General features: G+C 34.1%; 12 protein-coding genes across 17 annotated transcripts in view; 4 read left to right on the top strand and 8 right to left on the bottom strand.

Moving 5' to 3' along the window:
* The first annotated feature begins 3,986 nt into the window (after positions 1-3,986).
* Positions 3,987-5,278, top strand: LOC132294144 (LOB domain-containing protein 37-like). Its single transcript, XM_059791897.1, has 3 exons — positions 3,987-4,384; positions 4,464-4,992; positions 5,133-5,278. Exons 1-2 carry the CDS (start codon positions 4,201-4,203, stop codon positions 4,967-4,969), a joined length of 690 nt encoding a protein of 229 aa, XP_059647880.1. The 5' UTR covers positions 3,987-4,200; the 3' UTR covers positions 4,970-4,992; positions 5,133-5,278.
* Positions 5,279-9,804: 4,526 nt separating this feature from the next.
* On the bottom strand, positions 9,805-24,071 carry LOC132294143 (QWRF motif-containing protein 2). Of its 2 annotated transcripts, XM_059791896.1 has the most exons (7): positions 23,933-24,071; positions 20,758-22,329; positions 17,060-17,179; positions 15,818-15,934; positions 15,627-15,716; positions 10,328-10,435; positions 9,805-10,222 (listed from the first exon to the last, which is right to left on the bottom strand). In XM_059791896.1, exons 2-7 carry the CDS (start codon positions 22,213-22,215, stop codon positions 10,163-10,165), a joined length of 1,953 nt encoding a protein of 650 aa, XP_059647879.1. In that variant the 5' UTR covers positions 22,216-22,329; positions 23,933-24,071; the 3' UTR covers positions 9,805-10,162. The 2 variants fall into 2 exon arrangements, with proteins under 2 accessions (XP_059647879.1, XP_059647878.1); XM_059791895.1 differs by lacking the exon at positions 23,933-24,071 and having other exon boundaries at positions 20,758-22,670.
* A 5,462-nt stretch (positions 24,072-29,533) lies between these two features.
* Positions 29,534-32,112, bottom strand: LOC132294142 (small ribosomal subunit protein uS14-like). The gene is made up of 3 exons (XM_059791893.1): positions 31,954-32,112; positions 30,202-30,301; positions 29,534-29,930 (listed from the first exon to the last, which is right to left on the bottom strand). Exons 1-3 carry the CDS (start codon positions 32,013-32,015, stop codon positions 29,922-29,924), a joined length of 171 nt encoding a protein of 56 aa, XP_059647876.1. The 5' UTR covers positions 32,016-32,112; the 3' UTR covers positions 29,534-29,921.
* A 3,482-nt stretch (positions 32,113-35,594) lies between these two features.
* Positions 35,595-37,940, top strand: LOC132294141 (uncharacterized). Of its 2 annotated transcripts, none has more exons than XM_059791892.1 (2): positions 35,595-35,790; positions 36,318-37,940. In XM_059791892.1, the coding sequence occupies exon 2, from the start codon at positions 36,432-36,434 to the stop codon at positions 37,461-37,463; it is 1,032 nt and encodes a 343-aa protein (XP_059647875.1). In that variant the 5' UTR covers positions 35,595-35,790; positions 36,318-36,431; the 3' UTR covers positions 37,464-37,940. The 2 variants fall into 2 exon arrangements, with proteins under 2 accessions (XP_059647875.1, XP_059647874.1); XM_059791891.1 differs by having other exon boundaries at positions 36,294-37,940.
* Positions 37,941-42,216: 4,276 nt separating this feature from the next.
* Positions 42,217-50,883, bottom strand: LOC132294140 (uncharacterized). The gene is made up of 4 exons (XM_059791890.1): positions 50,445-50,883; positions 44,953-45,181; positions 42,929-43,053; positions 42,217-42,744 (listed from the first exon to the last, which is right to left on the bottom strand). The coding sequence occupies exons 1-4, from the start codon at positions 50,778-50,780 to the stop codon at positions 42,661-42,663; spliced, it is 774 nt and encodes a 257-aa protein (XP_059647873.1). The 5' UTR covers positions 50,781-50,883; the 3' UTR covers positions 42,217-42,660.
* A 7,458-nt stretch (positions 50,884-58,341) lies between these two features.
* LOC132295790 (secreted RxLR effector protein 161-like) lies at positions 58,342-59,141 on the top strand. Its single transcript, XM_059794071.1, has 2 exons — positions 58,342-58,575; positions 58,710-59,141. Exons 1-2 carry the CDS (start codon positions 58,342-58,344, stop codon positions 59,139-59,141), a joined length of 666 nt encoding a protein of 221 aa, XP_059650054.1.
* A 1,567-nt stretch (positions 59,142-60,708) lies between these two features.
* Positions 60,709-67,681, bottom strand: LOC132294139 (protein SYM1-like). The gene is made up of 4 exons (XM_059791889.1): positions 67,188-67,681; positions 63,739-63,967; positions 61,325-61,449; positions 60,709-61,113 (listed from the first exon to the last, which is right to left on the bottom strand). The coding sequence occupies exons 1-4, from the start codon at positions 67,530-67,532 to the stop codon at positions 61,030-61,032; spliced, it is 783 nt and encodes a 260-aa protein (XP_059647872.1). The 5' UTR covers positions 67,533-67,681; the 3' UTR covers positions 60,709-61,029.
* Positions 67,682-70,763: 3,082 nt separating this feature from the next.
* On the bottom strand, positions 70,764-75,249 carry LOC132294138 (leucine-rich repeat protein 2-like). The gene is made up of 7 exons (XM_059791888.1): positions 75,089-75,249; positions 74,771-74,903; positions 74,599-74,670; positions 73,919-74,062; positions 73,743-73,814; positions 73,569-73,640; positions 70,764-71,064 (listed from the first exon to the last, which is right to left on the bottom strand). The coding sequence occupies exons 1-7, from the start codon at positions 75,165-75,167 to the stop codon at positions 70,998-71,000; spliced, it is 639 nt and encodes a 212-aa protein (XP_059647871.1). The 5' UTR covers positions 75,168-75,249; the 3' UTR covers positions 70,764-70,997.
* Positions 75,250-76,612: 1,363 nt separating this feature from the next.
* On the bottom strand, positions 76,613-82,031 carry LOC132294137 (uncharacterized). Its single transcript, XM_059791887.1, has 5 exons — positions 81,684-82,031; positions 79,759-79,917; positions 79,502-79,671; positions 77,000-79,079; positions 76,613-76,853 (listed from the first exon to the last, which is right to left on the bottom strand). The coding sequence occupies exons 1-5, from the start codon at positions 81,795-81,797 to the stop codon at positions 76,806-76,808; spliced, it is 2,571 nt and encodes an 856-aa protein (XP_059647870.1). The 5' UTR covers positions 81,798-82,031; the 3' UTR covers positions 76,613-76,805.
* A 1,140-nt stretch (positions 82,032-83,171) lies between these two features.
* Positions 83,172-91,779, bottom strand: LOC132294136 (probable prolyl 4-hydroxylase 9). The gene is made up of 8 exons (XM_059791885.1): positions 91,454-91,779; positions 91,206-91,319; positions 89,030-89,187; positions 88,074-88,176; positions 87,295-87,390; positions 85,694-85,759; positions 85,487-85,606; positions 83,172-83,918 (listed from the first exon to the last, which is right to left on the bottom strand). Exons 1-8 carry the CDS (start codon positions 91,571-91,573, stop codon positions 83,832-83,834), a joined length of 864 nt encoding a protein of 287 aa, XP_059647868.1. The 5' UTR covers positions 91,574-91,779; the 3' UTR covers positions 83,172-83,831.
* Positions 91,780-103,884: 12,105 nt separating this feature from the next.
* Positions 103,885-108,149, top strand: LOC132294133 (probable protein phosphatase 2C 63). Its single transcript, XM_059791879.1, has 4 exons — positions 103,885-104,462; positions 104,770-105,143; positions 107,091-107,327; positions 107,640-108,149. Exons 1-4 carry the CDS (start codon positions 104,207-104,209, stop codon positions 107,907-107,909), a joined length of 1,137 nt encoding a protein of 378 aa, XP_059647862.1. The 5' UTR covers positions 103,885-104,206; the 3' UTR covers positions 107,910-108,149.
* Positions 108,150-108,736: 587 nt separating this feature from the next.
* The window catches only part of LOC132294135 (uncharacterized), a 4,701-nt gene continuing 687 nt past the window's right edge, over positions 108,737-112,750 (bottom strand). The window contains exons 2-3 of one of the 4 annotated variants that reach the window (XM_059791883.1): positions 109,619-109,749; positions 108,737-109,032 (exon numbers count right to left, since the gene is read on the bottom strand). In XM_059791883.1, coding sequence (XP_059647866.1) covers positions 109,633-109,749 — 117 coding nt within the window. In that variant the 3' untranslated portion in view covers positions 108,737-109,032; positions 109,619-109,632. Of the gene's footprint in view, positions 109,033-109,203; positions 109,750-112,750 lie in introns of those variants that run through there. The other 3 variants (XM_059791884.1, XM_059791882.1, XM_059791881.1) reach the window with 3 other exon arrangements.

The following is a 112,750-nucleotide window of genomic DNA, read 5'->3' as shown; positions in this document are numbered from 1 at the left end:
GATAGAAATGAGGGAGACACAGAAAATGATTGCAATAACCCCTGCAATACATTGGCAGCACTTTTCATTTTGTGGTGGTGGTGGCGGCGCGTGAGAGGCTCCATGGTGGTCGTTGTGAGTGGGTGGGGCTTCCACCTCCAAAGGGTAAACGGCACGAGCGTTAGTGTTGGTGTTGTTCATCATGGGTACAGAAATTTGTAAGGAAGTCCACCATGTATGTGTGAGAACTTGTAAATTGTGAACACAAGAATGGTTAAGTCTACTTTATGCGACTGAAAAATGATAACATTAATGATTGATAACGTTATCAATAGTGTCATACTCCACTCACGTAAATGTAACCAAATTCTTTTATGATTCTTTCCAGATAAATTAAGTGTTTTTTGTTAATGAGCAATTTTAACCACGTGAAAAACCTATGTCTTTATGGTAGTCAGATCTACAATCTTGGAATATATGAAAGAATGATAATGATATACAAACAATCTAAGTAATCCAAACAATTCTTTCAGCATCGCTTATAATTATTGTGAAGTCGTTCTCGTAATAGTATTCTCTTATTTTTCTCTAATACTTAAACTAAAAAGCTCAAAAAAAAAAAATGTAAGCTTTTTGAAGCTGTAATGGTTAACATAGAATTAATCACTAATTAATTTATGTTGAGTAGTTGTGTCAGCAGGCCACATTACATTATTAAAGTAAAAAAAAAAAGTGACCATTAATATCTAGCAAAGGTCAATCAATAGATATTTTAATAATCATTGGGGGAATGAAACTCACTAAGCCGCAAAAACTGTGGTGTGGCAATAAATTATCTTAAACATTATTAATTAACTAATATAATCTAATGGTTACAATGCATTTTTAACAAATGGACAAATTTTTAGTAGCTTTCACAAATAGTTGCATAATTTGAGAGCTTGTACCTTCCCATGCGCAGCGTTTGTCTCAATGACAGTGTTCAACTCACGCGCCACTTCAGTTGCCTAAACATGATTTTGAGAATTCTTTCGTATATATTGTGTGTGACGCTGTGGTCTGAATTTAGTGTCGGATTCTGTTACGATTAACTTACAATATGATGATTCGTCGAATGACCCGTTTTACTTATGGGTTGTGAACCTTAATTAATCTCTTGTAACTCGATATATAAGGATGCTTAGGATTTGGAATAGTGGACTTTGAAATTCATCCAAAAATAGAGTGAGAGGTTGAAAATTTATAATTTCTTATTTTACATATAGTAAAGACTTTCGCCAGATTTCAACCGTGAATGTAGACTATTGCCAAATTACGTATAAATTTTGTATTCTTTGTGTGGTGTGTCTACTTTTATGTCGTGATTCTTAATTTTGTCGTGAATGTAGACTATTGCCAAACTACGTATAAATTTTGTATTCTTTGTGTGGTGTGTCTATTTTTATATCGTGATTCTTAATTTTATTTTGAGTTTGTTGCGTTTGTCATAACATATATATATATATATATATATATATATATATATTACTAGCTAAATTACAATGATCTCTTATGAGGTTTAAAGTTTTTTATTTTCACCTCTTCTGAACTTGTTCGGCGATGACAAAAAGTGATTTTGAGTATCTTTATCTAATAGTATTGCTCTTGGAGAGTGATTTTGAGTATCTTTATGTAGTGGTATTACACTTGGAGAGCGCTTCATGATAATACTGTTCAAATTCAACAAATTATTATTAGGTTGTATTTGGCTCCATGAAATTGATATTTGGAATTGGAGAATTTTTTTAATTAATTTTTTAAATTGTATTTCTCCAATTCCAATTACATGCAACCGAATATAACCTTAAAGCTTTTTTCACTTACTTGATCACAACTCAAGCACTATTTCTCTAAACAAACACTAATCCTCTTGGGAGAAAATAGAAAGAATATTGAAGTCCATAAATGGGCTTGGAAGGAGTATAACTGGATCATTAATTATTAAGTAAATCAATTCTATTCTCAATTATGTTCTAAACTGTTGAGTATAATAAAATTAATGGAACTTACTTCACTATATAAAACAATAATCATGGTTCTCTCTTGTGAGCGCAAAGCATCAACTGTCTCTCTATCCCATGAAAGGACACTAAAAATTTGCCATGAAGCCAAAATGTCCTCCTAATCTAGCTTAGGAGTTTGCATGACCAAATCAACTTACATGGTGGTCCATCCTCTCTTTCTCTCGTAGTATATATATATATATATATATATAGATAGACGCATACATATATACATATATAGAGAGAGAGAGCATTTAACAACATTTTTAGATGCATCAAGCCAAAAGTTTGCAGTAAAACTAACCCAAGGTCCATGGACTGGAATCTCATTCTCCATTCAATCAGATTAAGTATTGGAATTAACACTAAAAATTGTGTGTGTGGAAGCATTCGTGGTCCACATGTTAAAGACGGCCATGAATTGGATAAAGATGCCACGTACAGACAGTCGTCAAGACTGTAACTTCAATGAATCTTCTTCATCCCCCTTCTTCTTAGTCCTCGTGAATCACGCGCTGTTTTTTTCATTTAAAATTTGTGTTTCCAAGTTCAAAATTAATTAAAATTAAAATATTCAACCAAATAACTACAAGTTGGGAGGGGGCTCTTTTTGATGGTGGTGAAAGAATGAGTCATGTATTCCTCCTATCAAAGTGAAAAAGGAATCTTACCTAAATGTTGTCACAAAAATGAGAAGACGTATGACATGTTTATGAATGGAGACAACCATATATTAAAAATGATCTTAAATTTAAATTATTGGTCTCCACATTGTGGATGCCGATGAGCGCTGTGTGTACGTGTAGCATTCTGAATGAGCACAAGTCATGACATGTTAAAAATTGAACTATTGTTGGAGTTTGTCCAGAAGACAAACGTTCCTGGTCAGATTGATGGCTTTTGGGATGAACCCGGAGTGTTTTTTTTTTTTTTTGGGTAAGTAAAAATAAATAAATAAATAAATGGCCTCGCGGGCACACCAAAGATGAATTCTGAGTTAGGGTTAGTATATTAATTTTATGTTCTTTATATGCCAAAAAAAAAAAAAAAAAGAAAAAAAAAAAGACATTTACATGAATGAAAGAAAGTAGGAAAAATAAAATTAATTAATACATGTACTTTTAGGCAACAAAAGGTGAAGCAAAATAATTCCCTAGAAAAGGGAAGAAGAAAAAAAAAAAAAAAAAATCATTCAGTCTTGCCATGATAATACTTCTGAAAAATGGTGTGACATAATGCTTGAAGCCCATAATTGAGAAATGCTTTTTATTCCTCTTCAGAAAGAGACATCAAAGGATGATGGCTTCAAATTAATGTCACAAAAAAAATTCACCTCTTCAATAAATGGGGAGGAGACTCAAAATTTCACTTTTAGGAAGCAAATTACCTTTTTACATTGAGGAACAAGAATTTGGGACATTCAAAAATTTAAAAATGGCCAAGAATTTTGGAAATTTGAATCTGCCTTGCTTTTTTATTTTATTTATTTATATATATTTTTTTTTGCAATTTGGAAATTTGGAAATTTGAATCTGCCTTGCTTAATCGATCTAAATTAATTTATCTTCCTATAATCAACAAAGGCTACGAAAAACTTGTACCTCTCACCCTTACACTACAATCAAATGCTCAAACCCTATTTATAAATTTGAGTTTGAAAATTTTAAAAGGGATGATAAAGAAGATATCATACCTCAAGTTGCTCCCCTCGCCGGTTGCATTCCAAATTGTGACTCACGCGCTCCATGAAAATTGAAATCAGATAGGTGGGGTCCAAACAGTCCCCGAAGTGCGGGCCAACAAAAGATTCCATCCAGCAAAAGAATCCAACGGTGGAAGTGGAAAGAAGGAAGGAAGAAAATGGAACCGCCCATTCGCGGAGACACGGAGCCGCTATTGCCAAACAATTTGGAACCCTAAACCCCGACTCCCACTCTCACTTTTTTAATAGTATCGAACCCCAATGTCACGTACCACTACCAACAACAACTGAAGTTACTTTAACCATAGTTACATTAACCCAACCCCACTCCATTCCCCCAATAATTTCGCACTCCCTATATATGTTCTCTCTCCTTCGTCAACTCCATTTCTCTAGTATGATCATCGTTTTCGCCGGAATCTGAGATTTCATGTGCCGCCGAGCCGAGTAGTCTGACGCATACGCCGAGGTTTGAAGATGAGTTGTAACGGTTGTCGAGTTCTTCGAAAAGGTTGCACCGAGAATTGCATATTGAGACAATGCCTGCAGGGGATCGAGAGCTCTCAAGCTCAGGCTAACGCCACCGTCTTCGTCGCCAAGTTCTTCGGCCGCGCCGGCCTCATGTCCTTCATTTCCGCCGTCCCCGATTCCCAACGGCCAGGTCATTTTCTCTCTCTATATATACACATATATACTTATATATATAATTAGAATCTGATAGGGCTTTGGTTTGCATACAGCTTTGTTTCAGTCGCTTTTATTTGAAGCGTGTGGAAGGACGGTGAATCCGGTGAGCGGAGCGGTTGGACTTCTATGGACGGGGAACTGGCACGTGTGCCAGGCGGCGGTGGAGACGGTGCTGGGAGGCGGCACGTTACATCCGATGCCGGAGTTTCTGGTTGGAGCTTCGGTTACGGAATACAAGGACGCGTCGGAAGCCAACGACGTTGAGCTTTGTAGATCGCAGGAGGATCTGAATTCGCGATCGAAGGCGTACGATAGGAAGGATTTTGAGGACGTTGTGGTGAGATCGCAACCGAACGATCTCAATCTCCGATTGACTCAGAGTTTTGGAGCGAGAATGACGGCGGGTGGGAGAGTGAACCGACGGACGGAGAAACGGCGACGAGCAACGCTGTCGTTGAATTCGGAGGAGTCTGAAACGACGACGTTGGAGAGCGCCTCGGCTTTTCATCAAAGTCTACTAGGAGGAGGAGAAACGAAGCTTTTGAGATTGTTCCTTTGAGGAGAGAGAAGAGAAAGAGAGAGGTTGGTAACAGATTTACCGGCAACCTGAATCCATGTTTTTTTTGGAATACCTGAATCCAAGCTCAGGATAGCTACGTGTAATAGTATTTTTTTTTTGGACTTAATTTTGATCATTAAATTTTGCCACTTTTGGTACTCAGGTGATCTAACACCGACGTGTTTGGACATAAAGATATGCGAGTCCCCGACTTTCTCTTTCCATGAATTTTCTTTTCCTTTGTTTTGATGAAATGAGGAAAAGAAATGCAATGATTTGGTAAAAAATATGTTATGTTATGATTAATTACTCCAGCTTGTTTTGTGAATTTCAGTTTTGTCACTATTATTTACAATATAATATAATTATTATTATTTATCTAAGAAAGGTTAATGAAAAATTTTCTTGCTTTTCTTCATTAATTGTAACTACAATGAAAGAAAATAAAAGAGAGTCTAGCCACAATTTAGAGTATAATTCGACTTAAAAAATGATACCATATAAGAAGAGAGAGGTTATTGGGTGGAAAGAGTGAAAAGAAGTTGAGTGGGTAAAAAGAAGGAAAGGAAAGGAACAGAGAGTTTGCAAGGAAAGGGAAAATAGAGAGAGGCAACAAAAAGAAGGCTAACAAAATAGTAACAATCACCAAACCAAATCAATGGCAAGTCTGACCACCTTGTTTGAGCTCAACCAACAACCAGTTTGAATGAAATGAAGGGTAATTTAAGTTTCTGATCAAGGGCTGGGGTTAATTTAACTTTCTGATAGGAAGAAGTCTGAATTTGATGTTTTTTCAACACTAGACTTTGAGGAATGTAATTGGACATTGACATTGATAAAAGAGGAATTTTATGAAGGTTGACTTGTTGGAATGGATGAATTGGTCCTCACCTCCGTTACTTAAAATATTTATTTTGGAAACATTTTTTTTTTTCTCACTGTAAAATATTTATTTTTATTTTTCTGTTTTTGATAAAAGTTTAGGTCAAGTTTATAAGGCGGACCATGTAAAATAATTTGTCAAAAATTGATGAGTAAATTATTTTTATTAGATTTTATTTTTTTTCTTTATAAATATTTTACGACAACTAAATATCAAAAAATAAAAATATATTTTTTAAAAAATATTTTTACATTTAAACAAACGAAGCCGAAGTGTTCACCAAACAGTTTTTTGAATATTGACAATTAAGTGAATGTTTGAATGTCTTCTTTTCTTTCAATTCTATGGTCCATACTTGGTTTTTTCTCACTTGTTGCTAATAAAAGTAGTGTAAAATGTACTTATCAAAAAAAAAAAAGTAGTGTAAAATGCAACTAGGGTTTTGTAACCTCGTCAGGATGTTTATCTTCTTTTCATATGTTTTTTTATTACTATATTTACTACCGAATTCATTTATGTTAAAATAAGTAGATAATTGTTTTCGGAGGCATGATGTCGTTGGCAGAAATTTGAGAGATAAGTGTTTTAGGTCTCGCTTTCGAATTACACTCCTGATTTAAGTAATGCGTGTGTTGTGGGGCCGATACACATTCTCTAAAAAAAAATATTTCTCTGAATTCTACCTAACTATTTTTTTTTTTTTTTTTGACAAATTAGAAAGCGAGAACTCGAATATAGGTATATCTGCTTGGAGAGTTAAGTACCATGCAAATAAAGACATTGGATAATACCCACCGAACTCTTCACCCCAATTCAAAGTTGTATCTGATTATCTATTTAAAAGAAGACCATCTTAGAATAACTAAGTTCTCTCTGCAATAAAATGGTATGAATCCATATTTGTCTCACCAAAATTACCTTACGTAAGTACAAAGGAAAATGATAAAAATCACATAGATTGTTATTAACTTTTTTTTATTTTTTTATTTTATTGATGTGTTATTTATTGAGCTAAACAGGCCCAAAGAGAGATTATAATCTTTTAAGAAAATGATATTCAAGTCCATTTGTTAAGTTTATTAATCAAAGTGAAATAATTTGAAATGGGGCTAAAATGGAGTCCCACTCTGAAATAGGGCATCTAAAGAACGATTTTCTTATATGCACAGAAAATGGATAGCATTACTCAACCGCAAACTATTGGGAGAGTGAGATGTATTAACAAGAATGAGTTATTACCATTATATTGACATAGTAGTGAAAAATATATATATATTGAGATGGTAAAACCTAAGTTACATAAAGCGAGAGCGGGAATGAGAGCGAATTCGAGAACGTGAGAGCGGCAAAATTATGTCATAAATAGTGAGAATTTAAACAAAAACACACAAAATTATAAGATAAATTATAATGACCTCCCCTGAATTTTAGACAAATCTCACACAAGTAAGCGTTTCAGATTTATTACTTTGATCTCCCTTAAGGTTTGAATGTATGCGCAATAACCTTCCCCTCGTTACTCTTACACTTAATTTTTTATTTATTTATAATATATTTTTTAGGAGAAGGCAGTGGTGGTGAAGAAGAGAAAGAAAGGTAATAAGAGAGATAACATAGAAAATTATATATTTTTAAATTTTATAATATATTTTGTATTATCAAAATATATTATATATAAGAGTAAAATTTACTCTTGATACATTTGCCCGAAAATATATTCCTTATATATTTGACATTAAACATGGCTTTTGGGAGATGTAAAGTATGCACACCCTTTCGAGGCATTTAGACACACTCTCAATATGCAAAGAATGTGTGTGATAGAAAGGGATGGGTGGTGGTGGGTCCTAAAGATGGCATTATCCTTTTATTCAAGTGGTGGCAATGAGTGGGGCCTACGGCATGTCAGCATCAAAGTCTCCTAATTGGACTAATCTGGACTCTCTATCTATCTGTGCACTGCAACCAAAAAAAAAAAAATATATATATATATATATATATATATATAAAGTAATAATAAGTCTTTCGATTTTAATTGTCGACTCTTCCCCTGAATACAAAGTGAGGTAAAGAGTCAATAATTGAGATCGAAAGACTTATTATTCTACTTATATAGTTGGTATATATATATGCAACCACGCTATATTTGTAGGAATAGTCAATAATTGAGATCAAAAGACTTATTATTTTTCTATATATATATATATTCTACTTATATAGTTGGTATATATATATATATATGCACCATTCTGATGCTTTCCTTCCAACCGCTGGGCGTCGCTGCATATTATGCATCTGATGTGGACCCCATGGAACCTTTTCTACACCGTCCATTCCCCATGCACCAAAACATCCCTTCTTTATGAAAGGCCTTGATTGGATTGATTTAAAAATCCACTCATTTACCAATTGGCCAAGTTGCTAATAATTATTGAAAAAGATTTGTTGGGCATGGTTAAAAAAAAATATTCACACTCCATTTATTTTTTACTTTAAGAAGAATGACATAAATACTCTTCAAAAATACATTTACCTTTTTATAACAATAAGTAACACTTCTTAAACACCCCATTTTAATATCGGGATTTCATTAATGAATTTTATCATGCATTTTAACTTTTTATTTGGAATTTTGGTGCTTCGCTTTGTGATTTGCACATACCATTAATATGAATATTTGGGAGCTAGAATTTTTGAATAAAAAAACGTAATCGAACTTAATTCGTTCTCATAAACATTTATATCAGAATAGTATAACACTTCACTTATAGCTCAATATTAAAAAAATACCAGTAATGGAGTATTATTCGAAGTACATCGAGTTATACTAAGATACGAATTAAAAATCGCCTTACATTGTTGACTTTTTTTCTTTTTTTCTTTTTTTCCTTAATAAAAAGAAAAAGTAAGATACTATTTTCTTGGGACATCATCAAAGAACACTTTTTTTTTTTTTTTTGGGTTACATTGTGCAAGGATTGTACAAAGATGGACTAATTTAATTTTTATTTCAAAATCATAAAAAAAAAAATTAAAAATAAAAAGAATCTTTTGACTCATTTTAGTCCTTGCCGATGGTCATGTGTGTTTTTATTTTGAATAAATTGATTAATAAGTATTGTCTCTATAAATAAAAAAATTAGATTGATGTGTTCTTTGCGGTTTGTCACGTGATTAATATAGTGAGTTGAAAGGGAGAGGTACACGGTACCCAACTGCAGCGCATGCTAGCGGTCGGCTGCTGCTCCTTTACTTCCGCATGCGCCGGAAATCCAACGTGAGCTGTCCCCTGTCGGTCAATAATGCAATTTTCATTTTGGATTGTATATAACTACGTGTGTGTGTGTGTGTGTGTGCATATATTATATTATAGTGGTCGCATGTAGTAGATGAGTAATGACAATGTCAAGAGTCGTGTGGGTGGTCGTAGAATTGTTTGTCGACTGTTTTTACCCACAGATGATTTTGACCAATATAAATTCAGTCTGCTTATTGGAATGGTTCAAGAGGTTGAAGAAAGAAAATTACATCTATATAGTCAATATTCACTTTATTTTAAAATGAATGTTTAGACGCTAAACTTGCTAAATGAAAATAAAACTGGTTTTTATTAATTAATCTTTCTAATTTAAATTTATTTAGTCTTTGCTTAACCTTATATTTGGGTTTAGAACCATCTCACTTAGGACTCAAGTGATGCCAACCTTTTCCCATGGTTTATGCAAGCAAAGATGCAAACAAACCAGGGCGCTATAGTTCAGTGGCATCTCATCTACCCTCCGAACTTGGAAGGTGAGCGTTGGAGTCTTGTTAGATACGAATGAGTAAATATGCAAATCTAATATCCAACTCATGAGCTTGGGCAAATGTATGCATATCTGGACACTAAATCTAGTACCATGAAATCAAACTCGGGGTCAGGAATCAATCAGAACAAAAGTGCAAGTTCAAGTGACACACACAGACAAGAATGTTTTCCAACTGCTAAATAACAATAATCCAGATATTACATATATATACATCAGTTTTTGCTTTTTCCTTCAAGAAAGGAGAAAAGTATGCGTATACAGAAAATTAGTCGGAGGAGAAGACCAATTCCTACAATATTTCGACCACGAAGATACTTGGAATACTTGACAGAAAATATGCCTCCACAGGTTCCAAAAATGCCAATCAATATGCCAAAACTAGTCATTTTCATCCTTATTACCTCCAGTGCCACCTCCGGTGCTCTGCTAGGTTGAGAAGTTCGGTGTGATGTTAGCATTTGGAGTAGATAGTCAAGTAAGATTAGTTCTACACACGTGTTGTCAGGCTGTACGTACACGATTATGCTGTACTATATGCGTTCTCAGACTACAGTCTTTAACCTGCCAAAGAAGTTCCAATTTTTTTAATTTTTTGAATAAGGGAATCTACCATAAGTGGACTAAGCATAAAATAGTTTGGAAGAACAAAATAGATGTCACAGTTACCTGCATGGCTGCTAACACGGACAAGAAATTTTTGCATTGTTCAAGCAAAGCACGCTCTTTCGCAGTCACTTTGGCAAGTTCAGCCACCAAAGAATTTACTTCCTCCACCTGAAAATGATTATTTGTGTCATTTATATCACTCAATTAGCCAATCAGGACAAGTGTGTTGTGATAAAATTTAAATGTCTTCTCTATCCTGTGACTTGAGATAGAACCGAAGATTTCAAAATGCATTGTCAATCTGTGTAGAAAATCGAATACATTTCCTACTTTCTACCAAACTGCAATTACAGTGTTCTATGGCATGAGAGAACACATTACAAGGAGACTATGCTACTACATGGACACTCTTGTACTCGTACAATATGACACAACATGGGTAAAGGTATGGAATGCATCCCAGACATTTACTATCAGACAATTCTTTAACAAGACCGTCCAACAAAGGAAAAATGGAGACATATACCTACATCAGAAGTTTCGTAGGCACTCCCACATTTGTTTTTATTTATTTTTAATCACATGGATACATCCAAATAATTACAGATTCTCATGTATAAAAAAATAATTTATAATTTTATGTGTAAAAAATCATTTTACCGCAAGTAACATGCAGATGTTTCCCCCTCTCCTGTGATTTAGGGGAGACGAATCTAAGACCTGGATACGCACTCATAATTAACATGCATGCGAGAGTCAGTCTAACGAAGAACTGGGAAACCAGCAAATACAGCATATGGTGCAATCATTCAAGAAACTTCTATGTTCAAGCTCCATATCCCTTATGAATAACCCCAAATAATGCCACTTGAACCATAACCTACATGCACTAACATATTTAACACTCTTAACATCCCCATTCTTCACCTGTCATTGGAAACCTCACCCTCACTCTATAAAAGCAGCTGGCAAGCAATCATGGGTTAATCAGAAACTTTATAAATTGACAATAGATGAATTTAAAATCCAAGAGCTAGATGATAATTCTTACAAGGTCAATAAAGAGTAATAATGCTTTCTAAATTTGTTTGAAAAATACTATGTCGTAAAGGACATCTCCTCTATCACTCATTTAGGTTTTACTCTTCTATAAGCTGTTTCCAGTTGCAACTGGCAAGTGGATAGTAGTTTGTGAGCGTATATACTTAAATTGTGTTTATAAACTATAGTATCAATCTAACTCAGTGTAAAAGCAGCCAAGTTGTCAAAAATCTCAGGCAAGGAGAAATATTCACCAATTTATTTGTTAGAAACTTGAGACGGTTTTTAGGGAAAAGGTAAGCTCCTGACGCTGTAAAGGCACATATTCCAAATCAGAAATCAGAATGACTTGAAATTTTTTGACAAATATGCTGAACTAAAAATTCTACCATTTGGAGTATAATGAATGTTAAGAAATTGGTGAAGGTGTCTTGCTTGATGCTGGAGATAATCCTACTGGTCGCAGAAATGGTGTCAGAGAAGGACCATGTCTGTGGTAGTCATGTGGAAGGGTAGTATGATAGCTGCTATGGCAGCCCTGTGAGGAAGAGGACGTGATGGTGGTAGCATGGTGGCAGGAGCGACAGAAATGGTAGCTTTGGGGCGACAGCTGTATTGTCATGGTTTGATGTCAAAGGCAGTGTTGTAATGGAGTGGCTAAACAATACAGTAATTGCTCACTGTATCGACTTATGGAAAAACACCTTGAAGATGACTTTTAGACCACATACTTCCCGTAACGCCTCGGTACGTTCATATCCGATACTGTCAGTATTTTCCATCCAAAGATTAAACGAAATTTTGGAGCCAGATCTCATTCCATGTCCCCAAAATCCCTGCTTTCATAATGTACCCAAGGGTGGTTGATGTACATCTTGCGTCCCCATTATATTGTAATATGACTGCACCGATTCGGCGTTTCCATAAAGAGAAGAGTTTTGTTGACCCAATGGTTCTCTTTATAGCTTTAGTGTGCTCCTTTGGATGGACTGAGCTTGCCAGTATTTGGTGTTCACCACAGGCTATGCGCATAAAAAAAATCATCCCATCAAATATCATGAAATGCAGTTGGTAACTGAACTGTACTGGGGAGGGCCTTAAATAAAGAGGAATAAAATCCATAGACTGAATTTCTCAGTTTCCCTACAGGCTTGAGTTAGTTCGAATACCAAATGCCACAAGATGAAGTGGTAATCAATCAGATCCTGTGTAACTTGTCAAATGATGAAACAACACCTATCCCACTGGCTTATAGCATCAAGGGCACACCATGCATGTGTCATGTGCAAGCTCAAACATTTACACATTAGACATCTCCAGTAAAAAAGACTTCCTAGCATTTGGTGCATGTTGCAGGTTTTGCCTAGAAGAAAGTCAGATTGCAAGATGACGCTTACAGTTGATCACTTTAACATACAAAGTGGACTTCTCTAGAAAGGAACAAAACCCATAAATTGGATTTTCTTCATTTTACTAAAGCCTTTACAAGTTAGCAATAACATTACATGACACAGGATGGAGAGAGAATCTACTGAGCTCCATGAAAAAGAATCGCTAACAATCCTAATCACTCTGGTTTATTGGCCTTGAGGTATTATGCATGTGATGTATGGGACATAGGATGCAAGTAAGCACCTGAAATCTCGTGTAGAGACCTTCAAGTCTGTGCCTCAAATTGGAGACAACGTAACAAATAGTCAAACAAGTATGCAATGAACATGTCTGCTAATTGAGATTTTATTGTAGGGTAAAGACTAAAGTGCAAAAATAAATAAATAACTAAAATTAAATTAAAAAACCTATTATATACGGAATGTGCAAATACCCCCCGGTGTTCAAAACAAAACCCTATGTTTTCCAAATTGAGCAAATAAGGACATTTTTGTTGATTTGAAGACTGAAATGCCTAAAATGCCCTTAAGACAAAATAAATATCAAAACACTGATTTCATAAAACACTGATTATTAAGGTTATTTTGGTGTATTAATAAAAAAAATATTGATCAAAATTAACGGTCAAGGGGCAATTTGCACATATTTTCAAATGTTAGGGATTTATATGCACATACTAAATAGGAGGGGAGCATTTTTTATATAGCAGGGCATTTTTTTTTTTTTTTTTTAAGCACTTTACCAATTATTGTATAATTATACATACACAAGAAAATATATACAAGTAAATTTTTTTAAAAAGGATATTTAGCCATGCCTATGTCATTTAATACATCAACAACCACCAAAGCCTTTTCCCAACTATTTGAGGTCGGCTAAATGCCTATGCCTTTTAATATGGAGATTACTAAATCCAATGCTTAATGATTCTACACCCAACATACGTACCTGAATCCATGTAACAAATAAATCCTTCCATCTTACCAACACAATCAACAATGATAATTATGGGTACATCACAAAAAGGGGAAAGTAAAGTCATATAGATAGCTTTATAAAGCTAATCGCCGAGAAGGGCTACCATCATACCACATGTTTTACAATTCTAATTATAAGGAAAATATGATCATTCCATGACTGACCACCAAAATTAAATAATCTAACAGATCTAGAAATTCATCATGTGTTATTAATTACCCTAGTAAATTTATTTTGATAAACAAATCCGATTCAAACCACTAACTTCACCCTACCTTTTCAGATACCATGACAGCATTATTATCATTTGTTTTAAAGTGGAATTGACCAAATTTGTTAAATTTAACCGTCCAAGAAAAAAATAAAGGACGTAGTTCTGTTCTCCAACAAAAAGACTCTATGCTCACCTATTATTTGAGGACGCAGACACAGGCCTCAAGTGTTGATATGGACACAGAGTTTGCGAAACGAAAGCCCCTCAAAATTAAGAACACGCAATGAAATTATAAAGTCACTTGTATATATATATATATATTTTTTTTTACAAATTCGTTCAAATCACAATTGTTAACTACATATTATTGTAAGACTCATGCTACATAGCTGTGCATGCTAATTAGCAACATGGGTGTGCACTGTATATTATAGTATGTATTTATGTATATATGTATCATACACATATATATTTCATAATGGCCAGTTGTTAGATAACAACACTCTTAAAAGTGATCATCATAATGAATTGGAGGACAGTATGTTCATCTGCTCCTTGCAAATTTCCTATGTCAGAACATGCCATTCTGACCCATATGGTATTATAAAGCCTAATAGTGTTCACATTGGAATATGGCTACAATATTGCTGGGTTGTAACTTTTAGAATCATTTTGGTGATATTATATCTATGTTTTCTCTATGCAGTCCTGGACCAAAGATGTTATCAACCCTGAAATAAAGGTTTTTTCTTTTTCTTTTCTTTTTTTTTCTTTCGGCAATTTGTAAAGGACAACTTTACCAAAATAGAAACAAAGGTTACAAAAACCTCATTGATGATGTTGACTATTTCATGGATGTCTCTTGGTCCAGAAATCAGAAGCAAGATATTTGAACTTAAGGGCACAGCATGTTGTTACACTGAGAGAATTTTATATTCTCAGGTGCATCATTAGATGAAATGTTGATGGACATGCCTATGCTTCTCTATGAGTGAATGTTGTAATGGGAATGCATTTTGGTGCGTGGAAAGAAAATGAAATCTTTCCCTTTTGTTAGAGTGAGTTGGTTGCAGGTTCTAATTCATGGAAGCTTCTTTCTATTATACATTCCCACTTGACAGCTTCCAACTGAATCCACAATTCACATGTTAATTCAATGTCAAACATATCATCTTTTGAAACAACTTCACAAGAACTGCAATGGGTTTCCTAAAATATCCACTATAAAAGGATACATTATAAATTCTATCTGGCATATGTGATTCATTCATATATAAGTATTCAAGCAGCATTTATGATGCTTTCTCAGTTATCCGTGTTGCAATTGCTTCTACACATTTTCAAATCCACATTGTGCTTCCTTCTTTGAAAGTGGACAAAAAAAAATGGATTTCAGTTTCAAACATTAAAAATTTGAAATGTTTCACGACGGGGAAAAACTCAAAATTTGGAGATCTGACAAACTGCAAAACAATGATGTCGGCAATAAAATACAGCCCTGATACTCCTAGGACAAACTAACTTACCACGTAAGGTAAATGACATCACCATTCTTAAAATTCTTGTTGCATGTATATCTCAAGCACTTCATCAAACAAGTGATCATCATACTAAGTACCAGACAAATTATTTGAGTTATTGCCTCGTCATAACAACATTGCATTTTATATTGTTCACAACAATAATTATATTCAATGAGAAACGTGACAGTTCAAAATGAACAAATGGGATTACCTTCGACAAGAATAAGCATATCGAGGATGCCATTGCCTGCATCACATCAACTGATGAACTGATAGCATCCTTCATGCTTCCGATGTCAGCCTGTTATGTAATTTAACAAAATCCATCATGACTATATGTTGAGCACTTGAGACAGCAGTAATAATTATTTTTATACAGTGGAAATAACACATGGCACTTACAATTGCTCCTCCAACAATGGGAAGACGAAGAGTGGTAGCCTTCAGAGCCTCAATTGCTCCGAGCAAAGAAATTGAGAGGTCTTTATCTAAAGAAGCCCAATCTTCCAAACACATTATCTGAATTCAACAAGTAGGACAGACTTACTATACAGTTAAGAAAATATCATAATACAATAACAACAACAACAACAACAAATAAAAGCTATTTATTTCCAGTTCAAACAAACCCAAATTTTTCCAAGCCTCAAATTAAGTGTGGAAGTAGTGAAGGCTTTGTTGAGTTGAGTTGAGATGATTGAGTTCAATAGCCAATTAAAACCCAATTTGGAATTTCTAAGGCATTGACTTAGTTCAACAACGTACTGAAGACCAAAAAACAATCGCTATTTATTTTCAATTCAAACAAAACCAAAATTTTCCAAGCCTCAATTAAGTGTGCAGAAGCAGTTCAATCAGAGTCCTCAAAGGTTCAACTACTTCCCAATTAACTAGTACAAGAAGTTCACAAACCATATAGGAGAGCTTGAATGACAGTGATACGTGGGCCAAGACAACATATCGAGAATCAAGTGTTCCCTCAGGCTATTGCATAGGAACAACAGAAAATCCTCAATTTAATAACCAAGCCACAAAAGGTTTGAAAATAAAGCAACACCAGAAAGGCTTAAACAAATTTTTTTTCATGAACAGTAAAATTCTTAAGTGTCTGTTCTAATATAATATTTGTGGACCTCCAGTGAGAAGACAGTTAAAGAAATACAGTTTTTTTCGTATGGATTCTTTGAAACGAGCAAACAAAATATTCCTTACTTTAATTTATACTTTATGTAAGTCAAGTTACTCAAAGCTTATTTTAATCTGTATCTAGTGAAGGAACTTTTGCATCAATAAAATCTATAGGCGTACTAATATATTTTTATAAATATAGCTTTGTTCAAGATTTTGTATCCCTATTTACAAACCAAACCAGTGAAATGCAACTGAAACATTTCTTCTGTAAATGAGGCAGATGTGGCATAAACTTGTTCATATGCCTTGTGATTTCCAAAAATGAAGTAAGTTGGTACTGAACTACTGATTTTAAATGTTTTATATTAAAAAAGGTCCAAAAATGGAAAGCGAACTTATAAGTTATTGTGAAGGAGGGCAGATATACTCTCAAGACAAAACAGAGATATTGCACCCAAGAATTCTATCAGGATTTAGTACGCTAATAAGATTGAAGCTATGAATAAATCTTACTTGTCCCTTCAGAATGGAGGCTAGCTTCAATTTTTGCCTCAGCAATTGTAACCTGTGTCTTTTTTTGGTGACCGAATCACGTAGATCTGAGATCGTTATCCATGCATTCCACAGATTTCTCTGGTACAAAGGAAAATATTTAGCTCATAAAAACACTAAAGACTACATACTGCTACTCTTATTCTGATCAGTTTAAAAAAGGAATTTATCTGACTGCATAGTAGGCAAACAGATGTAGCATTTGGCTAAGTTTTCATGTGCAGCATGAACAAGTTGCAGAGTTGAGAACGACAGCCTCACATTGTTAAAACAAACATACAAAATTGGACACATATTATTCAGGTTTCTACAAAATAGTAGTTAAAATTGGAATTACATAGTAAGTTTAAAAGAGTCGATTATGGGCTCAAGCTTGGGTTGGTTGAAGATAAATTAAGCCTGATCAGACTCAGCCGTGCCTGTTAAAGTTCATTTGTTTAGGGCCTTAGATTCGACCAATAGAAAATGCTCACTAGCCTATCCACTAGAAGAACCCTAAGCTATACGGACCAGATTTAAAGAAGGAAAAAAAGAAAAAAAAAATCAAAGAACTTCTCACTTTGAAGTTTTAAGTTTTAAGTAATAAACTAGAAAACCAAGTTTGATCATTCCCTCTCCCACAACACCTTTTATAGCACAACAGCAATTATAGAGTAGACTCACCTAGTGATACGCAAATATTATCAACAGCCTATTCAGATCTTCACCATTCCTCATCAGTGTGGAAAACTAACCACGGTTGTGTTTTAGGAGCAAGGTTAACACAAATCACTGCACCAAAATCTACTCTTCAACAGCTTTAGAATGTTGAGTTAATTGTCCATCTAGATATCATGAGGTACTGTGAAAAGCACACAGTTGTATAACCATATTATAAGCAGTTGTGTCAAGCCAACGCATGCTTTGGGTTAGTACATGAAACATGGAAGAACCAAAGCAAATGTAGACAAACTTTTGATGATTAACTATAATGCCTCACCTAAATTATATGAAGTCGGCTACAACCATCCTTCATTCCCATTTTGCTCTATTTGGGAAGTATCTTTATTTAAATCATAGGTCTTGATGCACCACAACCATTATAATATGGTGGTAAATGTAATGGCATGGGATTTAAAAGGGACGCGGTTTTAAGGTTTTGAATGTTATCACCTATCATACTCATACAACGTCAATTATTTTGTTGCACATTCAAATTTTTGACAAATTTACTCGATGTTTTCTTTGCACATAAGCAATCTAAGACAACTTACCAAACTTTGCCAATTTACGGATCTAAAGCTGGCAAACCTTTAGAAATCTTAACCAAAGTAATAGTATTGGGAAACCAAATAATGAGACAAAATAGGAGATACAAGTGTGTGCGTGTGTTGGGGGGTAAGTCCAGAAGTGGAAAATGTGAAGCAGGGAACAGTTTAGAATCAAAGAAGAAATAATAGAGAAACTTATAAAGAAAGTTCAATGCAAAAAAATAAATAAATAAATAAACACTGGAAAATCTATATGAGAAACCAAAGCAAAACTTACAGAGAATAATTAAATGTTCCGTTATAACGAAAAATGAGAAGGCCTGAGAAATTTACAAATACCTATAAACAATTTTCTATAAAACTAAATGAAAAAGAATTTGAAAAAATAGGGATAGCTTGTCTAGTTAATACATTAGAATGGAAAATTTCAAGAACCTTGCAACTTAAGAGATCAGAAAGAACTCTAGTAATTATATAAAACTAATAAGAAATGTTTATGCTTATTATTTAGCAATATATGTATTCACAAAAGGCCGAAGGGGAAACTGTTCCTTCAGTCTTTCCAAAAATTCTACCAAAACTTTTATCCCATTCTGGGAACAAATTCCAAGGATTATGAATTTCTTGCCCAAATTATGTTTTCTTGCAATTACAATCTTAACAATCTTCATAAACAGTGTGGTACTCATACAAAGGCACCATTATCAAACAAGAGGTGTCAACATTAATGACAAGAGGAATGTATCCAGCCAGAAAGATAAACATCCATATCTACTTCAATGTAATACACAAAGCATCTCCTATTACTTCTTATCAAATCTTACTTGAGATTGATGCATGCAGCATAAACTGCTTTGAAACACTAAGTAATACATCTAGATACCTTGATTAACGAATAGGAATATTTCCTAGTTAAAGGAAATATTGCCCAATTGAATATCAAAAATTCTCTTTACTCTCCAACCCTTGCAGTTGAATCAACTAAATCTCTTTGCAATGCTGAATAAGAGGTTCATTATTAAGGCCAAAAAAGTGGAGGTAGCATAGTTATATTCCATCCAAACTAAATGCATTTGAAGTGTATGATCTAGATAACTTCATTCACTGTTGACATAAACAAGAATCCTTTATTTGTACTCCATAATCTATGAACTCCTACTAAATGTTGCTTACTTGCTTATAACATCAAATGTGCTCAGTAGAAGTAAGACAATCAAGTCCTGCATACTCAACAATTACAGAGATAAAGGTACAAAGGAATCGTCCCTAAAAGAAATAGTTTCAACTTACGACCAGTTTCCTTTATGTCGTTCATTAACTGTTTATCCTTGTCTGACTACGCTAAGGTAGCCATCTAGAATCAAAACTCTAACTCCAGATATTAGCTATCTTCCATCACCTGAAGAACTTCACCTTCCTCAATCATCCTCCTGGAACACTATAATATCATTTACTGTCTTGGAACACTGTAAGATCGTTCCTTCTCTAATCCAACTCACTCTCAGATTCACACTACCCCTAGTTTTTGAAACTAATCATGATCCACTTATTTAATTTCTCTTTGCAGGGGGGCTAAATTCTGTCAAAATCTTCCCCAGCCTAAATTTTGTAAATCCCAAACATAGTTTATTTAGTCAGAAATTGTTTTTAACTTCATCTTGCCTGTTTCTTTATTTAGTCAGAAATTGTTTTTAACTTCATCTTGCCTGTTTCTTTACCTTTCCAAGATCTGAAACCAAGATCTTCAAGCTAGGTTTAGAATCTCAAAGGGTTCTAAAAAGATATTTAGGTTTGAAGGATGACCATGTGATATAATAAAACTATCAATGGGATTAGGTCACTAATATTAATACTTCTTTCAATGTAGCAGCATGCCAGGCTTTAAAATTTTAAACTAAGTGATATAAAACCTTTCATTTTAAAGATGTTGAACACGATAGGTTGCTTCAACTTGTTAATTCAAGTGTTTTATTACAAAAGAGTAACCATTTCATTATTATTATTTTTTTCCCAGGGTAATTAAGCAAACTTTTCATTCATTCCCTTCATACCACCATTTGTTAAAAATATGGGGGAGCTTTTGAGATTAAATAATAGGATAATCTACTCACATATGTGCCTCGAATGATACAAGTGTAATGAGTGCACAAATAATGTGGAATGATTAGTTTTTTAAAAATAAAACCTAGTTACTCCTGCATAATCCCTTATGGTTCCACCATGATCATTAATTAATTGAGGGCATATGATAGATCAGCTCATTTAGTATGCTATCCCCAATGTGTCCACACAATGATACAACCAACTAGAAGTAAATAAAGCCACATTGAGACAGCCATACTAGATCAAGAATGAGGAAACAAATTCAAAATATGCAAAACAACAGAAAATAAGTTGAAAATACCTTACCTCTGCACTATGTTTCTGCACCAACAACGCGGCTTCTGTCCTAGCATTTACAAACCGCCATTGCAAGTGCCGATTATACAGAAGCCTCAACAGGTGTGCATCAACCATGCGATTCTCCCCCACCTTTCCCCTCCGAACATCAACAGCAAAACTAAGAACCGAAGGCATCTCACCAAAATTACTACTAATGGTGCCTGCAATTCCATTTCTGACCCGAGATGGACTAGCAATTCCCCTTGATGGAGATGATATCATTGATGTCATGAGCTTACTGGGCGACGCAGGTCTAATGCCTCCCCTAACAGGAGAAGACATCGTTCGGGGAGAAGACATTGTTCTTGGAGATGACAATGAATTATCATTTGGGAACTTTTTTGATTGAACAAGCCTTGGTGGGATTACCATTTTTGACCCAGGGCTTGTGGACACTGGTGAACCCGGATCCTGCAGCCGCCTCAACCTGCTGTTTGTCTCCTGCCAAAACCTCGCAGAAACAACAATTCCGCGATTCCCACTTCGTCCTTGGCCAACTCCACCACTATCCTGCATTCCTGAAGTACTACCTGAAGAAACGCTATCTGAATCAGATGCAGTGAGATCAGAAGGCACAGATGACTCATTTACCGAATTCCCATCTGGGGCTTGTCGAATTGCTTTCAACATCTCAGCATTGCCCAAATCAAGACTCAATCTTCCATCAAACGATGCCCTTCTACTCTCAACAATCATCGATTGCTGGAATGCCTTAAGGACATTCCCAGATCCAATGGGCATCTTCTTCTCAACAGCACTACAATCTAAACTCCTTGACAATGGATTCGGTCGCCGGGTTCTCCCCGGCCACCGATGCTGATCGACTGGCTTTGAATTCTCCACCTGATCCCCAGCACCATCAACCTTCCCTCTCGATGGGGTACTAGTCCTCCTCCTCTCCGGCGTACCCTTCCTCACATTGCTCAAATTCGGCGACGGTGGAGCCACCTTAGTTTTGCTAATCGGAAGCGAAAACGCTTCACCCTGAAATGAAACTGACAAACTCCGGGTAGAAGTGACTAGCAGCTTTGTAGCAGCTGAAACTTCACCGGCATTACTCGATTTGGAATCGAGAACAGGCGTGAGGGTTCGAGAAGCCACAGGCCGCCTCCTGTCCACTGACACCGACCGTTTGGGCAGAGAAGCCGGCGTGTTCGAGGCTACTGTGGAATTTCTTGAAACGAGAGGAGATGGGCATCTTCTAGATGAAGAAGACGATGAAGATATTGATGTGGAAGGTGAAGGAGACATGTATCTTGAAGGGACCTGTCTCGATTTGGGTCTTTTGGGACCAACCCCGTTGTCTCTCTCGGAAGGCAACAATGGGGGTCTTCTTGGGTTCTCCTGGGTCGCATCTTGCGAGGTGGTTTTGGGGTTTTGTGGGTCAGTCGTCGAAGCTGCTTCAGCAATAGCAGCCACCATCATCACACACACACATACACGAACTAGAGATTGAGGACTCACCTCACATTGTCGTCTCCCACAAAACAGACTCACCCACAAACCCCACTAGTCTCTGTCTCTCTCCATAGCCAGAACCTGCAAAAAAAATCAAGAAATCCCAGTATAACTCGAAACCCCATAATGGATCTGTAGAGGATTCCACATTTTAAAGATACACGCCACACAAAACACTACTGTTTAGAGAGAGAAACTAAGTCCCAAGAGAGAGAAAGCTTGGCAGAAGTGATGTTCTATTTCTCTCCGGCGAAGAGAGAGAGAGTCGTTGGGGGATGGGAATTGGGGGCGTATAATGTTTCGTACACAGTCCTTAGGTGGGCATTTGTGGGTCTATGACTCTATGGGGTTTTGTGAATCTTAGGAGAGACGTTACGCTAAACAAAACCAGTTTTTTTAGTTCAAATTGAGATTCAAGGGTGACACTAATGCCAAACATTGGCTATAACTACCATGAAATGATATTTTTAATAATGTTTACAAGGAAATTTATGAGTTTTGACAATTTGTGTTGTTTAAATTTACATTTTTATAAGTTGGGGAGTTGTATTCCTCTACAGTATACATGACATGAATGCCTTGTTTTGTCTTCTAATGGATTTGTTTTTAATATACATTTTTATTTTATACTAATAAGTACAAGAAATTTATTGATGTATAATTTTTACATGACTTTTAGTGGGCTTTTAGTTATGGATTTGATTGATGAGATCTACCGAAAAAAAAAAAAAAAAAGATTAAGGATTTGATGGATGAGTCTTAATGGTTAATTATACAATTTATGAAAAAGAAAAAAATAGCTAATTCTACCTTAATTAACATGTATTTTTATTTAAGTCATAACTATAGCTCATTTTCTTTTCTTTTTTTTCCTAATAAATGTAGGGCTTTTTCAGGATAAATAAGGCAACCTTGAGGAACCATCAAAAGATCAACATTACCAATAGCAATTAGGATAGAGGAATTTTGATGAGACGCAAGCATAATTGTTTTAAAATCATATTAGACATGTGCCGTTCTTTTTGTAAATTTAGCTGTCATTTTGAGAGATACTATTAGACTACAACGTATCATAGCAGAGGATAGACTATGTTATTAGTTTCATTTTTCTTTTTTTCGTAGTAAGTCAATTATGCAAAAATTAGATTTGTCTATAATGATGGTATAGCATGAAATTGGTTGTCACAGGTTATACAAGTCCATATATTTTTAAAAAAAAAAAAAAATGGCAAATATATGGTATGCTATGATGTCTTAATATAAATTTTGAAATGGAGCATCAGGGGTTTTCTTGAAAGGGGGCACAGAAGGGTGAAGCCGTAAGGTTCTTTTCTTGGCAAGGTAAAGCCACTGGCCCACAGTAGACCATAACTAATAACAGTGCAAAAATATAAATTGGCATGAGAACAACTCTGATATATCTATTTTATTTAATAAGTTGCCTTCTATTTTGTTGAAAACATTGATGAATTGGTAAAAGATGCAAGCTTCAGATAACACTCAAAAGATTCTTAAACTCCCAACTCTCAATATCGATCATATAAATACAGAAAGTTACAGATGAGAGAAGAAGAAGAAATAGAGATAAAAAGAGAATATATGAAGTCCGTGTGTGTATTAATATATAGCTCAAAACTACAATCTCATTAATTTAGCTACTGTATTGATTTGAAACAGAGATTACCTGAGGAAGACATGAGGGAGCGAACACACTAAATTAAGAAGAGCTCCAAGTAAAGCAAAACAGTAGATGATGGTATATAAGAGCTAGCTCCCAATAAATCAAAACAGTATATAGATGATGATAGTATCAAAGTAAATGAAACAGGTTTATACCATTGAAAAACAGAAAAAGACAGCAATGACTTGAAAATTTAGCAAGCTATATATATATGTATGTATGTATGTATAGATGATATGATATGGTGTTATTAGTTTGTGTTTAGCTTTCTATAGGATGGACCGTCCCTCTCTATCTCCATCTCCCTTGCTTTCAACGCATTTTTGGCTTCTTGACCATCTTCCTTTGTCTTCGTGCATCTCCCCCTGTCCAGTTGGTTATTTGGCTCACCATTTATTATTGACTCTCTCTCTACTCTGTGATTCAGATATTTTCAACAAGAACCAACATTCACTGAGTCCAAGGGTGCAGTATATTGCACTTTTTAAGTTAGAAGTAAAGTTGTTTCATTGTTACACGTGAATGTAACTAGAGATGGCAATGGAACTGGGGCGGGGGCGGGGATTTCATTCCCCATCTCGTCCTGATAATTTTTTTCATCCCCATCTCCACCCCCAGCCCTCTTTAAAATTTTACTTCAATCCCTATACCTGCCCCACGCCCTCATTCCCCATCCCTGTCCTGCAATCCCCATTCCCGATTAATATACACTGTAATGCTAGGGACAGGCGCTAGCCACAACTGATAGTCCCTCGGGTGTCAAAAAAACTCCAAGGACATGCATAATTGATTGAAAACCAATCACCCGAGCGGGTTCTTTGACAGCCAGGGCGATTTTTGTTGAACAATCATGTCTAGCGACTATCCCTACATTACTCGTATTAGTTTATACATGTATACGCGCGCGTGTGTCAAACCAAATTCGACAAGCACATTGACATGGGAACATGGCTATATGTCTGCAAAATTAATGTGTATTGAAATATTTGGTTGAGCTTGTTACGAGTATACTGAAGGGCAAGGACAATGAAGTGTAAGATGACAATGAAATAATGAAAGTAATACGCAGACGCATTGAAATACAGAACAAGAAAGTGCAACTCATTCATTTATTTTTGGTGATTCACTCATTTATTATTTTGCACACTGATCACCAAGTAAATTTATCATGGTGGGGCATTTTCTTAGTGACCCATACCCGTTGTTCATCACAGTGGACACCATTTTTGGTCTCCCATGCTCTCAATTAGTTGGTGAAAGTTTCCAATTTCTACAAGTAGGAGATATACACACACACACACACACATACATATATAAATCATATACTTTTATATATCTATATTGTGTATGTGAAAAAGTAGAGTACCAATATTATGTCTTAATTGTAAACTTTGACGAGAAATTATCGATTTGAGCTTAGAAACACTAAAATATTGAACAATTGGAGTCACACGGCCACCCTAATAAGAGAAATTATTAGGTTGTCCAGATCATGTGATTTCGGCTTAATTTGAATATGTAATGCAATTAAATGTGTCAACTTTATTCAATTTTTTAGTTGTCCTACATGGTCATCTCCTGTTTGACGAGAAATTATCACTTAATGGACCAATTAAATATAGACTCACAGATTACAAAATACCATGATTGGAGGTTTTTCATTGAATTAGTCCACCAAATATCAAATAAATCACGATCATTTAATAATTTTTTCCTATTTGACGGAGGTCCGAGACTTTATGATTTTGGAATACCAAATAATTCCTTATGGTCCCGAACTAAATATAAATAATTTCTCACCCCCAATAGACAAAAACAAAGATATATCGAGTATATTAGAAAAGATCCCTAATCACTTTTCTAATAGAGTATAACATTATTTAGATGACTGTAACCATATGATATATATATTTATTTATTACAACATATTATAAGCTTAATATGCACTCCATAGTATAACCGACAGACAAAACAAGTACTTATTATATATTCAGAGAAAAAGAAAAGAATAAAAAGTATTCGAGTCCTCCAATTAGATTAAGGAATGATTTTATTAACAAATGATATATGAAACCATGTGACTTAAGATGCACTCAATAATATATATTATTGGTTCAAAAAGTAACAAACCCCACTAAGTGATAAGTATATGTTTTGTGATGTAAGTATTAGTTAGCCCACTTTTAAAGTGATCACAAACTTAGCATAATGATTTGTGTATTGCTTTTCCTATTATAACTCTCTTCAATGAATGAGGAAAATGTGACTACTCGTAAGTGCTGTGTTTGGATTGTGAATAGACTCAAACATGCATTCCATCATTTTGTTGGCACTCCAAGCTTTTACCAAAAATGATACATAAGTATTTGGACAGTACACCCAAAAAAAATAATAATAATAATTTAAATTAATCGATTTAGTATTATTAGTCCTCTTTTTATTGGTGTTTCAGTGCGTAAAGTTCTAGTTAAAACATGGTCCCAATTTTTAAAAAAAAAAAAAAAAAACTCTATATAAAAATTAAAAAAAATTAGTTTAGTACATACATATAAATCCCTAATATTTAAAAATATGTGCAAATTTTTCCTTAATTGTCAATTTTGACCAAATTTTTTATAAAAATCCCAAAATACCCTTAAGAATTTTTGTTTTATCCTCATTTTGTCTATAAGGCATTTTAGGTATTTCAGTCTTCAAACTGACATAAATGTTTATATTTGCTCAATCTGAAAAACGTAGATTTTTTGTATTTTAACAATAGAGAGTATTTGCACATTCTAGAATGATTTATTTTATTTTATTTTATTTTATTTTTGGGAATTTTACCCATAAAAAATAAATAAATAAAATAAAATAAAATATTTTACTAATGTATCTGGTAGAGTAAGGATCATTTGCTGTTGTACAGATTTTCAACACAACTAAAAATAAGTGTTGAAACTAGATTTAATGGGTTGAAAATCTCTACTGTGCGAGTACAAAAAAACTCCGTTGCAAGAAATGATCCAAACTGTGTCCCATAATAGCTATTTCCTATCTGATACTACTCTAACCTTTATGTAATGAAGATGTTGGAGACAAATGACATCCAAACGATGATACCCTGATACAAGAAAAGCTTAGAGGAAAAGAAATAAGTACTCAACATTGTCAAATAGGTTGGTGGAATGTGTTTTTTTGGGCAAAATGTTGGTGGAATATGTTAATCCATTTGTTAACATATTCCACTAATAAGTTGAATCAATATAAAGTTCTTATTAATTTAATGTTTGACAAGAAGGATGTAAGCCTTTATGTTGAAACGTCAAACATCAACAACTGACCATAAATTCGCTTCGGTCTAACTGTTTTGTCTGAATGTCGAAAAAAGACTATTTGAGTTGAGTATACGAATTTGTGTGTATGTATAGAGAGTTGAGTATATGAATTTGTGTGTATGTAGAATCTATAGATACATTTATACTTTTTATGTGTGTATATATTTATTTAAGGCTAATAATTGAGTAACGAAGAAATTAACAATGTCTGAATAATTACATTGAATAACTAGACATGTTTTTTTAATTAGTCAATTATGTAACGAATGAGGAAGCCAGATCCTCCCTCCACTTAATTGTATTCGATATAAATAATTAATTAAAAATTATTAAATTAAATAACTCACTGGTCCGTGTGTATATATTTAGATGGTACAAAGATCCATGGATGCAATAGTAAGAGAAAAAAGAGATTAGGGCATCAATCGGGAGTTAGGACAAGTACATGAAAACAAACTTAATCACGGTTGATTAAGACATGATTATTTATTTACACCTACAACAAATAAAAATGATTTGATTTTGTTCTTTAACCAACGTTGACAAGAGAAAGGTAAACACTTGCAATGATTTTCAAAGCCATACCTCTCTGGCAGAATTTTAAACCATGAAGCATTGCTAGGATCACGACAAGGTCATCATGAACAACAATGACGGTACAACTAAGAATTATTATTATTATTATTATTTTTATTTTTATTTTTTTTTTAAAAAAAGTTTAAACAAAAATACACCCAAAATATGGTTTTGCCCCGGAACTTATACCATTTAGACTAAAACCCATTGGTCAAAACAATATTAAACAAAAAAACTTATACCATTTAGACTAAAACCCATTGGTCAAAACAATATTAAACAAAACATTTCAATAATTCAAAATTCAGAATCTGTGGAAGACGAAGAGAAAGATAAACGACAAGAACAACAACCTCAATGGCTCATTTCAATAGTTCCAAAGTTCAGAATCTATCTTGAAGACAAAGAGAAAGATTAACAGAAACAAGAACAACCTCAATGGCTTGCAAAAGCCAAGAAGACCATATATTCTAATCCAGATCAAAAACAGAGTTGGAAAGAACAATATTAAACATATAAGATGAGCGTCAAGAAAACATTCCAGTAGTTCAAAGTTCAGAATCAAGACCGAAGAGTACCGTCCGTGGTCTCTCAGCCGTTGGATCATCCATCAGGTAGGTCCCACCACCACATCCAACGGTTGGAAACCTTAAGGGTACGATACCCCTGGAGTATTGTAGACTTTCACCTAATCCGGATCAAAAACAGAGTTGGATAGAATGATATTAAACATACAAGTTGAGCATCTCAGAAAACATTTCAATAGTTCAAAGTTCAGAATCAACCTTGAAGACAGAGAAAGCTAAACAGAAACAAGAGCCACCTCAATGGCTTGCAAAAGCCAAGAAGACCACACATTCTAATCCGGATCAAAAACAGACTTGGATAAAGCCCCCATTTAGCAAGGATATGGTTAAGAATTAAATAGAGGTTGGAGGCCATACATTCCAATCCGTACCAAAGATTATTACATTCTACTTGGAGATACCAACTTCCTTATGGATATTAAGTTCATTAAAAGTTGAAGCTTTTATTATTGAGAGAGATGCATGGACCAAGCAAGAATGACAAATTAAATGTGTGCACCCAACTTTTCAACGTTGGAGGATTTGCCTTGCTAATACCACCACCACACATACAATCCTAAGAAATACTGCTAGTTCTGATCTACTACTAGTATTTCCAAAATCCAATTCGCCAAAACAAATTATACATTCAAGGCAAGACGAGTTAAATAGAGAGAGGTGCACATTTAAACCGCCAAACTGCAGATTTTCCCAAGCAATTGTTTGGCTATGCTTACAAAACTAAGAAAACCTTGGTTCACGGTTTGGTTCACAGATTATAATAAATAAATAAAAATTAAAATACAAAACCGAATCCAAACTGATCCGCTACTATCATGGGGCAGAGGGAGTAGTTCTCATACTAATGGTATAAAAAATCCTATAACCCAACCCTAAAGACCTAATTCCACATCCATCAGCACATCATCCAATTCCGTGGTTGAATTGTTTTAGGCTTTGTTTCATAAAAAGTTAAACAGTTAAACCCAACTGTATAACTACTGTTCAAAACGGTTCGGTTTGGACAGTGTAAACATAAATAAAACTGTTGAAATCATATTGGTTACAAAATACTAATAAACTGGCTAGCACTGTTAAAGGGCTCCCCATAACAGATGTGACAGAAATTTGAAAACAAAATACAGTTTGTACGAGGAAGGGAAGATTGTCAATAAGCTTTTAAACTGATATTACAAATTAGCAACCAATGCCACAAACTAGGCTGCAGTTGTTGGACAATTGCCTTCAGTTTTCCTACCGGGGCAGCCACCACTAACAATGGTGTCTACACAACATGAGCTTCTGGAAGCATTGTGTTGATTACAAGAAGTGATAACAAGACCAATTAGAAAAGCAGGAGCATGTGATTTCAAAATAAGTGAGGATAGCAAATTTTAAGCCACCCAATAAGTTGTAGTTCAATGTAAAGCTAATATTGGTTGTCTACAAAGACAGAACAAGAAGAGTCATGAAGTTCCTTTAATTGTAGAAATTCAAAACCTCTTCTCTTGTGGAATGGCCAGCATAAATTCCCTAGCGATACTGCAAAAACAAGACAAGTTAAAGACAGTGAATGGCCATTCTGAATCATAAACAGAGATTCACATGATTAATACAGCAACCATGAACTCTAAAAATAAGACGATGGAAACAAAAACCAATAATACTTAAAGTGGAGCCATCAAGTTTTCAGCTAAAGTAAACCCAACAATCAAAGAACAAAACATAAGATGGGGAGTAAACTATAAAAGATACACAACAAAAACCAGAAGTAATCTTTCAGAAAAAGTTTATGTGCAAATTAGAGAATTACCTTAATGAAGCCAATCGCCTTGGCGTTACTGTGGAAGCACTGTCTGCAGCACATAAGGCCGTACTTTCGGATCAACCCATGAGGATTCCCACAGACACGGCTGCCAAAGGAACGAATACATCCAATAATCAGCAATAGTTAGTGATCTACTTTCATAAAACCACTTCCAATGTAAAAAATAATAAATAAATCTAAGGGCATTACCACAAGCACAAAATATAACCATATTTCTCTCAAATATTTACAGAATCTCATACAATCCAAAAAAAACCAAATATTTAATTCAAATGAAGTCTCTTTCAAGTAAACGGACTAGCACAATAATATTTAGGAGAAAAGGAAAAAAGCTCCAGAAAGAAATCAATGAAAATCATAAACTGCAATATGAAGTAATTAAATATAGTTTCAAAGATAAAGAAGCAATGGTGAAGTTGGATACCGTGATAACAAAACATTCTTTTGCATCTACTGAAGCACTTGAAATTTTTCTAAACACCTTCAAACAAAACCCATTCCATTCATGAATGTAATCCTCTTAAAATAATTTCAGAAAATGGGACCATTTGTTAGATCATCTAATACAAAAGTTGGCAATGAATCCACGGATCTATGAGAACTTCAGAATTATTTCCTAATTAATAAAGCCAAAAAAAATTCAAAAACAGAATAATTACATTCAGTGGAAATCTATAAATAATAAATAACAAAAAATCTTTAAATATCTGTTTGGCTGCTGAGAGAAATTATGGAAAAGAAATCAAATTGAATTTGGTTTTATCTAATAAAATCCATCCATTTAGGGGGAAAAAAAATAATAATTAAGTTGAATCCCATTGCTTCTATTATTTAGAACTGACTCCCAATAGTATATACCCGGTTCAACTAACATGCTACATAAGATCACATTCTCAATAACTAATAATTGAAGAGACACGTATTAGCATTCCTAAGCAGAAACAACTCAATACAACTAAAATAAAATAGAGTTAAAGAGAGCAATAATGAAAACATATATATTAAATAAAATAGAAAAGGAAAATAATAATAATAAACTTGTGGACAATTCAAATTCAAGATGACTTTTCTCTAACAGAAAAAAAAAAAAAAAAAAAACAAAACAAAACAAAAGTTCTCTCACCCACCACAACCATGGCATCTTTAACCTGATACTACATTGTGCATCAATGATCCCTTTAAAAAAATGCAAAATTTCCACCAATTTTCCAGTTTATGTTTCTAAATCTATCATGCTAACAATAACTTTGAGGTTAAAACAATTGAAAAGAACATTGATATATTGGAAGTAAAGCTTATCTTCATCAATGTTGAATTATTATTGATTGATAGTTACAAGTATCCAGAACAAAGCTTACATTTCTTGTTGCTCAAATTCTAATATCTCCCTATCGTTCAAATTCTAAAACACCTCCATCACAAGTTTCCGTCTTCAACACAGTCGAGTAGAATCAAATCGTTTAAAAAAAAAAATTATATTTTGTGTTCTACCAATAACTCACTCTCTTATAAATATAAGGAGAGAGAGACTATCAGAAGCTCAAAACATAAATTTCAACAGTGATTAGCATTTATGAATATTAATAGCCACTAAAGCCTTATTAGGTAGCTCAGTAAGTGTTCTTTGCACAAGCCTGACAAGGCAACCATTAGATTCTACAGTCAAGTTCTTCTATTTTCCTTCATATTCTCGGCAACCAAACACCAACATAATATGGAAAAGGTGAGAAATTATACCAGGTTCGAGATCCAGGACCGTAGTTCTTGGGATGTGAATTCCATACGTTCGAGTGCCCCATCTTTTGGTGCTCAACCCAATCGAAACGGCAAAGCTACAATGGCCGGAGAAATCGCAATGGCTTTAGAAAAATACAAATTAGGGTAAGTTTTGGTATTTATAGGAGTATGGTGTGCCAAAAACCCTACCTTTATTTCCCATGTAAAATTACCATGGCCTCCTTTGGAGTTCTACATACTTGCAAGAAGAGCAACGACATCTCCAAAATTTGGGTCTCCAAATTTGTCATGCCACCATTTTTTAATAGTTTCGTTAACATTTTTAAGAACTATGTCAATATTTTGTACTCTTTAAATTTTACCATGGCTGGTGCTCTAATGTTTTGGCTCTCCAGAAATTGAAATATTTTTATATTTTTAATAAATTATTATTATTATTTTAACTTTTTCCTAACTGCTGTAAGAGTTATGCCATACAAAAAGTATTAAACAATATAATATTTATTATGGATTAGAAAAATTAAAACAATACAATACTATATGAATTTTTTTAGAAAAAATTATAATAATAATAATACAATACCATTATTAAAATCAACTAAGAAAAAATAACATATACTTTTTTCCTTTTTTTAAAGAACATTCATATGGCACAATCATATGCAATAATTTTTTTTCTATTTAAAAAGCACTTCTCTTTTTTATTTTTTACTTTTTTTGCTCAAAAAAGCTTTTAAGGCACTATTTGTGCCAGTCAAACAGTGCCTTAACGGCTCTTTTGTTCAATTATGTAGAGGGGAAAAAAAGAAAAAAAAGAGAGCCAAAAAATAGGTTTCTGAAATATGTATTCCAACCAAACATGCCCTTAATCCAATTCTAGGCTAAGGGCTACAGTGATTTGGACTTAAAACAATTATAAAAAAAAAGTAGGTGGGCCGGCACAAGGCAGGCCCGCGATCACCAATTGGGTCACTGTTTTCGGCTACTCATTTCGCGACCCAAAATTTGGGCCCACCAATTGGAGACTCTATTACCTGGCTAAATTAGGTCGAGAACCTCTAAAACTTGCAGCAATGGACTTGCTCTAACAAATTTGATACAAAATTAACAAATTTGAGTTAATCTTGATTATATGTCATAATACTTTAACTAGTTTAGTTAATGATATCATATTCTTATTTTACAGCTTAACTCTTTTATCTCAATCAAATATTTTTAATTAATTGTTTTATAATTTTTTAAGTTCAATCTGATTAAAAAGGAAACCAATATTTATTGTGAACAGTTAAAGCAAGTGGACTATGGGCTTAAATAAAGGAAAATGAAAACATATAAACCCCACTCATAGTGGCCCATAGTTGGGAAAAAGGTCTGGGTTATTCTAAAAGTACCATTGACACATTTGATAGGGTAAAGTGTCAAAAAAACTCCAGAATTTTACTCTCTTTCAAAAAAAAATCTCCTAAACTTTTATTTTTATAAAAAAATCCCCTAAACTATTCAATTTTTTGCAAAAAAATCCAAGTGACATAATATTGTATATAATTTTTTTAAAAATGAGCGACAAAATACTATTTTTTTATATTGAATACTGTATATGTCATTTTTTATAAATTATATTAAGAAAGTGATATTGGCGCTCAAAATAATATTTTGTCACTCTACTTTATTACTAGTAAAATAAAATATAAAAAAAGCCCCAGTATCATTACAAACCTCTGCAATTTTTCCTTTTTCTGATCGGTAATTCCTGATTCTTTTTCTTAGTCATATTTTCATTGTGCAAGGAGCATCCCATAGATTGGGATGTTTTGTTCTCAAACAGGTCTTATCGAAAAAATTGTATCATGTCTTCAGGGAGGATTTAGAAATTCATATGAGGGAACAGTGGGGGCAATTTCAAAATTTTATTGGCATAACTAAACAAGATGTGTTTGTGTCAAAGTGTGGTTGGAGAATGGAAAAATGAATGGAAGAGAAAGGGAGATGGATGAATGAGGCATTCATAGGGAAAGGAAGATGTCACTTCCATTTTTTGTTTGATTGAATGAAATGGATGGTAGAAAGAACGGATGGGATGATAACTTTTTTTGTCACCTCTATTTTATTTTATTTTTTATTTTTTGGAAAAAAAAGGAAAGAGTGTTTTATATTCTTTTACCAATATATACTCACTTTATAAAATTATAAAAGGTACATCTATTTAATTTTTTTTGAAGAAATTGATATTTGCAGGTTTTTATTAATTTTATCTCTCATCTCTTCCCCTAAAATTGGAAGGATAGAAAAACATAAAGAAATGAGGGATGAAACATCCTCCTTGTTTCCTCCCTCTCTTCCCTTCCCTCAAACAAAACACAAAAAAAATTTATTCATCCTTCTTTTCTTCTATCCATCGTCAATCTTTCCCTCCAACCAAACATATAGTAAAGGGTTACGTCTGAGTTTCCATTTCCATGTCCGACACTTGCTCCTCTATTAGTTGGAAATATATGAAATATATATATAAATATATATCCTTTTTTTTTTGGTCCCGAAAGGTGAAGCTAAATATATTATAGGAAAATGTACACGACCTTTGGCCCAAACCACCCTAACAAATCTTGGGGAAGCACAGAGAAGCCCACAATAACTTACAATTAACATCATGCCTTGGTCCAAGGTCCAGCCCTTAAATGTGAAGAGGCATGACCTAAGTCACGTAAAGCAGGAGCGGGAGTGAGAGTGAATTCGAAAGCGGGAGCATAAGAGAAGCATAATTAAGTCATAAATAATGAAAATTTGAGAAAAGAGCGCGTGCAGGTCATAAAAGGAAGAGCGTGAGAGCCCGTTGAGAAGAATTATGTGACTTATGATATAACAACTTTTATTGAAGAAAATGTACATATTGACTCCAACACACCTTTTTCTTAGAAAAAAGTCTAAATTCTACTAGAAAATTTTAAATTTTTTTTTTTTTGGAATTGTAAGTATGATGTATTTATATTTTATATTATCACGTGACTGATTTTAAATCTTCATATTGAGTTTCACACAAGGCAGGGGAGAGATCCCTTTGAGGCTCATTTTTTGACACAACGAAAAGACACAATTCTACTATATAATTTAAGTTTTTTTTATAAAAAAAATACTTAAACATTTTTTTAAAGAGTAACAATACTTACACCTAACATTTATAATAAATTGTCTAACCTAATAATTTTTAATTGGTTATTTATGCCAAATACAACTAAGTGGAGGGTTCTACTTACTTATTTATTATATAATTGGCCAATTAAAAGAATAAATCTAATAATCCACTTCAAAGATTGGTACAAGAATCATTTTCCATTTTAGAAAGTCACTCTTGAAGGTATAAATAACATTGGTTGAGAAATAAGAGTGAAGATTACTTGTCTTTTAAAATCAATTTTTTGATTTTTTTTAAAGAAATCCATATGTATTTCAGTGACTCAAAATTTTTTAATTTTATTTTATTTTTTTTTCTAAATCACTCATTTTGTGAATATATCAGTTTTTGTGCGGTATAAATAAAATTACAAAACAAATTGGGGGCCATGGCGCCATAACATTGCCAATATGTCCTTAAACAAAAATGGCCATCCTCCTTCATATACAGAGTCCATGTTACTCCGCACGTGTGTAAGGACGATGTTTGAAAGGCCAATCTTCTCAGTTCACACCTTAAAGCCAATGTTTTATGACTCCGTTAACGTTAATAGCATCCGAAAATAAAGGAAAAAAAAAAAACAACAAAACATCGATCGAACAGGCAATTAGGGCAGAAAAATTACATCGAAGTGAAAGGGCAATTCATCATCAACATTCTCGAATCAGGTGAATATACATACTTATATATATATATCTATATCTATATCTATATCTGCCCTATTCGATAGTTCAATTCGCTTATTGGGTTTTTGCGAAGAGTCGATTTCAATTGCTTTCAGGATCACACTATTGACTTTCCCCAAATTTGTTCGATTTTTAGTTTCCGTAGCTTTCTCTCTCTACTTGTTTCTTTGTATACCTTATTCGATTGCTCATTCTGTTTTTTGGGATTTTGTTTCTTATTGAATTGTCAATTGGGTTTTCAATTTCTTTCCTTAATCAATGCTTGAGCTTCTGGGTTTTGCTTAATTTCTACTTCCGATACTTTCTCTCTTTGATTCTTGATATTGCATGAAAAATCCATCTTTCTTGTGTAATTTCTACATGGACTGAATTAATCACTATTCAATTCGAATCTGTATTTGCTCAATTTCTAGTGGAATTTGTTTAAAATTCAAAGTTTATGCATTGTAACTATGTGTTCTTGTAATTGTTTTGAAATCATACAGGTGAAATTGATTTCTGGAAATTAGGTTTTCCTTGTCAGGTTAAAAATTGTGCTTTTCCGCGCGTAGATTTTGCTGGAAGTTTGCTGGAAGTTTTAGGGTGTTTGATATTGGTGAATGTCAGGTAGTTGGAAATAAAAAATGGCGGCCAATCAACATTATACCCGAATTGACACTTTAGATCTGAAAGATCTCATATACCAAAAGATTGGGCATCAGAGAGCTGATAAATACTTTGGTCAGCTCAGAAGATTTCTTAATTTCAAGGTTACCAAGAATGAGTTTGACAAATTTTGCATTCAAACACTTGGGAGAGAGAATATCTCTCTTCACAATCGTCTTATTCGATCTCTTCTTAAGAATTCCTGTCTTTCTAAGGTGCCTCCATTGAAAGCTCCTCAAAATGGTAAAGTGGTGAATGGTTATCAGAGAAATTGTCTTCAGTCCATTTATGGTGATGTCTTTCCTCTTTCTCCTCGGAAGGGTAGGTCACCAGTAAACAGGGATAGGAAGTTCCGAGACCGTCCCAGTCCTCTCGGGCCACTCGGAAAGTCACATAGTGTTACGAGTGACGAAGTGGTTCCAAGAGCACAAGAGCAGCAAAGTGCGACGGAGCTGCATTCTCTTGGTAGCAGGCCCCCTGTTGAAGTTGCATCTGTGGAAGATGGAGAAGAGGTTGAACAAATTGCTGGAAGCCCATGTGTCCAAAGCAGGAGCCCGGTTACAGCTCCTCTCGGTATTTCCATGAATGTGGGTGGTGCTTGTAAGGCTCTTTGCAATGGATCTGTATATAAGTTTCATCCTGAGACTTGTCAGAACATTGGTGAGTTACCTAATACTGCATCTTTAAGAACGCGTTTAGAGCGGAAGTTGGAGGAGGAGGGCCTTAGCATCTCAGCGGATTGTGCCAACCTGTTAAATAATGGTTTGGATGTGTTTCTGAAGAGATTGATTGAACCTTGTATCGGACTAGCTGGGTCAAGGTCTTCAAAAGAGGAGATCGTACCTGGTTCAAATAGGATGCTACCTGGGAGATATATGCAAAGACCATCCAAGTCCATTGACGCATCTTTTTTGGATTTTCGTGTTGTGATGGAGTCAAATCCTCATATACTTGGCAAAGATTGGCCAATGCAGCTTGAGAAAATCTGTTCTCGTGCATCTGAGGAATAAGAACCTAATTGGCATCTTCAATCCATAAGTTGAATTTGGGTGGGATCATGGGACTTGAGTTCAAAGTACATATAAAGCGTTGAAGATTCTCTCTGACATGAATCCTGACCTTCACTGCTGTGCAGTATTCACAAACATTGCCGAAGGGAACAAGTTGTGACTACTATAGGAAGTTTTGAATTAGTTGTGTAGGTTGCATTTAGATGTCATCATTGATTATTGTTGGGTATTGGAACTTGTTTATACTGTCACATACACCTTTTGATGCAATTCAAAATCACCCCACAATATTTCTAAGTTCCAACACTAATTTTCTATTGCGACCTTGTTGTTTCTTATTATCATGTTTTGCATGAAATAAATCATTATAAAGTTCCAAATTGGTTACAGTGACTAGAAATGTCTATTATAATTTGTATGGAACTTGATGTTGCAGTTTGCATCAACTATTCTTATTGGTGGTATTTTGTTGAACTATTTTTCCTCTGTCACCATGAGCATATCAATCCATTCATTCTGTATCAGTTGGAACTTGGAAGTTCCTTTTCTAAAATGGACTTAGTTGCTTTTCTGTTAATTAAGACGATATGACCATACATGTATTCCTCGTCTCCTTGAGATAATTCTTCACTATAGATGTGATGTACTCGTGTCCTGATATTGCTAGAACTACCTGTTTTTTAAGTTGAAGTTCAGTAAGGAACGTTACTGATGGAGGACTTCAGTTTTTTCTTATTGGTGAAATACACTTCAGACAGTAGTTGCAAAGGGATTGCACACCATCAAAGGTCAGTTTGCTTCTGATTCTGTCAAGCTTTTCTATAATTTAATGTGCTGCTACATCACTTTTGCTCTCAATTTTCATTTTCGGGAAGAAATTGGATGAATTTTCTGCAAGTGCAAAGGTGCTAGATAATTCTTTCTTTTCTTGCAGATGTGATGTACTCAGAATGCAATACCTCTATTGCTAGTCAAGTTTGTGGATGGCTGAAACCAAAACTAAAGGGATGCACAAATTGCTACATGCTCTGGAATTCCACCTTAAATGGCACATTTACTCGTACTGTAAAAAAGTTTCTTCTTTTATAGCGAAAGGAGTGATCTTTGATTTGGTTCAGGTGTTAGAAGCTTTTTATTTATTTATTTATTTATTTGATAAGTAGTTCAGGTGTTAGAAGCTTAGAATTACATTTTGTTGATTTTTGCATTTTTTTCTTTTGCTCTTCACCGTGATTCAAGCAGACCCCAAAAGTATTCATACTGATAATTCTAAGTTTTTTTTTTTTTTGAATGGCCCTGCTAAATGTAGAAATATGTGATGTTGCATTGAACCATCACAGGACTACATGCTACTTGTTATGTGACTATTTTCAGTTTTCCTCCAAACTGCAAAATAAAATTCCTCTAACCTCACGTTTGCTACCATTTGTTGTAATGGCTCCACCAAAAATGTCAAAACTGGTACATTTTTATGCTAATGAATCTCAAATGACTCGAGTAACCATAATTGAGAGCAGAAAATAGGTGGATACTGAACGTGTAGGTATTGTGTATTTGCGCCTCAGTTTATGTATCAAGGATACTTGGGCCTTGCTTGGAACACTTTTTTTGGAAACTAAGTTACATGAGTTAGAGATTTTAGAGAACTGATAAAAGGTGTTTTGGGAGTTTTGTAAACAAGGCGCTGGGAATTTAGAAAACACGGAGAACTGATGGGCTACTTAAATCTGATGGACTACTTAAAACGTACGGACATCCACCGCGGTAAACCCCATCGTTCAAAACATCTCTCATTGTCTCTTTTCTCAACCGCACAGGTCTCATTCTCTCTCTAACAGAACATAGCTCAGCTCTCTCTTTCCAGATATCTTCGTCGATTAGGTCTCAACATCTTCTCCGGATTTCTCACTCATTTGTTGGGCTAACGATCGACTGGAAAAAGGGTCACAATCGACTGGTTTGAAGACACTGTTTGGTAATCCATCTCTCTCTCTCTCTCTCTCTCTAACATTATGTGGGTTTTCTTGGTTGGATGGATTTGATTTGTAGAATTTGTGGTGGATTTGTTTGGTTGGATGGATTTGGTTGTGGAATTTGTTGTGGATTTGTTTGGTTGGACGGATTTGATTGTCTGGTGTGTTTTTCAATTTCATGGATTTATTTGGTTTTCTTTGCTTTGTTTCAAATGTGGTGTTGGGTCCTCATTTGATATCTGCTAATTTCTTTTTGGTTTATTTGCTTTTGATCTTCATGGTTGGGTCATGGAAGATGTTCATGATTTTGTTTAATTGCCTGATCACCGAAAGATAGATTTTCATGATTTGGCTTGTTTGCTTGGTTGGTGCATCGTTTTAAAATTGGAAAGTGAATCACTTGAATTCATATACATTGATATATGCACTGAGAGAGAGATGTAGATCTACATTAATAAATCCAAATTTATACTGTGTTCTTTATACATGTGTCCTTAATGGGAGAAGTAAAATCTATTGTTAATTGTTCTATTGATCAACTTAGTAGCATAAGTAACACAACTTGATTAGTTGTAGCAGAAAACATTATTATAGCAATGAACTTGATTAGGCCTAACTCTTGCTAGGGCCAAGATGACATGGGAAATTTCCAAATGCAGGCCAGGATGACATGTATGAAGCATTAAAATTCTCCTTTCCAAGGACAATTAACAGGCTAAGAAGAATATAGTTCACTTAGAATTTGAGTTAGTTTATATGAGAAGAACTATTAGATGATAGCTCAGGGCGACAATGATTGAGCAAGAAAATGGTGTTTTTTTAAAAAGAACATTCCGCCATCGGAATGGAGGAGCCTTTCACTCATATTATATAGCTGCTGGGAAAGGTAATGAAGATGAAAGGGGAGGGCTGTTGCATGATTTGACTATTATACCTTTTGAAATTGCCATTTGTCTTGTATAATATATTTAAAGTCTTTTTTAAAATTAGACCATGGACTTTTCCATGGTATTTTTGTTCTTAGCAATGGTGCTATATCAGGTTTTTATTGTAGATTTTGGTTCTGCGTTCATTCGTTGTCTCAAAATATATATGTTAGTTAATGATTGTATTGATTGATTTGGTACTTTGTACGTGCAGACTTAGTTGACAGTAATGTGACTTGTTATTGTGTCATTGCAAATTTTGGTGGAATGCTATTATAATGTATCAATCAGGAATGTGTTCATTGGGAATTGCTGTTGTTTTGAAGACAAAATCCATCTTTATAATGGATATATACCGAAGGAGTCATGGCCACAAATTGTAGGAAAGACCTGACAAGATTGGTTTAGGTTGATTCAATGTGACATCAATAAATAAACTGGAATAAGTCTGAAACTATTAGTATAAAAGATACAGTATTATTTTGCTTGCTTGGCTGGATTTTAGGTTGACAAAATCCATCTTTGCTTTGGTACATAAAAGAAATTATTTTGCTTGCTAGTCAATGTAAATCTTGTTATCACAGCCTATTTTTGTACTGGCGACTCACCTTTTGTGTATCTTGTTTTTGTAGAATGAACATGATAAAATCCGGGAACTATTCCAGCACCTTGCCATCAAGAAAAAGTGAGCTGCAACCTATGAAAGGCATTTGGAATTGATTTTTGAGCACAATCAGAGTCTATAAAGGAAGATCCAAGACTTTTTTTTTGATGGAGTCTAGAGAGCAGCAAAGCCATAGATAGTTTTGACATTTTTCAGGGCTTTTTTTTTTAAAAAAAAATTTTTTTTTTTCGGAATGGGGTATGCAAAATGCTGTTGGACGTGGTGAGGATTATTATAGTTATAGCTTTGGATAGGATGGGATGGTCAAGTCACTGTATATCATTGGTTTTAGCTTTTACATCAAGTGATAAGATGAATTGTGTATTACTTTGAGCTATGTATGAGGCTCTCATAAAACTAAACTTGGTCGTATGCCTCAAAAGAAGCTTACATTTTGCACCAACTTAGGACAGCCCAAAGTCTGAATGCAGAGCTCTGTGTATCTCACGCTTGTTATAAGTATTGCATTAGTGGACTTGGGGAAAAGGTTCTTTGCAATTGTACATAACATCTCAAAAGAAAATAAATAAGAGTGATGTGCAATTTTATTTATTTTTTAATTCAGAAAACTATTTTCACTAGATAAAATCAAGCAAACTGTTTTGTAGTTTTTGTAACCAATCAGATTTTCAAGCTCAAAAAACTAAAAATTGTTCTTAGTTTTGATTATTCGAAAACTAAAACCTGAAAACTAATCCAAGTAAGTTCAGTGTTAATCTGTAGCATTTAGTTATTTATGTCAAACTAGCGGGTTTGACCAACTACAACCTCAACCTCATGTCACATTGCAGCGGGTCTTGGCGCAACGTAAGATGTTGTGGACTGAAGATGGATTGAAGGTCATAAGTTCAAAACACAAGAAACAACCTCTCCCAATCCGAAGGTAAGGCTCGAAGAGCCTGACACAGCTTCTTCCCCACAGGAGGGTTATTATTGTGCAAAATTTATTTTTGTTTCAATTTTTTTGCTATTCATGTGCAGGCTGATGACTTCCAGTCAAAATATGTGAGATTGAGTTGAAATAATACAGACCGTGTGAATTCACAATGTAATGTGACATCAAGCGCGTGCTTGAGTTTTTGAAACAAAAAACCATCTCTCACACAAAATTTCCGAGTGGACTTATATAAACCACCTGTTTTGGAAATCAGGTTTTTTCTTTTAATTCAGCATAGGACGCAAAAGGAGCATGCTTCAAATGATTGGTACAACTTAAAAACTTTCTGCGTACAATATCTCTCCTTGAACACCAAACTGGAAGTCAACCAAAATAGAAAGATAGCACAGAGTGCAAATGAAAGTTTTAATTGAAAACCACTAACCTATTTCATGAAACCATTGGAAGCTAAATCTAATTATACAGTTCCTGTAAACATAGTCCATTTATGTAGTTCTTATAAACATATAATTGAATTGATAATATAACCGCATACAATGTTTGTTTCTAACTCGAGTATTTTGGTTAGGCTCCAAACCATGCTTCTGCCACAACGTCACATGATACTTCTGCAAATGCATCAAGATGTTTGTTTGTGTGATTCCACAGCAACTACCATCAGGAGTTGTGCAATCGGAGAACGCGGTCTAGGGCATTAGTAAGAAAATTGGTGGACTGATTATCAGCACACATTTTCTTACTCGGTGCCTGCTTTCTCTAAACTAGCCATGTAGGTAATGTAAACAGTCCATAGAAATGCGAACGAGTTGCTCATCAATGTCTGCATTGTGAAAACACCAAGAACAAAAATCACAAGTTAATAAGCAAATTATTTAATTAGTAAGCCCTAGACATCTCTTGGCATCACAGCAATGACTATTTGAGTTGTGGTCCTTCGGAATTAGTCTTTATACCCATTCAAGTGTAATTTCCTCTTAAGTAGATAAATGAGATGTCATGAATACCTGTAAGTGAACGGGGATGAACTTGAATGTCACAAAATCACACATCGGCCAGTACATAACACCATTTATCATAGTAGGAAGCAAGTCCCGTTTCAATCGAGCAGTGATCTCTGCACCATTTTCACCTGAGTTTGGTTGGGATACCCATCAAAAATTTGAGTTAAACAGCACAAAATTAATGTAAATAGTTCCAGGGAGAAAATAATTGCTCTCACTTTTCAGAAAAAACTAGACATTTTTCCCAATCAGAAAGGCAACGGGTGTTTCAACAATATATTTGAATAGTAACACACCAAAGAGTAGCACCATTACTGTTTGATGTCGATGTTAAAACACTATACTGTGAGGGAAAATAAACCAACACACTATGTGATCAATTGTGATTAGTGAAGTTTACATACAGATACTGGTGGTCTAATACATAGATGAAATCTGAAATTATATATAATAAGAAAAGAACATTAAAACATTAATTAAGCAAACCAATTCTTCACATAATATTGACAAGGACTTTACCTTCGGGGAGAAAAGAAAAAAAAAACATTGATAAGGACTACCTTAAAACCAACAACCATGTCAGAAGAGAATTTGATTTCCATATAGAAAATAAACATAAAGAAAGACAGAAAAATTCTTCTGCTAAATATGTCTGAATCAAGGAATTGCAACAGGAGTTCCATCATTCTAATCCCAATACTTTCTCAAGCAGTTTATCACCTTCATTACTTATCCAGAATATGGTTTTCCTATTTTTCAGATGGGAAGCATTATCATCCCTGTGAATTGAACTTCGAATAATCATATATGTAGTTGAGTGTTAAAACCGTTGTAAATGTAGTGGTAGAAGGCAGGCATGGAATCCACAAGAAGAGGTCGGCCTAAGGGCTTATTTCTTACCCTCAGTCTGAAGGGGCGTAAAAAAAAGGTACATTACATATTTGGGTAAAGACATAGATATTAACAATAGAAATGAAGACAGAACTATGTGTCGCCATGACAATTATGGTTTATTTAATAACATGACAGTGCTGATTAGTAGCTTAATGCAAATTCAATCTGCCGATCTAACAAAAGAGAGAGGGGAGGCAATGATGTGTAATAAGTCACCAGGAGTTGACAATACCCAAATAAAGGTGAGCAAGGACAGCAGTAACTAACAATTTTTTGGTAAACTTCAAAGCATGGCTGAACTTACTAGGCCACAGCCTACAGGAACTGCTAATGAGGGGAATAGATCAATTACTATTTCAGGCAAGCCCAAACTCAATGACATGAATATACCAAATAAATGAAGCGGACAAAAGTCAATAAAATATAGATAATCCAACTGACTTAATTTGTTCAAACATATAATCTGGTTAAACCAAGACAATATTCCACTCCAATCAGCCAATTGGTTAACTAGTTTGATCCAATGAAGCAACTTCATGGTGTAGATGAACATCGATGATAACCAGAACAAGACATTCATGTTAAAGTTTCTGCTTGATTAGTAGGACTAAGAACAGCATTCAATCTTCTTCCTAAGGTATTGATAAAATTTATAAACTTACAAAGAGTAACTGTAAGACCAGATTAGAACTATTTGTTAGTCTATTTACGTTTGGGTAGATATTATTTCTGAATTATGAATGTGTCATCATTCTGCTTACTAGACTAATTGACTACATTTTTTTTTTTTTGTGTTGAGTGACTAATTGACTACTTTTGCCCATAATTATTTATTTATTTACTTTTATAAGTGATTGACCACAATTTAAAAGCTATAATAATATACTGTTGATATTGTATGCTCAAGAACTAATGCTCTAATAATATTAACATTGTCCATGCCGTATTCTACAAAAAATAAAAAGCTCTCTCTATATATGTATATAATAATATATGCATTAATATAGGCAATAGCACAACTATTTCCAGTAAATATTAATCATATTAGAGTCTCCCATTACATAGTATGCATAAAATACAGAAAAGCAGAACTCAAATTAAAGAACGATAATTAAATAAAGAACAATGAGTACCTTGTAAAGCCGCATTCACGGAGAAGAAAACAACAGTCATAACAGGTCCATATAGTGTCTGCCCCATGACAATTTTTTTAATTGTCGACATTACATCACGTTTTGGAAGAACTTTTGACACAAAGTTGAACCAAAAATGTAGTGATGGTCCTAAAATTAGCATTCCATATCCAGCCATGCGTGATGTCCTCACAAGATCATAAGGTTCTGAAGATGGCAGTGCAATTGTCTAAAGAGAAGTAGTAGTAATGATTAGAAATCACAACTCCTCAAAGACTGAAACTCCCAAACAATGATAATAGATGTATAATGACTCCTCAAAACAAAATGAATAAATAACACACATGTACACAGTCACCTTGCACACAAACAGAAACAACACACACACACAGAGAACTGTGTGCAACATTTGCGTTAAAAACTGACCAAATTTTTATTTTCTTGACAAGTGTATGGTAAGAGAAAGACCAATGGACAAATATATGTACATATATAAAATATATATATAGTTCACATCAAAATATAGTATAAGCAAGCAGCTGTTAGCTTGAATAGTATATCCTGCCACTTCCAACTAGGGGTTGCAAGGTCAAGCTTGAGTTGGAAAGCGGGTGCAATGTGGTACTTAAAAGAAGATGATGAAGAAACTGACCATTTTTTTTTTCTTGATAAGTGTATGGTAAGAGAAAGATCAATGGACAAATATATGTATATATATATATAGTTCACATCAAAATTCTATTTTCTAGTATTAGCAAGCAGCTGTTAGCTTGAATAGTATATCCTGCCACTTCCAACTAGGGGTTGCAAGGTCAAGCTTGAGTTGGAAAGCGGGTGCAATGTGGTACTTAAAAAAAGAAGAAGAAGAAGAAGATGAGTGTGGGTGCAATGTGATGCATTGAACCCCCAAATGATGCAGTGTTGGTTTATTGGCTTTAGACTAGAGGCAGATTCAGATAAGAAAATAACAGTGCAGCAATGATTTGCAAATGTAAGGACTGAAAAATAAGCCTTGACTTCATAAGAACTTGGCAACTTGAGATTGTAGGCAAGGATGCCTCAAAAACACACTTCTTTTGACAACTTCACCTTATCCATGAGAGAGAGAGAGAGAGACCCTATAGAACTAAATCTGGACATTCATGTAATTGCATGCCTCTGAGATGTCACGTGATCATGCATTTAAACATATAGGAGGTAGAAGGGAAAATTCAGTAGACAATTCTAGAAGACCAGCTTATAGGAGATGTGGCTAGACATGTTGCGGTTGACCGATCCACCTTCTCGTTTGCTGATGATTATTTTCAGGGTTAAACTCACAACACTCCCCTCTACTTCCATTTTTTGACACTTTACCCCTTGAACTGTTCAAACCACCCCATGTACTACCCAAAAGTTTCATTTAAGGACGAACCACTACTTGACTGATGAAATTACCAAAATGGCCTTACTTTATTTAAATAAATTCAAGGGTTAAATTCATAAAACCCCCCTATACTTTCATTTTTTTACACTCAACTCCATGTACTATCAAACCAACCTTGTACAATGCACAAATATGATTTTGTATTTGCATATTTTATTAATTATCAAAATATCATAAATTATTGTTTATTTTTAATATAACAGAGTATATAGTTTGCAATATTATTCACTCCCTGTTATTTATAAAAATATGTTATACATATTAGCTAATAGTAACAAAGTACATTATATACATTATATTGTAATTGTCATTCTCGTTGCTTCTATCTTGTGGGGTCGTAAATATACATCATATTATGTGATAAAATAAAAATACTATATATATTACATACCATACACAAATATTAGACTATTCTTTCATATTATATAGTTTATATTTTATATTTAAATAAAATCTCAAATATCATATTATGTGCTTTATATAGGTATATTATTTTATATAAAAAAAATTAGTTATTATAAAATGTATTTCTTATACAATTACTAATTTATTATATAATGGGGTCGCGTGTGGATAACCCCCTCTAATATGCATATTGTGCGTATAACCCCCTCATGTTTGTTAACCACCCCTCTATCAAAAAATATGTGCGAATTAGTCCCTTTTGCTTCTTTTCCGGTACCGGAGCTGCAAATATACTAAAATACCCCTCTCTCACACTGATCTATTTCTGTTTCACAGCGACCTGTTCTCTTCTCCAGCACCATCTTCATCAACGGCGGACAAAACAGAGCCCACCCCTGTTAACAGAGACCCACAAGTCAATCTTCTGACTCTATAGGACTTTTCTGATTGTATAAACAGTGCTTGAACCAAATAAGTGTGTATGAGTACAATACTGTGCAATACCCATGACATAACTGAAGGAATATGAAATAGTGAAATTAAGAAATGCAATGTAAGATTTCAGAATTTCATAAGAATACTAAAGTGTCTTGCTATCATGTCTTCTTCTTCACATGGTCGAGAAAAGCTTGTAGAAGTCAAAAGGGTCTAGGCTAGCAGAAGCAGCTGTACCTTGGAAGTGACAACCTCTGAAACTACGTGAAGGGAATAGGTCTGAGCAACAGAGGGACGCTAAATCATTATGGTAATTCTTCAACTGATAAGGAATTTATTGCACACAACTGTATAAATATGTAACACGGGTGCATAGTCAAGGCTAGGTTGTTAGGGAGCAGCAGAGCAAACATCAGAGGAACATGAATGAGGGCTTTCACTTCTTTTTTTATGATGATGAACTGCTCGTTTTTTGGAGTTTTTTTTATTTCCCAACACACAGCTTTGTGAATGGTGTGGGTGGCGGCGGTGAGGAAGAAGAGAAGTGAGGGCCGTGAATATGGTGAGGGCAATTACGGAATATGAAAGGGCAATTTTGGATTTTTTTTTTTTTATGTTTTAGAATTGTCATGAGCATGACACATGACCTACTAACCCCATTCTCTACCGGAAATCTGACTGGAGGTGGTTAGTTGCAACATTTTAGTATCTAGTTTGGAGTTATATGCACAAAATAAACTAGAGGGATGTAATCTGCACAAAATCAAAACTAGGAGAGTGTTTTCTAGACTTTACCCTTATATAATGTAAAGTATTTAGATAGTTTTAGTTATCTTCAACTTTTAGTATAAAATAAATTATATAGTGTAATATTATATTTTATTTATGATTTTTTACAGTATCAGGGCTAAAGTGTCAAAAATTGAAAGTATAGGGTTTTTTTTTTTTTTTCTTTTTTAATGAATTTAACCTTTAAATAAATTTTATATGCAAGGGTATTTTAGTCATTCAAAACTATGACACAATGCACCCATCATATTACCGTCTACTTTAAATGAGAACTAATGGGATGGGGGTGATTTGATCAATCTCATAGTAGTGTAAAAAAATGGAAGTAGAGGGGTTTTTTTTGTATGAAATTAACCCTTATTTCCAAGATAATTCATGCAAGTCCCTTTCATATCCCATCTTATTGTGACCTAAGTCACACAAAGCAGGAGCAGGAGAGCGTCAAAATCTAAAATTATTTGAGAGTGGGAGCATCTTCAAAGCATCCTTCCTTTAATTTTAATGTCATTTTATACAGTGTGGGATCTTCTTTATTTATTATATAATTTATTAAAAAAAGAAAGTAAATAAGCAAGTATGTGTAGTTCAAGTTGGTTGACTCTCTTAAATAAATTAAATAAGTATCTTGTGATAAAACTGATGTAGTGGCAAAGTGGTAACAAATCAGCTCCATCTCCACGTGGCTTCCCTAGCCACATCACCAGTGCATCTACTGAGATGCCTCCATGTGCCCAACCTAACCTCCTACCATTTGATCATTCTCCATCTACAACAATTGATCCCAAATCTGCCCGCATACCAAAAGCCTTTGCTGCCAATTGCTATTCTAATTTCTGCAGCACCATCTCCAATGAAATTGAACCAACTTGCTTTGCTCGAGCAAGAAGGCACCAAAATGGCGTGAGGCCATGCAATACAAGTTCACTGAGAAATAGCACATGAGTTCTCACACTGACATCATCAAAACATTATTGGGAGCAAAAAGTTATTTTAGATGGCTATCTAAAATCAAAGAGCATGAAGATGGGACTGTTGGGAGGTAGGTACAAGGCAATAACTATTGTTAAGTGAAATGATCAACAACCCAGAATTGACTAAAATGAAACATTAAGTCCCTTTTGGTGGTATGGGAAACCTTATCAGAAATTCAAAATTCAAGCTCAGTTTATATGTGCAATTTCAACCAGGCAAACCTTCCTTCCAACACGATAGACACCATCGGTGTTTGTGAACTCTTGGGTAATGATTTCAACATTATAACAATAACAAGATAGTAGGGATAAATAATTTCAAGATGTCAAACATTAACTCTGACAATTGTACTTCTCTCTGTATCACTCTAAATTACCTTTACTTTGGAGTGATGAGTCTTTTTGGGGTGAAAGAGAAGTTCTTTCTCCTGATCACTTGATTTCTCTTCTTTCCACTCCTTAATAAGTGAACCACATTGTGGCAAAGGGGAGATGTTTAAAATTTTCTCATATATTCTCTTCGATTTTCCTAACCAATCAGTGTGTATGTTCTCAAAACCGCAAAGAAAAGAGAGTAAGATACATGTTGAAAGAGGGAAGATTCTATCTACTCAACTTCAATTTCCCACAATCGTTTCTTTTTTAATGTGAATGAGTTAGGAAATCTAACAGATTAAATGAAGTAAAACAAACCATCTGGCCTATAGCTATAAGAGGGGGGAAATGAAGCACATACACAGCTAAAGATAAAAGAAAGTAACCCCAGTAGAGAAAAAGAGGCTCTTCACAATATTAAACTAGTCCAAAAAAACAATAAACTACCAAATCCACACACACATATACAAGCACAAGCGTATACACATGCAATCCTTGATATTTCTATAACATAAATAAATAAACCACCACCAGAAAAGCTTAACAGACACATAATCTTCAGAACAATCCACCAACATTAATGGTTTGCTTGGTTCAGTTTTATGAGAACTGAAAATGGAGAACTGTGCAAAAGTATGCTCGGTTTACCTTTTCCAAGAACTTTTATCTGAAAACTCGTTAGAAGAAAAAAGCATGTTCTTGGAGAACTGTTTCTCTAAAAGAAGTTTTCTGTTTTCTAAAATGGAACCCTTGCTTTCTATGCCAATATTTGAAAAGTAACACCACAGTAAAGTGCTTCTCTTCTTCTTCACACATATTTTTCACACATATTTGACCCATTTAGGCATTCTATGACACTGACACCATAAGCTTTTGCCAGATTAGACACACACACCTCGCCATTTCCATTTTAAAATTTAACACCAAACATAAACAAACTCCAACACATACATTTCAAATCAAGAACAACCCAGAACACAAATTTTACAATTCCTAAAGAAAAACATATTCTTTAACCTCATTACATATATATGGTAAAAAAATTCCCAGAAAATACTTTCCATAGTACAAAGGGATTAGGGCATTTTTACCTGAGCTGACAAGTCGGCGATAGTGTAAATAAGAGCAGAAGTGATGCTTTTAGTGAGAATGGGTCGAGATTTTACCATCCCCAAATACCACCCAACAAACCCAAACGTTGAAGACGACGATCTGGTTGAAGAAAACGGAGAGGAGAGTATATTGGGAGGAGACAAGTCGAAGTTTTTGACTTTTCCGTAAAAAGATTTGGGAAATTTCCCATAAGCTTTCGATTGTTGCTGGTGTTGGCTCCGGAAAATCGGAGCTCCAACTGAATGCCTCTGCGTTAACAAGTTCTGCAGTGAGTTCTGGCTTTTGCAGCCATTTCTTAGGAAGGCGGCCATCATCTCTCTCTCTCTCTCTCTCTCTGTGCTTTGTCAGGGTTTTACTCTCTTGTTGTTTTTTGGGGCTTAGAGAGAGGTTTTGGGAAAATATACGAAAAACTAGAGAGAGAAACCGTGGCGAAGGGTGCCGGTGGGAAATTTGCTTCTTTAAACGTGTGGTGTGGATTTTATTGTACTTCCTCGAGTACCAAACTTGATTTGTACTCGCTCCATTCAAATTCAATAATAGGTTTATGATTATGGTTTGTTTATGCTAAAATTTACATAAAAAAAAAATTATTTATGTTAAATTTCGGGAAAAATTTATTTATGTCAGCAAAACAAGTCTTTGAATTATCATTTTTTTCCCTTCAAATTTGTATAAAGATAGTATATATATATATATATATATATATATATATATATATATATTTAAATGTAAGGAAACTAATATTCCCTATTAAAAAATAACTTAAGGATATAAAGAGTCATAACTAACTTTTATTAATCACTATATTGTTGGGTCACTTTATTGATGGGAGTTAGATATATATATATATTTAAATGTAAGGAAACTAATATTCCCTATTAAAAAATAACTTAAGGATATAAAGAGTCATAACTAACTTTTATTAATCACTATATTGTTGGGTCACTTAATTGATGGGAGTTAGACAGTAGAAGTCTATTAGAGCATCTCCGGCTCCAACAATCTATTAAAAAAAAAATTGTGTAAAATATACACAACTACATATGATTTATAAATTTTTTTCATCTCGAGTAATGTGTTAAAATATACTATCACATCACTAACATGTAAAAGAATTGTATATTTTACACATCTTTTTTACACAGCCACGTAACATATTTTCTCTCTCATTCCCCTTTTCCACTCGCTGTTCCCTTTATTTTATCTCATTCCTTTACGCCTCTTTGTTTCCTACTTTTAGAGCGTCATAAAAAATAATTTGCAACTGGCGAGTAGGTAAGAACTTTTAACCATCTTTTACTTTTATTTTTTAATAAAAATAGTTTGATTCATCATTTTCGTTTCATATTATCTTCTATACGTCGTGGATTCTAGATTTTTTTTAGATTTTTTATCCTTTTATATTCTATTCTAATGAGATAAATATATACTAGCCAAAGATTAGATATATATTTTAATCACGATTTTATATAATTGTTATTTGATACAGTTTACAAATTGTTTTTTTTTCTTTTTTCTTTTTTGGTGATTAGTCAATTCAATCGCAATTGTTGTTGATATTTTTTGTTTCTGTATAAAGTGAAATATAGGGGGAAATTATTATTTTTTTTCCTAATTGAGGAGGATTGGGACGTGAAGTTTAATCGCGAAAAAGTAAATGAATCAAGTAAGTTTGTAAAAGTTATGTAGGGCTTTGGGTATGATACATGGTTGGTTGTCATTGAAGGATATTTTTTACACAAAAGGTATAAAACAATAGTTAGAGCTAAAAATAGGTGTACAAAATTTTTGTATAAATATAATCTGACACATCAGATTTACACAAAAATATATACACAACGGTTGGAGATGCTATTATAATAAGACATTGGCGTAACTTTTATTAATAACCAGATTTAAATATGAGAGATAAATATGTAGTATTAATTTTCTTTGTCACGAGCTTACTTTTATTCACACTAGATTTAAATAAAAGAGTTAAGAACTTTTTATACTTATTGATTTTCACTTCGCACTTCACACTACATTTATCATTTTCTTTTAAGGGAAATAACAAAAAAGTTCTTAAATTTATTAATACACAATTCCTTAATTTATAATATCATAGCTATCCTTTATACAACTTAATTTATTTATTTATTTATTTTTTTATCTTCTTCACTATTTTTGTTTTTTCCGGAGGTCCTCTCAAAGAAAATAATTTATTCTATACTAATAATTTATTTTTAGCAGTCAAAAGGGATAATTTATTCAATAGTGATTTTTTTTTTTTTTTTTGGTACAATCCAAAGAGATATTTATTCAACAAAATTGACTTTTTTTAAAAAAAAAATTGTCAAAAGAGATAACTTTATTTTTTGGTGATTTTTTATGGGTTTTGTCAAAAGAAATAATTTATTCGATAAAAATAAAATATATATATTTTTTGGTCTTATCAAAAGAGATAATTTATTCAATAGAGATAATTTATTTTTAATCATCTTCCTTTTGTACTTTTTATCATTGTTATTTTTTTGGGATCTTGATAATTGAGATAATTTATTCAATAAATATATTTTTTGGGTTTTTTTATCTTCATGTCAAAAGAAATAATTTTTTAAATGGTTACTTTTTATTTTTTTATCTAGCCAAAAGAGACAATTTATTCAACATAACAAATCCTTTTTTTTTTTTTTCTTTTTTTTTTTTTTTTTTTTTGATCCCTTAAAAAAAATTATTCAAATTTTATTTTATTTTATTTGTGTTATCAAAAGATACTTAAAATATTAAAGATTAGAGATAAGAAGAGAAAATATGAAAGGTTAGTTGTGTCATTTAAAAAGTAATAATTATTTACTTGTAAAGATAAGATTATAATTGTTATTTCATTTAAGATTGTAATGTAAATACTGGAAAGTGGAGTGCGAATATTGCCTCCTTTATATAATTGACAATTTGTGAAATGAAGAACTAAAATTGTGTTGGTTATGCTATTACTTTTAATACTTTGAAAATTTCTTAAGTGTCATTATAAATTTATTCTTTTAATCATTGAGGATATTTTTCATTAGAATTAAATAAAAATTATGGGTATGTTTGATTGAGTTTTCCAAAGTATTATTTTGATATCTAAGAAACAATATAAAAAATAATTTAGTTGATAGTTTTTAAAAAATTGAACTAATTTTATTTTGAATTTTGAAAATTATTTTAATTTGCACATACATAATTCATTTCAAAATTGGAACAAACAGTCCAAAATCTACACCGTCGAGTGCCAGCGAGTACTTAATTTTTTGTAGCGCCGCGAGTAGCATATTGTCAAACAAACTCTTCTAGAAGTCTGTTTCAATGATCAAATGAAATTGAAATTGAGTTCGGGTACACCGACACACCGGGACACGCGTATAGGCCTCCACCCTCTTTCGGCCACGTGTCTTTCCAGCCCTTCACGTTATAATTAAAACTCTTATATAAACGTTTATTGCATTACGTCCCTGAACCATTACATATTTTATTTCACTCCCATGTTCTCATTTTAATATTTACACGCGACACACATGCTTCATTTTGCCCGTGACATTGTATAAAGTTGACCAGTATTAGTCATTGAAAAAAAAAGGGAAAAAGTGACAATTGGTGACCTGTTATATATATATATATATATATATATATCTATGTTTGTGTGGGATCCATAATAATTTAAGTCATTCATGATGGACACTTTTTGGCTTGAAGAGAAAAATCATAACTGAGGCTTAGTGAAAGCTTCATATTAAGACTTACAGTAAAAGCTTCATTTTAAATCTTACAAAGGAAGTCTCATTTTGAGCCTATAAATAGGCATATATGTATTGATTTGAAAACCATTACAGAAAGCATATAAATGAATTCCTCTTGATTTCCTTTCTCTTGTTTTCTTTATCTCTCTTAATCCTACTATATATATATATACATATATTTATTATACGTTATCAGCACGAGCTCTATCCATCTCAGATTTGAAATAGAAGCTCTCTCTCCCTCTTTCTATCTCAACTATATATCTTTTTTGTGATATTAGTTTTGATAGATTGTTGGGTTTGTTTACTTTATTGAAGAAAATTGTATTTTTGACTCCAAAGGGTAAGAAAATTTTAATTATTGATTATTATTTATGAAATAAATTTGTTCACTTAAGTAATATATGTGCTCACGCTGTGGTCGGTTCTACCGCCTTTATTATTTAATGATTTACTAACCATGGTCGGTTCTATCACCTTTATTCTTTAATAATTTACATGGTCGGTTTTATCGCCTTTATTATTTATGGCTTGTTTTGCCGCCTTTATTGTTTAATAATTTATTCACTATGGCTGATTTTACCGCCTTTGTTGTTTAATTATACTAAAATTATAATACTTCATATTAAGTTATATAAAGCGAAGGCCATGATTTTCATTCGTTGCCATATTAGTGAGGAACTAAAAACTGAATACCTCACTGAAAGAGATTCACTAAGTTTGTGGAAAAATTTGAAAGAAAGATATGATCATCAGCTTCCTTCCAAAAGCTCGGGTGATTGGCAGTAATTGCGGTTACAAGATTTTAAAAATTGTGGCTGAATACAACTCTGCCCTATTTAAAATCAGCTCTACACTAAAATTGTGCAGTGATACCATCACTAATGAATTTTTGTTGGAAAAAACATTCATCACATTTCACGCCTCAAATGTACTCTTATATTGAGAGCGTAGATTTGAAAAATATTCAAAACTGATATCTTGTTTACTTGTGGCAGAGCAAAATAACGAGCTTTTATTAAGAAACCACCAGTCCCTGTCCAACTGGATCGACACCGATCCCTGAAACATATGTTGCCTCATCACATGGACATAGACATAATAATAGACATAAACGTGATAGTAGAAATGGCTACAATAATGAATATGGTTGTGGTAAAAATCACTCCTATTACCGTGAATGATATCCATCCTAAAATTTTTGCAATCAGAGATTCACACCATATCCCAAAAGAAGATATTATAATGAAATAAAATAAGTAAAAGGGAAGGATGTGGCTCAACCTCCCAAGGCACATGATAATCGGTGTGGAATGATAGGGCATTGACAAAGTATTTGTCATACACTTAAGCATCTGGCTGAACTTTACCAAGCCCCAATAAAAGAAAAGGGGAAATGGAAAGAAATGAATTTCATTGATCATGATGAGCTAGTTGACATCACAAATCTGGATGTATCAGATTTTGAGGACCGTGATGGAAAGATAAACCACCTGATTGGTGATGAAAATGTCCACACCAATTAATCCTATTTTTTATTTCATATTCTTTCTATTATGTTATCTTCAACATATTTTTATTTTCCTTATATTAAAGTTTCTTTTGTTATAACTGTTTCTTTTCTAAATTTGCATGAATAGGAATGGAACTGATTAGTCCCAAAATAAATGGTGAAGATATATGTCTTGCTGATAGTGGAACAACACACACAATCCTTCGGGATCAAAAATATTTTTCTTACCTAATTTTGACAGACGCTAGTGTCAGGACAATATCAGGTCCCACCGACTTGATTGAAGGCTCCGGACGAGCTAACATCATTTTATCACGTGGAACAAGATTACAAATCAATGATGCCTTATATTTTATAAGATCTCGGAGAAATCTGTTGAGTTTTAAAGACTTGCGTCGTAATGGGTATCATATTGAGACCGCAAATGAAAGAAATGTGGAATATCTCTACATTACTTCCATTACCTCATGCAAGAAGCTGATATTAGAAAAACTCCCTATTTTCTCTTCTGGGTTATACTATACAACCATTATGACAATTGAGTCAAATGCTGTGATACATAAAAAATCTTATTACCCAAAACTTTTTATATTTTGGCATGATCGACTTGGTCACCCGGGGAGTACAATGATGCATCGAATTATTGAAAATTCACATGGACACCCACTAAAGGATCAAAAAATCATCTTACCAAATAATCATCCATGCACTGCCTGCTCCCAAGGTAAGTTGATTATCAAACCATCCCCTTCAAAAGTCATTCTTGAATCTCCCCCATTTTTACAACGAATTCATGGGGATATATGTGGGCCAATTCATCCACCCTATGGACCATTTCGCTATTTTATGGTCTTAATTGATGACTCAACACGATGGTCTCATGTTTGTCTGTTTTTTATCCGTAATGTTGCATTTGCTAGACTTCTTGCTCAAATCATCAAATTACGGGCACACTTTCCTGATTACCCAATTAAGATAATCCATCTTGATAATGCCGCTGAATTTTCTTCTTAACCTTTTGATAATTATTGCATGTCAGTTGGAATTGATGTTGAATACCTTGTTGCACACATTCATACTCAAAATGGTATGGCCAAATCTTTTATTAAAAGACTTCAGTTGATTAGTCGCCCTTTGCTTATGCGAACAAAATTACCAGTTTCTGCTTAGGGACATGCCATATTACATGCTGTATCATTGGTTCGTATACGACCAACTGCTTATCATAAGTACTCACCACTGCAACTTGTTTTTGGTCAACAACCAAAAATCTCTCACATACGAGTTTTTGGTTGTGTTGTATATGTTCAAATTGCACCACCCAACACACTAAAATGGGTCATCAACGTAGACTTGGAATTTGTGTTGGTTTTGATTATCCATCTATTGTTAGATATCTTGAGCCTCTGACAGGTGATGTCTTTAAAGCATGATTTACTGACTGTCATTTTGATGAGACTGTTTTCCCACTATTAGGGTAAGAAAAGGTACAACAGCAACGTGATCTTACTTGGAATGCCCTGGAATTGTCTCATTTTGATCATTGCACGAATCAATGTGAACGAGAAGTTTAGAGGATCATTCACTTGCAAAATGTTGCAAATCAATTACTTGATGCATTTACTGATACAAAGAAAGTAATAAAATCACATATACCAGCTGCAAATATTCCAGCACGAATTGCTGTCCCTGAGGAATATTCTGTCAGTAATGCAGCGAATGCATTTAAAACATACTTGAAGCATGGCAGACCAGTCGGTGCAAAAGATACTGTTCATCATAAGAGGAAATCACAAAGAAAAATTGGCACTCCTGAAGAGGCCACAAAGGAGCAACAGATATTATTGATCAATTTGAGATTATAACCTTTGATAAGACAGAGGCTCTTGATGAGGCCCAGATACCTAAAAATGATGAAATAATAAATATTGATGAGGCAAAGGAAATAGATGATGATATGACCCTTGATGAGACATATACCCTTGATGAGGCAAAGGTACCTGAAAATGATGAGATCTCACTAAATTATGAAATGAGATGGAATAGAATGAAATTGTTGTCGACAACATATTCTCATATGTCGTTGCTTTTGATATTGATAATCAGGATCCAGAACCTCAAAACGTCGAGGAATGTCGACGAATAAATGATTAGCCAAAATGGAAAGAAGCAATACAGGCAGAGCTAAATTCATTAGCTAAACGTGAAGTATTTGGACCCGTAGTCCAGACACCTGAGAGTGTTAATCCTGTTGGGTACAAATGGGTATTTGTACGAAAGCGTAATGAGAAAAATAAAATCGTGAGATACAAAGCCCAACTGGTAGCTCAAGGTTTCTCACGGAGACCTGGTATTGATTATGAGAAAACATACTCCTTTGTGATCAATGTATCCACATTTAGATTCATAATACATTTGGCAGTCACAGAAAGATTGCATATGCATATAATGGACGTGGTTACAATATATTTATATGGATCACTAGATAGTGATATTTATATGAAAATCCCAGAAGGATTTAAAATGCCTGAAACAAAACCACATAGTATGTACTCGATAAAATTACAACGATCCTTATATAGATTGAAGCAATCTGGACGAATGTGGTACAATCGCCTTAGCGATTACTTACTTAAAGAAGGGTATGTGAACAATCATATTTGTCCATGCATTTTTACTAACAAATCAGAATCTGGTTTTGTTATTGTTGCAGTATATGTTGATGATTTGAATCTTGTGGGAACTTTGGATGAGATCGAAAAGACGGCCACTTATTTAAAGAAAGAATTCGAAATGAAAGATCTTGGAAAGACAAAATTCTGCCTTGGGCTGCAGGTTGAACATTTTTCGAGTGGTATTCTCATCCATCAATCAATATATACAGAAAAAGATCCTGAAACGTTTTTATATAGATAAAACATATCCATTGAGCTCTCCAATGGTTGTCCGATCACTTGACATCAACAAAGATCATTTTCGTCCTCAAGGATGATGAAGAACTCATTGGTCCTGAAGTGCCCTATCTTAGTGCGATTGGTGCTCTTTTGTATCTTGTAAATTGCACAAGACCTGACATAATTTTTTCAGTCAATTTATTAGCAAGGTACAGTTCTGCACCAACCCGTAGACATTGGAATGGAATCAAACACATATTGCGATATCTTCGTGGCACAACTGACATGGGATTATTTTATTCAAAAGCACCAAATTCTCAATTAATTGGATATGCAGATGCCGGCTATCTGTTTGACCCACAAAAAACCTATTCACAAACAGGATATACGTTTACTTGTGGCGACACAGCTATATCATGGCGATCTATGAAACAGACAATGATTGCAACTTCTTCAAATCATTCTGAGATACTCGCACTTCATAAGGCAAGCAGGGAATGCATTTAATTGAGATTAATGATCCAACATATTCGAACAACATGTAGTCTTTCATCAATAAAAGATAGCCCAACAATATTATATGAAGATAGTGCAGCATGTATTGCACAGATGAAAGAAGGGTATATTAAAAGTGACAGGACCAAGCACATCTCACCAAAATTCTTTTTTGCACATAAACTCCAGAAAAAGGGTGATATTAATATTCAGAAAATACGTTTATGTGAAAATTTAACAGATCTATTCACTAAAACGCTTCCAACTACAACATTCAAAAAGCTAGTTCACGACATTGGAATGCGTCAACTGAAGGATCTTCAGGGATGAACTAATGCAACAATAAGGTGGAGCAATTGATCGAAGAGGTATTGGCATATTGTACTCTTTTTCCTTCGTCCAGGTTTTGTCCTATCGGGTTTTCCTGGCAAGGTTTTAATGATTTAGTTTTAATCTATGCAATATCATTTTCAGATACACAAGAATACTGTACTCTTTTTCCTTCGCTAGGGTTTTGTCCCACTGGGTTTTCCTTAGTAAGGTTTTAACGAGGCATATTCTTAGTGTAGTATTGTGGATTCTAAGAGGGAGTGTTATATATATATCTATGTTTGTGTGGGATCCACAATGGTTTAAGTCATCCATGATGACACTTTTGACTTGAAGAGGAAGATCACAACTAAGGCTTACAGTGGAAGCTTCATAAGGCTTACAGTGGAAGCTTCATTTTGAATCTTACAGAGGAAGGCTCATTTTGAGCCTATAAATAGACATATATGTATTGATTTGAAAATTATTACAGAAAGCATATAAATGAATTTCTCTTGTTTTCTCTCTTAATCCTACTATATATATTTATTTATTTATTATATGACCAAGTTTGATTTTGTTTTATCAAAACAGTTTTCAAAAATTTAGATTTTTTTAAAAATAATTATATGAAAATAAAATATTTTTAAACTGAGTTTTCAAAAAAAGTTTTTAGAAAGTGTCAGCCAAATAAATTTTTTTTCCCTTAAAAGTTTTAGATTAGATGATCCACTACTTCCTTGATTTAATGTTCATAAGTGGTTCCGTTCAAATTCAAAAATAATGTTATGGGTATATTTAAAAAACAAAAACAAAATGTTCGAAAATTATTTATGTCATCAAAATAGCTGTTTGAAATATAAATTTTGCCCTTAACAGACAAATAAAGTAAGAAAAAAAAAAGAAACTAATAGATTGGGACAATTTTTTTAAGATTGGTTAAAAAGTCAAATAAATATTTTAATAAAACTCTAAAACAAACGTCAATAAATAAAGAATTTGTAACTCTCTTTTAATTAGAAGGCTCTCTCAACAACAACTAGCAAGTCACCATTAAGAGACGTCTTCTTTTACTTAAAAAAAAAAAAAAGAAAAAAAAAGGAAGAAGAAGAAGGCAGGTTTCTTTTTATGCTAAAATAAACCTTTATTCAAGCTAAAAGTAGTAATTATTGATACATACCAATTACTCGCAAATTACACGATTAAAAGAATCCAATATCTAATAAAATCAAACTATTATCTCAACCAAAAAAAAAAAAAAGTGACCACAGAATGCAAATGATTATTATTATTTTTTATTAATTTTAATCTAAAAACCACAAACCAATTTCTTGAAACCAATGGAAGTTAAATCAAATTACACATTCCAATAAACACAGTACATCATTGAATTGATACTACAATGGTTGCAGCTTCAAATTTGAGAATTGTGGTTAGAATCCAACCAAGTTTCTGCCACAAAGTCGCAAGATGTTTGTTCGGGTGATTCCACAGCAACCACCGTTCATTAGAAGAAATGCAATCGGAGAGCGCAGAGCCATTAGAAGAAATGAAAATTGGTGGAGTGATTACCGGCACGGCACACATTTGATTACTCGGTGACTGCTTTCCCTAAGCTCGCCATGTATGTCATGTAAATAGTCCATAGATATGCAAACGTGTTGCTCGCCAATGGCTGCATTGTGAAAACACCAAGAACAAAAATCACAAGTTGATAGAGCAAATTATTTCCATTACTAAGCATGGACTTGAATCTCTTTAGTCCATGAGATTTCACCAAGACATCTCTTGGGCATCACAGCTATATGATTACTTAGAGTTGTGGTTATTGGAAATGAGTCTTATTTTCCTCTTTAAGTAGATAAATGATGAGATATCATGAATACCTGTAAGTGAACGGGGATGAACTTGAACGTCACAAAATCACACAGCGGCCAGTACATAGCACCGTTTATCATAGCAGGAAGCAAGTCTCGCTTCAATCGAGCGATGATCTCTGAACCATTTTCACCTGAGTTTGGTTGGAATGTCCATCACAAATATTTTAGTTAGAACACCACAGAATTGAAGTAAACAGTTCCAGGGAGCAAAGGCCTACTCTCACTTTTCAGAAAAACTAGATATTTTAATATTTTTTGTAATCAGAAAGGTAAGGCATGTTTCAATAATAGCACAATAAAGAATAGCACCATAACTGTTTGATGTAGATGTATACTGTGAGGGAACGAACCAACACACCATGTGATAAGAATTCAATTCCAAGACACAGGTCTAATACAAACGTGAAATTTGAAATATATATAATAAAAAGGAACACAAGAACATTAATTAAGCAAACCAATCCTTCACATAACATTGATAAAGACTACCTTAAAGGCAACAGCCATGTCAAAAGGGAGGATTCGACTTCCATTACAGAAAAATAAACGACACTGTTAAATATGTCTGAATCAATGAACTGCAGCAGGAGTCTATCATTCTAATCCCAAGACTTCCTTAAAGTAGATTATCAGCTTCAGGGTTACTTATTCAGAATATAGTTTTCGTATTTTTCAGATGTGGCGCATTATCATCCCTATAGTTTGAACTTTAAATAATCAAATATGTAGTTGAGTGTCAAAGCCATTGTAAATGTAGTGGTAGAAAACCAACAGGCCAGTGGTCTAGCGGTTCCAAGCCCCTACTTCTCAAAGAGAGGTCAGGGGTTCGAGCCTCAGTGGAGGCATGTGTGTGTGAGTACCACCAACTAGGAAAAAAAAATGTAGTGGTAGAAGGCTGGCATGGCATCCACAGAAAGAGGTGTGGGCCTAAGGGCTCATTTCTTACCCTCAGTCTGAAGTCTGAAGGGGTTTAAAAAAGTAGTACATTACATAGTTGGGCAAAGAAATAGACCTTAACACTAGAAATGGAAATATGACAGAACCATGTGGTGCCATGCAATTCTGCTATATTTAATAATACGATAGTGCTGATTTGTAGCTCAATGCAAATTCAATCTGTTGAATTTAACCAAAGAGGAGCCATGGCCACCACTGTGACCGTCTTAACTGGTGGTGGCCAGTCCCTTGCTCTGTTGATGAGAGAGAGAGAGCAGTGCCGTGTAATAAGTTGCAAAGAATTGACAATGACCAAATAAAAGTGAGCAAGGACAACAGTACCCTAACACTTTTTTGGAAAACAAAGCATTGCTGAAATTACTAGGCCACAGCCTACAGGAATTGCCAATGAGGGGAATAGATCAATTGTTTTTATTCAAAACATAATTTAGCCCAAACATGATGACTTGAATATACCTAACAACTGAAGCGGCCAAAATTCAATAAAATATGGATAATCCAACTGATTTAATTGTTCAAACCATATATTCTGGTTAAATCAAGTATAGTAATCATGGTATACAAACAGCATTCTTAGAGGATTCAAGTGTCACACCAACATAATCGGATTTCAGCCGTATCAACATTAACTTATAACATTAAAAGCAAAAATGATGACAATGAGTCATGTAATATTGATTTGCTCACATTTTGCTTTTCTATCTGAAATTATAAGTTCCATTCATCATGATAGTAATAAGATCAACATTCACTATAGAATCGAATAATTGCACTTCATTGGCTACCTTCAAGATGTACTTGATGCCTTTCCAACAGGCCCATTAGGATCATCAAGTATCTTGAGCTCATCCCATATAAAATCTAGATGCATTATCTTTCTACTAGTATGCATGTGTTTAGCACAGACTTGAGTTCAATATTAACTGAATTATCCATAAAATTTTACATTTCAGCTTGATTAGTAGGACCAGGAACAGCATATAAACTTCTTCCTATGGATTTGTAAAATTTGTAAACTTGCAAAGGAGAATAACTATTAAGATTGGATTAGAAGTGCCGAGATCTATTTGTCAGTCATTTACATTTGGAAATATATGTTATTTATTAATTATGAAAGTGTAATTTTTTTTGTTTACTAGACTAATTGACTACCTTTGCCCACAATTTAGAGGTTATAAACTAGATTAATAGCACCATTATAAAAGATATAATAATATATTGTTGATATTGTATTCTATCAAGAACAAATCCTATAATAATATAAGATGGTTCGTGTCGTATTCTAAGAAAGTATATATATATAACCTCTCTCTATATATATGCATTAATATGTATAGGCAATAGCATAACTATTTACAGTATATATTAATCAAGAAAAAGTCCCCAATCACATAGCACACATAACATACAAAAAAACAAAACTCGAATTAAACAATGACATTTAAATAAAGAACACTGAGTACCTTGTAAAGCCGCATTCACGGAGAAGAAAACAACAGCCATAACAGGACTATACATTGTCTGCCCCATGACAATTTTTTTCATTGTAGTCACTAGATCACGCTTCGGAAGTACTTTTGACACAAAGTTGAACCAAAAATGTAGTGATGGTCCTAAAATTACCATTCCAAATCCAGCCATGCGTGATGTCCTCACAAGATCATAAGTTTCTGAAGATGGTTGTGCAATTGTCTGAAGAGAAGTAGTAGTGATGAGTGACATCAAAAAATAATGATACCTCAGATATCAAAACTCCTCAAATAATGAAATTCTCAAACAATGATAATTATATACAATGACTCCTCAAAACAAAATGGATAAATAACAGACACGTTTGCAATCACCTTGCACACAAGCAGAAATAAAACACACACACTCACAGAGCTGCGTGCAACATTTTGTGTTAGAGATTAACCAAATCTTTTTCTTGCAAAGTTTATTGTAAGAGAAAGAACAACGGGCAATACAGTGTGGTAAAATGTACAAGAATAAAAAAGTAATTGGTTAAGCAAGCAGACAAACTTGTCCTCGGAATGCAAAGGGAAAATGAATAGAAGAGAAATTGAAATATAGAGAGAGAGTTCACATCACATAGGACAGATAAAGCCAGCATATATGACTTTAAAATTCTATTTTCTAGTACAACCAGCTGTTAGCTTGAATAGTATCTCCTTCCACTTCCAAATAGGGGTTGCAACGTCAAGTTTGAGTTGGAATGCGGGTGCAGTGTGGTACTTAAAAGAAGAACATGAAGAAGAAGCCAACTATTTTTTAGACCATTCAAAATTGTTTTTCTTGATGCATTGAACCCCCAAATAATGCAGTGTTGGTTTATTGGCTTTAGACCAGAGGCAGATTCAGATAAGATAATAATAGTGCAGCAATGATTTGTAATGGAAGGACTGAAAAATAAGTCAAGGCTGCATAAGAATTTGGCAACTTGAGATTGTAGGCAAGGATGTCTCAAAAACAACATTTCTATTGACAACTTCACCATACCCAAGGGAGAGAAAGAAAGACCCTATAGAACTAGATCTGGAGATTCGTGTAATTGCATGCCTCTGAGATGTCACGTGAACATGCATTTAAACATATAGGAGGTAGAAGGGAAATTTTATTAGACAATTTTATAAGACCAGCTCATAGGAGATGTGGCTAGACATATTGCGTTTGATGGGTCTGCCTTCTCGTTTGCTGCTAATTATTTTCAAGATAATTCATGCAAGTCCCTTTCACATGACTTCCTAGCCACATCACCAGCGCATCTACTGAGATGCTTCCATGTGCCCAACCTAACTTCCTACCATTTGATCGCTCTCCATCTGCAACAGTTGATCCCAAACCTGCCCGCAAAAATACTCAACCAACATTCCACCCTCTAGAACCCACCATATGTTCACTATAATAGGTCTCAAAACAAGACACCACAATGGCATGAGGCCATGCAATACAAGTTTCACTGAGAAATAGCACATGAGTTCTCACACTCCATCCAAACACCATCACAACATTGTTGGAAGGTATAAGGCAGTAACTGTTTCTAAGAGAAATGATCAACAACCCAAAATTGACTAAAATGAGACATTAAGTCCTTTTTTGCAATGGAAACCTTATCAGAAATTCAAAATTCAAGCTCAGTTTGTATGGGGAAGTGGAACCATATCACGATTGTAAATAGATAACCGTCAGATGTAACCAACATTTAAGTTTCAATTGTGCAATTACAACCTGGCAAACCTCCCAATTGCATGAACAACCATGCTTCAGCTATTGGTTTTCGTGAACTTTTAGATTATGATTTCAAGGTTATAACAATGACGATTAACAAAATAATAGAGATAAATAATTTCAAGATACTAATAGCATGTCAAACATTAACTGTTACAATTGTACTTCTCTCTGAATCACTATAAATTACCTTGATTTTGGAGTGAAAAGTCTTATTTAGGCCCAGAGAGAAGTTGTTTCTCCTGATCATTTAATTTCTCTTCTTTTCTCTCCTCATTAAGTGAACCACATTGCGGCAAAGAAAAAGGTTTAAAAATTCTCATCTCTTCTCTTCAAGTTCCAGGTACTTATTAATTGTGCACGGTCCTCCTTTTATTATTATTATTATTATATATGAAAGAACTTTATTCTTTGGAGGAACATTGAATATGAATGAGTTAGGTAATCTAATAGATTAGATTAAGTAAAACAAACCCAGCTGGCCTATAGCTATAAGATGGGGGAAATGAAACATAAAAAAGTAAAAGAAAGCAACCTGAGTAGAGAAAAAGAGGCTCGTCACAATATTAACTGGTCCCAAAAAACAATAAACTACCAAATCCACACACAATATACATGCGTATAAGCAAGCAATCCTCGATATTTCTAAAAGAAAAACAAATAAACCACCACTAGGAAAACTTAACACACACACAATTTTCCCAACAATCCACAAACACTCACTTTTATTTTCTTTTCTTTTTTAATGCCTGAGAGCTGAGAAAAAAGTCTTGTCAACGGATCGGATCAACCAAATCCATAGCCGACTTGTTTAGCTAACAGGTTATTGATTGAATGTTCTGATCCATATCCTAATTAGCTCAGACATGTCTAGGTTAGATACTTAGATGGAGTGAAAAATTGTTAATATATAGATGGGCAACCAAATAAATCTAATGATAAAATATTAACATATATAAATTTAATAGTAGACAACTAATATATATATAATATTCATATATAGTATATTGTAATATAATAAATATATATAATTTTAAGGAAAATGATTCTTGCACCTAATAGTTGCAATAAATTGCTAGTACTTTTTTAATTAGTCAATTATGTAACAAATAAGAAAGCGGAGCCCTCCACTTAGTTATATTTGGTATAAGTAGCAGATTAAAAATGATTAGGTTAGACAATTCACTATAAGTGTGTTCGGCATGACTATCACTACTCTAATTTTAATCCAATTAGATCAGGATCTGATTACCTCTAATCCATATTCGATTATTGAAATATTTATTCAATTCGTATTCGGATAATCAGATTGGATTCAGATCGGATTAGAATCCGAATCCATTGACAGGTCTATGAGAAAATAAAAAAAGAAACCATTCTTTTTATGCCTAAAAGCTGAGAAATTAAAAAGGAACACATACAAGCTAGTTGAAAATTAACAGCACAATAATGTGCTTCCCTTCTTCACAGCAATTTGACTCCATTTAGGCATTCAATGACACTGACACCCTAAGCTTTTACTAGATCAGACCCACCAAACAAGCTCCAATTACATATATTTCAATTTAATAACAACCCAGAACTCAAATTTTACAATTCCTAAATAAAAACATATTCTTTAACCTCATTACATAAATATAGTAAAAATTTCCCGGAAAATATGAAGGCATTAGGGTATTTTTACCTGAGATGACAAATCGGCGGCAGTGTAAATAAGAGCACAAGTGATGCTTTTAGTGAGAATTGGTCGAGACTTGACCATCCCCAAATACCACCCAACAAACCCAATCGTTGAAGACGACGAGCTCGTTGAAGAAAACCGGGAAGAGAGTATGTTGGGAGGAGACAAGTCGAAGTCTTTGAATTTTCTGTAACAAGATTGGCGAAATATGCCATAGGCTTTCGATTGTTGCTGGTGTTGCCTCCGGATAATCGGAGCTCCGATTGAGTCGGCGATTGAAGGTCTCTGCATCAACAGGTTCCGAACTGAGTAGTGGCTTTTGCAGCCATTTCTTAGGAAGACAGCCATCTTCTTTATCTCTATCTCTATCCGGATCAGTGCTTTGTCCGGGTTTACTCTCACTCTCGCTCTCGTTCTCTCTCTCACTCACTGCTTTTTCTTTTTCTTTTTTAACTGTAGAAAGAGAACTTTTAAAAACTTGAGAGAGAGAACGTGCAAACCAGTGCTGGTGGGAAATTTAATTATTTAAATAAGTGGTGTTGATTTTATTGTACTTCCTCGAGGACCTCGAGTGCCAACTTGAATTGTACTCGCTCCATAAAAAATTCGAAAATAGGTTTAAAATGAAAAAAAAATAAATTATGATTTATACTATTTAAAAATACACACACATTTAAATATAAAAAAATAGGTTTATGATTATATTAGGGCAACTATTTACGGGTTTTGTAAAAGAAGAAAGTTGTTTAACCCAAAAAAAAAACGATATATGGGTTTTTGTGACTGGGTGGGTGTAAGCGATAATTTCATGTCAAGGGGTGGATGATCATGCATCCACTTACATTGCTTCATTTGCATCCTCGAAAGAGGATTTATCATTTTTTTTTATATTAAAAAATATGTTTTTGGTTAATGATAAATTAAAAGTTTGCCTAGTAATTCTCACATTCCAAAAGTAAAAGTAAGCTTTCAAGTTTTAAAGAAGAATGTGAGTATGTTGTTTGTGAAAGAAAAGAAAATAAAATTATTTATGTCAGTAAAATGAGTTTTAAAAGTATGGTTTTTGCACTTGAAATATATGTAAATGCAATATATAATAATAATAATGAATAAAATAGTGTTGGTTATGCTGGTATTATTTTAATATTTTATGACCTTGATTGTTGAATTGTTATATTTATAAAATAAAAAAAATAGAAAAAAATGAATGACGGCCTTAGTAACAAACTCGTTATGTTATTATTAAGAGACATTTTCTTTTATTAAATAAAAGAAAAAAAGAAGAGAGTTTCATTTTATGCTGAAATAAATTATTATTCAAGCTAAAAGTAATCAATGTTTACAAATAAACTCAAGCACTGATGCATGTTTTTATAATAAATGTTTCAAGTTTGTTCAATTCAAAATTAGTTAAGCAATTAAAAGAATTACATTATCATGTCATTATGTAAGTGCAAGTACAATAACGATACTTAAATGAAGTGTAGAGTTCAACTAAAAATAATCAAGTTAAATATAGAAGAACTACAGTGAAAAATATGAATATGTTTAATTCAATCTCTTAGATTAATTTTTTACCATCTTAAAAAAAAAAAAAAAAAAAAAAAAAAAAAAAAAAAAGAATAATTGGAAATTTAATTTGGTTGATAGCTTTCTAAAAATTCAACTAAAAATATCTGAATTTAGGAACCATTTTGTATGATTGTTGAGATTTATTTATTTTTCGGCATAAATAATGAAATTTGTTTATTGGAAATTGAAACAAACATTCCAATTTTGATTGATATAAAAATATATATATTTTTTCAATTTTTTACGATTCCAATTTTCCCTTTTTTGGTTGGTAAGGCCGTAAGGGTAACAATTTATACTCAAACTCATCAAACCGTCCAACGCCACTCATTACAATTAAATTATTTGGATACTCAATTTGTTTGAGTGGATAATTAATGGGTAAATAAATGGGCACCATACAATTAATGGGTAAATAATGGGTTAAAATGGGTACCCAACTTAACCCACTCATTCTATCTAATTTGGAAAGTTTCTACTTTGCTGAGAAGCTTTATCATTATTGAACTAATTTGAAGATTACAAGAAGTTGAGAGACAATTTTATTTCAGTGTTTAATCTTATATTTTATCCTTTTTTGTTTGCTTTTTTATATGTTTTAATTTATCTTTTTTTTTTTTTTTTTTTGATAAGTATATATATTTGTGTGGCTTTTTAAACTTTTTGTTTCAAGTTTGGCTGACTAGGTACGTCTTCAATTTGAACAGTCTTTTTATATGAATCAGTAGATTTACAATTTACGAACTTCACGCAAAGAATAATTTGTCTTATATTTAATATTTGCAATAAATTGCTTCTCCCGGTAATTTCCTTTTTTTTTTTTTTCATGCTTATATAATGCGCAATACCCCATTTTATCTTTATGTTTATATCCTAGAGAGTATGCAACTCATTAATAAAAGTTTGGAAGAACAAAACTGTTTATAGATTTTTATTTTCTTTTATTTATTATTATGGTGCTATTGGCTGAAGAAATGGGTATAGGACAGTGACAGTCTCGTGTGTAAATTTTGATGGCATATTTAGTTAGAAGAGCTGAATTGGTATTAATATGCTGTTTATATTATGTGTCATTTTCTGCATGCTCTTTGAATTTGGGTAGATGAATTTGCTGAATTTGGAGCCTTGTTGTTCCTCGTCAAATTAAATTAAATTATTTGGGCCTTAATTCATTAATAATCCACTATTGATGGATTAGTAATGAATTATTAATCCATCCACATTTAACCCATTCAATACCCGTCCAAAACCCAATCAACGGAACTTTTGGTAACACATATTTTCGCCAATCTCTACCACATCAACAAATTGATTCGTCTCCCTTTAGTCCTTTAGGTACACCGTCGCATTTTCGACACGTGTCTTTCTGGTCCTGAAACTACTTACAAAAACGTTCATTGCAATTACGTCCCTGGACCAACACAAATATGTATTTCGCTACCAATTTTCTCGTATTTATATTTATATGCTTTATTTTGCTCTCGTGACCTTGTATAACCCATTAAACCCAAAACCCACCTTACTTTTTTTCTCTTCCTAGAAGACGAGAAATTCCACTAATCTACAACTTCAAGGGTCAAACCAGCCAGCCTTGAATTATGGGCAGAAAATAAATCATAGTATATCATCTGAACTAAAAAAATAAAAAAATCAATATAAAGTAGCGTACCTGTTTTGTTCACTTTTTTTTTAGGGTTTAGTGTAGGGCCTGTTTTTGGTCTGGTTGGAAGGAAGGGCACAAGAGATTTGTTATATATTTTTTCCTATTATTGTTCTCTCATTAAGTGGTTTAACAAAGTAATTATGTAAATAATTGTAAGGTAAAATGGCATTCCAATATTTATGAAACCCAATTCTGAGGGATGAAAAAATGCGGGCAAGATCCCCTACTTGCTCTGTCCCTCTCTTCCCTTCCTCTCAACCAAATGAAAGAAGTTTCTTTTCGTCCCTCCTTCCGCATTCTTTCCTTCCAACCAAACAAACAAAACATTAATTTGCCAGGTAAAATACTCATGACAACTAAATTTGTATAATCCAAGAATGTTTTGCACAAAGATTGATTGAACTTGGGAATTTCAAGCTCATTATTATCGTATTACTCTTGCTAACTTAGGTTGCCACAACGTTTGTCACTGCTAACATATAGAATGTAAAGACACATATAATCTGTCGTTTATAATTTAGTTGTATTCAGCATAAAAGCATACAATGGAGAGTATCCATTAGCATTTCTAGACTTCTTCAGCATCCAAAGTCATAGGGTACCAGTCCTTTCAGCTCAGGTCCATTAAGTTTGTTGTTTTCAAAGCTGCAACAATTGCAATTAAACTCAGATTATTATAAAAGACAACAAATGAGACTGATTTATCACTAGATCAAAATTACATATGTTAAAAAGATTCTTATCTACAAATGCCTTCAACTTCAGATTAGTAATTGATAAAAAAAATTAAAAGAAAAAAATTGAAGGTGGAACTTCTTTTTTAATGAATGTTGCATAATTTAAGAGGGTCAAGTTCCTCTAAAAAAAGGGAAAACCTAGTGCACGAGGCTCCCGCCATTGCAGGTGGTAAGGGTCAGAAGTCACTCTCCATGTAAATTGCCAAAATGTTAGAAGAAAGATGCAAACAAATACTTGCTAAAAACAAAAAAAGGGCCCGAACTAGCCTCACTCATTGCACAAAGGCATTAATCTTTCACACAATTTAAATTTCTAACACAAGATTTCCATATCACAAAAGAAGTAGCTACTGTCACATATTCTTCATCCCCTCTCATTGTAGCTAAATAGCAATTAAAGTTTATGTATGATTTTAGTCTTTCCAGCAAAGAATTAAAGGAATGATCCCATCTAAGCATGAAGGGAAAGCTGATAGAGAAGATTTTATGGTCTTCCCTAAAGTGATGAGTGACTTCAAGATAAACAAGATAGTTGAATAACTCATAAATGATGAAGTTATATCTGCAAGATTCCATAGTGACAAGATAGTTGAAAAACTCATAAATGATGAAGTTATATCTGGCACAATTCCATAGTGAGCATGCAACAAAAAGGAAACGAAAAAGCCCTATCTTAACCTCCTGCGTCCATGCTTACAAGAATTGGTCCGCATTATTTATATAACTTTTGAACTCTTCGAATCGAGCTAAAATTAAAAGTGGGGAAAATATTACGGCTGCTTGGATAAAGAGAACTACATGCAGAGTTAACCAAGGCAGGGGGAGGGTTGTAGGGAAGAGGGGTCTAAGAGTCATTGACCTTCACATACTAGTTATTTGCAGGTAACGGGTAACCTGTGACATATTGACAAATGATAATGACTTGAAAGGATTTCCATAATCCCACCATCACAACTGGTGAGATTTCCAAGAGGCTGCTAATTTTGTCTGCTTAAACAATGTCATAAGAAGCGCCATGAGAAATGAACATACTTGAAAAATGTATTCACTTGGATGGGATTGATATTCCAATTTTCAAGGGACAATTCAAGGATTGATTAGTGGTCAGCACTTCATTTCCCCTCTTCTACTAATCTTCCTCCATTTCTATAATTAGTGACCTAATAGTGTCAAACATTTATGTTATTACACTAATGAAAATTTATTTAAAACATAGGTCATGCAAAAAATATGTATTTAGCTTTTTACCCAACCGCAAGTTGGGCTGGCCCAACCCAGTCCAGTCCCAACCCAACCTCAACCCGAATCGTTTGGGTTGGGCCAGCCCGAATTGTACCCAACATGGGTTATGGTCAAAACCCAGCCCGAATATTATCGGGCTGGCCGGGTCGGGTTGAGGTTTTTTTTTTTACAATTTTTTTTTCCCTGAAAATTTATATATATTTGATTTATATATATATTATATATTTGATTATATTATTATTAAAAAACAAATTAATTTTAGGGCAAATCATTTTAGCCTCCCCAATTGCCTCCATCTTTATACTAGTTCTCAACTCTGAACTTGTATCCTTGAAATTACTTGACATCCACAACATTATGGGTAACGAGGAATTACTTAACATACTTCTAACCATATTCATAAGAGTACGATTACGCCTTTTTGCTACACGCTTCTGCTGTGGCATGCATATTATAGTGTATTGAGCACAAATGCCATACATTTTAAGGAGTTTAACAAATGGTTAGAGTATTAACCTGTTTCATTATACTTTCCATAATATTCACCACCTCTATATGACCTTATGATTTTCCCTTTTCTATCTAGTTGTTTTTTTACCTCATTTATGTATACTTCAAGAGTACCCACTGCCAACCCCCCCTCCTCTCTCTCTGCAACTGCAAACTACAAAATCTACAAGAATCAGAAGTTCAAAACCCATATATTTCAGTTTATCTATATCAAAAGTTCAAAACCCATATCGGCATATGATTTCAGATTATTCAAAAAATCAAAACCCATATCTTTCAGTTTCCATCGCCCGCTGTTCCAGTTCGGGTTCGCCGTTCGCAAGCTTGAGCCGTTGTCTCTCAACTCTCAAGCTTGCCCCCCCCTCTCTCTCTCTGCAACTGCTAATTTGTATGTATGGGTTTTGTTTTAATTTTTTGAAGTGACGGTGGCGGCGGCAGAGGGGGAGGGACGGCGGTGGCAGTGGTAGCGGCAGCAGAGGGGACGGTGGCGGCGAGAGAAAGAGAAAGACCCTTGCCAATATGATGCAGTATATTTAAGCATCTTATCTATTTAATGTAAGAGATGCAAAGAAAATGCAACTAAATGTCCACTAATTTAAGATCATGTCATGCTTGACTTAGAGCATTATCTATTTAATGTAAGAATGATTGCAATGATACCTTTCCATTGGAAAATTCCCGAAAGGACCATCAACGGGAATCGTTCCACAGAGATTATTATTAGAAACATCACTGCAACATTCAAGATCAGAATACAACTTATAAGTAAAACAAAAAAACAAGTAACTTTGGGGTAAATATATACTCATAACTTTACATATATTTCCAACTTACAAAACTTTCAGGTCAGAGAGAGTGGCGAGTTCTCTTGGAATTGATCCTGTTAGCTTGTTGTTACTAAGCCGTCTGTACCATCGAATTACATATTCAATCTTATCAGAATGAGATTATCAAACAAGATGAGAATAGTCCGCGTTGAACGCATGGTTGCTTAGAATAAATGTACTTACAGAAATCGGAGAGACTTCAACTTGGCAAAGGACTTCGGGATTTCTCCTTCAAATTTGTTGTCATACATGTCCATGCTCACAAGGTTTTTCAACTTACCCAACTCCTTGGGAATTTTCCCTCCTATATTATTCCTATAAAGTTCCCTGCAAGTAATCAACATATTTACCCCTAGTCACTACAAATACACATCTATGTGTGTGCATTAAATACTAAAAAATGAAGTTCTTCTCTAATTAAAGTTGGGAAATTAAAGGCTTGCTTTTCATTTCTCTGAAATTGTTTTCAGAATTCTGAACAGAAATATTGAGATTAGGCCTTCTTTTTTCAATTCAGCTTTCAGAAAATTGTCAACCAAACAAAATTTCGAACTGTTTTTTTTGTTTTTCAGTTCTGCACCAAGCGGGTCCTAAAATCCTGAATATTTGGTGACAAATATGTATATAATACAAACAATCAATATTATGGTCTATTTCTTTGGTAATGGTAAGGAAGTAGAAAAAAGTTGAAAAAATTTAATCTTTGATGATAAATTAAAAAAAAAAAAAAAAAAAAAACGAGATCCCAAATTATATGCTTCTTTTATTTTGTTTTTTCCATAGTTGATTATCTACCAAACAAAAAGAATTAAACCAAAACCATATAACACATTATCAATCAAAGAGAGAGATATGAATATTACAAGTATTGTAGGTGCTTGAGTTCACCAAGCTCCGGACCCAAAGATCCAGAAATATTTGAATTGCCCAAGTCCCTGAAATTGAAATTAACATAACAAATAGAATCAATCATCAACAAGAAGAATCATTTGAACAAATAAATATATACACACAGATATATATACACACACTTACAGACGAATTACGTGGTTTTTAGAATCACAGGTGACATGGAACCAGGTGCAAGGATTGACAAGAGTTGGATCCCAGCTCTGCAAGACGTTGGTGGGGTCGGAGAGTTTGCTTCTCAAAGCATGCAAAGCATTTCCTGAAAGCAAAAACAAGTCAAAACAAAAACATGGGTAAGATTCATTCTAAGAAATCGAATTGAAAACCCTAGGAAAAAAAGAGAGAAATCAAATCAACTAAAGAAACAAACACAAATTAGATGGTGAATTGACATCAACTGAAAATTGAAGCCCATTAGAGTGGAAGTTGATGATTTTTAGTTACCTTCGGAGTTGGTGGAGAGGGAAGAAGAGAAAGAGAGGAGGAAGGGGAGGAGAAAAGAGAGGAGGGAGGGGACAGCCATTGTAGAGAGAGAACGTAGAGAGAGAGAGAGAGAGAGAGAGTGGAGAAAGGTGAAGAAGCAACAAATAAAAGTGAAGGAAACGGTTTAAAAGGAGAAAGAAAGGAGAAAATGATGAGCCTCAGTCGGGAATTGGGCAGTGTTGTTAGTCAGGTCAACGTTGGAGCATTTACTTTAGTCTTCGAAGTGGGTGGGTCCCATTGAATGGGGGGAAGGAGCTTGGAAGTCCGGCATTTTGCTGACTTTTCTCTCTCCCCACCTGTCCCCACTGCTGGTGGACCCCACTCTGGAAGACCGTGTACACTGCTTGCTTTACAAAACTAACTGCTGTTGTCCGCAGAGGTGAATATTCAAATTTTCACCGGGGAAAATAAATAAATAAATAAAAATACATTAAACCTCTGTTTTAGTTAAATAAAGTAAATTACACTCACCCTTTTCTGATATTTAGTCAATATATATTTTTCTCTTTTTTTTTAGTCAAATTACACTGACTTCATTTTTGAACGTTTGTAATTACGTTTATATTTTTATATATATTGTATTTTATTGTAATAAATGTCTTCCAAATTCCAATATAGAATTGAATTTAAAAATTATAAAATCAGTCACATCAATATATATTTCATTATTAATGAAAAAAATGTGTTATTTATGTACAAATTTCTTAGAACTTTAAAAAAAATCAGTATAATTATCTAAGTATTATTCTTGAATAAATAATAGCTTTGCATCTTCCAAATCAAAATATTAATATTGCAAAGTAGCTTCCGGATATCATTCTCTTCCTATCTTGCCATTAAAATCATATACTGGAATCCGCATTACGTTTTAACTCACTTATTAATATATGGAGTGATCATAATTATTATGGTAAGGAAGTTGCCTTAATAACATCACTTAAAGTTTATATTGGAAAATGTTTCGACTAAGGAGAAAGAGAGTAAAAAAAACAGGGTAGAGAATGTCATTTGGATTTTCCAACATATAGTGCTTTAAGAAAAACGATAATTTAATAATTAGATTAATGCTTTAACCCTGACAAAGAAAAACGTATATTTTTTTTCAAAAAATAAAAAAAATTCAAAAGAGAGTCCAAATGTTGTTCCTGAAGAAATTCTGAAATTGGTACATTTTTAAGAGGCAAAAACAACCCCAACAAGCAAATTAATATATATATATATATATATATATCAAAACAACCCTGACAGGTATAATATGGATCAACCCTGACAGGTATAAATTTACCTTTAGAGGCAGCAGACTCTGAAGGGAAAAATACAATAAAGTGTCTATGGCTGGCATCACAGCTATTAGAGTTCAATGTTGACAGTAACCAGTGCAAACACATGTCTAGCTCAAAAGCGAAATTGCAGAAACAGATAACAAATCATATATCCAGAAGTTTTCATGTACAAGAGGTTCACTGATATATCAGGTACAATTCATGTGGAAAGAAAAGACACACAAGCATGAGAAAGCTTGTCTGTCAAATGCATTGATCAACTGTTTTAGTACATGTAACATCAAAATCACTAGAGTGAGGGAAGCATTTTTTTGGTAAGTTGTTTACTCACACAGATCATCAAGATAACAACACAAAAAAAAAAAAGTGAGATGCCAAAAAAAATTCACAACTCTCTATATAGCTCTTTCTCTTTCCTCTTCTTCAGCTTTAAGCCACGCAGCCTGAACATAATAAGGAAGAAACAGCCATGTCAGTAAAATTGGAAAAACAGAACTGAAGTGTGGAACATCCAAAGAAATAAATGGAAAATCCCAAAACATAACAAAGGATGGTGGGTTTAATTTAGCAAGAGTAGGAGAGAACTTGCCTTGTCTCGTTGCAGTCTTGAGACATGTGGACGTACAGAGTTTCCTAAACTCAATCCTCCCCATGCTTCTTGCAACTCTCTCTCCCTCGCTTCTCTGCGAGATGCTGAATGTTTGATCTCTTCATGTGGTTGCCGAGCAGCAGCCATCTTTTCCCTCTCAAGTCTTGGCTTGTGTTTAACCAAAATTTGGTCCAAACTACCTTCGCCATTTTCCAAATGTGTGTTTGTTTCCCTCCTCTTCAACTTCACTGCTTCCTCCTTCATACCAAACCCCATTTTCTCTTTCTCAAGCCTTGAAACATGCTTCACTAAAACTTTATCTAGACTTTCACAATCTGTAATGTCATGTCCTCCATGTTTCTTTTGGTATCGCTGAAACCTACTGTCTCCCTGCTGTGATGATGCTTGCATTTTCTCCCTTTCCAGCCGATGAACTGGTGGCTTTACCAGTATATTTTCTAAGCTATTTTCATTTTCTTTGCTGTCATCATCCTGTGGCAACGTTTTTGCTGTCTTGCAAATTTCATTTCCACTTAAGCTTCCCAGGTTTGGGGGAAAAGAATCTCCTGAACAATCTGTGGCATTTTGTGGCCGCAAAGTCAGGTTGATATTTTCTTTCCCCACTCCTCCACCTCCATCAGAACATGGAGAAGCTGCACTTCCCTCTGATTGTGCGGATGGAGTAGATTTGTTCAAGTCAGTCACCACCTTGTTTCCTTCATCCTTCTCAATTTTTCTTCTGTTCTTTGCTTCTAGGACCTCCCTTTCAAGTTTTGATACATGTTTCACCAGAAACTTATCTAGACTAGGAACTTCTGTAACATCTTGTTTTGCACGATTGAATCCTTTATTTTGCAACCTGTCAAAATTATTGCCATTCAGTTCAAATGATTTTCCATGTTTCCTTTTTGTCTCTTCAATCTCCTTCTCAAGCTTTGAAGAATGCTTTGTTAGTATACTTCCCAAGTCAGGAACAACCTCTGACGAAATCATATTGCTGTTATAATTCTTGTGTTCCTTTTCATACATATACCCCGAATCCTTCTTTGCCTCTTCAATTTCCTTCTCAAACTTTGAAGAGTGCTTCACAAGAATACTTCCCAAGTCCGGTATAATCCCAGCTGAACTTGTATTATTTACTAAACTTACCTTTCCATTATCAGTAATATCTAAATTCTCTCTGTTTTCTTCCCCGGCCTCTTTCCTTCTGGTGTTCTTCGCTTCTTGCACCTCCCTTTCAAGTTTAGTCATGTGCTTGACCAAGAACTTGTCTAGACTAGGAACTTCTGCCTCAACTTGCTTCTTTCTCATCTGCCCATCCATGAAGAATTCCATGTTTGAGTTTCTCACCATTCCTGCTCCAAGGGAAGACATTCTCCGGGAGACATGATGAGCTGGAGCAGAAGTAAAATCACCAGCAGAGCCTAAATCACGCTGCTTCCAGTTTTCTGCTTCAGCTAGAGCAGCATTTAAACCACAAGTTGCAACTATAGTGGCAAGAGAAGCAAGTTCATCTTCATGCAAACACATGAGTCTTTCCAGCATCATGTCCACAAGCTTTGTCATATTAAACTTCTCAGAGAGCTGCCTCATCTTGTATTTCCTTTGTCTTGCCTCGGCAACTGCCATCTCACAGTTTAAGTCTTGATAACTCAAACCATCCTCCTTTTGAGATCCCGATTCAAGTTCCGACTCCGCATCAGATTCACATTCAGAGGAAACCTCTGACAATTCCTGATTATTTTCATCTGTATCTGGATTTTGACTGATTTTACGCAGCAACTCTTGGAATTCTTCTTTACTTATAGAAGGGCAATTTGCAAGCCTATTGAATGCAGCTTTTACAGCTGCAGCTACTTGTTTATCTACTTCGAATGCAGTTTCAAAAGATGCGGTAACTCGATGAGTAGTAGTAGTAGATCCTCCTCCATTAGCAGATAATGTTTCTATCTCATAATGCTTCCGTGAGCAATCTTGTATATCGTGCATGATCACTCCAACAGCTGTTGCTGCTTCAAAAGCTTCAGCTGTTCTTTTTTCCGCTTCCAACAGTAGAACTTCTGCATCTTTACTTTGAATCCTGAGAAAGAAAAAAGATGAACCAAGAAATGCAGTTTGGTGTGCTCAGAAAACTTAGATTGGCTGACCGTTTCCGAAATTGAGATATAAAAAAAATGCTGAATTTCAGAGAACTATCTTCTGTAGTTCTCAGTTTTCAAAGCTCTTGAAAACTGTTTTCACAGAATAAAATCAAATAGGCCCATCATTTCCTATACACTCTAATGCTTTGTTCGTTAGGAAGGAAGGAAGAGGGGTGGACGGAAAACAGGAAAGAAGGAACAAACTTCCTTCATTCGGTAGAGAGGAGACAAGGAGAGAAAGGATAGTAGGAGGGATGAGTCATCTTTCCTCCTCTACAAATTTTCTTCCCTCCAATATGGGCAAAAGAGAGGATGGAAGACAAGAGGTGCTATTATGGAAGTTTTGAATTACAATACCCACCTTGCTGCTCGAAGTATTCGACACCAAGATGCTTCCACCATTGCAGCCTTCCGAGCCTCCATTGCCTTCTGTGCAGCCTCTCTAACTGCAATTTTTTCTCTCAAGACTCTTGAGTAGTGGGGATTTGAATCACCTAAAGTCTCATCGAGAGTTTTCATGCCACTTACTTCCTGTATTAAGCGAATCAGTGTTAGTTAGAATGTCAAACCTTGTATTTATTCAATAAGCAGAATGGAATGCATGACGCTTCCTACTACCTGCAGGAGTTTTATTTTCCTCTTTAAGTAGGAGTCCACCTTTTTGCGTGGGAACCAGTTGAGAGGTGAACCTTTTCGATGAGGAGGCTTTTTAATTTGTGATGTAAATTTGTTTAGAGCACTCACATTTGACTGGCTAGCCTCTTTCAATGCCTTATTCTGCAGTATTCATTAAATTAAAAAATGGGCACCAAAGAGACTCAACCATGAGAAAGATGAAATAAAAGGATAGCATTTAAAAAAAAAAAAAAACTTCAAAATTCAAGGTTTTTCTTACAACTTGACTAGCATAATAGCAGATAATTTTGGGCCATCTGATATAAGGAAATGATATAAGCAAGCATTGACTTCAAAAATATAGATGGAATTCCAACTCATGAATTCAAGTTCTCTAGCATCTCATAGAGCAACAGTGCAAAACGAATTTCCTACTAATTGTATACACATCACCATTGGAGCCACACACTGTCTATGACAACAGTATCTTGTTACTAAAAGTGATTTTGTAGACATAACGATCCATGAAGTCAAAAAATTTATGGAACTACTAAATGACATAATAACCAACAACTCTTCCAATAAGAGAAGCTTCAAAAGTGGTTAGGAGACTGTTTCTTCTGATCATTAAAAGTCTGAAACTTTATTAGTGTTGCAACTTGCAAGTGTATTGCCTATTGGACAGTCCAAAAGATCCCATTGAACGTGCTAGAAAAACAAGTGGGCATACTGAATATTCGATAGGTGTTAAGGAATCATATATTTAATCTGTAATTTGCAAACATCCATATGAACACTGACAAAATGAACAACTGTATGTAGAGTACAGTATCTTAGGTGTTGTGGCAAATACCCACTACTAGTGATTCAATTGCCAGAAAAAAAGAGGATGATTGATTCATTTAAAGAAACGTCATAGACTTCTTTCTTAGTAAATGCAACTAATCACGTGTTATAGTTCCATCGAGAACAGAAAATTAATGACTTACTCAGAGAACTGTTTCTTTCACAAATCAAAATAGGAAGTGTATGTACGTCCCTTCCTATCCCAAGGCTGGCATAATTCAAACAGAACTTCGAGCCATCAAACTAGCCAGCTCATATTCAATGATTCATCTAAGTCAAACCTAATTAAATTAGCCATGATTCAATGAGAGGTTTTCTCCATGAGTATCAAGAAATAAATGCCCTGACCTATCTCTTTACAGTTTCTTCCATTATCATAGAACTTCTCTAATCAGATTTCATGCAAAATGTAGACCTCAGTAGAAAGAACCATATAAAATTGTTGCCACTTGTATTGCTGTTTGTTTTCTATACTTTGCCTGTACATAATTGAACTTGTTTTTCAAGACTTTTCTGTGAATTAGTAGTACTTGGGGGTAAATAAATCACTAATCACATGCTTTCACCACAACATCCTTCTCAATCAAAATGGAAGCAACCTCCATAAATAGAATTCAATTTGTTTCCTCGTGATATCTTTTTAATGCATAACTATTCTGTAATTCTCAGAACAATTTAAAAGTCAATAAATTTTATTCTTACACTCGGGAGATTTTAATATTCTGAATAAAATGTAATTGACATCTGAATTTAATGGTTAGTATCTATGGATTCTAAATCCTAACAAAGAGAAAAATGAAAGTACACAAGAACAAGAACAGTGAAATTTACCTGTCAGTGTTTAAGATTCTAAATTCACTGATATGAAACCAAGAAAAGAAAAAAGAGTAATGATACACAAACCGATTATACAAATACGCTTAAGATATCAAATTTCCAAAATTAAAACCAAAACAAAAAAAAAAAGAAAAAAGAAGTGAAAGTGAAATTCAATTGTTAGGGTTTTGAAACGAAAACTAAGTGAGATCCAACAAAACAACAGTGATTCCAAGTGAAACACACATTAACAATAGAATACATACCTTTCCGATCTTCGAAGTCGTCATTACAGACTCGTTCGCATTGTTTTCTGAATCAAGAACCGGCTCGTTGCTCTGCTTTTCAATGCAACCCATGTCCAAGCAACCTAGATCCATCGCAGAAAGAAATTTGAAATTCTGACAATTAATGCAAACTATTTAACGCAGAAATTAATCGAGCGATAATGTCTTGAATGAGATTGAATCGATGTATCGACCAAATCGATTGAAGATCTTGAACTTTGTATCGTTGTGGGATTCGAAGAAAGTCAGAAGAGTAAGAGAAAGTGCTTGTGCTCCGAGGTTTTGTTTATGAGAGAGATGCAAATGAAAGTGAAAATTTTTGATACGTTATTCTTGGAATGGAATGTATTTTTGAAAAAAGAAACTATCCGTTACACGCGATTCTTCAGTCTCCAACGGTTCTTTTTTTCCCTTCCATATTTTAGTATACGAGGTCCAGTAGAGTGACAGGTGGATTTGTATATACTATTTTACCATCGCTACAATAATTTAATAATTTATTATTATTATTAAAAAAAAAACGCTCTCTATTCATTAGATGCAACAAAGTAGGATCCATGGGAGACACTTGTTTTATCCTGATGATTGTGTTTTTATCATGCTTATATGCACAGAAGAAAATGTAGTATATGTTTTTGGGTAAATTAAAATGTTTTACAGTATTTTTTTTGGGTGTGTTTTGGGTAAATTACTGTTGAACTCTATTGTTTTGACCTACTCTAGTTTCGTTTGTGAACAGTGTAAAAAGTTAATAATGTCATTATATTATAATAATTTATTAAAAAAAGGACAAAATTATTATTTTAGAAACTTTTGGTCAAAGTCTGAGCAAATATATTTGCCCAAGTACCAAATGTATTATGGTTGATTCTAGTCTTCTAAAAGAGAAAGTCGAAGGTTAAGGACATTATAAGTGCATCAGTTTTTATTATTTCCAAATCTTAAGGAGGTTAAAGTAGATTAAAATTTACAAATATATGTATATATATAATTTGTCGAACCTCATGAGAGATTAGTATAATTTATATTAAATTTTTTTTAAATATGTTAGGTGAAAATTTAATACCAATTATTTCAAAAAATCACCATCATTACGTTAAGAATGTAATGTGAATTGCTTTGAAGATGCAATAGTCATTATTTCAAAATAAAGAGTTTTTGATGAAATAAAGAGGTGTGTGCACAAAAAAGAGTACAATAGGAAAAATTAGTATAGCATAGTAGAGAATCTGAGTCCCTTAAATGTAAGAGTAAGACTATCAACAAACAATTACCCTTTTCCTTTAACGTCGTATAAAAATCTCACTATATTTCTCAAATATTTGACTCCTGTTAAAATAAATATTGGATGCACCGGGTGCAATGACTCACCCAAATTATACGTGCTTGTGCATGCATAACATGCAAGGCTCGAATGAGCCTGGTGCACACACAATGCGCCGAACACGCCCAATACTTTCTCCTCGAGATGGAATCTATTGTTGCTCCTGCATTGAAAATCTTTAAAATGTTCAAATTGAGGTGGTAAGAAAATGCACAACTCCCTAGAGTATTTTAGAAGGTTATAATATATCTTTTTTTTCATGACAAGAAACACTCAATCACTCACATTTTTTTTTCCACAATCTAGCTAGAATCATTTCTCTCTCTTTGACAAAAAAAAAAAAGTTATACCATTAGACTAAATGCCTATTAGCCAACGAAAAAAATAGATAATTTTAGCAAACATGGAATTGGGATGATGAAACTTGGAAAAAATTATTTCACACCGGACGTTTAAAAAAAAGATGTTCATCACCATTGCAGCAATTAAGGTACTCTCATAAAAAAGACTTTGGAAAAGGAAAAAAACAATCATGAAACCGTGGGCAAATAAAGCGAGAGGCTTGTGAAGGGTAGGGAGTAAGAAGGCAGAACATGAGTACTCCTTGGCATGCAAATGCAGTTCAAAGGAGATTTAATAATAAACCCATATGTAAAAATTTAAAGTTTTGCTGTTGCTTGCTTGATGTACTACTTATAATGATGGTGACAAATTTTCCATTTTTCACACAAGGAGGCAATCTTAATGCTCAAAAGAATATATGAATTTTGAACTAGAATGCCTTCTATATGTCACTATAGAAATCAATCCCCTCGCTCTTGATCTCGGATCCACTTTGTAGCCACCCATTTCTCCCCTTTAATCACTGGACAGCTCCCATGAAGAGAAGTCTGAAAAGAATAGTAAATCAATTTGGAAGATGAGAAAAAAAAAAAAAATCATTACAATCAGTGAAACAAAAGATACCAACAAAGTCTTCCCTACAATGCCTCGTTTCATCAATAGCTAAAAAAAAACAAACAAACAAAAAAAAAGAAAAGAAAGTAAAGGACCTTACCTTGTTGGTCACGCCTACTCGGGATCTAGGGAGGGGCAGGCCGGAGTCAAACCTAATCTATCAATTGTCTTTTGCTAAGTGAGTGCTCTTAGGCTTGAAGTCGCGACCTTACCCTAGTCAGCCCTAACTTTCACTATTGAACCAGAAAATGGCCTCTAATGCTTGAAATATAGTGGTCAAATGCAAGGGAAATTAAATTAGTTACTGACTTGCCGTTAGTTTCGTCCACCTTTTTGGCAATCAAATGAAGCCACAAGGAAAAAACAGACAAATAATTCAGTATCCCACTCAACTATATAGGCTTTACGGTTTGAACATTTTTCGGATAGAGGAGCAAGGAGTAAAAAATTGACTAATGGACTAAGCAAAGTGAATATGAGGAAAGCAGTAAGTTTTTGTGATCTTACACTTCAACCAAGAAAGCTTTCCCGGTAAAGTAAAGACGGAGACTCTAAATGAGGCTGAATGATCCAAATGATGCCAATTGGTCCGTCTTAGTTATCAAACATTCAAAGGGAGAAACTTCAGTGGCTGTTGTTCCATTAAAAAGAACCAGAGGGGAGACACATAAATGCATGTGCTCCTTACCTCATTCTGTCTCTCACTCCCTATATTTCCCAACACCTGTGAGAGTTACCTCAACTTATATCACAGTACTCTCTAATAGCTCCAGGTTGCAGAAGTCAAAAAAAGTCAAATCATCAAATCAAACATTCAAAATGAAGTCATATAGTAGCCTAGATAAAGGAAGCATCTCTTGTGGGGCAGACAAGGTACCAGAAACGGGAAAAAATACCGAATGCCATGGGGGACTGACTATATAGTACCTTTGGCCAATGAATAGTCACTACTTTCCTTGAAAATTGGAAATAACTATTCACCATTGGCCGAGGGCACAACATCGTTGGTACTCCCGGGGTTACCCAATACATTCTCAAGAAACAGGAAAGCCTAGCAAGCAAGCATATATTAGGAAGTGGTGCTGACGAAAAAGGCTGCCAGGTTGGGAGGTATAGAGAACCCCACTGAGAATGTTTCTAAAGGGGAATTTTTAAATGGCAATTGACAGCAAGAAACCATAGATAGGTGTGAGGATGTTATAGTGGAATTGGAGGAAAAATTGCACGCCGTGTTCTTCTGCTCCACATTCCAGAATTTAGTAGGGAGTTGGTGATGCACTTTGATAGCAGTTGATCAATTCTCAACATGTTTTAGGAAATTCAACGCCACTGTTTCTTTTCCGAAGGCCATACTTTATAACACAACTGAAGTAGGAGTTTTAGTCAATTGTATCCTTGAACAAGCTCTATATTTACTAGAATAAAATCAATATTAATATTCATAACAATTCAACAAGGTAACTAGTCCGAGAGAAGTTGAATTGAAAAAAAGAACAATTACCCGATCGATTGTGCCATTTGGAAACAATGAATAAAAAAGAAGTCCATCCCCTTGGCGAGGCTTCACTTTCAAACCAATGCATTTTTGGTAATCATAGCCCACACCCATGTTCGAGTCATTCTGCAAATAAAAAAATTAGGATGGTCGCTCATATCTGTCACTAGTGAATCCAAAATAAATGACAAACACAAAAAATTCGAATCTTACCTCGAAAGGAAACATGGTTTCACCACCTTCTTCCACATCAGATAGATACAGCAAGAAGGAAGCAATCTGCACGTGATTAATAAAGTGAAGTGATGGTTCTTGAGTTGTACAGGTTTAACACTTGACACACATCTATAACAAAAGGAAAGCATCTTCTGAAAATTCTACGTGCATGTTTCACATCTATTTCAGATATGTGATGACTTCTCATGTAAAAATCAATCATTAGGTGTTTCCAACTGACATCTCTTGGGTAATAAATAAATTAAATTGAGATGGAAAGAGTGCTGATCACCCCCAATGTGTTTAAATTAAAAAACAAGATAAAAGAATGTACAACTTGTTGGGAAATACATCCAAAAATGATTCCCTCCTTAAACAGACTCTTTAGAGTAATTCACCAAAACCAAACAAATTGAAAATAAGAGAAAAAGAAATAAAAACAACAACAATACATTACTCAATAGAGAACCAAACAAAGCAACTCTGCATGCCTATAAACCCTCAATACACCAAGTAATGACTCTATAGAGTAAATCAGCTAACAAAACAAACTTCCAGTATGAAGCTTTATACACAGAAGTCTCATTTTCAATTTGTTTGGTTTTGGTGAATTACTCTAAAAAGTCTGTTTAAGGGGGGGATCATTAGTGGAAGCAAATCACATCACAAATATGGAGATCCAATCACAAAACAAACAACACGCAACACACAAAAACACAATATTTTTCGTGGTTCGGCCAATCGAACTTGACCTACGTCCACGGAGAGAAGAGATTCCACTAATCATTGATGAAGAGAAGGGATGTTACAACTGTAGAGAATGCACTCACTACCTCGTAAGAAATCACTCAACTAACTCCACCGCTCTTTTTGGGCTTGAGAGCAAAACCCACTCTATTAGGGCTAACAGCAAATCCACTTTCTATGAGGCTATATCCCTCTACTTTAAACATACTCACCACTCTCTTCTCTTCTCACTCACTTCACCATTCTCTTTTCTTCTCTACCTTCTCCAAACAACTCCCTCTCTATTTATAGAGACTTAAACACAATTCCTTAGAGGCTTAGACTTGCCTGACAACAAATTCCTTAGAACGCAAGACAACTACTTCCTTAAAGGCCGAGACTTTCCAAACAAGAAATTCCCATACAAAATACGACTCAAAAGAAAACCCAAGTATTGAAAGAATTTGAGACACAAATCCTAACAAAACTGAAAAGAAAATTTATTATGAGTAACAATTGTGTCATTCATTTTTGCAAATGTCTCATGTTTGTTGAGGCAGAAATCTTACATGTGATTGTGTTATGGTTGCCGTATAACTGATTTTAGTGACCAGTTAGTAGGATTCAGGACAATATAGCAGTTTTGTGTTACCACAATCTAAATCATCCTAACTCCTTTGTATTCGTAGTGTGTGTGCGTGGAGGGTGAGTGGCAGAGAGAGAGAGAGCAGACCACTATACAAATTGAAGAAGGCTGCCATAGTTCAAGCACTTACCACATCCAATAACTCCAATCAGTAAGAAGTATGGATAAAGTAAGTGGTGACTTCCTAAAATATTAAGACATAATGGAGAGATAGAATAATATGTACCCTTTGGCTCTCCTGTGGACCATACTCAGCCGGGTGGAATGCGTCATAATGAGAAACATATCTCTGCCCAATCTCATACCGCAGAATATTAAATGCCTGCAATATGGTGATATCCTGGCATTACTCAGTCTATCTCAGAATGGACCTGTAATAAAAGATTAGTTCAAATTTTCAATGCAAGGAAAGAAAATATTGAACATTCTATGTTAATACATTAATCTCTTCCAAGTATAAAGATACATGTGATTATTTAAAAAGAAAAAATGTGATTATTTGTAACATAAATCTACACTTGGAAACAAGAGTTAAGCTAAAACATGGTTACATTGCACCATAAAGAACGAAATAGCACTACATGTTGAAAATTCTAAATGTAAAGGAAGGGAGTGCAAATGTGCAATTACTCTTAAGTTATCAAAACGGCCATACTGTTTGTCCCACCTATGCGGGGTATTGGGAGGGGTAAAATGGAAACGGCCAAATCTTTGGCATTGATCTGGACAAAAAGAAAAAGGCTCCTCCCAGACTTACACCCATGTGCTCATGCTTGACAGTCTTTTTTAGTACTGCACCAGGTAACCTCCTTCTAGGTTATCAAAATACAACCACAATGGCCCATAGAAAGTTGTCTTCCTTTTTCCCCGATTTTTCTTTTGCAATCGATTTAAGGGAAAGAGTGGCCTGACATGGAGTTATCGTTCAAAGCTTTTTACAGTTCCAGCATAAATAAGCTTCATAATCATCACTTAATATAAACAGTATATTGCCAAATATAATACCTCTCCATGGATCCTTGGAATCATTGTAGCCCTTGCAATTTTTATCTCAACGTTCTCCAAACTTCCAGTTCCGTCTTCTGATGCACTGATAAATGTGCCAGAGCTGTTGCCAAGGAAAGTATTAATTCAAACAGTCAGCAACCAGACGAAAGTCGTATCAACACTCAGAAATAATGAACACCCTCTCTTGGTGTGCCCATCAATATTGGCATATGCAGCACCACGTATTGGTCCATCCGGAATCAAGAGAGAAATGTTTTTACAATACAAACATTTAACTTCCGTTCAAAAAATGAATACCAAAACTCGAATACGAATGAGTATATAAAACCCTAAAGCAATGTTTGGAAGCATGGAATCGGTGTTTTAAAATTGGTATTGGAGGTAAAATAGTTTCCTCCAATTCCATGTTTGGAACGCAAAGTCTATTAAAGATGTAGATGAGCATATACAAGAGAAATGCAGTACTAAATGCAAATAGAGAGAAATGAAGCTTACTAAGTTCTAAGCAGAATGCATAAGTGAGGAATAATACTTTTTGTGATTCTTAAGTAGAATCTAAAAGGAGTCAACCTAAGTATTAAGAAGACAGATAGTTGTTGCCAGGAGGCTTGATACACGGGTAAGTAGGTGACATTAATTAAAAGAAATCAGGTACCAAAATATATAGATAAACCAAATAGACAGGATCCTGCAAAATTCTGAAAGTTAATCAGGAACAATAACGTTAATACTTTATGCAGATTAAAAGTTGGAAGAAAGATGCAGCAAACAAGCAACTGAACCAGATTTAATGACTCAAAGGCTATTGAAGTTGATTGATTCTCTCTAAATGGTTGCTGCAAATCAGTACAAGAATTTCTAACCAAGATACAAAGAGCAAGACATTTTTTATATACGAATGTCTACTATATGACTTCATAAAGGAAGAATATCAATATATTAAGAAAAGATACCTTGTTCTAATTCCCTTGGTAGTCTCAGCAGTTTCTCCCTTCCGAAAAGCTAGACCTGATGGTTTAAGTTTTGACCTTGCCACATCAATTATGTTTTGGCATTGTTCTGCTGTTGCAAAATTAGGAAAATAAAGAGCTCGAGGTTTCCAGCTCAAAACCTGCAATCAAGCTTAAGTATGTAAACAAATGAACTAATGAAAAAAATAAAAGTAAAAAACCGAAAAATTATGATCTTATTTATCCAATAAATAACGCATCCTGAAAGATTCTAGAGCTGTGCAGCCCCTTTTGATCAATCAACTTCTTAATTCAGGTATTCTTTTTCAAATGTCCAAGTTGGTCGGCCAATAAAGAGTTGTACACTACTTATGTGTCTTTTTTTTTTTTTTTTCCATGCATTTTCTCACTCCAACTTTCTGATGGTAAGCTCAACTCAGAAGTACGCATTCACAGAGTTAAAGTCAGCACTTAAACCACAAAGGACTAAGATATTTTTACATAGTCCTAGAATGGAACTGCATAATCTAATAGAACCCATAACAATATTCATGAATGGTAGAACAAAGACATCTTTACTAGATTCCAGTTACAAAGGAGGAAGGGAGATGAATGAGTTAGTAGCAGGAATATAGCATTCTTTCAGGGCTCAATAGTCACTATATAAAAAATTAAGAAGTGAAAATTTAGCCATGTGATTTATTAAGCACAGTTTTTAAATATTTTCAAGTTAAACAGCAAGTTTCTGCAAGCAGTATAAACTATGCTCAAAGGTCAGAAAGAAAAGAATGATTCCTTCAAGTCAATCATTATATTATATTCTTTTCCCAATTCCAATTTTTTGGACAGCTGGACCGGCATGGCAGCACACCACATCTATGACAAAATGCACTGCCCAAATCACGGGGCTCAAGGAATGAATTATCTGCAACCAAGAGCCAAAGACACGTGATATTCACAACAATAGGATTTTGTGTGACTCAGTCAATGGTTATATGCATGTTCAAAGGTATAAACATTTAATTAAGATTTTTTTCAAGAAAATTGTACATTCCCTATTTTCTTGGGCATAATAAACAAAACCCTTCTCTATCTCTTTTAATGTCTCCAGATTGATGAACTCATTTTTAAAAATTGAAAGAAAGGAATAATTACAAATTTAAAATTATACAGTAGTACAGGAGAACAAAATAAAAGAAGTGGAGTGTAAGAAGTATGCCCTAAGATCTATAATCAGTTCGCCGATCCCAAAGAAACTAAAGGGCAGAAAAACATGATTAATTGCATGTTTCTCAATTTTCAAGATAAAAAAGTTCCAAAGTATATACCAAGGGCTGTAACCTAAAGGTACTTCCTCACTTTCCAAAGTAGAAGGTCCAGGGTTAAAGTCTCCATAGGGGCAAAGTACAAAGTAGAAGGTTGATGGTTAAAGTTCCCATAGGGGCAAAGTAGGTGTGTGGAGCATGCTTCTTGCCAAGATATAACCAAAAAAAAAAAAAAGGTCCAAAGTATAGAATAATCCATATTTAACTTAATAGTCCACTGCCTTGAACAATCTTCTAATAAAAGCATACCAATGTAATTTGATTGTGCAACTTGTATACAATTTAATCTTCATGAACCCATTAATACAAACTTCAACTTTGATGAGATGTGCGTCTCTCTCAAATCCTCATCTCACTCAAAGATAAAAAGAGGCTTATTGCTCAACAAGGCATGCTTTGCATATGGATAACTTCTGCATTATTATGAATTAAATAAATCCCCACCACATAACATTGAGACTTCGATTTTAATGAATTATGCTCCTAAACATTTCATGAATGGCTCAAAGGTGGTTTCACTAGTTAATAAACCATCTGATTTAAACTAAAAAATTGGGAATTCAAAAGGAATTTTCGATGGGCAAACTTAATACAGTCTCTCAAGCCGTCATGTTAAAACCTGGGGGAGGGGGAATCCATCGTTAATTCATCAAAAATCCCAAATCATCATTAATTATGCCTCTACCTGTAATAAATCCATGATTATTGTTTCAAAGATCCAATTCGTCCAAACAAAATCACCAAAATGGAGTTTATTCATTTTATTAATCCGCATAGCCAATCTAACATTATTCGCTAAAATCGACTTGATTAGGTCTACAAAATGCAGATTAACAACGAAGAAGATCAAACACCTGAAACGGGATCGAAGTAACCCCAGATTCTCCAGTTTCTCCATGCGGCATCGAATCATCCTCTTCCCCAACCGATTTGAGCAATCTAGGCCTCGATCGAACACCAATTTCATCCTGCAAACACAAACAACAATATATTCAACTCAACTCAATAATACAAACACATACATATGTATATGTATATGTATATGTATATGTATATATATACATATATATATATATATATATATGCACAGAGAGATATAGACCTTAGAGAAGATGATGTGTCCGAAGAGGCCGGTCAAGAAGCAGAGGGAGCAAAAGAGGAAGACAGAGGGTAACCCTAACTTCGACTTGAGGGCCGAAACTCTTTTTCCTTTGGGTTTCATCTCTATGCAGAGGCTATTTCTCTCTCCTCTCTCTTGGCTTCAATTATCAATATATATATATATAGTGAGATTTATTTATTTATTTTTGGACTGTCACTAAAGTTTATATCTGTAATCTAATCTTTGTCTCTGTAATCTTTGATTGCCGGTTCAAGAGATTACACAACGCGATAATGGCGGGAGATTTTCTTCTGTTGGACGTTGAAATGTTGGCATTTTTGATCCTTTTTGTGGCGATAGTCAATGCGGTTTCTGTTCAGGGGAGGTGGGCTAGGTTGAAGGCCCATTCTAAGAATTCTAGAATGCGTTAATTTTGGAAAGGTTATCCATCCAGCCCATTAAATAAACAAGCCGGCCCATGTTTAACCAACCTTGTTTCTTTTTGTCAAAGGTGCTATTTGATAGTTTAATTTGTTTAAGTTAATGAGTAAAGCGTTTATCCAATTAAATGTAAAATTGACCATTTAAAACGGTAAGTATTGAATGCTGAATGTTGAAAAATAAAAAACAAGGTACCGGTGTGATGCTCTTATTCAAAAGCTAAGTCATAAAAAGATATCACAATTCTTCTAAATGCTATTATGCTTTGCATGCTCTTACTCTCTCATCTTGCATGCGCTCTGGCTCTCCCACTTTACATACACTTTATCGCTCTTAGTTATACTTATAACTTAAATTAATTTACTAAAATAAGGTAATAATGGGTCATTACCACGTAGAGTGGTAAAAATTCTCTAATATCAAATAGCCGGGAAATTTTATAATATTTCACTATATTTACTTACATGGTACCCACCCAGCCAATCATATTATTTTTCTTTTCCTTATAATAGGATTGTTTCGGATAAGCAGGTCATGGTAGTTAATTGTTATCATCTTAATAATGGGAGACTGGTTTGGGATATTCAATTCAGGCGTTTCTTTCAGAACTGGAAGATCGAGGAGGCCATTTGTTTCTTGGCCGAAGGTGTTGTATCACCAGAGGATTATGGAGGAGGATTCAGATTGTTGGTCAAGGGTTGCAAACTCTCAGGGACGGTTTGAGATGAGGTCTTTCTTCAAGTGTCTCTTGTTTGATCCTGGAGTTCGTTTTCCTTGGAAGTCTGTTTGGCGTTCTAAGGCTCTTCTTAAGGTGGCTTTCTTTGTGAGGACTTCGATTCTGGGAAGGATCTTAACTCAGGATAATTTGAGAAGGAGAAGCCAGGTGGTGGTTAATCATTGTTATATGTGTCTTCGTGATGAGGAATCAGTGGATCACCTTCTCATTCATTGCTCTTTGGCTAGAGAGTGTTAGGATTTGATGCTTGGCTTATTTGGTTTTTCATGGTGTGATGACCCTGTGGGCGGGTGTGCCGTGGGCGGGTGCGAGAGACACTGTCAGGCTACCACACTGGCGAGCTACGGGTGCACAGTCCCACATCGCCTGGGTAGAGGAAAGGTGAAGTACTTATATGTAAGTGTGTCACCTCCAATTGGTATGAGGCCTTTTGGGGTGAAGCCCAAGAGCAAAACCGTGCGGGCTCAGGCCCAAAGCGGACAATATCATACCATGTGGTGGAGTGGGTTGTTACAAATGGTATCAGAGCCTGACCCAGCCGGAAGTGTGGCCAACGAGGACGTTGGGCCCCAAAGGGGGGGTGATTGTGATGACCCTGTGGGCGGGTGTGCCGTGGGCGGGTGCGAGAGACACTGTCAGGCTACCACACTGGCGAGCTACGGGTGCACAGTCCCACATCGCCTGGGTAGAGGAAAGGTGAAGTACTTATATGTAAGTGTGTCACCTCCAATTGGTATGAGGCCTTTTGGGGTGAAGCCCAAGAGCAAAACCGTGCGGACTCAGGCCCAAAGCGGACAATATCATACCATGTGGTGGAGTGGGTTGTTACACATGGGTTATGCCAGAATTCGCTAGACTAATTGAGGCGTGGAGAGGCTGCCTTGTGGGGGCTCATTGTCAGGATGCATAGAGGGCTACGTCGTTTTGTGTGTGGTGGTGTATTTGGTTTGAAAGGAATATGAGATATTTTGAAGGAAAGAAGATGTCGATTTTGGTACTTAAATTCTCGATTCTTTCCACTCTTTTTTGTTGGATTTCAGGGGGGGATCATAGTTCGTTGGAGGAGATTGTTGACTTTTTGGTCTCCTTGAAGGCTTGAGGCCTTTATGGTCTTTTGTATTTTTTTCGGGATCCGCACCCCTTTGGAGTGTTTTTTAATAAATTTTATTTATCAAAAAAAAAGAAAAAGGAATATACAAAATATAATTGGTACATTTTCTTAATAATAGGAGCAAACAAAATATAATTCGCCGAGTACTATTATTTCTGGTGTCTTGGGATACCCAAAACTTAAAAGAAGGGTAATAGAGACTTTAAAAAAGAAAAAAAAATTACCAAACAAACAATTTTTCTCCCAACAAAGGAAGTGCTTATAAATTACTACTGGATATAAAGAATTAATTGACTACATACCTCATAACTTCTAGTACAGTATTTGTTTTCAAATGTGAGGAGAATATCTCACAGTATGAGGCGTCAAGTCCAACTCTAGGCTAAACCTGAGAATTAATTGTAGCTTCTAGATTTAAAACCACTAATGACCTCAGGAGAATATTTCACAATGTGGTGTCAAGTCTAACTCTAGCTGGTCTACACTGAGAATTAATTGTACCTTCAAGATTTTAAATAAATAACCAGATCTTTTCATACTTTTTTTTTTTTTTTTCCTGGCACATTTATCACTTTTTTATTTTTATTTTATTTATTTCTCTCATATCTCTAAATGGACATCAATGGCGCACTACGTACATGATTTCTCTTGACATGTTTAATTAAAAATTAAGAATTAGTGACACATAATTCTTTGAGTAACGCTACAAATGTTAATAGGCTGGTACACTATGTACATGATTTCTCTTGACATGCTTAATTAAAAGAAATTAGTGATACATAATTCTTTGAGTAAACGCTACAAATGTTAGTCGGTACATTGCATACATAATTACAAATGTTAATCGGTATTTGAGATTTATGGTGAAAATGATGCGTTCAGTTTCATATTTACCAAGCTGGAACACGCCATATCTCTATCAAGATTCAACAACAAATATTTGAAACGCAATCCATATGGCTCAAATCAAGTGTTCATTTTGATGACCCAGAAAAGGTTTATCACCACTGTAATTGCGAATTTAAAGGGGTGAGAATGATAAATAGGTGGTTGTAGTGTTGTCGTATCTAAGAGTAATCACATTAGTTTAACTTATAAGAATATAATTTCTTTATTTTTGGGGTGTTAAATTCAACTATTGTCACATTAATTCTTAAAAAAAAAAATGATTGACAAGTTTATTATTATTACCTTTAGTTCTTTTTACAATAACACAAGCATGCTTAATTGTAAAAATTGAATCTTTGGCCTTCCGTTTTGAAAGACAGTAAGTAACACAAAACTATACTCTAATTATTTGCAATGCAATAAAGGTACCAATGAATTAATTGGTTCAAACCAAACAAAGCTTTAACATATAGGATTAATCGTGAGTACCATAATATATGTATGTGTATATGGACAATGCTTAGTTACTCACCGGAGAGTAACTTCACCCTACTCACCTCTTATGTGTTCCGATAATAAAATAACACATCAGCTTCAATAACAAATTCAGCAAAATAATAAAAAAGAAAGAAGAAAGTCGAATCGATCCGTTTTAATTGGGTAACTCTTTTCTCTCTCCTCTTTTATCGATTCCCAACCTCTCTCCACCATTCTTCTTCTTCTTCACCCTTTCTCTTTTATTTCTATTAGCAAAATATATCAATGTTTTTTAAAATCGGAATTAGAGAAAAATTTAGTTTAGAGTTTGAATTAAATTTATTCGGATTTCAATTTCAATTAATGTGTGGATTCAAAAATCCCAAACATAGCTTTAAGATTGATTTTTGTACCTTGTTAAAATAATTAATATTGCATGACCAGGAAAACGAACTAACGGGTGATTAGCTTCTTTGGAAAAGCTACACCAGAGAATATGGAAGCACTTGTGGAAGTTGGGAAAAATTTGCTGGGGAAAAATTCTTCATGGGTGTATCCGGACAATACATGAGAAACTTACACCAATCACAAGAGGCACTCGGACATTGATGAGAGAATAAATTTAATTCAAACTCTAATCTAATTTTGCTCTAATTCACTTTTCAAAATACATTGATATATTTTGCTAATAGAAATAAATGAGAAAGGTTGAAGAAGAAGATGAAGAACGGTGAGAGAGGAGGGCGTGGGTTGAGAATCGATAAAAGAGGAGAGAGAAAAAAAACGGGTCGATTCGATTTTTTTTTTTTTATTTAATTATTTTGTTAAATTTATTATTATAATTTACTGATGAATAGCTAAGCATTGTCCTGTGTATATATATATTCTGTAATAACAAAATCGGAGCAGCAAATAAACCAAGTACCAAAACTATTCCATCTTCTTTTGTCCATTTATGGTCGGTATATATATTTGAAAATTAAAACCAACCACAGAAGCTTAGAACCACGAGCCGTCCGTATTTATATTACTGAAAACAGAAAAAGCTTTGAATTTCACTTTTGCTTTTGGTAATGAACAGCTTTATTTAATTGTTGATCACCAATAAGCCTCCACCTAATCACCCTTGTCCCAGAACATATAGCCCTTCACCACATGATCAATTAGAGAATTTATTCTTCATGGCTCATGGTAATTATAAAAATAAAATAAAATAATTAATTAAACACTCTAGAATTTATTCTTCATATATATATGGGAGGACCTAATAGGCTAATATATCTTGCACCCCAAAGCCACCATCAACTAGCTATCCTTGTATAAACACTACTGTTGCTTTCAGTACTGTTTGTTGCCATGGCTGGAACTGGTGTCATCAAAACAAAGACATTGCTTCTTAGGTGATATATAGATATATATTGTTAATAATATATTTGATTATTAATTACGGGCTTAGTTTAATTTAATAATTCTAAGGCACATGCATTAATTTTTTTTCTCAGTACATGCTGCAATGAGGTATCTAAAGCTCATATATAGAGTTTGGAAGAGTGGGGCATTATCAACTTAATTGCATGGAAATTAATCTAAATTTGTGTTGGATAATTGTAGGTCATGCAGGGGAGCTAAGCAGGTTGGACGACGATTCATTAGCAAGGTGTCCTGGATAACTCAAGCCGATAAAACTTCAAGATCAAACAATAATAATGGTGATCAGAAGCTGGACAATTCATCTTTTTGGGTGCCACATCCTCGTACTGGTATCTACTTCCCACGAGGCCATGAAAGGGTGATGGAGGATGTTCCGGACGGTGCAGCCTCTTTTTGTGTGTCACATTGGCAAAGGGACATTGATGGAGTTGACAAACCAGATCATGATGATCCTGTTGAGAAAATTGTTTTGGTTTGTATGGAGTAGAAGTTGCAGTCTTGATTGTCGATGAAGTGAGTATGGCAATGAAAGGCTAGCTCTTTGGAGTGTTATTTGCCATAGTCATGTAATAAATTACTAATACCTAATTAATAAAACCTAGCATGTCATTATGATGTACTCACTGATTCTCTAGCTATGTGTTTGTTATTAATGTGTTTGATTTTGGCAGCAATTTTATCTGTCTACACTCTACTTGAAACTTCTTCTTCTTCTTTTTTTTTTTTATTATTATTATTTTTATTTTATTTTCTTCTCCACCCTAGTTCTAACTTGGAACGAGCATGAAGCAATTAATGATAATTCTTTATTTTTTGAGTTATTCTTCCGGATCGTTCGCTCAAGATTTTGGTTTCTACTTGGACATGATGAAAAAAGTGAGATCAATAAGATAATGATCAAGTGACATTGCTTCTTCGGTCCGAATTAATCGTGGAATCCCTTTAATACGATGCAAAATTAATCTTGTTCTATTCTTGATAAGAGGGGACAGGGCCACACTATGCTAAGTGGGGGCATCCATCCTACTAAAAAAAAAAAGTTATTGGTAAATTACAGTGACTTTCTTTGTTGAATACCTAGAGTTAATAAAGACGTCCTTTTTCATTTCAAAAATAGCATTGTTCTCCCTCATCCGTATAAATTTAACTTTTACCCGAATGTGTTAAATGATATTTATATCAATTGTGCTTTTATTATTATTTATTACTATTATATGGACAAAAAAATATTTTCAAGCTTTCTGAAGACAAAATTGAGTTTTAAGTAAATTTCAAGCATGACATCAACAAACAATTATGACATATTTTATGATAGGGCAGTTTAGTATTACTCAGTCTCTAACTCTAAGGAGAGTTCATTGTTATTTGAAGTCCAAGTTATTTTAGGCATTCAACATGGGAGGTCAATGTAATTTACCTTTTTTTATATTAATCTTAACAATGCCTTCACAAAATAAAGTCCTGAAACCTCCCATTTATTAATCCATCCTCATTGAAGTTTTAGACTTCACACCCAGTACTCTTGCTCTCTCGTTTTCACAGACTACTTTAAAAAATGGGTAAATTAAACTAATTTTTTTAAAAATTTGGACAAATTACGAATGGATCGAGAGCGTTTAACCTTTACTATTTTGACATCCCTTACAAGTCAGAAATTTCTAATTTAATATAAAAAATTGTCAAACCAAAAGACTCTATTATTGTTTTTTCCCTTCTTGTAAAAATGTCCAAACAATTTACTTATGTATAATTTGTCCAAATCTCAAAGAACGTGGACAGTGCAATTTATACTAAAAAAAAATTATAGTACATTGAATCCATCTCTTTTGAAGAATAGAATTGTTGGTAAAGTTCTTTTAATTTTTATAATACTCAGAATTTTCTTTTTATCTTATTATTGTACAAGGGGGACTCAAATAATTTTCTCCCGGTCAAACCAAATTTTTTTTTTTACCCAGTCAAACCAAAATCTATTGACTTCACTTTAATTTGTTTGTGAATATAGAGGCTACCCACGGAAGCTCTATATGCCAAGCATGAGAAGAACAAGAGAATAGTGATTTGGGTCACAATAATAAGGTTTAAAGTACCAGTCAATTTTTCTAAGTCTTACTCGATTGACCGGAACACACGTATTGTGTAACGGCCTCTAAACACAGTTATTATATTATATATATATCTATATATATTTTTATTAGAAACAATAATTTAAGATCGATTACATTCTAACTTATGTGTTGGGTCAATTATAAAAGAATCCTCGCATCAGCCGTGAGATGGGAGTATAGAAAACTATGGGCATTCCTATGTGCCATTTCAATGGTCAACAGCGAATGTGAATAGGAGATTTAGTACTAGTAGTGGTCTTCACATCCACAACAAAGTATTTTCAACCTCTGAAAATGTATGATATCCAATTTTATTTCTTTCTTTATTTATTCTCCATAATATCCAAACTTTCCTTAAAGTATATACCTTTTATTTCAATTAGTTTGTTTTTAATAAGATAAATGAGTATTATGTGCGATTTATTTAGAGAGGACGCATGTGTTCATTTCTGTGAAAAATAAATAGTTAAATGCTCATCAATTTTTGTAAAATAAGTGCCCTTTTAATTCTATAAAATTACTAATAGTGCCATCAAAGAGTTGAATGGAATCGATGGAAGTAGGGAAAGAGTTGTTTTACTGAGATTGATGAATTTTTAACTACTTATTTTTCACACAAATAAATACGCGTTTTCTCTCTAAATTGAGACGGTGTGCTACTACTTCTCTAGCACAGACACGAACATGTAATACGGATATGATATTATACACATAAGTTAATATGTTAATTTTTTTAAAAGGAAGACACGAGTACGGTTTAGATACGATTATATATAAATTAAAATTTTTATTTATATATATTTATTGAGTAATAATATTATAAAATCTAATTCGTTTCAATTTTTTATAATAAGAGTTGAAATACCTTTTATAATATATATATAGTTATTCCACTACTTTGTTGTAATAATGCTTTTATTTTAAATGAACAAATATCATTTAATATTTTGTTTGCGATCATATGTGTAATGTCAATTTTTTTTCAAGGAAAAAATTGAAAACTTTAGAATGTATCAATATTATTTTTAAGATTATCGGTTAGACTTGTGTTAGAAATATTTTGAAGTGTCGACCTAAGTGTGGTCCGCGAAGTGTCCTGAAGTGCCGGAAAAGTGTCCAAAATAATAAAAATTTATTTTTATTTACGGACACGTATGTAAAGTGTCGGACATGTATTTAAAGAGTTTTCAATGAGTGTCGGTGTTGGGCACAGCTCCTTCCAAAAAATATTCGTGCTTCATAAGCTTCCACAATGACACGGTAAGCATTCTTCCATAACAAGTAACTAACACGATAAGCTACTCACTTTTTCTAGGACAAATTAACCGTAACTTTCAAATCAAGAAGAGTAGTCATCCGAGCAAGGTTTAATATAGTTTCAGTTCTAGAATGATTACTTTGAACAAATATCACAAATTCACATCCCTTTTGATGATCTCCAACTCATTTTTCCTGCAACGTACCTTTTTTTCGTAGTGGGATGTGAGTTAGAATCCACTTGAAGCATCTGTAGTTCTCATTTAGTTTTACATTGGTTGAAGTACTTTATTGAAACCATATGTTAAAGGCAATGTTCCAAGCACATGGTCAACTTTAGTTTGACAGCAAAGTTCTATATATATCTTCTTACCTCACCCAAAATAAACAAAGTTCTATCTTCTAATGATTCTTTTCTTGAACACGATGTAATTTGTAAGTTCTCTATATTACTTGTAAGCAAACCCTTCAAGGTTGATGACAATCCGATCATATCCAAACACCGCCCATCGCTTAGATAAGCTCACGCACTTGCGTAATTTAGGAAAATTGTTTCACACTTCGGCTCTAGTCGACTCTAACAACACTTCAAGCCAATGTCAGCCCTAATAGCACACCAACCGACACTTCCATTTATTTACTGAGAGTTTAAGCAAACACAGACTCAATGTATACTCTACTACCTTCGAAATTCAAATACCCAGAGTTTCTATTGGACGCTTTCAGTTTTTAGGCCCTACATGCACTTTTTTTTTTTTAATTATTTTTTTATTTTTTATTTTATTTGGTAGTCACACACATATATCTTCACTGAAGTTTGAACAATGACTTCCCTTTGAGAAGTAAGGGCCTCGTACTGCTAGGTCACAGGCCTGTTGGTCCCTACACAGGGGTGCAACTTGGGTTGGGTAACCTGAACCCAACCCGAGCCCAGCCCAATTTTTTTATAGGTTTGGACAATCATTTTTTCAATTAGGGTTGGATTTGGGTTGAAAATTTTCAACCCGAATTTAATTAGGGTTGGGTTTGGGTTGAAGTGCTAGCAACAAGAGTCAACTCAAACCTGAATTATAATATTATTTTCATATATATTTTTACTTTTAAATACATTACATATAATATTTAAATTACGATTATTTTTTTTTTTCTTTTCAGCTTCTTTTATTAAATCTCACCTTAATGTATGTTAACATTTAGGAGAATTAATTTTCTAAAAATTTGTTTGCAATTTATTACTAAAATTCTACAAAAAGTCTTTAAACTTTTTATTGTTTAAGAGTAATTTAATCTAAAACTAATTCAAGATCATATTAAAATTTTTGTGTAAAGATTAAGCATATGAGTAATCCGAATTAACCCGAAATTTTTACCAGTAATCTAAGCCTGAATTTAAAAGTAAAAGGATGGGCTTGGGTTTAACATTTCTTAAATGGGTTGGACTTAAGTTATATCTCAAACCCACCCAACCCGCTCGAGTTACAGTCCTATCCCTACATGCACTTTTATATGACCAAAAGGTTCAAATTTTTTTTTGGCTTCTCTCCATATTTGAAGAAGATTGTACCTTGTTCATGATTAGGGACGGCAAAATGGCCCTTCCCGCCCCATTCCGCCCGTTTGGAATGGTTATAGGGTAGTTATATGATTTTGAAACGAGAATAGGGGTTATGGGGCGAGGATGGAGAAATGTCACTCCACTCCACCCCGCCTTGTCCCGGCTAGTTTATAGTGATAAATTATAATTTTGTACTTTATGAGGTATATATTAAACAAATCATAATTTATTATATTTTAATCACTAAATATTCTTTTGTATTATTTTTATTTGAGAACTTATATGAATTATTTTAATTTTTTATAATAATATTAAGTCTAAAATTCCAATTGAGAAATTGAATTTTACTTTTATTCGCATAAGAGAAAAATAATTATTACCATGATTAAAAATTTATTTTATTATTTACTTTTGTTAAATTCGTAATACAATTACGATAATATTCTACAAAACTCATTCCCGCCGTATCTGTCTCATTTAATAAAAATTTTTGGTACAAGTATGAGATAGATATGTTAAATGGGAATGGAAATAAGAATAAGAATAAGAATAAGAATAAGAATGGGAATGGAATGGCATTCCCGTCATCTCCATTGATAATACAATAAATTATCTAGTACATTTTGAATTGCTACATATGAGAGGTGAGTAAGAGAGAAAATGTGTGGGATGGTGGACACCACATATCCCGTCTCTCACAATCGCCGCGTAACATCATTGATTTGAATTATTCCAGCAAATATACACAGACTTCAAATGAAAAAAATTTGTCATTCTTTTCAGCCTCATATAAATTTATCAATATATTGGAAAATTGAAAAAGCGTAATACTGTGGGTGCCGTAAGCTTATCAATAGGAAGTTTCAAAAGGAGAATATTGTGTGGGTGCCAGAAATACCTTATTTTCAAGAAATGAATTGTGTCCAGTAGGACAGAAAAAAATAAAAGAGAAGAGATACGACAAGTTTTTACACTATTTGACAGTTAGAAAGAAAGGAATGATGGGAGGAATGAGAAGGCATCCTTTAGAGTTGTTCATTTTGTTTCCATTCAAAATTGGGTGAAAGAAAAAATAGAAAATATAATTTTTGTTAAATAAAGTAAGAATAATATTATTAACTATATATTTAAGAATTTAATGATACCACGTGACAATATTATTATTTTTTTTTTCTTTCATTCAACTAAACAAAAGAGGGGAGCCTCCTCCAATCATTTTATTCTCTCCCTTTTATTCATTTTCTCATTTGTCCGGCCAAATTCATGAACCATAATGACATGATTTAGACAATTGTTGGTATGTTAAATGACTCAGAGTTTTATAATCCCAGACTGTCCTTTCTTAATTATTATTATTGAATTATTCAAGCCCCATTCTAAGACACACACATACCTCCCAACACTTTAAAGCTACAATCATATCCACGAGTTTTATAATTCATGAACCTAGATTCCATCCGTTCGATCACTTGCCAAGAAAAAAAAAATTCATATACTATAGATATTTAAATTGAACTATTCAATTTTTATCAGTTGAAAAAATTTAAAATTTGCATATTTTCTATTTAGTTGAACCTTTCACTGTTTAGTTGGATTCTTGGAAAGATCAGCAATTTTTCTTTGAAAAAAAAAAAACATATACAATAATAGTGCTCTCAAATCTCAATTCCATAATGTATATACTATCAACTGTGTCAACTCAGTGATATTTTTTCAAATTTCAAACTGCAAAGTTGAGAGTTGGGAATTTAATAATCACAAAAACAATACGAACTTGTGAGTTTCTTGAGAGGAAAAAGAAAATAAAAAAAAATCATAATAATAAAAAAGAGGGAAAAAATAAAAAAGGTCTCTCTTTTGAGTTTCTTGTGTGATTGAATTCCCGTAAGTTCATAATTTAACCCTTTAGGTGTTGAAGGGCTAGTGCCAATAGTTGAAAGAGTAATAATATTTGCACCGAATAATTAGACAGAATTTTTAAACTTATTAAATTTGATTGGTCAAATGCATGTCAAATATGATAAAGTGAGACCCTCTCTGACCTTATCTCATGCATCAATCAGATTTAATAGGTAAATTCTGCCAAACTTTTGAGTGTAAATATCACTACTCGAAAAGATTTTTATTTTGAAAGAAATAAATAAATACTCTATGGATTTTAATCAAAATAAATGTTACTGATCGGAATTGAACTTTTTAAGAAGATAAAATTTTATTAAATCTATTCGTAAGGGGTGGATAGGAATGTAACGGTTAATTTTTTTTTTTTTTTCAAAAAAAATTGAATATAAAAATATTAAATTGTTAATTTTAAAAAAATAATATTTTTTATCACTAATAAATAAATAAATAATGGTGGGTACGGCATAGGTTAAGTGGAATGATGGTGGCAATGGCACAGTGGCATTTGTTGAGAAACAGGAAATTTACTGAAAAAATTAGGTCTAAGTTTGAATATTTTTGAAGCCTCAATTCTCACGCGGGGTGTGATGTGGTGTGGTGTCAGTCGTCATCTTCTTCCAACGCGTCTTCCCCGCGACTTTCTCTGTGACCTTTCCCCTGTTTACCCACTATCACAGCCCCTCTCTCTCTCCATCTATATTTCTCTGTCTCACTATCTACCCCTTCAAGTTCCAAAAAAATACCTAGTATTTACACACATCATATGCGACCAACATCCATTCTCACAGAGTTCAATATACAGATAAATATATATATATAGATAGAGAATCTAGAGAGAGAATAAAAGATGTTACGATCATGTTGCAGGCCGATTGAGAGATGTTTCGGGCGAAGGAGTGGTGACGGACTGCTATGGCACACGGACTTGAAGCCTCACGCCTCCGGCCAGTTCTCGATCGCCGTCGTTCAGGCCAATTCCACTCTGGAAGATCAAAGCCAAGTCTTGGCGTTACCGTCCGCTACCTACGTCGGCGTCTACGACGGTCACGGTGGTCCCGAAACTTCTCGCTTCGTCAATAGACATCTCTTCCCTCACCTCCATAGTAATCTCTCTCTCCAAACCCTAACTCCTCTCTCTCTCTAGAAAGTATTTGCTTGGTATTTGATTTTAAAATTGTCAATTTTACTTCAGTTTTATTTACTTGTATGCTGTGTCTTGCTTTAATTTGCTTCATTTTTCTTCAGTACTAGTTTTGTGATCCATTCAATTTTTGTCTTTCGAATGTTTGTTGCAACTTTCAATTATAAAGTTTGATCTTTTTGTTAATTTCTGGATTGATTGTAGAATCGGTGTTGAATAACAGAGTATTAAGAGGTCTAAATTTCATGTTCATTATAATTTTGTTGTAGAATTCGTTACCGAGCAAGGGGGATTATCAGAAGATGTAATAAAGAAAGCATTTCATGCGACGGAGGAGGAATTTATGCATTTGGTGAAGCGATCGTTGCCACTTCGGCCACAAATTGCTTCAGTTGGATCGTGTTGTCTAGTTGGTACAATATCGAATGATGTACTGCATGTGGCGAATCTCGGAGACTCGAGGGCGGTTCTTGGACGGAGAATTTCAGAGGACCCGAAGAGTAAGGTGGTGGCAGAACGGTTGTCGAACGATCACAATGTGTCGTGCGAGGAGGTGAGGAGGGAGGTTGAGGCACTTCATCCAGATGATTTTCCTATTGTTGTCTACTGCCGCGGAGTTTGGAGAATTAAGGGCATCATTCAGGTATCAAAGCTTTCATTTTTCTCTACGTGGTTCGCTTGTTCCGTTAGTAGTTGATGGCCATGAATGCACTGAATTATGGTTAATTTAAGTTTTTGTTTGGTACTAGCTTATGTATCAACATGAAAGATAGGTATTAGCATCAACATGATGAATTACTTATAATGGAGGGAGTATATTTAATTTAAGTCTCATATCAGTGTTTACAACCATAGTTTCATGTTGGATTGTGAGACTAAATATCTCATAACATGTATGCTTCAAGTGTCTTCCTTAATGGCTGATGACTTGCACTAGTATTAGCAATATTGAGTTTTGAGCAGAGATCAAGCCTCCAATCTTGCTAAGGCTATTGTTTGGGATGTTTTATCATATCTCAACATAAGTCTTGTAGATCTTGTAGCTGCTGTCAGTCCCTAATGATGTGTTTCTTTTATTTTCCTTTTAGTGGCATTTGTTGGAAGTGGGCTTTCTCCATTTCTGTTTTTGTATAAGGAGATATGCCTCCTCCTTGCAATGTAATTTTTCTTTCGTTTTATAATATACCCCCGGTCAGGAAAAAATATATATATATTTATTGAGTTTTGAGCTCATTTTACATCACTATTAATTACTTGACTCGTTATGTTATAAACAAAATTAATAGATAACAATTGGTTGACATAGTAAGAAAAGATAAAATGACATTTTGTTTGAGTAAGGTTGTGTCATGGGATAGAGTGGAATGGCATGACATGAGTCATGTAACCGACATAAATAGCTGGGAATAGGCTGAGTTGAGTTAGGTTAAGTTGAATATTATCAATTATGCAAGGATATTTATGGAAATTGGGAGACATTAATAAATTAACTCATTATGCAAGGAATTAACTCATTGGGAGGCTTTGGATGGTGAATGAGACTGATTGTAGTCACACTCTAAAGTTCATATTTCTAATCCCTTATGCCATTTGTTCCAAGCTTGCGCATCCAAGTCTTCGTTGCATCTTTCTTTAACTTGAAAACAACTTATGACTAAATCAACAAATTGTCCAAGTCTTCGTTGCATCTTTCATCTCAAGCCGTCTTACTTATTAATGCACATACTTGTGAAAATTTCTGCTTCCATATAAAGTCAATTGTGAAACACTGCACTACATCAGAAATTGTGAAGGAATTGGGACAAATAAATAGCATCACTTTGCAAGAATATAAATAAAAAGATAAAAAAAAAATAGTAAATAGCAGAACTTTGCAAGAACCAAATTAGTTGGTAGTTTTACTCCCTCAAAAAAATGTCACGCTCAAACTACAATTTTTTTTTAAAAAAAAAAAAAAAAATTGTACTCTTAATGAGGAAGGTGGAAAATATTGTTTTTCATATGCCAATTTAATTGGTTTGTAACTTTGTATTGACAAACATTCAAGTTATTGTATACTTATCTTGTTATCTCTATCTGCTTCCTTTTGCTTATTGTTTACTTATCTTGTTATCCTCTCTAATGTCCTGATCAGCGTCTAGACATTATTTGTTGCGGTATCTCGTTTTGTCCATTCCTTTAATCTATATCTCCTCTTTTGCTTTATTAAAATAAATTTATATTTCTTCATTCAGGTCACATGATATGCTTCTTGGTCCAATTTCTCATGCAGCTGGAGTCAAAATTAGTCTTCAATGCATGAGATGAACATGAAGATCTCATAAAGCATATTATCTGGCCCTAGTGACCATATTTGTTCCTCTTCCTTTACATCTAGAGAACATGATGGCTACAAATTCAGTGTGCAGCTTTTGTAATTAGTTAGATCTAATGTGTCCTTCGGTTTTACGTTGACAGGATGCCTAATATTTTGATATGGTGTGAAGTAAATGTATTCTTTTGCTAGATGTCACTTACCTCACTGCCTTTCCGTGGTAACCTTAAGAGCATGTAACAAAAAGTGCTAATTCAAGTACCATATTCTTATCAGGTGTCAAGATCTATTGGAGATGCCTACCTGAAGAAACCCGAGTTGAACAGAGACCCGATATTCCAGCAATTTGGAAACCCCGTTCCTATGAAACGAGCTTTAATGTCAGCAGAACCGTCAATCCTTAAACGAAAGCTTAGGCCACAAGACTTATTTTTGATATTTGCTTCAGATGGTCTCTGGGAACATTTGAGCGACGAAGAAGCTGTAGAGATTGTATTTAAGAACCCAAGAGCTGTGAGTACCCTTGTCAATCTTTGTATCAACATTACTGTTCTGTTATTGTTTGCAGTTGCAATACTCCTGAACCAATGTCTGATTTTAAGGCTACATTTTCAGTCAGTCACTTGATCTGATTTGACATTTGTATCAAGATTAAAAATACAATTTATCTTTATAATAAGCAAAAGAAAGAAAAATTATACCTAATTGAATATATATATATTTTTCATGGGTCAATTGAATTTCTTTAGAACCTGTTTAAAGCTTGTTGATTAGAGTATGGCAATAAGCATGACATGTTGGTATTGGTTGGTGAAATTTTTGCAGGGAATAGCTAAGAGGTTGATCGGAGCTGCTCTAAATGAGGCAGCCAAGAAGAGGGAGATGAGATACAGTGACATAAAGAAAATTGAAAAGGGTATTAGGCGTCATTTTCATGATGATATCACTGTGATTGTGTTATATCTTGATCACCACCACGGCTCCGCTAATGGTAGATTCAAGCATAATACTATTAGCTGCACTACTGCACCGGTTGACATCTTCTCCTCAAATTCAGGTGGTGCTGTGGAGGATCTACATCACATCGTTCAATGAATTATATATATATATAAAACTTAACTGTGGCACACTGACAGATTTACAGAGTAGAGGTTATATATATGTGATAGAAGTAGATATATATATATTTATTTTGCTGAATAGAGTGGATTTTTTTAGAAAGATACAGGAAATATCAAGATGATTACTGAAGATGGTGATTAGTGGATGAGTAGGGGTTTGCAGCTAAATTTCTAACTGCACATTACTTGGTTATTGGTTATTGATTTTGACTAATTATGAAATTTTTTCGTTCAATAACAAAGTATGCCTTTATTTTGAAAATGGACTAGTTTTTAAAATTTTGGTCCAGATTTTGCGTTTATTGATTTCTAATTGTGCATGCGTGAGAATGTTAGTAATGCTCCATTGAGGTTGCACGGCATTGAAAAATTAATGCTTCATCTGGTAGAGTGTGGAGCTTAGTTTGGGTAATTAAGAGGAGAAGAAATATTAGTTATGAGGTAAAAAAAAAAAAAGAAAAATTCATTTTTGGCAAAAAAAAAAAAAAAAAAAAAAAGTAAAGAGAAAAGAAAGAGTTTTTATTTTGTGGTTGTAGAAAAAAATTTTGGAACTTTATTATTGAAAAAACAGAAATTGCTATGGAATAGAGCAAAAACATATAGTCAATATTATATAATGATCGTTATTGACGAAGAGGCTGGCGGCACTAAAAAACAAATGGCGGGTGGAAATGTGGAACACATCTAGCAGCTCAACCACCAAAAAGACGAAAAAATGGAAAAGAGAAAATAAGGCAACGTCAACAATAAAATTACCGGAGGATCATATTCATACCGAGATTGGTCAAATCATGTTGAATATCAACACGAAACGGTTTTGAAGAGTATATCAATTTAAAGTACAAATTAGTTTTATTTCAATTTTAAGATGAACATCCATATATCATCTCTGTTACTTTCCAAGTGGAATGGTCCAAGGATAGTAGAATCATTTCTAAAATCCGTAACAAATTGGATCACCGTCAACAATGATCTTTAAACACAGTAGTTTCAAAGTCTTTTGGCTTGGGAAAACTCCAAGCCCATATCTTATGCGCTGCTGCTCTAAACAATAATCATAATGTGTGCACGGCTTGCTGTACTGCAGAGGATCCTGGCTGAGACATCAAATAAAAAATTATACTACAAAATCATTCCAAACCCATCATGTATTATACAGGATCATGCTATAATATATAGAACTGTTGTTAATGGCTTAACCAATTACTTCTTCTTAATGCTAAAAATACAAATAATCCAGCCAAAGTAATAGGAATTAGACCTAAAACGATTCCAAATAGAAAAACTTCGATCATTTCAATTTGTTTGGAAAAAAAAAAAAGGAAAAAAAAGAAAAAAAAGAAAAAGAAAAAAGAGGTAATATCTATTCCTAAATATTAATCTCTCAGATGGATTTTAAGCAGAGCCATACAAGCACAAGTACTCTGAACACGCGCATGAGTTTCTGTGTGAGCAAACAATAAAATTAAATAAGAGCAAGGGCATAGTTGCATAAACTGAAGACATTAACATAGCAGACACTAGAAGTATAGATTCAGAAGCCAATAAAAGCAATACTCATCATAATCCAAAAAACTGCAAATGCCTATGACTATTGCTTTTATAGGCTTCTGAATCTATACTTCTATGAGTAACATCACAAGCCTAACAGTTCTGGATTGTGATAAAAATCTATATCCATACTCTTGCAGGTTGTTTCATTTAAAATGATGATTGATCAGCCCTGCAATCTCAACAAATCCAACACGTTCCTTCCCACCAAATATTTTCTTCAAAACCCCATTGCAGATTATGATCTTCTTGTTTTGAGGGTCCTAATAACAAAAAATAAAGAACCAAGTCAGTACCAAACTGCCTGCAAATACATTGCCGTCGCACGAAATATTAGAACATCTGTACATTGGTAGTTTCATAGAAAAAAGAAATCAGGCACAATTGCATAAAAAATATATATATAGAAAGAGAAAGGAAGATGGTTGAGCATAACGGTGATAAAGCATAAATGAGTTTCGCAGTCGAGTACAAAAGATGGTTGACACTTGGTATCTCAAATTTAATTTCTTACATTGATCAGATAACTGGCACATTTAAACAAATTCTACGTTTCTAGCCATATAGAATGCCCCCACAAATTTCTAAAAAGTGACCAAGATGAACAAACCCATAAGCCTCTATGTTCATTAACCAAATGGAAGGATCAAATTATCAGTTACCAAAAAAAAGCAGCAAGCAAATAACATGGAGTAATTTTTCATTAAGCTCGTTAGCCCAAATCAACCACCCAAAATGGCTGGGTGTTATTTATTGCATCAGATCTTAATATCTTAGAGGACTTGGACTGAAAATGAGAGGCACGGGATACAAGGACACTCCTGCACTTGACTTTTTGCATTGGCTGAGCACATCTCATCTGCATTGTCACCAATGTTGTTGACAATGGTTAAGAAAGTTGTGTCATGTAAAAGTACTTAGTAATCACCCATCACACTATACTGCCAGTCACCAACATTCTCATCTCCATCTTTATCAATAACATTCGTGCAAGCAGAATATTGACAGAGCTAATAAACTAGGGCTTAAAAGCACCTTAACATGCTATCTTCTACTTTGCACTGGTACAATAAAGTTATAGCAGAAAAGTTGGATGAATTTATTTCTTCTAAGGGTAAAGTGCAAAAAACACCTCCGCTGTATACAAAATGTGCAAAATGGAAAATTGGATGCATTGCGTTACATTTGTATATTTATTGACATTTATTAATATATATATATACATACACTTGAATACTGTGGGTTAAATTTGATATGTAGACATTGGAGTTAGGTTTCTGCCAACTTGTTTTATTCATATTTTTGTTTTTGTTTTTGGATCTTTAATCTAGTTTTTGGGTATCATGGTTGATTTTTCACTATGGAGATATCTCAAATTGGAATTGTGTTACATGTGTATTAATCTGTGGAGTTAATTAGAGTTCCTTCCCCAATCAGTCCAAATAACTTCTATGCTCTCTTTACAGATCGGAACTTGCAGTTATGTCAATGGATTGAGAGCGGATGAACACAAGTATCCTCCAGAAACTTCAGGAAGTGGGAGAGGTATCAAAGTAGACTTTGATGTAGACAACACATGGCGTCTCATGCCATCTCAAGTTGCTGTAAACTCCTTTCTAAAATCAAGTTATGGCACTCAATTACAAAGCGACTCCCTTCAACTACGCACAGCACAAGGCCCAAGAATATTACTTCCTCACTATTCGTGACGGGAGGATCGTTCTTGCCCATTGACAAACTTCAATTTTTTGTGATTAAAACACCATGGTGTAGTAGTTCATAGTGCATAAACAAGTTGAGAAAGCAAACTATAGCCTATTTAGGTGGTAGGGAGACAGGGAGTGGTGCTGGTGGTGTCACTGTGGCGGCAACAGAGGTGGTGAGGTGGGTGGTTGTGTATTGGTGAGGTTAGCAATATAATTTTATAAAAGTGAGGGCAATTTTGTACTTTCATAGTGAGAGTTAAAGGGATGTAATATATATATATATATATATATATATATATATATATATATATCTTAAAGGCATTTTGGGATTTTACAAAAAAATTTGGTCAAAATTGACGATCAGGGTCAATTTGCTCCAAATTTTGAAAATGCAGAGATTTATATGCACAAAATAAAAAGTAGGGATACTTCTTACACATTTTGTATATGGCGAGTTTTTTTTTTTTTTTTCTGCTTTTTTTTTTTTTTTTTTTTTTGCAATTTACCCTTCTACTAATGAACAAAACTGGACAACTTACTACAAAAAATAACCAAGAAATTAGATATCAATCCATTATTACTGAAGGCACTTCTTGTTAAAATTCAGCACGTAATTGATCACATGAAGATTAGAAGCATGCTGAATGCACATGATTGCAACAGAACAAAGGCATAAGCATACGTTCCTATTTGAATAAGCAACTTTAAACGATATGAGAAATTTTCTTCCTACAAACAGTGACATATAGATGTAGCCTGTAGACATGAAGCAAAATGTTATAATCTTATCCTAAAGCTGCAATCCATTTTCTTTTAGTCATTATCATGAATTCTATAGACTCTACAGCATTTCTGCATCATTCTAGAGCTCGTCTGTCTACTTAAAAGATCAACCTCCCAACAATTACATATGAGAGTCACATGCGCTACAAACAGGTAACAAAACCCAACCATAATAGAACAATGAATTAATCTAATCAACCAGCAGAACCAAACATACACAGACACACAAAAAAACTCCTCTAAAAACCCAACAAAACTGAATCTGAATGCAACATAGATACCTACATTGTATATACCAATGCAGAAATGTCCAACTACAAAACTCAGTTACAAAGCAGGAACAAAATACAACACCCACAGCAGCACCACTGATAGACATACATATCTTTCCATGTAAATAAACATCCAGAAAATCCATGAACTTCTCTGAAAACTAAACAATACTGAAATGAGTAATGTACTAATTAGTATTTTCACAAACCATATATATATATATATATATATATATATAAATTAACAATAATACACCTTAATAACCAACCTGTATTCTTCATCAACAAAATCAAACGTAAACTCATTAGAAGAAAAAAGCATGGTTTGACTAGTTGATTATTGCTTGTAAAACAAAGTGGAAAAATAAAATAATCCCAAGTTCAAACCATCCAACAAAGATAGGGTAACAGTAAAAGTATGGTATGAAACCCACAATCTACCTGTGCCCACAATATAAAAATCATAACATCTACAAATAACATATAAACATTCCTTAAACTCC

This window comes from Cornus florida, unplaced genomic scaffold, assembly GCF_030987335.1.
Source record: "Cornus florida cultivar Cherokee Brave unplaced genomic scaffold, ASM3098733v1 CherokeeBrave_3.0.0_Hap2_Chr02, whole genome shotgun sequence".
Taxonomy (NCBI): domain Eukaryota; kingdom Viridiplantae; phylum Streptophyta; class Magnoliopsida; order Cornales; family Cornaceae; genus Cornus; species Cornus florida.
Note: the sequence above shows the minus strand (reverse complement) of the source record. Positions and strands in the feature narration are given on the sequence as shown.

Bases quoted from the DNA above. Each gene is read 5' to 3' on its own strand.
- LOC132294144 (XM_059791897.1), top strand. From the start codon at position 4,201: ATGAGTTGTAACGGTTGTCGAGTTCTTCGAAAAGGTTGCACCGAGAAT. The intron at 4,385-4,463 runs GTCATTTTCTCT...GTTTGCATACAG, and splicing joins CCCCGATTCCCAACGGCCAG to CTTTGTTTCAGTCGCTTTTA.
- LOC132294143 (XM_059791896.1), bottom strand. From the start codon at position 22,215: ATGATGGTGGCTGCTATTGCTGAAGCAGCTTCGACGACTGACCCACAA. The intron at 15,717-15,817 runs GTAAGTGCCATG...ATTACATAACAG, and splicing joins CCATTGTTGGAGGAGCAATT to GCTGACATCGGAAGCATGAA. The intron at 10,436-15,626 runs GTAATCCCATTT...AATCATTTTCAG, and splicing joins TATGCTTATTCTTGTCGAAG to GTGGAGGAAGTAAATTCTTT.
- LOC132294142 (XM_059791893.1), bottom strand. From the start codon at position 32,015: ATGGGGCACTCGAACGTATGGAATTCACATCCCAAGAACTACGGTCCT. The intron at 30,302-31,953 runs GTATAATTTCTC...TTCCTTTGGCAG, and splicing joins GGTCCTGGATCTCGAACCTG to CCGTGTCTGTGGGAATCCTC.
- LOC132294141 (XM_059791892.1), top strand. From the start codon at position 36,432: ATGGCGGCCAATCAACATTATACCCGAATTGACACTTTAGATCTGAAA.
- LOC132294140 (XM_059791890.1), bottom strand. From the start codon at position 50,780: ATGATGGCCGCCTTCCTAAGAAATGGCTGCAAAAGCCAGAACTCACTG. The intron at 45,182-50,444 runs GTAAAAATGCCC...ACTTCTCTTTAG, and splicing joins TCGCCGACTTGTCAGCTCAG to ACAATTGCACTGCCATCTTC. The intron at 43,054-44,952 runs GTACTCATTGTT...AACCAAACTCAG, and splicing joins CGTGAATGCGGCTTTACAAG to GTGAAAATGGTGCAGAGATC.
- LOC132295790 (XM_059794071.1), top strand. From the start codon at position 58,342: ATGTGGTACAATCGCCTTAGCGATTACTTACTTAAAGAAGGGTATGTG. The intron at 58,576-58,709 runs GTTGAACATTTT...ACATCAACAAAG, and splicing joins AATTCTGCCTTGGGCTGCAG to ATCATTTTCGTCCTCAAGGA.
- LOC132294139 (XM_059791889.1), bottom strand. From the start codon at position 67,532: ATGGCTGTCTTCCTAAGAAATGGCTGCAAAAGCCACTACTCAGTTCGG. The intron at 61,450-63,738 runs GTACTCAGTGTT...AACCAAACTCAG, and splicing joins CGTGAATGCGGCTTTACAAG to GTGAAAATGGTTCAGAGATC. The intron at 61,114-61,324 runs GTATTCATGATA...TTCACAATGCAG, and splicing joins TCATCCCCGTTCACTTACAG to CCATTGGCGAGCAACACGTT.
- LOC132294138 (XM_059791888.1), bottom strand. From the start codon at position 75,167: ATGGCTGTCCCCTCCCTCCTCTCTTTTCTCCTCCCCTTCCTCCTCTCT. The intron at 74,063-74,598 runs GTAATATTCATA...GATTACTTGCAG, and splicing joins CTCAAGCACCTACAATACTT to GGAACTTTATAGGAATAATA. The intron at 73,641-73,742 runs GTAAGTTGGAAA...TGAATGTTGCAG, and splicing joins CTCTCTGACCTGAAAGTTTT to TGATGTTTCTAATAATAATC.
- LOC132294137 (XM_059791887.1), bottom strand. From the start codon at position 81,797: ATGGATCTAGGTTGCTTGGACATGGGTTGCATTGAAAAGCAGAGCAAC. The intron at 79,918-81,683 runs GTATGTATTCTA...TGAATACTGCAG, and splicing joins CGACTTCGAAGATCGGAAAG to AATAAGGCATTGAAAGAGGC. The intron at 76,854-76,999 runs GCAAGTTCTCTC...TATTATGTTCAG, and splicing joins CAAGACTGCAACGAGACAAG to GCTGCGTGGCTTAAAGCTGA.
- LOC132294136 (XM_059791885.1), bottom strand. From the start codon at position 91,573: ATGAAACCCAAAGGAAAAAGAGTTTCGGCCCTCAAGTCGAAGTTAGGG. The intron at 91,320-91,453 runs GTCTATATCTCT...TTGTGTTTGCAG, and splicing joins GACACATCATCTTCTCTAAG to GATGAAATTGGTGTTCGATC. The intron at 85,760-87,294 runs GTACATATTATT...AATCACGTGCAG, and splicing joins GTCCACAGGAGAGCCAAAGG to ATTGCTTCCTTCTTGCTGTA.
- LOC132294133 (XM_059791879.1), top strand. From the start codon at position 104,207: ATGTTACGATCATGTTGCAGGCCGATTGAGAGATGTTTCGGGCGAAGG. The intron at 105,144-107,090 runs GTATCAAAGCTT...TATTCTTATCAG, and splicing joins GAATTAAGGGCATCATTCAG to GTGTCAAGATCTATTGGAGA. The intron at 107,328-107,639 runs GTGAGTACCCTT...AAATTTTTGCAG, and splicing joins TATTTAAGAACCCAAGAGCT to GGAATAGCTAAGAGGTTGAT.